At 51.0% G+C, this 144,179-nt stretch overlaps 1 protein-coding gene across 2 annotated transcripts; it reads right to left on the bottom strand.

Annotated features, from left to right (window-relative positions):
* Positions 1-57,817: 57,817 nt before the first annotated feature.
* On the bottom strand, positions 57,818-139,441 carry CD276 (CD276 molecule). Of its 2 annotated transcripts, XM_054041740.1 has the most exons (8): positions 139,310-139,441; positions 102,470-102,633; positions 95,928-96,278; positions 94,229-94,525; positions 82,273-82,413; positions 76,031-76,072; positions 72,077-72,112; positions 57,818-63,202 (listed from the first exon to the last, which is right to left on the bottom strand). In XM_054041740.1, the coding sequence occupies exons 2-8, from the start codon at positions 102,516-102,518 to the stop codon at positions 63,180-63,182; spliced, it is 939 nt and encodes a 312-aa protein (XP_053897715.1). In that variant the 5' UTR covers positions 102,519-102,633; positions 139,310-139,441; the 3' UTR covers positions 57,818-63,179. The 2 variants fall into 2 exon arrangements, with proteins under 2 accessions (XP_053897715.1, XP_053897716.1); XM_054041741.1 differs by lacking the exon at positions 76,031-76,072.
* Between the last annotated feature and the right edge of the window lie 4,738 nt (positions 139,442-144,179).

The raw sequence follows: 144,179 nt of genomic DNA, 5'->3' as shown, positions 1-144,179 counted from the left end.
CTTCAACAATGCTCTTGTGACTGGATTGTTTATCCTTCTTGGTCACTTGTCCAGAAGGTACATGACATGCAAACAGTCACTGGGTCCCGCCCAAGCGAGGGTGGAAGCCAGGTCTCAGCAGCAATCCATAAACATCTTACATGGCACAAGCACTAGAGGGCGATAATGACTTTTTCCCAGTGTGGTTTACAAATAGTGAAAACAAACAAATTTCAGCCTAGGAGGCTGTTGACAAACTGTTGTTTTCAGCTATTCATGGCATGTCATTGATCACCTAAAGACATAAGGTATTACTTATATTTCCTGATTGGATAGCTGGGACTTTTAAAACAGGAGGATATTGAGTTAAAGCAATGTAAATAATAGTTCGCTGGCAATTCCAAAAACACAAAAAAGTTTTGTTTCAGGTCAAACCAAAAACAAAATTTTCAGAATTTTCAGTGAATCAAAAAGAAAAAAAAAATTAATTTCCGCCTGAACAAAGCAATCTGTTTCAATTGTGAGAAGGATTATTTTTAAGTTTTTGCTTTTTAAAAATAAGATTGACGGAAATTCAAAAGCAAAAAGTTGTTTCAACCTGAACAGTTGAAACATTTTGTTTTGAAAATGTCAAAACAAAATGTGAGAGACATACGGTAGGTGAGGTCATGTCTTTCGTTTACTCGAAAGCTTGTCTCTCACCAACAGAAGTTGGTCCAATAAAAGATATAACCTCACCCACCTTGTCTCGCTCATATCCTGGGACCAACATGGCTACCCACAACACTGCAAAAACCAAAATGTTTCAATTCTGCATTTTCCACCCCCAAGATGAAGAATTCAGTGAAACTGACATGAATTCGTGACCATCTTGGTGTTGCTGAATCTGGATTTCTTGCCAAAAAATAGTTTTGACTGAAAACGTTCACCCAGCTCTAATATAGGTGATGTATTCTGGGACAGGCTTTCAAGCAAAACCTTTAAGCCTCTGACTGCTAGATGCTGGGGCCAGATAACAGGGGATGGATCACTCGATAAGTGCCCTGTTCTGTTCAGAAGACAGGATACTGGGCTATGGACCATTGGTCTGACCCAGTATGGCCGTTCTTATGTTCAGACAAATGCTAGTGCTAAAATGTGGGCCAGTGCACGGATTCATGGAAAATGTCAGGCATGCCTGGAAGTTGCTTGAATGCTCACAAGTAGGGCGCAGTTCACCCATTGGATAGAGAGCCAACACAAGGCCTAGGAACCTAACTCTTTTGGCTCTGTGTACAGGGGTGAATTTCAGCCACAACAAATGAGATGATCTCCAGGACCCACACTCACAAACATGCTTGAGGAGATCACGCGCTGTAATAATTCCACCAACTCCAGCCCCAGGGTTTGAAAAGAATGTTTTGCTTTGCTAATAGCCAAAAATACCCACGGTGTAGTAATTTGCTCAAACATGTGTAACCACCATTTTAATAATTTACAGCTGTTGGAAATTACACTGCTCTACAGCCAAAATGCTTCTGAAATAAATGTAGTCAAACTTTACTAATTTTGGGTCACTGAGAACGAAAATAATGCTTAAAATTGTTGATTGGCTCTAGTTTTCAAGATATGCTATTGGGTCAGTATATACGACCCTTGACTTGGGAATGGCGGAGAATAAGTGAGTTATAAAGAAGAACAGGAGTACTTGTGGCACCTTAGAGACTAACAAATTTATTAGAGCATAAGCTTTCGTGGACTACAGCCCACTTCTTCCGAAGAAGTGGGCTGTAGTCCACGAAAGCTTATGCTCTAATAAATTTGTTAGTCTCTAAGGTGCCACAAGTACTCCTGTTCTTCTTTTTGCGGATACAGACTAACACGGCTGCTACTCTGAAACCTGAGTTATAAAGGGAAGGGATCTCAATTTAAACCAGAAATGACTAAAATACATCTTTGACTGGATCTATGAATAAATCCATGACTGGGTTTGGACAGTACTTGCTTTTTAGGCAAAACAATGAATGATGCAATCTGAAGCTGGTATTGCGTCAAACATGATATGAATTGCATCATGTTATTCCTAGAAGTCATGGATGATGCAATCATAACGAAGCTTACATCCTAGAAGTCATGGATGATACAATCATAACGAAGCTTTCATCTCTGCTGAACAAATTGCCCTATATCAGCTCTAGAAATCATACAGTGTCGTGCTCTCTTATTTGTCAGTGTTTGATTTTGCAAAGGGACACATTTCTGTTTAGCCAAAGTGAGCAGAGATGCCTCGTACTTGTGTGAACAGTGCAGATAACTTCTGCTATGTTTGTGGTGAAGTGACTTTTGCATCACAAAAGTGCAGTATAACCACTATGGTTAAGAAAGCCTATCACCTTTATTTTGGCTGCAAAATTGGAGATCAGGATAAGAGGTGGGACCCATGCATATGCTGCAACACTTGTGCAACAAATCTTTGCCAGTGGTTGAACAGGAAAAGGAAATCTATGCCTTTTGCAGTGCCAATGATTTGGAGAGAGCCAACAGATCATACCAGCAATTGTTACTTCTGCATGGTGCCTCCAGTTGGGAAAGGTGTGTCAAAGAAGAAAAAGTGGACTGTGCATTATCCAAACATTCCATCAGCTATATGCCCAGTACACTACGGAGAAGGACTGCCGGTTCCTGATGCACCAGAATCATTCTCACTTGAGTCAGACGAGGAAGAGGAAGAGGAAGAGGATGAAACTTCTGGTCCTGAACCATCAATGACATAGGACCCACATTTTCTCCCATCCTCCTCCTCTGAACCACACCTCATAACACAAGGTGAACTGAATGACCTTGTCAGGGATTTGGAACTACCCAAGAGTAAGGCAGAGCTGTTGGGCTCCAGACTACAGCAGTGGAATCTCCTAGCAGGTGATGTTAGGGTTTCCATGTTCCGTGACAGTCAAAAGGATCTTGTCCCATTCTTCTTCATGGAAGGTGATCTTGTAGCCTGCAACAACTTCGATGGTGTGATGGCAGCCCTCAACATCGTTCATGATCCAGATGAGTGGAGACTGATTCATTGAAGACGAGTCTTAAAGCTGTTTTACTGCATAATGACAATGTTTTGCCATCAATTCCAGTTGGTCATGCAGTCCATATGAAGGAAACCTATGACAACATGAAACAACTTTTGAGGTGCATAAACTATGACTAACATCAGTGGCAGCTTTGTGGCCATTTGAAGGTTGTTGCTCTCTTGCTTGGTCTGCAGACTGGATACACAAAGTACTGCTGTTTTCTCTGTGAATGGGATAGTCGTGCAAGAGATTCCCACTACATCAAGAAAGATTGGCCACTCCGACAGTCATTGGAGCCTGGGATGAAAAGTGTTCAGCATCCACCACTTGTTGAATCAAGGAAGATTTTGTTACCACCCTTACACATCAAGCTGGGTCTGATGAAGAACTTTGTCAAGGCCATTGACAAAACACAAGCAGCTTTCAAGTACCTCCGTGGAAAATTTCCAAGGTTAAGTGAAGCTAAGATAAAGGAAGGTGTCTTTCTTGGTCCTCAGATTCATGAACTTCTTCAAGATGATGCATTTGACCATGCACTGCGTGGCAGGGAAAAGACAGCAAGGAAAGCCTTCCAGTTAGTGGCAATAAATTTTCTCGGAAACAACAAGGCAGACAACTACAGGTTGTTGGTGGAAAACCTCCTCAAGGCATACAAAAGCCTTGGTTGTAACATGTCACTAAAGATACATTTTTTGCACTCTCATCTAGATGTTTTTCCACCGAACTGCGGAGCAGTGAGCGACGAGCACGGCGAGCGATTTCACCAGGACATTGCAACAATGGAGAAATGCTATCAGGGCAAATGGAGCCCATCAATGCTTGCAAACTATTGCTGGACAGTGACAAGAGATGGAGCATCTTGTTTTCATTTAATGAAAACAAGAGACAAGCCAAGAAGCGCCGAGTAGACACTGAATAGGACTAAACTATGTACATAATAGTTTTTTGCCTTTTGTTTCATAATAAATTTTATTTATATAACCCTTTTGCTGATTTTTAAAGTGTTACATAAACAGGACAGGTGAAATATTATCATGTAAAGCAACCATAAACACATGAAAAGACCTAGGTTTACAATTTATGATTAAAACTCTACTATCTACACAATATACATAGACATAAAATGTAAAAACTTAAATATCATAGAAACAGTAGCCAATCAGTTGCTTTAATTGTCATATTTGAATTCAGCACATCAAAATACATAATAAATAGCACATTTTATCTCTGAAGCAGATGACTTCTCAAAAATTGTAGACCAGTGTTATCGCTAACACAGAGCTGCCAATTGGTACATGTTTAATACATAAACATGTGCATAAAAGTTTAATGTCCTCCTAGCCCGGTGCTCACTGCTGCTGCCTCATAGCATCTATAAAGGGCACAGTTCTGTCTACACAGCACCTTCACTGCAGCATAATCCTATTGAATTCAGTGGAGTTACGCCTTATTTGCACTGACAGGGGGAAAACCAGGGCCTTAATTTGTAAGGACAGTGTTGCCAACCCCAAGTGTTCAAAAATCACGTCAGCCCCCCTCGGCCCCCAAATCATGAGATTGGCTTTAAAAATCATAAGGTTTTACAAATCACAAATTGTCGGTTCTTTTTATTTGCCTTTGTCTTTTCAAGACTTTAGCCCTCTGTAGTGGGGTGGTCACCCCGCTCCTGCCTGGAAGGGCTTGAAATCAGCCCTGGGAGAGGGCTGGGGCAGGAAAAGTGACGCTGATTGGGGAAGCAGCCACAGCTTGGCCACACCTCAATCAGACCTCAGCTGGCCCTATATAAGAGACTGGAAGCCAGGAGCTCAGCAAAATCTCTGCCTTCAGAGAGAGAGGGAGAGGCCTGGCTGCTGGGAAGCTCAGGGTGCCTAGAGTGAGTCAGGGCTGGGGAAAGGCCGGAGGAGCTGGGGAGCTCCAGGCTGGTGACTCCCCAGGCTGCAGGGCCTTGTCCAAGGCCCCATAGAGGCACTGGGTTGCAGAGAGATGGAGGGTGACTCCCCAGGCAGCAGGTCCAGACCCAACCTTGCCAATGATGCGTGGCTTTTACACTGCAGTCTGCCCCTGGGAGCGGGGGCTTGATGATGACTGGCAGTAGCCCAGACTGAGGCAAGGTGGGGATTAGAGGGTTGGGGGTTCCCCATAGAGGGGAGAGGCAGAGTGTGGGGGTATTGCCAGGGGGTGGCACCCCAGATAAAAGGGCATCAGGGTCCAGGAGGGACACGGGGCCAGTGGCAAGCAGGATACCGGCCAGCAGAGGGCGCTCTGGAGCCTGGATGAGCTAATTCCCAAGACTACCAGTGGGAGGTGCCATAGGGGTGAGTCCCGCACGTTTTCACCCTCATATTTCCAGGCTTCCTCCACAGCCATTTATATATAAATGAAAGCCAAGATTCTCATATAGTCACGTGATTCCAGGAGCTGGGGCTTTAAGAAAAAATACCACATATCATGACACCTGTGATAAATTTGTGAGAGTTGGGGCCACACCTGGTTCTGCACATGGCTTAATTTTGGGTAGGGTCAGGGGCTGGAGGCTGAACTCACATGAGAATCACTCCAGTAAAAACTCCATTGCCTGGACTGGGGTTACTCCTGGGATCCGCAGAATCAGGCCCTTGATCCTGAACTTTTCAGCTCAGGCCCATTGCTGATTTCTTCCAGTGCTTCTCCACCGTCGGCAAGGCCCAACAGTATGGAATTCGTTTACAGCTGATAGCAGCTCATTTTCACAAGAATCTAGGCACAGCCTCTCTGTTCGAGGGCCTAGTGTGCACCATATTTTTGGGCCCAGGCTTGATCTTTAGAAGCCAAGGTGAGTGCACAAAGCACCTGCTTGCAAATGAAGATAAAGAATCTAGGGGCTCCACCAAGAAGGTGCTGAGTGTTTGCTCCTACTCTACAAAGGACATGGTTTATTGATTTTTTTTTTTTTTTTTTTTTTCTTTTCCCCCTGGCTGTGGAGGCTTGGTATTTCATCATTAACTCCTTGATTCTTTGCTGTGGATCTCCTTTCCTTGGAGGGATTTTGTTCCCTAAGGACTTCTGCTGGGTCTGAGGTAGCCTGAGGATTTGTCATTAATGGATTTCTGAATAGGACTAGTGGTCATCTAAGGGTACCATGAGGATCTGGTGTACCTTACGAGTAAAATTACGTTAAGAAGGACGTGTCCTCCTTAATTGCCATAGAAGTCCAAACGTCAGCATTGGAAGAGGAAAAAAACGTAGATCTAAAAGAGGGGGTTCTCTTCTCATAGAAGTCTTATTGGTGCACCCTGATGTCAAAACTGATTTCAGTATGAACAGATCTATCGTCTGATTCACTTCAGATCATGGACTTTGTATCTTCTCCTAGTTTAGCTGAGAATTTGGGCTGATATTCTCATATGGATTCCCATATGGATTCCCGCCAAGTTAAAGAAGTATGGGCTGGATGAATGGACTGTAAGGTGGATAGAAAGCTGGCTAGATCGTCGGGCTCAACGGGTAGTGATCAATGGCTCCATGTCTAGTTGGCAGCCGGTTTCAAGCGGAGTGCCCCAAGGGTCGGTCCTGGGGCCGGTTTTGTTTAATATATTTATTAATCTGGAGGATGGTGTGGACTGCACTCTCAGCAAGTTTGCAGATGACACTAAACTAGGAGGCGTGGTAGATACACTAGAGGGTAGGGATCGGATACAGAGGGACCTAGACAAATTAGAGGATTGGGCCAAAAAAAACCTGATGAGGTTCAACAAGGACAAGTGCAGAGTCCTGCACTTAGGACAGAAGAATCCCATGCACTTCTACAGACTAGGGACCGAATGGGTAGGTAGCAGTTCTGCAGAAAAGGACCTAGGGGTCACAGTGGACGAGAAGCTGGATATGAGTCAACAGTGTGCTCTTGTTGCCAAGAAGGCTAACGGCATTTTGGGCTGTATAAGTAGGGGCATTGCCAGCAGATCGAGGAACGTGATCGTTCCCCTTTATTCGACATTGGTGAGGCCTCATCTGGAATACTGTGTCCAGTTTTGGGCCCCGCACTACAAGAAGGATGTGGAAAAATTGGAAAGAGTCCAATGGAGGGCAACAAAAATGATTAGGGGTCTGGAGCACATGACTTATGAGGAGAGGCTGATTGTTTAGTCTGCAGAAGAGAAGAATGAGGGGGGATTTGATAGCAGCCTTCAACTACCTGAAGAGGGGTTCCAAAGAGGATGGAGCTCGGCTGTTCTCAGTGGTGGCAGATGACAGAACAAGGAGCAGTGGTCTCAAGTTGCAGTGGGGGAGGTCCAGGTTGGATATTAGGAAAAACTATTTCACTAGGAGGGTGGTGAAACACTGGAATGCGTTACCTAAGGAGGTGGTGGAGTCTCCTTCCTTGGAGGTTTTTAAGGCCCGGCTTGACAAAGCCCTAGCTTGGATGATTTAGTTGGGAATTGGTCCTGCTTTGAGCAGGGGATTGGACTAGATGACCTCTTGAGGTCCCTTCCAACCCTGATATTCTATGATTCTATGATTTGTCTCTGATCTAGCAAAGCACTTAACTGTGTGCTTAACTAAAGCACCCGAGTTATCCCATGAAAGCCTCAAATGTGTTTCAGTGCTTTGCTGAATCAGGGTCAAAGTGAGGACCCTATGGAATCAGGGCTTTACAGCATCACAGCACCATACACACTCTTATGGAGGCCAGGGGTAGACTCATAGAGTCCGAAGGGACCACAAGGGTCATCTGGTCTAACCCCTGACAAGATGCAGGATTCGTTGTGTCTGAACCATCCAAGACAGATGGCTGCCCAGCCTCCTTTTGAAACCCTCCAGTGAAGGAGCTTCCATGACCACCCTAGGCAGTCTGTTCCACTATCCTACTGTGCTTACAGCTAGGAAGTTTTTCCTCAGATTTAATCTACATCTGCTAGGCTGTAGTTTGAACCTGACTCTTGTCCTGCCCTCTGTGGTGAAAGAGAACAATTTTTCTCCACCTTTTTTAAGGCAGCCTTTCAAGTATTTGAAGACTGCTATCATATCCCATCTTAATCTCCTCTTTTCCAAACTGAACATACCCGTTCCTTCAGGCTTTGCTCATATGGCTTGTGTTCCATCCCTCTGATCATCTTTGTCACTCTCCTTTGGATCCTTTCCAGTTTCTCTGCATCCTGTCAATACATTGGTGACCAAAGTTGGACACGGTACTCCAGCTGAGGCCTAACCAGAGCTGAGTAGAGTAGCAAATTGCATTTGCTTTTTTTGTAACAGCATCGCATTGCTGACTCATGTTGAGGTTGTGATCCACCACAACTCCCAGATCCTTCTCAGCAGTGCTGATGCCGAGCCAGTTTCCCCCCATTCTGTATTTGTGCATTTGTTTTTTTTTTCCCTAAATGTAGCACCTTCCATTTGTCTTTGCTGAATTACATTTTGTTGTCTATAGTCCAGTTCTCCAATTTATCAAGATCCCTCTGAATTTTAGCTCTATCCTCCACAGTGATGGCAACCCCCACCCCAGCTTTGTGTTATCTGCAAACTTGATCAGTATGCTCTCTATACCTACATCTAGGGCATTAATAAAGATGTTAAACAACACCGGACCCAGAATAGATCCCCGTGGAACCCCACTTGAGACCGCCCTCCAATCTGACATCATTCCATTAATAGTTACTCTTTGTTTGTGGTTGTTTAATCAATTATGTATCTATCAATTAATGATCGTTCTATCAAGCCCACATTTCTCCAGTTTACTTATCAGAATATCATATGGGACTATGTCAAAAGCCTTGCTGAAGTGCTGGTATATTATGTCCACTGCATTCCCTCATTCACCAAACCGGTTACCCTGTCAGTTAACGGTAGTCTGCAGGGAATGGCTGGGAAGGGTTCAAAAGCCACTGAGAATGTGACCTTGTTTGGGATTAATGAGCTTAGTCCCTGAGAGACGTACACGAGTCAGGTGCTTTTATTACCCCTATTTATATTGCAACCGGGCCGTGAGGCCTCAGCTAAAATCCAGGCCGCATTGTACTCGGTGCTGTACATACACATAAGGCTCGATTCCCAAGTCCATTGAAAGCAATGGGAGGCCTCCCAGTGACTTCAGCTCAAACCGCTAGTGCCAGCCTCTGCTGAGATCTCCACCTGGCAAGCTGGCTGGTATTGTCTCATTGGTTCTTTGTGCACTGCATCTGTCTGTAGCCAGCTGTTGTCTCTGATCTCACACTGAGAATGTCAGCTCCGTTGGGCAGGGACCATCTCTGTCCTGTGTTTGTACAGCACCTAGCACAGTGGGGTCTGGTCTGTGCCTGAGCTCCTGGGGCTACCGCAGTACAACTTACCCTCTCAAGCGACAAGCCAGAAAGGACCTGCCCCCTTACACAGATGGGGAACTGAGTCCCTGGGGGCGTGAGTGACTGGCCAGGATCTGTGGCTGCTGCTGCCAGAACAGAAGCTAGCTGTCCTGCACCTTAGTCCAGTGCCTGAGCCCCAGGATCACCCTCTTGCCCTGCTTGTGGTGGAAGTTTGTCAGGGAACTTACAGAAAACAAAGGGTCACGTGACCTGCAAACATACCAGGCACCAACAGCTGCAATTGTTAGATTAATGGGTGTACATTAAACATGGCATAGTTGTAGCTACATCATGCCCTGCTTCACCTGTTGGGGGACTGTGCTGAAGCGCTGGCAGCTCCCACCCAAAGCAGCTGGGATCAAGCTGCTAAACCCAGAGCCAATATGTCTGGCTTGTTTACACACACACACGGATCAACACCACCTACTGCTAGGTCATCATATTGCAATGAACAGGCTAGTCTGTGGGTGCGCTTGCATATGCCTCTGCCCTGTGTGTCATATGCCTCATATTACTAACAGCTAGCAGAGATTCTCCTTCAGCTCAAGCAGAGGGGCCTGTGCTTTGGGAACTAGAGCTCTACTTCTGATGGCCCCATGACATTCTGAGTTACCATCGTAGGTACCACGATGACAACCAAGAAGTGACAGGGCTCAGGAGTTGAGCCTGCCCTTCCTGGCACAGGGTGATGTCTGAGTTACTAATTGCTGCAGCAGAAGGCAGCCATGACTCCACAACGGCCTCTTCACTTGGCATCATCATCTCTTGCTGAAGCTCAGATGAAGTGAGACCTTGCTTTGCCCAGGCTGACACAGCCCCCTGAGTTGCCTCAGTCCTAGGGTGACCAGATGTCCCAATTTTATAGGGACAGTCCTGATATTTGGGGCTTTTTCTTATATAGGCTCCTATTACCCCCCACCCCCATCCCGATTTTTCATACTTGCTATCTGGTCACCCTACTCAGTCCTGAACCACTTGCAGCCCCTGGATCACTGCACCCTCCAGAGACCAGTAACAGCCACAGCCCATAGGTCACTGCACCCTCCAGAAGGCTGCCAGAGCCGCAGCCCGTGGGTCACTGCACCCTCCAGAGAGCTGCCAGAGCCGCAGCACGTGAGTCACTACACCCTCCAGATATCAACGAGAAGTGCAGCCTGTGGGTTGCCGCACCCTCCAGAGAGCAGCCAGAGCCGCAGCCCGTACGTCACTGAACGCTCCAGAGAGCTGCGAGAGCCGCAGCCCATGGATCACTGCACTCACCAGAAAGTTTCGAGAGATGCAGTGCGTGAGTCACTGCACCCTCCAGAGAGCTGCCAGAGACACAGCCCGACGGACACTGCACCCTCCAGAGAGCAGCCAGAACTGCAGCCTGTGACTCACTGCACCCTCCAGAGATCAGTGAGAACCACAGCTTGTTGTTCACTGCACCCTCTAGAGAACGTGGGGAGGGATAGCTCAGTGGTTTGAGCATTGGCTTACTAAACCCAGGGTTGTGACTTCAATCCTTGAGGGGGCCATTTAGAGAACTGGGGTAAAAATCTGTCTGGGGATTGGCCCTGCTTTGAGCAGGGGGTTGGACTAGATGACCTCCTGAGGTCCCTTCCAACCCTGATATTCTGTGATCAGTGACAGCCACAGCCAGTGGGAAATGGCACCCTCCAGAGAGCTGAGAGCCACAGCCCGTGGGTCACTGCACCCTCCAGAAGTCTGCCAGATCTGCAGACTGTGAATCACTGCACCCTCTAGAGAGCTGCAAGAACTACAGCCCATGGGTCACAGCACCATCTGGAGATCAGCAACATCCGCAACCCGTCGGTCACTGCACCCTCCAGAGATCAGCAAGAACTGCACCCGCCAGAGATCAGTGAGAACGACAGCCCCTGGGTCACTGCACCCTTCAGAGATCCTTCACTGCATCCTCCGGAGACCTGCGAGAGCTGCAGAAGCCAAAAGGTTATTTTACATCTTTATTCCATTCCAAGGATGGGTGGCAGTAATTAGCATACTGCCAAGCAGAGCACAGCCTCCCTCCCACCTAGTCTAGCATTAGGAAGCTCATTTTTCAAGCAACCCCACGGAGAAGAGCATAAATATAAATATATCGATGAACAGTCAAGTTTTTCAGAGTGACGTGAGTAAGAGAGCCACTTGCACTTCCCCAACTCACCCTCCTTGTCGGGTGACCAGACAGCAAGTGTGAAAAATCGGGACAGGGGGTGGGGGTAATAGGAGCCCATATGAAAAAAAGCCCCAAATATCAGGACTGTCCCTATAAAATCAGGACATCTGGTCACCCTACCCTCCTTGAGGCGCTCCAGAGCCCAAGAAACCCCCATCCAGCAGCAACAGGATGCGGGCAGGGAGGTCAGGGGACCTGTCCTGGAGTACCTTTGGCTTTGGGATAAGCTGTTCTGCCCTCCAACCTGGGGGATGGACTGGAACATCAGCTCACCTCTCTGTAGCTCCTCCAGCCCCAAACCCCAAATTCCAGCCCCCTTCCCCTTTCTCCCGACAGGGACCCTGTTCCAGTCCTTGCTCATCTCGTCCCCCCTCCCCGCCAGGGACACTGGCTCATGTGGTGGGTGGATAAGAGAAGGGGAAACTCCCCAGCCAATGGTGACCCAGTGTCCCTGTGGCGGGGAGGGGGGACGAGACGAGCAAGGACTGGAACAGGGTCCCTGTCGGGGGAAAGGGGAAGGGGGCTGGAATTTGTCATACCACCCCCCCCACCCCTCCCCAAGACACCACTAAGGAGAGGAACTCATACAAAGCTGTCATGGAATCTGCACAAGAGCAATCTAGTAAGCTCTGCTCTGAACCCCCCACCCCAAAACACATACACACACACACACACACACACTAGTAATTGGCATGAGACTCGATTAATCGGCCAAAGGAGGTTGAAGGGCTGAGCCAGTCCCAGCAGGGCTCAGATCCGGGCTCCCAAGGGAAACAAGGTAAATCACTAATCATCCCCTTGTAGCACTGTATTCAGAGGTGCTGTATCCTGCCGGGCAGTGTCCCTGCCCCCCACGCAGGGCCTGAGCAAGCTGCTGCCTGACCATCGCTCCCAAAGTCTTTCCAGCAACAGGCCAGGTATTGAGCCTGGTCTCTTACGTGCAACCCAGCCCCTGCGTGCCACCAAGTCTCATGCATCTGTGCAGGGCAATGCTCTGCTTTCCCAGGTCCCTGCCAGCTAGGAGAGGCCACAGGAGTGCTTTGCTGAAAGACTCCGCTCCAGCACTTTCAACAGCAACAGACACAAGCCTGCAGCTGACGTTGAACCATGGTGCCAGAAGCATGGCATCCACAACGCATGTCACGTGATTCCCTCCGCCTCCGCGCTAGTGCTGTGAATACCCCAGCAATTCACTCACTGAAACAACAGAACCCTCATAATCCTCTCATGGGCTTTGAATAGCAGGGAATCATATCGGTCACCGCTGCAGTGCAGCCACCTCTGGGGCAGAACGTGAAAACTGGTCAATGCCGCACAGCAACACTGCACAACAGGTTCAAAGAGCTGAAAGGAAGGCCTGCCCCATGGTTAAGGCAGTGATGTGTATCCCACGAGAGTTTGGTTCAGTTCCTGGATTTGTTACAGCTCCCAGTGTGACCCTGGGCAGGTCCCTTAATCTATCTGGGCCCCATCTGTAAAATGGGGATAATACTTCCTACTCTATTTACATTGTATGTGTTGCAGAACAGGGACCACCTCTTGCTGTGTGCAGTGCAGGTGCTAATCTGAGCAGGGCTGTATAAGAGGAAGTGGGCACGCTGGCCTTTGAGTTGCAGTGGGTAGAGCTTTAGGTAATGGCAGGGACAGTTTCTTATCTCTATTGACTGTAGGCATCTAATTTTGATGTGTATGTGTCTATATTACCTCCTGGGTGGCCCTGAGAGAACATGCCAGGCCTAGTCCTGTATAAATCGGAGAACACAGCCATTAAATGACACCTTGCCCCCCATGACCCGGCTAGCTGAATTCCACACTAGGAATCAGATTATTATTCTGCACAAAATCACACACATCCATCCCTCTGAACCTGCCTCTCACCGAGACCACTTGCAGGTCAGATGCCGTTACAGCAGCAAGCCCTGGGAATGTGAAAGGAACAGAACACGGTGGTTACTTAGAGCACAACAGCGCCCAATTACTGACAACAGTCACCCGTGCTTCACAAGTGCCCATTTCTTTACAGTATCAGAGGGGTAGCCGTGTTAGTCTGGATCTGTAAAAAGCAACAGAGAGTCCTATGGCACCTTTAAGACTAACAGATGTATTGGAGCATAAGCTTTCGTGGGTGAATGCCCACTTCGTCGGATGCATCTGACGAAGTGGGCATTCACCCATGAAAGCTAATGCTCCAATATATCTGTTAGTCTTAAAGGTGCCACTGGACTCTCTGTTGCTTTCTTTACAGTGCTTTTCCTCCCCCTAAAATGCGACATCACACAGGGGAGGGAGATTATCCATCGAGATTTGGAGTTTTAAAAGAACCTAAGGGAATCAGGTGCCCAAACCCCATTGATTTTCAATGGAAGTTGGGTGCCTAACTTTGAAAACGCCAGCCCCAATTCTTTTATAGCCACTACTGTCTACCAAGGTGATTCGTGAATTCTGCACAGATCTTGTCCTAAAGCTACTATCTTCTGAGACCCTGTGCGGGCGTAGATCGGCATCGAGCCAGTAAAGATCCCTTCAGCTCATGGAGTGCAGAACTTGCAATAGCAGGCTCAGGGCGGCCTGTTTGCTAGGAAGGTCAGGGAGAGAAATCAGTCCTCTGTCTTGGAAGAGTGAAAGAAAGAAGCACATTGCCACCTTCTGGGCTAAAGTCTCTCCCTGAAGTTCCCTCTTCACTTCCAGTGGGTACATCAACTCATCTAGATCAGTGTTTCTCCACCTGGGGAGGCGTGACCCCCAGAGGGGTCGCAGGATGGGTGGGGGTGGGGTCACAAGTGCAGGGCCGGTGTTACGGGGTGGCAAGCAAAGCAATTGCCGGGGCCCAATGCTACAGGGGGTCCAAGCTGTGTCATTTGCTTCAGCCCCAAGCAGCGGGGCTCAGGTCTCAGACTCCAGATGGGTACAGCAGTCGGGAAAGGCTGAGAAAGCCCTGACCTAGTCTGTTCTGTAGGATAGTGATTATGAAATAATAGCCTGAAAGCTGGACCTAGGATAAATTTACTGAAGCCAGAGGCAGTGCTCAGGCCTAAGGAGAGTAAATGAGACTTAACTTGATGAAAGCATAATCCACAAGTGTAATTACATTTGGGTCCAGACTTCTCACACCGTCTCCCCTTGCCAGAACTGGCAGCTGGGAATAGGGTGACCTGACAGGAAGTGTAAAAAATCGGCACAGGGAGTGGGGGGTAATAGGAGGCTATATAAGAAAAAGACCCAAAAATCGGGACTGTCCCTATAAAATCGGGACATCTGGTCACCCTAGCTGGGAAAAGTTGATGCTGTGCACCTTGGGGATAACAACTTACACCCCACCAGCAGCGGGGTGACCATCCCCCCTTTCCAGCCCCCATGCATGGAGGTCAGGGATATCCTGAGAGGGCCTGGGGAGTGGCACTAGAGGATAAAGGGAAGGCCCAATCTGTAGGAGATAACCCTTCCAATCGGTTGCACAGGTCATTACTAGAAGCAGACGTGATTTCTTTCCCCTCCCTTTGATCCTCTGCTTTGCAGAACTGACATTCCTGCCCCTGGGTTCAAACTCACTTTCCAAGTCCTGTTGCTTCACCCTTGTTAATGTCTATTCACACAAACAGGCCATGGAGACTAGCCCACACAAGAAAAGAAGGCTGAGGCTTAACTCCTCCCATGTATAGTGTTATTGAATCATAGAATATCAGGGTTGGAAGGGATCTCAGGAGATCATCTAATCCAACCCCCTTTCCACCAGGCTTGGGGCCTAACAGGAGGCTGCAGAACAGAATGGAAGAGACATCTGCCCTGCAAACCCTCTTCTTCCTTTCCCATGTCTGGCGCCTTAGCGCTATGCTACTGAACCGTCTTCACGCTGCATTTATCATCCACCTTGCCTGTTGCCATCACTGCTGCATCTGGGCAGACAGCAGCTCCTGGCTGTATTGTTGGGGAGCAGCACGCCTACCTGTAGACCAGGCCAAGGGGTCAATTCTCAAACCTCAGCCGGGCAGTCTTGTCTTCTGATGCTGCCTGAAGGGGATTGCCATCTGGAGATGTTAACATGAGGGAAAGAGCAGGGGGTATCTGGGGGGTGTCCTGGCCAGGGTTCTGTCTCCACAGGAGCTGTTGCTTAGCAAACATTTGCTGCTTTTGCTGCATGCCTGTGGGCACAGCCAGCATCTGTGATGTCTTTAGAGCCCAGCCTAGTACAGGACAATGGAGCATCTGAAATGGAGTCAGTCCTGAAGGGGCTATCCTGGGGTTTGCCCCATGCCCACTGCATTAGGAGATGAGCTGTCATTTCCCTGTCTAGATGCACCCCTCCACCCCCATCCTCCCACTCCAACTGGATTCAATAAAGCTGCTGCTTCTTTGAGTCTCAGGGATTATTCTAGGCTCTTGACCACCAGAGACACAGCAGCACCTAACTCATGGCTTTGGCCAGCATCCTGAGGAGCGTTTCATTAAATATCTAACATCGCTGGAGCCGTATTAAAGGTCCCTGACAGCTCATGGACACCACGAACACTTACTTCATAAGCTTTAGGGACCTGCTCCTTCTTGAGCTCCTTCCCTTTACTGCCCTCTGGTGGCATATGGCGGGATGAAACCTGGCCCTATGTGGGTGTGGAGCTGGCTTAGGGAATGGCTGCAGTGGGGCAGGCTCTGGCAATCCCCAGCTGGCAGACAGATTTGGGGACACGTGCCAGCTGGCCCCCAGGCTGCTCTAAATTCCACCAAAGCCAAGGCTGGCACAGAACTAGGCAGAGAAGCAGGGAGTCATAAGCAGCTCCCCCATCTTCAAAGAAGGGAGCGCTGGCCAAGGAGAATCAGTGTCTGTACAGGTCTAGGCGTTCTGCGCCTCATCCATGCAAGGCGCTCAGCAATGGGAAGTCCACTGTGAGGAGACTGGGGTGCAGGAAAATGACCAAAACCCACCCTCTACTAGGTGACCCACAGGAAACGGAGCAGTCCAAAATTAGCCTTGTTGGCTGGGGAGGGGAGCATAGTTCAGTGGCCACAGAGCACCAGTCAGTGCATCCCTTGAGGGGACTCTGACAACTCAATGCCCAAGGGAGGGTGGTAGTGGAATCGCAGGCTCTGAATCTGCCCGACAATGGGCCTCGTTGAAATGCTGTCAGCCTCTTCGGAGAGATCGGGGACTATAGGACGACTCCATTCGCCTCTCACCCCATGGTCAGGATTGAAGCACATTGGCATGGGGACACCGTAGAAAAGGTGGCATGGCCACTACCCATGTTGTGTGACAGAGGGCATCAGCCTTCACAGCTGTCAGCTCAGCACTCCCCGCCCGCATGCAAGAAAAACCACTAGCACCAACTGGTTATGCCAGACTCCCATGAACAAGCAGGTTAAAGAACTGAATCACTCCCATGCAGTCTACTAGCTGATTGGACATGGTGGCTATCACTGGAGCTGGTTGGGAATTGATTGATGGGGGCAGGGGGGAGAAGGAATGTGTCAGAAAATGCTATTTTGGCCAAACAGACACTGCTGGCAGGAAAGGGTCGGCTTTGACAAATCTCCCACTTCGAAAGCTTTTGCAATTTTTTCCAAAGTGCACCTCTACCCCGATATAATGCGACCCGATAGAACACGAATTTGGATATAACGCGGTGAAGCAGTGCTCTGGGGGCGCGGGGCTGCACACTCCGGCGGATCAAAGCAAGTTCAATATAACGCGGTAAGGTTTTGGCTCCCGAGGACAGCGTTCTATTGGAGTAGAGGTGTATTCCAAATGTCCCGTTTTCACATTTCCTAAAGGACACTTGCAACTTTTTGTGTAGAAATTTTAGTTATTTATAATAACAGAAAAAAGGTTAAAACATTTTTTTAAAAGTCGACTGAACACAAGCCATCCTGACTGCCTGGAGCTGAGGGTTTTTTCAGATTACCAGCTTGGGACAATTTTCAAGCTTTCAAGTTTTTGTCCCAACTGGAGATGGGGAAAATATTCCATATTTGGAAAAGTCTTGCAGGCCAGGAAGACAGTTTCCTGCCCAGCTCTTGTTAGCATGGCCAGAGCTTCAAAGGCCCAGATCCTCCAAGGTACTTTGGCACCTAACTCCCATTGATTTCAGTGAGAGCTGGGCACCTAAATACCTTTGAGGATCTAGGCCTAATAAACTGGCCCCACCTCCAGTGGCAATCCATTTCACCGCTGTCTCACCCCTACACTGCAAAGTAGGTCGCCTTTGTGTTGGTGTCAGCTGTGTCTTTCCCACAAGCCTTGTGCATGGGGCAGTGCATGGTTGTGCTTCCCTAGAACAAACATGGAAACTCAATAACAATCGAGAGTCACACTTTGCCTCCCAGAGTCCCCCTGTCCTGAGGAGGGATGTAGTCTGCACCAGCCCTAAACCTGACACATCAGGCATCCCCAACGGACGTGCACCAGCCAATGCACTGGGAGGATGGAGTCAAGTCTCCGCCCATTCCCTGCCCTTTCCCACCTACAGGAAGCAAGACAAATAGTTATGCCCCCTTAATCACCTGCACAGGATGGACTGCAACCCAGTCCCTTAGGCCTGGTCTACACTATGAGTTTAATTCGAATTTAGCAGCGTTAAATCGAATTAACCCTGCACCCGTCCACACAACGAAGCCATTTATTTCGAAATAAAGGGCTCTTAAAATCGATTTCTGTACTCCTCCCCGACGAGCGGAGTAGCGCCGAAATTGATATTGCCATTTCGAATTAGGGTTAGTGTGGCCGCAATTCGATGGTATTGACCTCCGGGAGCTATCCCACAGTGCACCATTGTGACCGCTCTGGACAGCGATCTGAACTCGGATGCACTGGCCAGGTAGACAGGAAAAGCCCCGCGAACATTTGAATTTTATTTCCTGTTTGCCCAGCGTGGAGAGCACAGGTGACCACAGAGAGCTCATCAGCACAGGTAACCATGCAGGCCGATAATAGAAAAAGAGCACCAGCAGGGACCATACGGGAGGTACTGGATCTGATCGCTATACGGGGAGAGGATTCAGTGCTAGCAGAACTTCGTTCGAAAAGACGAAATGCCAAAACTTTTGAAAAAATCTCCAAGGGCATGATGGAGAGAGGCCACAATAGGGACTCAGATCAGTGCCACGTGAAAGTCAAGGAGCTCAGACAAGCCTATCAAAAAACAAAGGAGGCAAACGGTCGCTCCAGGTCAGAGCCGCAGACATGCCGCTTCTACACCGAGCTGCATGCAATTCTAAAGGGGAATCTGACCATGGATTCCGAGGTGGGGGTAATCTCATCAGCCACACCTGAGGATTCTGCGGACGGGGAAGAGGAGGAGGAGGAGGAGGAGGAGGACGAGCTTGCGGAGAGCACACAGCACTCGGTTCTCCCCAACAGCCAGGATCTTTTTCTCCGCCTAACTGAAGTACCCTCCCAAGCCAGTATCCAAGACCATGACCCCATGGAAGGGACCTCAGGTGAGTTTACCTTTTAAAATATAAAACTTGTTTTAAAAGCAAGCGTTTTTTAATGATTACTTTGCCCTGAGGACTTGGGATGCATTCGCGGCCAGTACAGCTACTGGAAAAGTCTGTTAACGTGTCTGAGGATGGAGTGGAAATCCTCCAGGGACATCTCCATGAAGCTCTCCTGGAGGTACTCCAAAAGCCTTTCCACAAGGTTTCTGGGCCGTGCAGCCTTATTCCGTCCTCCATGGTAGGACACTTGACCACGCCATGCTAGTAGCAAGTAATCTGGTATCATTGCATGACAAAGCCTGGCAGCGTATGGTCCCAGTGTTTGCTGGCATTCAAGCAACATCCATTCTTTATCTCGCTGTGTAATCCTCAGGAGAGTGATATATCTCATGGTAACCTGGTTGAAATACGGGAATTTAATTAAGGGGACAGAGGTGGCTGTTCCTACTGGGCTGTTTGCCTGTGGCTGAAAAGAAATCCTTCCCTGCAGTTAGCCAAGCACGGGGCGGGGGGGGGGGAAGGTTGAATTGGCCCTGAGCTTTTCGCGTTTGGCTAGCAGGGATCTTCCCTGATACCAGCCATGCAGTGGGGGGAGGGATAAAGCGATCATCCAGAGAATTGGATGGGGGGGGGGGAGTTTGTTTTCTGCTGCTGAATGTTAACAGGAAAACCGCAGCACTCAATGGGCTTTGCTTGGTATGTGGGAAAGGAGGGCGCAGAAGCCGAAAGACAGTGGCTTACCATGGCCACATGCAAGCTGAATTCTGTTGCCCGGACCTGCGTCTGTGATCTCTAGCAGCAAAGCCACAGGCACTCAATATTAAGAGGCAAAATGCGACCTTGCACAGAAATCACATGTGCTATGTAATGTGAATAGTTTTTTACCATGAAAGAGTATAAGCATTGTTCTGTAAAATGTATCTTTTTAAAAAATTCTCTCCTTTTTCCCCTCCCTCCAGCAGCTGCAAATTTTTCATGCCTCCCTCCTCCGTCCCGAAGGCTATCTCAGATAAGGCGTCAGAAAAAGAAGACGCGAGACAAGATGTTCACGGAAATCATGGAATCCGCCCGCAGTGAAAGAGCTCATCTGAATGAGTGGAAGGACACGGTTTCAAAGTATAGGAAAGATGCCAGTGAACGTGAGGACAGGAGGGACCAACGTGAGGTGAGGAGAGGAGAGACGCTCGAGATGAGAGGTGGCAGCAGGAAGATCAGAGGAGGCAGGATGCAACGCTGGGGCTGCTGTGTGAGCAAACAGACTTGCTCTGGCAGCTGGTGGAGCTTCAGGAACAGCAGCAGGATCACAGACTGGCGCCACAGCCCCTGTATAACCCCCCTCCCCATGTTCCATAGCCTCCTCACCCAGATGTGTAAGAACGCGGAGGGGGAGGCTCTGTGCACCCTCCCATTCCACCCCAGTGGACAGCCCAAGCAAAAGGCTGTCATTTTTTTAAACCTTTTTTTAGTGGCCTTTTCCTTCCCGCCAATCCTCCTCCCAAACCCCACTTGGGTTCTCTCCCTCTTTTTATAATCAATTAATAAAGAATAAATGATTTTTAAATGATAGTGACTTTATTTCCCTTGAAAGCAAGCTGTGATCGAAGGGGGAGGGTGGGTTCCTTACAGAGAATGAGTCAATAAAGGGGGCGGGTTTTCATCAAGGAAAAACAAACAGAAATTTCACACTGTAGCCTGGCCAGTCATGAAACTGGTTTTCAAAGCTTCTCTGATGCGCAGCGCTTCCTGGTGTGCTCTTCTAATCGCCCTGGTGTCTGGCTGCGCATAATCAGCAGCTAGGCGATTTGCCTCCGCCTCCCACCCCGCCATAAAGGTCTCCCCCTTACTTTCACAGAGATTGTGGAGCACACAGCAAGCACCAATAACAATGGGGATATTGGTTTGGCTGAGGTCTGACCGAGTCAGTAACAAGTGCCAGCGACCTTTTAAATGGCCAAATGCACATTCTACCACCATTCTGCACTTGCTCAGCCTGTAGTTGAACAGCTCCTGACTCCTGTCCAGGCTGCCTGTGTATGGCTTCATGAACCATGGCATTAAGGGGTAGGCTGGGCCCCCAAGGATAACTATTGGCATTTCAACATCCCCAATGGTTATTTTCTGGTCCGGGAAGTAAGTCCCTTGCTGCAGCCGTTTAAACAGAGTAGTGTTCCTGAAGACGCGAGCATCATGAACCCTTCCCGGCCAGCCCACGTTGATGTTGGTGAAATGTCCCTTGTGATCCACCAGTGCTTGCAGCACCATTGAAAAGTACCCCTTGTGGTTTATGTACTGGGTACCCTGGTGTTCCGGTGCCAAGATAGGGATATGGGTTCCATCTATCGCCCCACCACAGTTAGGGAATCCCATTGCAGTAAAGCCATCCACTATGACCTGCACATTTCCCAGAGTCACTACCTTTCGTAGAAGCAGCTCAGTGATTGCTTTGGCTACTTGCATCACAGCAGCCCCCACAGTAGATTTGCCCACTCCAAATTGATTCCCGACTGACCGGTAGCTGTCTGGCGTTGCAAGCTTCCACAGAGCTATCGCCACTCGCTTCTCAACTGTGAGGGCTGCTCTCATCTTGGTATTCTGGCGCTTCAGGGCAGGGGACAGCAAGTCACAAAGTTCCATGAAAGTGCCCTTACGCATGCGAAAGTTTCGCAGCCACTGGGAATCATCCCACACCTGCAACACTATGCAGTCCCACCACTCTGTGGTTGTTTCCCGGGCCCAGAATCAGCATTCCAAGGATAGAACCTGCCCCATTAACAACATGATCTCCAAAGCACCAGGGCCCGCGGTTTGAGAGAATTCTGTGTCCATGTCCTCATCACGCTTGTCGCTGCGCTACCGTCACCGCCTCCTCGCCTCGTTTTTCTGGTCCTGGTTCAGCATAATCTGCACGAGAATGCACAAGGTGTTTACAATATTCATGACTGCTGTCTTGAGCTGAGCGGGCTCCAGGCTTGCCATGGTATGGCGTCTGCAGTGTTCACCCAGGAAAAAAAGGCGCGAAACGGTTGTCTGCCGTTGCTTTCATGGAGGGAAGGGGGAGGCTGTACCCAGAACCACCTGCAACAATGTTTTTTGTCCCATCAGGCACTGGGATCTCAACCCAGAATTCCAATGGGCGGGGTAGACTGCGAGAACTATGGGATAGCTATGGGATAACTACCCACACTGCAATGCTCTGGAAATCGATACTAGCCCCGGTACATGGACGCACACTGCCGAATTAATGTGCTTAGTGTGGCCACATACATTCGACTTTATACAATCTGTTTCCAAAATTCGAATTCTGTAAATTCGGATTAATCCCGTAGTGTAGACATACCCTTACATACAACCATCCAAGGGAGTTATTTATTTTTTAGGAAGTCATTCAATAACAACTTACTGACCGGTCCTTCCAATTGTATCAAGAGTTATTTTCTTTGAATTAATAATTCACTTGAAGGCTGGCGCCAACGCATCGCAAACAGTGCTATATAATGCTCTATGTACAGCAAGCCTGAGAGTATAATGTATACTTGGAGCCATTCTGAATCCCTCCAAATTGATAATTAGGAGCCAGAATAGGCTGCCGGAACAAAGTACCTATTCAGGTGCTGTGTGTGCAGGGAAAATTAATGATAATAAAATAAAGGCACTGTAATTAGAGACAGAGAGAGTGTGTGTGTACAGGATACGATGGTGTGATGGTTCCGTTGGCATGGGGGTTGGGATGGTCGCATGCACTCTTGGGCGGGGAAGCCATGACTGAGTTACACCGGCAGTCCCCACTGAGTGCAAATAAAACATCTGCCCCACTCCTCACCATTGTGTAAGAGCACAGGACTAGGTCACCAAGTCCAGCCCTCCTGCTATTACAGCAACCCCATCACACAATCCCATTCATAAACTTAGCAAGCGCCTTCTTAAAACCAGGTAGGTTGTTTGCCCCCCACTGCTCCTACTGGGAGTTTGTTCCAGATCCTCCCTCCCTCCCTCTGATGGAGAGAAACCTGCTTCTAATTTCCAGCCTCATATTACTCATGGCCAGTTTCGAGCTGTTGGTTTGTGGATGGTCAGCTAGCTCTTGTCTAGCACGGTTCATCAGCAGATCTCCAACCTAGGTCTCATAGGATAGGCTCTCCAGTCCCCTGATCATCCTACAGCCCTTCTCTGAATATGCTCTGGATACGCTTCATGTGGAGGGTGCAGTAACTTTTATTTTGTTTTATGGAATTGTTTTGAGATACTTTTATTCCTGCAGCTTTAAAGCCAAGCAGGTGCTTTTGTTACCATGAGTCCAACTAGATGGGGGGTGGAGGGAGCCACAAAAATGACCTAAAATAGCATCTCTAGGATTAAAATGTCATGATTTTAAGATCTGATATCTCAGGCCCTTCTAGGGGCAAAAGAACCCCTGTTTTGCCTGGGGATCTCCCCTGTCCCATGGTACAACATCCTCATTTCTAGCCGTGCTGGACAACTCCACAGCCCCAACTGATTTCACCAGCTCCTGGGCACCACCTGCATCTCCTGCGTGCATGGAACTGAGGAAAATTCAACCACGGAAGATGCTATTTTTGTCCCTTCACGACACAAACCTGCTGTTGCCAAAGAGACCAGCCCCTTCCCATTTGGCTCAGCTTCATCCCCCGAGGAGACCGAGAAGTCCTGACCCCAAGGAAGCATTTGAATCTCTGAGTGAAGGCAGCCCCAGACTGTCCAGCCTGTCAATGGCTTGGAACATCGTCACAGGTTGGGTGGTTCTAGGGTGCCATCGTGGAGTAAAAAAGCCATCGCCTCCTTTCCATGGATGATATAGGATCCCCAAACTCTGGGTTGCAACAGCTCAGCATGCAATGTCTGCCATTGCCTCCTCAGGTCCGATCCAGCCTGCTGTCTCTTTGCTGTGCATAGCTTTCCTGCTATCAGTCCTACACAGCCAGAGACACGGGCTGCTAAACATGCCTTTCACATTACCTGTCCGCTAACCTGTCCCTGCTGGCAGTGCAATACCCACTGAGCCAAGGAACCTGTATTCCACACAGGCACTCTGGTTATTTAACAGCACGTTGCTGTTGGCAATGAAAGATTGACTGTGACAAAGACAAATGTGTTGTGATTAAATGACTTATACTTCTTCAGGTGACTGCTGCCTAGTAGCATTTTCTCAGCACCAAGGGTCCAGGCCAGCCAAAGGGTGCTTGGCATGGTCTATTTGTTTCAAGAACACCCCCATGACTGGCAAGGCCCCGTGCATTTCTACGTGCTCCCCAGTCCAACAAAAGGTTCCATGGTAATCCATGCATCTCCTCTCCCCCCGCTGGCTTGTAAATCATGCTCCTGCATTCTCAACTTCTGGCTCATTAAACGCTCTTCTAGCTTGCATCTTTCTTGGATGTTTGCGCTTTAGGAGGCTTTTCGCCATCACCTCCCTTGCCTTTCTCTGCATTCTCTGGCCCGTGCTATGCAGGAGGTCAGGCTAGATGAGCTAATGGTCCTTTCAGGCCTTAAACATCTCTGAATCCATTGTTTCTCTTTCCTTTTCAACTCCCGCCTCTTCCTCTTTTCTGTGTTCGTCCCCTTCCCTTTCTTTCTCCTGCTTTCAAAAGCACAAGAAGTTCCCTTTATACCTGCCTTGACATTTTTTGATTTATCTCCCACATCTGTCTAGGGTACCAAACGATCCTCTTTAACACATACAAATGTTCTCCATCCCTCTCTCCTTTGTTAAAACAAGGCAGAGGCGCTTCTGCCAGCACAATTAATCACATTAAAAACCAATCTCTGGGCCTTGCATTAATCAAGTGAAGAATATGAGGCAGTAAGTTTAGCACACTCTGGTCATTGTCAGAGCTTTGCTCAGTGGCTAGGAGGCTGTACAATCAGGGTTTACCTCTCCCTGTGCTGAAGGTCTCCATTGGGCCTGGAATAGTCTCTTCCGTCAGACTTTTGGCACAGTCAGAAGTAAACATAATCCAGCATTTTGACATAGAAAGCCCTTCAGCCAAAGGGGACAGGAGGAAAACACACTGAATATTAAAAGCAAAGCCAGTGGCTATTAAACATCACTTCATACCTTGGCTGGTAAGCAAGAGTGAATCAGAAAAAGCAGCGAGAGCTTATTAGCTACTAGTGTAATGATCTCATCTTCTGTTGGCCACAGGCCTGGAAAGAGGATCTTAGCACTGATGGTACTAATAGCATCTGTTCCAAGCTCTCCAAAGCCTCCAATTTCTAGTCCTGCTCAGAACCCAAAATCAGGGTTCAACTAAACCAGAAGTCCCAGGTCACTGGCAGCCAAATTGCTTAGGCTGATTGCTGACAATGTCACACCATTAGCCAACTAGAAGGCAAGTGGCCCCATCTTTCAGTGCTGGCCATCACCCAGGCTATGAATTGGAGGGTTTCCATTGGCCATGGAGGATCCACCCATCTTGTCACAGCTGTTAAAAGCTTGATTCAGGAAGCCATTTCCAATGCATAACAACAACTTCATTGAAGTTACTGATTAACAAACAAGACAACAAACCCGGCTCTTATCTGCCAATAGTTGTCACTCATTATAAGCTGTTATAGCTTGGGTTAAACCTAGCTTAAGCTGTCTTTCATTAAGTGTAAAAAGTAACTGAGATCTTTTGTGGAACCGGATAGCTGATGCAGTAAAAGCCACCTCCCAAAGCACAAGCCCATATCCAGGCTTGAGTAGAAACTGAACCATGTGACCCAAACAGATTTCCTGGTGGCTAATATACCAAATGCAGGGGCCTGGGCCTGAATTGGTGGAACTGTCCATGTGTGAGAGAGAGAAGCAGAAGAAACCCAAGCATACAGCTAAGAGAAAAAGCTAAGAGAGAGCTTTTGGGCCAAATGCTGCCTAGAAAGGGGCTTGGAACTGTGAGCAAAACTGTCTCCAGTTGTCTGATTCCTCCCGTGTTCAAGGAAACAGGGCATTGTACAGTCCTTTGTAAATAAACAGGATTGCATCAAAGATATAGCTGACTCCATCATCAATTTATCTTACTAATGGAAACAGCCAGTTTTCAAGGTCTAGCTGGTTAACTCTTGGGTGAAAAAGGGGTCAGTTACTAACAATGTTTGTTAACTGCTATACTATATTCTGTATTAATTTATGGGACCACCACCATCCTGGCTGAAACCTGGGATTGACCTGAACCCTCTACAGCTAAACCCATCAGTTCTCAAATTGAGAGCTGTAACAGATCCATAACCTCTAGGGATCAGGGTGAAGCCTGACATGCTCTGCCCAGTGGGCCATAATAGCACAGACCCCAACTGAAGCAGCATATCTGACACTGCATAGAAAATACAGCCTTATAATTAGGGCCCTACCAAATTCATGGTCCATTTTGGTCAATTTAACGGTCATAGGATTTTAAAAATTGTAAATTTCATTATTTCAGCTATTTACATCTCAGATTTCATGGTATTGTAATTGTAGGGATCCTGACCCAAAAAGGAGTTGGGGGGCAGGCATTGCGGTACTGCTACCCTTACTTCTGCACTGCTGCTGGCAGCGGTGCTGCCTTTATAGCGGGGCAGCTGGAGTGTGGAGGCTGCTGGCTGGGAGCCCAGCTCTGAAGGCAGAGCCGCCGCCAGCAGCAGCGCAGAAGTAAGGATATCATGATATGGTATTGCCACCCTTACTTCTGCACTGCTGCCTGCAGCACTGGGCCCTCTGTCAGCAGCCACCACTCTCCGGCCACCCTTTTATGGCAGCAATGCAGAAGTAAGAGTGGCAACACCATGACCTCCCTAAAATAACCTTGTGACCCCCCTGAATCTCCTTTTGGGGTCAGGACCCCCAATTTGAGAAATGCTGGTCTCCCCCATGAAATCTGGTCTTTTGTGTGCTTTTATCCGATACTATACAGATTTCACAGGGGGGGGAGACCAGATTTCATAGTCTGACGCATTTTTCATAGCTGTGAATTTGGTAGGGCCCTACTTATGATTCATGCTAACTTGTGGCAGTGACCAGCTGATGAGCAGCTAGGATTCCTCCCCCTTGGGCTGAACATAAATATCCTATTTGAAAAACAGTAGTATAGAACCCTAGTGGAGTGACATGGCTGCTTATAAGGCGAAGTCTTACAATTCACGTCAACTTGTTCCGGAGAAAGAAAACCACATGCTTGATTTTTGTAGCTCCTTGGGGAAATCATCAGCTTGTGCATAAAACATGAACAGTCTAATCCTTGAGCTAAAAAGATTTTAGCCCAGGAAGAGCATGTGGCTTCTGCATTATTTCACTGATTTATTTTTAATTTTTAGCCCAAATGCTTATTCTAAAAGAACATAACCTAGAATTGACAGTCTTATGAGCTCAGCACTAGGCCCTTAACATCCCATCCGGTTGTGGGGCTGTGGGGAGGGAGGAGCATTCCTGCCTTTGCTGTTGTTAGAAGGTGCTTTACCAGTGCAAATGAAGGATCAGTCCCAGAACAATAGCAATGCACCAGTTTTTGTAACAATACCACCATAAAATCAGCACCAGCCACCTGCCAATGGACTACAGACTAGATTGTGAATGTATTTCAAGATCACATTCTAAGGGTTAGAACATTATGGGCTGCATGTTCTCAAGAACAAAAAGGAACATTTTCCAGTAATCCATAGACCCATTTGGGCCATATGATTGTTAATAGCACTCTTCAGAAAGCACCAGCAAAGGCTAATGCTACAGGGATACCTCATGCCTATTTACATTGTTCTTTGGGATGGCTGCACAGCTCTGGCTGCTTTATTCCACATCTAGCACCAGGCCTGAGACCTCTCCCTGATTCACCAGGTCAAGGAAGGACTCGGCACAAGCATCATGTCTCTGCAGGCAGGAGGCAAAACCAAGTGCATGTGCTTTAAGGACACTAAGCAAAACAGAAAGCTGGAACTGAGCAGGGAGCATTGGGAATTCGCTTTGGAGTGTGTGAATATAACCAGTGCTGGTCTGGACAAAGAGTTACACTTCTGACAGATCCCCTCCCTCTTACTGCTGTCTTTGCATTTCCCATGGGCATGTTGTCCCTACAACGTGTTGAACTCTATTACTATGCTATGCATCTATAGCACCAAGTGGAGAAAGGCCCTATTTATGGGAATACAGATGGCTGGGTCAGATTATCTTTGCCATTCAAGCATCTGAAGTGCACAACACACCAGTGACATCTTCACCACTAACGTGCACTGGGGTGGATCTACTATACAAAAGTATATCCAATGATGGCAAGTTTTCAACTTAGTGTCACATGGGAGAACCGTTGTATAATTATAAGAGCATATGCCCTTTTAATACAGTCAAAGAAGTGTAGTCAAGATACCTATTATGGGATCTTTGAGCTATTATGCCATCACCTTTAAGCCCACAGAGGCTGGATCAGCTTCACATTAGGCACTGTGGAGTGGTGCATCTGAAGGACATCACCGGAATTTGGGTGGTTTGGGTTAGATCATGTCACTAAAGAGGAGGCCCACGGCTTGTTTGGCAAATCAAATGACAAGGAATCTGCTGGACATGGGATCCCTGGGTCATGGTCCAGGAACCGATGGCATTGCCTCCTTGAGGATTTTGATAGCCCTTTCGAAGACTTGTGAGCTGTGAAGGTTGCTCAAAGTGATCAAGCATCTGTGGATAATGATCGCCCAGGCTATTGGCAGTTGTATGCACCCTCTAGTTGCCATGACCTACCTGAACACCAAGTAAGCAACAACAGAGCTCAGCTAGGTCTCATGAGTCTGAAGTTTTTCTGAAGACGTGTACAGCATCAGATCTGCCCACCCCATCCAAGATAATTTATCACCGTACCAAAATGCAACTAGAACTACAGCGCCACCCCCAGTGAATCGCATAGTCAGCAGGCAGCGTAAGCCCTGTTGCAGATTGCGGACATCACCAAGGATGGCATATATGACCCAGGCAGGACCACAAGCAGAGTTATAAACTAGGACAAGCAGCATAAACTTATGACTTTACTGCACGGACTAATGACTGCTCAGTACAACAAAAATAACCCTACTCACAGGATCACTGGCTTGGAACTCTCTGCTTTATTTATCTGTATCACAAGAGTATATAGGAGGGGGTGAGGCAGGATGCACAGCCTAAACAGAAAAAAGGGGTACTGCGTGGCTCCACCCCATAATACTCTGGGCTACCCACATAACCCTATCATGACCACTTTACAACAGCTCCTGCTGTAGCTATTGCTAAGACACAAGCAGCGAACACACAACATAGTACACATGGTGGGGAGATGTCTGTCAGGCACTGAAAGTGCCTTCAGTGGCTGAATCAGACAAAGCTTTGAGCATTTCATGCAGAGAACAGCTTGACGAGGCACTTCTGTGCCAGATCACTCCATCATGGAGCCATTTCAGCAGAGGCTCATCCCAGGCTAACTGCTATTTCCATGACTACTCATTTCAGCAGAGGAGACCAGGCCAACAGCTGTTTCTAGACCAGTCCCTGATTTGCCATGATGTCTATCACACCAGGCACTGATGAAGAAAATCAAGCTCCCCGTCATCTTGCTGGCATTTGGCAAAAGACAGACGACCATTTCAGCCTATAATGAGGAGAGCTGACATTCATGTCTGAGGGCAGAATAATCCCTGGGCTGAGCCACCATTTAAGGTTGCCTACCCTCATTTTCTAGTCAATACAGCATTAATGCAGTGAATATTATTGGTTTAGCAGGTAGCAATTCCTATTGTTAAGACTACAGGATGCAAGTGTTTCATGGGGAGAATAGCGTTAAAAAGAAGCTTTCTCCCATTCCAAAATGGGGGGACCTCTGGGGCTGGAGCCCTTGGACCCAGTGAATATCATGTTAGATAGGCCCTATTTCCATTGAGGTGAGTTCATGCAGGACATGGCAAGTCCAGGAACAGAGAGATGGGCAAGGTAATTAACTAATACCTTTCCAAAGTCCTCACCTACCCCACTCTACCCACCCCCTCAGGTGTCACCTTCAGACTTAACCCTTCTCCCAGGGAATGGGTGTCTCCATGCATTTAACATCTGAACTTTCAAATGCTTCTTTGTCTTGCATCTTTGAAGCTCTTAGCTTCAGACCCTGGACTAAGCTGGAGTTTCAATTCCTTCATGTTTCTTTGCTGATAGTAGTGTTATACCCATAACTGAAGGAGCCAGGTAAATGAGTGGCATTTCCTGCTTAGCTCCCTTCCTTTCCTAACCGGCTAACGTTACCTTGTGCTGACCCTACCCCTACAAGTTTGTCTTTGAATTTAGTGACAAAACCATAAGTTACAGAAGGTGCCTTCAGTTACCACCACACTAGGCTAAATAATTGGGGCAGAAGGCTCCCTTTGTCACCTCACACCACTTGGGTCATCCCTAAAACCTCGTTCCAAGGCTGGCTTTGGACAGAAATGAAGTAGGAGTGCTGAGCTCAGCTGAGTTCCATGAGTAGATGCAGGAGTGGTCTAATTTTCCTTGTTGTGAGGCTCATGGGCTGAGACAGGAGCCACTTGTAAGTTGCCAACCCAAAGCCCCAAATTGCTCTCAACAGCAGCAGCCTTTTGACAGTGTTACCCAGTTGGGAGCCTTAGCTCATACTTTTAGCACTGAATGGCCCCAGTGTCCCAGCCATGGCCCCAGAGAAAGCCGCTACCTTAGCAACATACTGGAAGTGACATGTAAGCAGTTCCATCAAGCCAGCTGCACATGCTGCTCTCTGACATTGTGACTGCATGAGAGCAGTACGGCTTCTGAAGTAACCATGCCCCTGCAGGGCCAGGTGCTGTCAGAGCAGCTTGTGAGGATGGGCACAGGGAAAAGGAGAGATTAGTTCAGAGTATATTTGGGGAACTCACTTTATGGGAGCTGGGCTAGTCTCCCCCTCAGGGCCAAACCCTTATGGATAATGGAAGCCAGGTTAGATCTGCCCATTTTATCAATGCCAAAAATTAGCCTTATACTCACACCCCCATGCACTGGTCTCAGCCAATGGTACAAGGGTCCCATGACTTAGAAGCCTTTTCCCAGAAAGCCTCTTTCCCTCCCTAGAGGAGCCCAAGAAGATGTAAGGACTCAGACTCATAGACTCATAGACTTTAAGGTCAGAAGAGACCATTATGATCATCTAGTCTGACCTCCCGCATGATGCGGGCCACAAAGCCGTCCCAACCCTTTCCCTTGACTCTGCTGTTGAAGTCCCCAAATCCTGGTTTAGAGACTTCAAGTAGCAGAGAATCCTCCAGCTAGCGACCCCTGCCCCATGCTGTGGAGGAAGGCGAAAAACCTTCAGGGCCTCTGCCAATCTTCCCTGGAGGAAAATTCCTCCCCGACCCCAAATATGGCGATCAGTAGAACCCCGAGTATGTAGGCAAGATTCTCCAGCCAGACCCTCATTGGCCATTGATACTATTTACCAGCGATGGCACACTGTTCGTTTGACTAAAATCATGTTATCCCATTAAACCATTCCCTCCATAAACTTATCTAGCTTAATCTTAAAACCAGACAGGTCCTTCGCCCCCACCGTTTCTCTCGGAAGGCTGTTCCAATATTTCACCCCTCTGACGGTTAGAAACCTTCGTCTAATTTCAAGCCTAAACTTCCCCACGGCCAGTTTGTATCCATTCGTTCTCGTGTCCACATTAATACTGAGCTGAAAGGCTTTTGGCCTTTCTCACTCCATCTCTACATGCTCTGACCTCAATAAGGTAAGTTTCCTTACTGATCCCTCCCCTCTTCGTACGCTTTGTTTTTTCCTAATCCCCCTTTGAGACGGTCGCTCATCCAGCTCGGTCTAAATCTCTTGCTTACTAACCGTTTTCCCTTTTTTGGGATACAGGCCTCCGACAGCTCCTGCAGCTTTAACTTAAAATAATCCCAGGCATCTTCTGCCTTTAGATCCATTAATATGTTTGCCCAATCCACTTCCCTTACCAGTCCTCTTAATTTATTAAAATTAGCCTTTTTAAAATTGTAAACCCTAGTCTTTGATTTAATTCTGTTAATCCTTCCATTTAGTTTAAACCGAATTAGCTCGTGATCACTGGAGCCAAGGTTGTCCCCTACAACCATTTCCTCAACGAGGTCCTCACTACTCACCAAAACCAAATCCAAAATGGCCTCCCCCCTCGTCGGTTCAGCTACTACTTGATGAAGGAATTGATCAGCAAGCACATCTAGGAACATCTGAGCCCTATTATTGCTACTAGCATTTGTTCCCCAATCTATATCTGGGAAGTTAAAGTCCCCCATAATTACACAGTTCCTATTAGTATTTACCTCCCTAACCACATTAAATAGTTCTTTATCCATATCCTGGGTAGATCCCGGCGGTCTATAGCACACCCCAAGCACTATCCCAGGGGAGGCTCTAGTAGTTCTTTTACCCAGTGTGAGTATTGCCCAGACGGACTCAGTCTTATCCATTCCATCAGTTATTATTTGTTTACAGCTTACCTCATTATTGACATACAATGCCACCCCCCACACACACCTTTACCTTTGTTCCGGTCGTTCCTAAACAGCACATACCCTTCCATACCTGTACTCCAGTCATGACTGCCATTCCACCACGTTTCAGTTATTCCTACAATATCCGGTTTCATTTCTCGGACCAGGAGCTCCAATTCCTCCATTTTGTTACCTAGGCTTCTCGCATTGGTGTATAAACATCCTAGTGTATGCCATTTAGCCTGTCTCCCATTAGTTATGCAATTTGTTACGGACCCCTTACTGTTCATCCCCCCTCTCGTTCTTATGTCCAATCCCATCCCCCCGGCTATATCTCTTCTTATCTCTTCACTCACCTTTTCAATGTTGGAATCTGGCATGGAGATTAACTGTACATCTCCCAACCGTCTCCCCCAACTTCCTAGTTTAAAGCTCTTTTGATGAGATGAGCCAGCCTCCCTCCCAGAAGTCTATTTCCTGCCCTACTCAGGTGAAGTCCATCCCTTGAGAACAGCTGTCTGTCCCCGAAAGCCTCCCAGTGGCCATACATCCCAAAGCCCTCCTTACAGCACCACTCCCTTAGCCAACTATTTATTCTCACAATTCTATCAGCCCTTTGCTGCCCTTCTCTAGGAACAGGCAGAATCCCACTAAAGATGATCTGAGCCTCGATTTCCTTGAGTGTCTTCCCCAGCCTGGCATAATCTCCCTTGATTCTCTCTAACGAGAACCTAGCCGTGTCATTCGTTCCTACATGAAGGATTATCAAGGGGTTCTTACCTGCTCCTTTTAGTAGCCTTTTCAACCGCAGGTCCACATCCCGTATCTTTGCGCCCGGTAGACAGCATACCCTTCTGTTCTCTGGATCTGCCCTGGTCACAGGCCTATCCAACCTCCTCAGTAAGGAGTCCCCAACCACATAAACCTGCCGTCGCCTGGAGACAGTGCGATCTACCAATCTATCTTCTGTTCCCTCTAGTCGAAACCTGTGTCCGTTCCTATTTTCCCTCATACTCCTCCTTGTGCCATCCTGTATCCTTCCGGGGCCCAGATTTTGTGCTGTCTCCATCAATTCCTCCCCTCTCTCTATTGGACTAGCTACTCTTCTCTTCTTCCTCACCCTCTCACCTTCAGTTACCACCTGCTGCCCCCCCTCCTCGTTATCCAAACACCCAAACCTGTTCCTGAGTTCTATTTCCCCTTCACTAGCCCTCCTTTTCCTTGACCTGCTTCTCACCGTCACATGCTTCCACTGCCCTTGCTCTTCCCCTAGAATTCCCCCTTCACAGCCCTCAGCCTCTGCTTCCACCTACACCCCTGAGCATTCCACTTCTGCCCCTCCTTGCCTTTCCTCCATCAGCTGCTCAAACCCCCTTCTAAACTCCACCAGGGTATCTACCTGCATCTCCAACCCCTTAATCTTTTCTTCCAGTAACTGTATTAGGCGGCACTTCATGCAAACATACCTCTGTTCAGGCTCACCTGCTAGGACCATATACATACCGCAGCTTCCACATGCAATCATCTGCATTCTGTCCACTGCTGCCTGGCTCATGGCTGCTGCAGTCTCTGCCCTCAGCACCTGGGGACACAGAACACACAACATGCTGCGCCCTCCTGCCTCCCCTTCCACCTCCCCCTGCAAACTCCCACTCAAACTCCCCTGTTAGCAGCCCTGTTTGCTGCCTCCTGTGCCATTGCTCGCTGCTGTGCAGCTGTCTGGCTGGGCGGCCGCTTTTATAGGCCCCCTACTCAGCCAAGCTCCGCCCCCTAATCAGGGCTCGGCGTCCCTCCCAGCACCCTGCCCCTACAGGCCTCTACACACACAAGCACTACAAAGACAGACGCAAGTACAGATACCTTCTCCTCCAATGAGACTCCCACTCAAACTCCCCTGTTAGCAGCCCTGTTTGCTGCCTCCTGTGCCGCTGCTCGCAGCTAAAGGACTCCTCACAGGGGGGTGCATGAGGACATTGCATGTAGTTTCCATACCTGAAAAGGTCTGGGGACAGACTAGGCATCATTAGCCACCCCCAAAAAGAGTCACTTAATTAGATCACAGCTAGAACCAGTTGCAGCAGACCTTAAAATTGTCTCAGCCCTGTCTGCTATCTTCCATCAAGTGCTGTTCAAGTTCCTATTATTGGTGACATCTCAGCCAATCAACCAAGGCCTGACCCCAATCATAAAATCCAAAGCCTGCTGGCGACATTCCATGTTCAGGGTGAACATAGTCTAATTTAGTGGAGAGGGCCAGAGGGTGTTGCTGTGCCCAGAAGATGCATCGTTACATGAACTGGACCTAGCATGCACTGCTAACCCAGCAATTTCTACACTGCACTCCCCACAGGGGGAGAATCAGCAGAACCATGACTGGAAGTGCCACCTAGTGCAGCATGCTCACTTCAGGTGGTGTGGGAGAGCCAATGGATTTCTGCAGCCCCCTCATCTGACCACAAATATTCAGTCTTGTTTTTCCACTGCCCCAGCACTACAGATGGCTGGTGGTATGAACAGTGTAAGTACATGGGGCTTTTCTTCCCTGAGCAGATTACAGTTGACACCATGAAGTGTCCCATGTGATATTAACTGCCTTAGACAGCCTGCACCCTACCTGTGAAACTGCTGTGCTATCACCCAAGAGCACCAGCATCTCTTCACACCTCATGGGGACTAGGCATCTAGGTCAATAGACAACTGAGATTAAGATGGTATCACTGTCGGGAGCCAGATCAGATATTAGCCATAGTAGTGAACAACAGTTGCAAACAGATGCAGCAATTCATTAGCAGTATCCACGCTTCAGTTGTTTGCTTTCATTTGTAAGTACAAGCCATCCCGTCATTAGAATTGACTTTAAAGGGTGTGGCCTCTGTATTTAGGAAGGCTTGCATCAGAGAGTGTTGTACATGGCTGCCTGCAATACACACCTGCAGCCAGCCACCTGAACAATTGAATGCATAGGGAGAGGTTCTTGAGGCAATGGTGCTGCTAATGGTGAGGAGAGCAGAGGGAACCCACATTGGGTCTTGAGGGCTGCTTTTGCTAGAGCAGAGCACAGTAGGGTGACCAGATGTCCCGATTTTATAGGGACAGTCCCGATTTTTGGGTCTTTTTCTTACATAGGCTCCTATTACCCCCCACCCCGTCCCAATTTTTCACACTTGCTGTCTGGTCACCCTAGAGCACAGCACTCTTTCAGAAGCAGCTATGAGAGCAGGTAGCTTTTACGGGGGAACAGCAGGTGGCAGCAGGACTGCAAGCCTCAGTGCTCCACCTAGGGACCCCCAGTCAGTGAGTGCTATTTCAGCCTCAGGTCACTGACCAGAAGGTCCCATTGCCCTGCCCATAGCTGTCTGGCAGGCACTGGTTTAGAACAGGGGTGGGCAAACTTTTTGGCCCAAGGGCCACATCTGGGTATGGAAATTGTATGGCGGGCCATGATTGCTCACGAAATTGTGGTTGGGGTGCAGGAGGGGGTGAGGGCTATGGCTGGGGGTGCAGGCTCTGGGATGGGGCCAGAAATTAGGAGTTCAGGGTGCAGGAGGGGGCTCTGGGCTGGGGCAGAGGGTTGGGAGGGGGTGAGGGCTCCGGCCGGGGGTGCGGGCTCTGGGTGGGGCAGGGGTTTGGAGTGCAGGGAGGCTGAGATTGATGGTTTTGGAGGGCGGGAGGGGGATCAGGACTGGGGCAGTGGATTGGGGCCTGGGAGGGGGTCGGGTGTAGGCTCTAGATAGCGCTTACCTCAAACAGCATGTCCCCCCTCCAGCTCCGACGCAGAGGTGCGGACAGGCGACTCTGCATGCTGCCCCATCCACAGGCACCGCCCCTGCAGCTCCCCAATGGGAGCTGCAGGGGCAACACTTGGGGTGGGGGCAGCATGCGGAGGCCCCTGGCTGCCCCTACGCGTAGGAGCCGGATGGGGGACATGCCACTGCTCCTGGGAGCTGCGCGGAGCACCTCCCGACCCTGCTCTCCGGCTGGAGCACGGGAGCGGGGCAAGCCCCAGATCCCTTTCCCCAGCGGGAGCTCGAGGGCAAGATAAAATTGGCTGGTGGTCGGATGTGGCCCGTGAACCATAGTTTGCCCACCCCTGGTTTAGAATGAGGAGTTAGATAAGCACTCACCACAAAATAGCTTGGAAGGAGTGCTCGGAGGGACAGAATGGCTGCATGACAATAGCACCTGTGCACAAGCAGAGCTAGTTCTGTTGCGGGGGGAAAGTAAGAGGGACCCAACCATGTCTTTTGGAAGTTACTGTATACATTTAACTGTCATTTGGACATCCCAGAGCGACAGAAAGGACTAGTGTATTCAAGGGGGGGGGAGGGATAGCTCAGTGGTTTGAGCATTGGCTTGGGTTGTGAGTTCAATCCTTGAGGAGGCCATTTAGGGATCTGGGGCAAAAATCTATTTGGGGATTGGTCCTGCTTTGAGCAGGGGGTTGGACTAGATGACCTCCTGAGGTCCCTTCCAACCCTGATATTCTATGATTCTATGTGCCCTGATGCACAGCCAGAACCTTTCAGCCTTCAATCCCAGCAGCAGTTGTTTGCCTTGCAGCCAAGTTGCATTCACCAATTCTGTCCCTCCCTGACCCAGTGTCTGCAGTAAGGAGAGACACATTAGCCAGACTATAGTTGAGTTCTCTTTATTACAGAGCTGCTGTTACAGGACAGCTCCGGAAGTAGGACTGCTGCATTTTTTTTTTTTTTTTTTTTTTTTTTTTTACACAAGACAGAATCCCAGGGCAACTGAGGCCACAGCCAAGGCTGCTGCCACCACTGCTAGCCCCACCATCATGCTGGGCCCCTTTGCTGCACCTGTAGAGGAAAGAAGTTAGTTTAGAGCATGAGCCAGGAGCTTTCCACCCACTTCTCCTATCAGTTAATGGCCTCCATACCCTACAATGACATCTTCAGCAGGGCCGGCTCCAGGCACCAGCTTACCAAGCAGGTGCTTGGGGCGGCCACTTTGGAGAGGGGTGGCACGTCCAGCTGTTCAGCGGCAGTTCGGCGGACGGTCCCTCACTCCTGTTCGGATCACGATCGCGGCTTTTTTGGCTGCTTGGGGCAGCCAAAACCCTGGAGCCAGCCCTGATCTTCAGTGCTACCACTTGGCCTTCTGAGGGACCCCACGAGCCTTGAGCTGGGTCAAGGATGAACAATGGTCCGACTGCAATATCAGCCTCAGATCCTGTTACTGAAGAGCCATCTGGATAGAGATGAGATGTGAATGAAGTTTAGTAAAACACTCAGAGTTTGTAGAAATATTTAAAGGTGCAATGCAAGGAACATTAGAACGGCCATACTGGCTCAGAGCAATGATCCATCTAGCCCAGTATTGTGTCTTCATCAGTAGCCAGTACCTGAGCTTCAGTGGGAGTGTATCAAACAGAGCAATTTTGGGGAGATCCACCCCGGTCTTCCCCTCCTGGCTTCTGGCCATCAGAGGTTTAGGGTCACCCTGAGCATGGGTTTACATCCCTGACCATCTTATCTGATAGTCATTGACCATATCTAGTTCTTTTTTTAACCCAGTTATACTTTTGGCCATCACAACATCCCACGGCAATGAGTTCCACAGGTTAACTGTGCATTGTGTGAAAAGGTACTTCCTCTTGTTTGTATTGAGCCTGCCTCCTATTCCTTTAATTGGGTGACCTCTGGTTTTTGTGTTGTGGGAAAGTAAAGTGGGTAAATAACACTTCTCTGTTCACTTGTCCATAGCATTCATGATTTTATAACCTCTATCCTATCCCCCCTCCCCCTTAATAGTTTCTTTCCTAAGCTGAACAGCCCTAATCTTTTTAGTCTCTCCTCATATGGCATAGTATGTTCTATACCTTGATCATTTTTGTTGCCTTTCTCTGAACCTTTTCTAGTTCCACTTTATCCTTTCTGAGATGGGGCAACCAGAATAGGACACCGTATTCAAGATGTGGGTGTACCATGAATTTATATAGTGGAACTATTAAATGTTCAGTCTTATTTTCTAACCCTTTCCCAATGGGCCCTAACATTCTGTTAGCCTTTTTTGACCATTGCTGAGCACTGAGCTGAAGTATTCATAATGGCTCCAAGATCTCTTTCCTGGGTGGTAACGGCTAATTTAGATCCCAGCATTAGAGAGTATTGGGATTATTTTTTCCAATGTGCATTACTTTGCACTTAACAATGTTGCATTTCATCTGCCATTTTGTTACCCAGTTTTGTGAGACTAAGGAGTTAGCATTTCAAAGTTGCTTACACCACTGCCTTGAGAGTGAGGTGGGTAAGCAATTAGCATTATTGAGCCTGTCAGTGCTGTGTGAGCATTCACGCAGCTATGACTAAATTCCCAAAGTCTGCTCCCAACATGCATTCATAGGGCCAGTGTAAGAAAGCCCAGGATGGCAGCCTCTTTGGTCGCTGCGAAGTCCCGTTCAGCACTCTAGAGGGGATGCAGCCAGGCCATTACAGCATCTGGGGATTTTGAATGCACGAATGAATTTGATTTGACCTCCACCAAGAGCCTGTGCGCGGCTGAAGGCCATGCTGTATGTCACTGGGAAGGTTATTTCCCCCTGCTCTTGTATGAAGTCTAGGATGTGACCTGTTCACTCAAGGCTGTGGATAGCTGGACGTTGTTGGTTTACCCAGTACTCAAACCTCACTCATGCAGAGACCCTGATTTCCACATGTGTGCTGGAGGCGTCCTCAGTCCCATTCACCAAACCACACTGTGCCTCCTTCCGGATTAACTGTGGTAAGTCACAGCCGAGAAAGCAGCAGGATGACTGACACCTTTTAGCCCACATCAGCCAGTTAAGGAAAGGCTTTGCACTCCGTAGGAGAGTCACAGCCATTCCTCGTTGGGTGGGAGGAAGGCGGCTGTGAATTGGGATGCCATGATGAAGACACTAGGGGTGTTTAAAGTCTAGACAACACAGGAGGGAGTGTGTAGCAAAGTTGCCACTCCAGCACATCCCTTGTGTCTGGACATAGTGATGCAGCAACGCTACATCAGTTTCCCCATTGTCCTTTCGCCTACTCTGGCTATAGGAGTGACTTGGCCCTCCAGCCAGAAAACTTGACAGAATCTAGCTCCTTCCAGGATCACAGAGTTCTTTACCGAAGTCCAAGAGAAACGGATAAACATCCAAATCTTCCCCTTGCTCAGCTGGCCACCAGCTTGTCACAGGCATGCTTTCGCTGCTCCAGGCTGTCCTCCTGCCTAACCACAGTACTCCTGTGCCTTGCGCAGCCCCATGGCCCAGGGGCTGGCACACTTCCCCCCTCACTCAGCGGCTCTAGCTCATGCTACAGCTCCTCAGGGCCCTGTCTCCAGTCAGGCTTCAGCTCAGGCCTGGCAAAGATTTTCTGCTCCTTCCTAGTCTTCTCTCAGACCCCTTCCCAGCCGGAGATCACTCACAACATCCTCTCCAGCTGTTGATGACCTTGGTCCTCTTTCACCTCTGCCCCCTTCATCTGGCCACACCCTTCCCACCCCCAAGGGCAGTCAAGGCTCCCTTAGCCCTGGGCGGAGTTCACACCATCGCAGAGTGTCATAGGGGTTGTGGTACACCCCAGGAGAAACAAACCAGCCCTAGCTTATGCCTGTGTGTCTCTGGAACCCACTGCACAGTATGCTACAGGCCCCCTCTGTGTCCACAGCACACAGGGCATGAGTCTGTTCGAGCCCCGCCTTGGCACTTTCATTCATGCTTTTAGCTCTGGAGGGCCCCAGTACAATCCCCAGGGTGTGAGCCAAGATGGCTGCACTCACCAGTGTGTGTATTACATCTCAATGCTGCAGCACAGGTGGTGTCCAATGGCACCATCTCCTCTGGCCCCCTAGCAGGTGCAAAGCACGGATAGCAGATCACTGCTAGTCAGAGCTGGGATTGCACCCCTAGCTGAGCCTTTTCTCTCACGACCCCATATGCTTGTGCAGCAGATGGTTGGTGGGTGGAGCTCGTGGTGCTGACCTGATCACATAAAGGGCATGAGTGGAACACAGTGAACTACTGTTCACCAGCCAGTGGGATAAGCACAACAGCAGCCATACAAACACAGGAGCAAGGTTACCACCACAGTCTATGTTCAGCATGCCTTTTTTTCAAAAGGCTCTGAGGGGTGTGGATTAGAAAGTGTGTGGAAGCTAAGTAACAGCAGATAAAGAGCTCTCTGATCTCCACTGGAATCTCTCCCTCCCCCCTCTCCCCCCTGGATTCACCACCTGTTCCTCATACCTAGCTAGCAATAAGAGCTCAGACTAGCACCATTACATTAATCCAAATTAAACCTGCTGGTTTCCAGGCTGCAAGATGGGTGGAGGAGAGTGGAGTGGGAGAGCATGGAGTTAAATATGAGCAGTGTCTCCACTTTCTTCCCCTCCGTAATTAGGTCAATAGAAGAACCGGGCGACCTTTATTTCTTATTGATGGAGGGATTCAAGCCTCTATTGATCCGAGCCAGGGGAGTGTAGCCCTGGTGCTTTCGGAACTAACCCAGCAAATGAGATGTTTGTTTTGAAGAAATGAGCTGTTTGGATGAACTCTCAGCCTCACCTGCCCCTCCAGAGTCTCCATCAGCAAGGGAAGAACACACACAAGTGAACTCTAGCAGCTGAACTGCAGCCAAGATTCCTGGGAGCTTACCCCTCACTCTGTGCTCATGAATAGCATTAGCCTCTCCGCTGCTATCTCCATAGCTGCCATGGGAACCTGTGCTGGACTCTCCTGCTAAAAGGGGTGGCACTGAATACAAGAGCTGAGCTGAGCAGCTGCTATGGGTGTCCCTGCATCAGCTGTGTCACATGCTGCTGACTACCTAATAAATAGCAGGGTCTTCTTTTCCTTGACAGTCCACCCACTCTTTCCTCCTCTATTGCCCCACCCAAAGAGACACACACCCTAGCCAAATGCCGTCCCCATGGCACAAGCATGTATGGTACCTGTTATTACAGGTGCACACTGCCAATGGTAGTTAGGGAATTGTACTAGTGGGAGTGTTGCATTTGGGTCTAACAGGTCACATGTTCCTTTTCCCCATAAGTAGATAGAAGAAAATGGGTGATCCAGACTCTCTGAGCTAATGCCACACCTCTCTCCCCCCACTCCTCCAGGTTTGGATCAGATCAGCTGGGCATGCAGTGGAGCCCCTGAAACAGACAGGAAGCCAATGAAGAACTGTTTGGACCCATGCCTTTCCCTGCAGAAGGCCATCCCCTCTGGCCATGTTTCTGGGCTCCTCTATAGCAGCATGGGTCCCTGTTATTGCCCCTGCAACACACACCTCCAAGCCTGTACCACATCCTTCCTTGTGAAAAGTGATACTGGGAGCAGAGAGGAATCTGCCTCTGAATTCGCTGAGTGTACAAACCTGGGTGGGAATCTCAGGAGAGCAGCTTTCTGACTCTCCCAGGGTGGGGCTCAGGAAGGGCAGATGTTCACTAGAAAGAAATAATGGTGAAAAATTATTCCAAAAATGCTGAAAGATGGAGAAAAGTTGTTCTCTTGTGCCACAGAGGGCAGGACAAGAGGCAATGGGTTCAAACTACAGCACAGCAGATTTAGATTAAATCTCAAGAAAAACTTCCTAGCTGTAAGCACAGTAGGACAATGGAACAGATGCCAAGGGAGGTCGCAGAAGTTCCTTCACTGGAGGTTTTCAAAAGGAGACTGGGCAGCCATCTGTCTTGGAAGGTTTGGACACAACTAATCCTGCATCTTGGCAGGGGTTAGACTAGATAACCCTTGCAGTCCCTTCTATCCCTATGGGTCTATAATACGTTTCCTCAAACAGTTTATGTTTTGGCAAATGGGCGTTTTTCAATGAAAAAATGTTTTGTCTAAAAATTCGCAACCAGCTCCTCTTATTTCTTCTGCACCTGCTATTAATGGCTGAAAGAAAGAACATTCAGCATTGTATATTTATAGGTCACCTTTCCATCCCCTATTATGTCACAGACACAGAGATCACATCACCTGCCAGTGACCGGCAGCCACCTCTGGGGTGGGGGAAAGGCAGCAGATGTTTAGCAGTGTGCAATAATGTTAAACAAGTGAGGAGGAATCCAATCAAAACTGCAGGGGGACGTCAAGGATACTGTATGGTGTTACCCAATGCTGAATTTGCTGTGACAGTGGGCCTAATGCCCATAGTTCTGGTGGAAACTGTCAGGGGATCTTTAATGATGAATTCCCGAGACTGTATCTCAGCCAGCAGTCCAGGGATCATAGTCACACGAGCATTAATGCATAACAACTGAGAGCAGGATGTGCACAAACCCAACCCCGCCCTACACAGAGTTGGGTTATCAGTCTGAGAGGCTGGGAGAAGAGCGCCCCCTGTTGAACCACTTCCTACATCCTGCTAGGTTTTTTTCGCTGGGCTCCCATCATGGTACTGGCCAGGCCTGCCCCCCTGCTTGCTTAGCTCATGAGAGCTGGTGGGATCACTGGCTGACTGTGCATGAGCATCGGTGATGCCCAGATCAGAGTGGCCAGCATTTGCAGGGGGTGTCACACAATCCCTGACCTCTGGAGACACTTGGGAGCATCTCTGTTTTCTTGCCCTGTCTGAAAGAGATAACGTCCCTTCCTGGCTTATTTCCAGCGGAGTCCCTGCCCGCAGCCACTGCAGCTGCACCGTTGAGAGCAATGAAACCGGCTGCAGCTGGGCAAGTGCTCCACCTGACAAAGAGCTCTGGGAGGCACAGAGGGGAGGGGAGGCCCCTTGAAGGGCAGGGCAGGATGAGGTTCCTGGTGCCCATGATAGCTGGGAAGTGGGGCTAGGGATGGGTGAGTTGGGGTGAAGCTGGTGGGTCCATGGCTACCATTCACTTCTCTCAAGAGGCGTGTGGGGAAGTGGCTCTACTGCCACTCCCTGCCCTGAGGCCAAGGGTTCCTTCCCACCCCATGCCCCCTGCAGCTCTCCCCAGCCTGCTGAGCAGGCCCTGGTTCTACTGGAGCTTTTACCTTTCTGTCACTCAGGCGGCACTGGAGGCAGAACTGTGCCCATGGGAATGGGCATCTCTCTGGGAAGGGGATAGCTGTCCCAGCAGCTGTGGGCTCTCTCTGTCCCCAGCCCAATCTACCCACTAGTTTGAATCCAGGCCCTTATTCCAGAGCAGGGGTGGGCAAACTACGGCCCACGGGCTGGATCCGGCCCCTCAGGCCTTTGGATCCAGCCCGCGGGATTGCCCCCTTGGCGCCGCTCTCAGAAGCAGCCCCCGGGCAGGGGGGCAGAGGGCTCCGTGTGTTGCCCTTGCCTCCAGGCAGCGCCCCCCCTCAGCTCCCATTGGCCGGGAATGGGGAACCGCAGCCAATGGGAGCTTCAGGGGAGGTACCTGGAGGCACGGCAAGGGCAGCGCATGCAGAGCCCTCTTCCCCCCCTCCCCCCAGGGGCCGCAGCGCTTCCGGGAGCGGCACGGGGCCAGGGATAGGGCAGGCAGGCAGGGAGGTAAGTGGCACCAAGCCAGAGCCCGAACCCCTCCTGCACCCTGCCCCCCAACTCCCTGCCCTAAGCCCCCTCGTACACCCTGCACCACAACCCCCTGCCCTGGGCTCCCTGCTGCACCCTGCATCCCTGTGCACCCCAACCCCTGCCCACAGTCCACACCCCTGCCCTGAGCCCCCTCCTGCACTCTGCACCCCTCCTGCACCCAAACCCCCTTCCCTCAGCCCCCCATACACCCTACACCCTTCCTCTGTCCCAATCCCTTGCCCTGAGCCCCTTCTTGCACACCGCACCCCCTCTCAGACCCCACACTCCCTCTCGCACCCCAACCCCCTGCCCCGGCCCTGCATACAATTTCCCCGCCCAGATGTGGCCCTTGGCCCAAAAAGTTTGCCCATCCTTGTTCCAGAGGCTAATCAGCAGCCAGACTGATTGTCAACCTGTGATGGCAGCACACACCTGGCTAGCAGGGGCTAGGCCATGCCTCACTCCATCCCAGAGCTGGGGCCAGCCTGAACTGGTGCAATTATGTCAAGATCTCCTGTCCCCAGGGACGTGCGGGAAACAGATGGGAACTGATCTGGGCTCATTACCCTTCATCTCCTGCCTTGATCAGGCCTTTAAAAGAGGGAATGCTGTGGAAACCCCAGGGAAAGGTGTCCTGTTGGAGGCAAGCACAAGCAGCATGGGTGCCAGCAAACCTCGCTTTTCCTGCCTCTCTGAGCCTGACAATTCGTGCTAATTGGTGGCTCTGGGCTGTAGATGCCTGATTTGGTAACCAATAAAGTTATGCCAAGGAAGTCTGTTCAAACCCGCTGCTTGGAACTGGACTAACCCCACCACAGCTGGACTACTAAACAGCTATCAGATATTAATAACTTTGGGTTGCTACCAGCCAGGATGGACTTAAGCCAGTGACCTACATGTAGAAAGATCCTGGAGGCCCCCTTTATTCCGTTTCCTGAGTCCCCCCCCATTCTCCCTTTACCCCAGCCCCCCATCCATTGTGAACCCCTGCACTGCACAACTAGAATTATTCACAAAGCAACAGGAAGCAGAGCAGACAATCATAGTCCCACACAGAAGCTGCCCACCTGTCTGCCTCACCCCCTGAGCCAAGGGTGGGGAACAGCAGTGAGGGCGTTCTGCTGACTCGATTCCCTCACCCATGGAATTGCACCTGGGTGGTAAATTATATTAATGGCACTTCAGGGCCCTCTTTAAAAATAGGGGAGGTGCACCACAGCTTGAGTCAGGCCGTATATCAAGCCCCATCCATTTCTTCTTTAATATGACTTTGATACCTGCAGGCTTTAACTTGTCTCACTTCCAAAAATATTTTTCTATTAAAATGAAGTCTGGCTTTGTGCCCAGGAAGGATGGCTAAAAATAATACTCTCCCAGCCACAGTATCGGCAGGTAATTGAGAATCGTCCCGTCTCTCCAAAGGCTGTCCTACCGCAGTCCCCACCCCCCTTCCTTTCCTCACCCTCCCCACCTTGACATCCAAGTCAGAGCGCCAGTCTGAGCTCACGGGTGAAGCATGTGCCTGGCTCTGCAGTCTCCTGAGCTGGGATTTACAAGCCTCTGTCTCGCGGCTGGCTGTGTCAGACAGATTCTCCAACGGGGCTCACACATAGGTCACGCTGCTGTTATGTTTATGTCAATAATGTCGGGACATGGTTTTGCTGCAGCAGCATGTCACAACACAGCTTAGCACACTGTCACTGAGCAGTATGTTACGTTGGTTACACAGGCTCTGTAGTAATGTCAGGGCAAGGGGTGCTGGCAGGACCCAGGCTGGCCTCTTCAAAATCAGGGTGTTCTACTCAGGATCTTACACTGCTCCCATCTCCATGGTATCTGAGCACCTCCAGAATAACCAAGTGGCTAGTCTGGGACTACTAGGACAGGTGGCATTGCTAGGAAATCAGCCTGGGGAGTTTGCCTCATGCCCTAGCGCTGGATGAATAACTGATTTTTCAGCTCAGAGGCAGATTTTAAAAAATGAGTTAATTCAAACCAAATTTGGAATTTTTGGTAACTTGAAAGGAGACCATTTCTGGGTCTGTTCCAGAGCAGGGATTTGAACCAGTATCACTTCTGCCTCCAAACTAAGTGCCTTAACCACTCAGCTAAAGGTTATTTTTTAGGGAAAACACTGGGGTCAGCAGTGGCAGCAGCTCCACCTCCTCCTCCAGCTGTTTCATGAATGGACAAAATTATTCATGTAAAATTCACCCATAGTTTCAATGGAAACTGCTTTTTTTGTTGTTGTTGAATAAACTATTTGTCCACAAAATTTTCCCCAGCTCTGCTCATGACACGTTTCAACCAGTAGGTGATTTTCTTTTCACTGCTGTACGGTGTTGTTCTGGTTCTTGTGCCCTCCACTGTTTGTGATATCTACAGCAAATGAGCTATTTTTCCCTTGGGGGGATGTTCATGGATTGAGAAATGCTGCATTCGTTAGGACTCGGCTATTCAATAGAGCTGTCTAAACAGCAAAACTGTGCCAGGCTCTCAAATTGAGAAAATATCCAACAGCCCCAGTGTATCAACTCCACAAATCTCCACCAATTGGTAATGTGCAAGGACTTTGTTCCCCGCCCTCTATATGGCCATGAATTCCGTGAGCTAGAATTCCATGGTAGCACAATGGAGAAGCCTTTGTCAATTAGACACTGGCAAAGCCACAATATCTCCTTGCACTGGCTCTCCATGGTGAGGTGCTAGCGAGCCCAGTGGCTAGGTCCCAAGGCAGGGACTCAGGGGACCTGGATTCTACTCCCAGCTCTGCCACTGACCTGCTGTGTGACCTAGGCCAGGTCACGCCACCAAAGCAGAGAATCACATTAAGTCAAGTGATGAGTTTCCTCCAGTCTCAGAAAGGGGATGAAAGCCCAGCAGTGGGAGCAACCACTCTGGCAAGCAGCACTTAGCAGAGCTGAGAGAGACTTTGGTTCCCAGGGAGAGGGCAGATCCTCATTGACTTGCAGAGAGGTCCTAGCTAAAACAGAAACAGGAGGAGGAGGTAGCAAGAGTCTCCTAGAGCGCAGTGACCGGGAGAGAGGCTGGGTGTGATTGGAGGAGAGAGAGAGAGCCCAGCCTGAGCTGCCTGTAATAAAATCTCCCTTAGGCATGAAAATACAACCTCCCTTCGGGAACTAGGTCTAGATAATGCTGGTCTAGTTATTAAAATAAAGAGATGTTACCAGGCCAGGATCTTGTGCCTGCCTTGGCCATAGGGATTTTCTCTCTGTAACTGATGCTGGCTGATGGATGAGTGATGGAAGGCGAGCAAGAGGCTTATCTGGAAGGTGCGTTGAGGATGATCCTCCTCACGGTTCTTATCTGCAGACTCACAGCATGTGCTAAGGAGCATGGTGCTGGAGTTACAGGATGTGTGCGCTGAGCCTGAAATGCTCCCTGGGCTCAGCTGCCCTTGGGAAGCTGGAGCACAGGAGCACTCAAGGCTTCCTGCAGAATCAATACACACATTTTCCTCTCCTCCGACGCATGAATCCATATCTCCCCATTCACCAGAGCCGCGAACTAACCACTTGCCAGTGTCAGCCTTGCCATAGGCTGGAGCTGAGCAAACTTCCAACCCAGAGCTCAGCCACTGATCTTCAGCATGCCCTGCTGGGCCAGACCTGACCAATGACAAAACTTGGTCAAAGCATCTTAGACCTGACCCACAGAGTCTGCGGTTCTAGTCTAAAATCACCACCGGGGGCCTGCAGCACCCTCTTGTCATCCAGCACTGACATTCCCCCTCCCGGATCTAGATCTGCAGCCCTCCTGTTCTTCTGGTCCTGGGACCTGCAAAGCTCTCTGAATGCCCCTCAGTCCAGATCTGCAGCCCCCTCCCACCCCATTCCCTACTATTCTTGTCCTGAACCCCTATCTGGCTCTGTCAATGGCTCTTGCATTGCCCCTGCTGGTCTAATTCTGGAGCCGCCTGAGCAATGCTTGCCAATGCCCCTGTTCATAAAATGCTGTATGCTGGCATCACTCTACAGATAATTTTCATTATTTAAAGCTAACATAAAATTAATAAGAATTCATCATGGTGGTGGTTTGGGGATATGGACAAATATCCATAGGATGAGACTGACCAAGGTCACTACATTGGTGGCCAAACTTTCCTGTTTTAAGTCAGCTCCCAAAAGTGCTAGTAAGTCACTGTGACACATTGGACCTCAAAGTAGCACCCTGTAACCCCCATATTCATCATTTGTATATGATTGTGATATTTCATACAAAGCATGCCTTGTAAGGTATCATATGCTGAAACTCATTGTTCTGTCAATATATATATATTGTTAGTGCGGATGAAGTTATGAGATTTGCTGTATGGCTGTTATTGAAATATGTTGTGAGTTTGAGAGATGCCCACAGCTAGCTCTCCAGTGATTAAAAGGAAGGTGACCTAGGTAGGTGTTAAATTATCATTGATCAGCAGGGGAATTGTAAAAAAGGGATTTACAATTTTGTAAGAGACAGTTGCACAACACCACACAATGGGGATTGCTCAACTCTGACTCAGCAAGGCCCACAAGAACATGCCTGGGTCAGTATCTTCCCTGGGACATGGATTGAGAGTATAAAATAAAGAACAGTGGCATCATGAGACCACCTCTCCCCTTCCCCACATACACTGAAGGCAACAAGAATGCTGGGAAGACAAAGACTTTGAACTGGGAAAATTAGTCCCAGGTTGAGAAGGAAATTCAGCCTGTGTATTAAAAATTATAACCTACCTGTAACATCCAGTAGGGTGAGAAAAGCTGTTTGATTCCAATCTTGCTTAGTCTGATAAAGTTCAGAATTTAGACTGTGATTTTACTTTTACTTCTTTTGTAACCATCTTTGTCCTGTATGCCCATCACTTGCAATCACTTAAAATCTATCTTTCTGCGGTTAATCAATTTATGTTAATGTTTTATCTTAACCAAGTCAGCTTGTCTAAAGTGCTTGGGGAATCTGCTCAGACTACAAAGGCTGCTGCAGGTCCACTATCCTTTGATGAAGTGGAGAACTAATTAATGCTCCTGCATTGTTCAAGAGGAGGTCTTGAGCAATATAATACGGTACATGTCTAGGGTGCAAGGGTGGGGGCTCAGGTGGATTTGCTGGTGTTTCCCATTTCCTGTTCACGAATGTCTTGGAGAGCATTCGTTCAATATAGCTGGGTGTCTCTCTCCATACTGGTGGCTGAGTGAGGATAGTTCCCAGAGGGGGTTGCTGCTTGTCACTAGCAAAGCATTGTGAGAGACAACCCAGGCTGAAGAACTAAGTGGGCACAGCCATTCCCCAGTTTCAGGTTGTACCCCGGAGATCTCCTCACAGTCACATCTCTCCAACCCCCTGCACGATGACCCAGAGACTCCTGTGTTAGAACACATTCACATAGCACTTACTGAGAAGTGGACTAGCAATGATACAACCTGCCCCACATCTGATTCCTTTGGGTAGATAAATTATGGTCTAATATAAACACCCTTTCCTACTAATGATATTTGGGACCTCCTCCCATCCTGAGGCCAGATTAATGGAGCGCTATATTTACGCCTTTGATAAAGGCTCCAATGCCCTTTGATAGATGGACAGATCAATAGAACACATACAGGTGTTTGGAGGGGGTGAGGTTTCTATTTCATTGTGCCCCATCCACCACAGTTAGATGCTGTCTCATGAACTCAACTCAGAAATTCCCAGGGGCTATCTAGGAGCTCCTTAGAAGGAACCTCATTTATTGGAAGACCCCAAATATATCTTGTGCCCCACACACACACACACCTCTGCCATTGTCCGTCTGCTTATTACTGTGATGGATTGTGCAAATACCGAGCCAGAATGTAACAGGGATTAGAAGACACTTAATACATGATAAAAAATAGGACTCACAGTTCATTCCCAGCAACTATTCCACCCTCCTCCTCCCTCCACTATTCCTTGTCCTTCAGGAGCAATCTGTGTCACACATTTTAAAAGGCGATAACTCCCATCTTTGGTAAAAGACGGTTACTCACCGTTGTAACTGTTGTTCTTCGAGATGTGTTGCTCATATCCATTCCATTAGGTGTGTGCGCGCGCCGCGTGCACGATCGTCGGAAGATTTTCTACCCTAGCAACACCGTCGGGTCGGCTGTGGAGCCCCCTAGAGTGGCGCCTCCATGGCGCTGAATATATACCCCAGCCGACCCGGCGCCCCCTCAGTTCCTTCTTGCCGGCTACTCCGACAGTGGGGACGGGGGGCGGGTTTGGAATGGATATGAGCAACACATCTCGAAGAACAACAGTTACAACGGTGAGTAACCGTCTTTTCTTCTTCGAGTGCTTGCTCATATCCATTCCATTAGGTGACTCCCAAGCCCAACTTAGGTGGTGGGGTCGGAGTGAGACATTGCTGTGTGCAAAACCGCTGACCCGAATGCAGCATCGTCCCTGGACTGCTGCACTAGTGCATAGTGAGCTGTAAACGTGTGGACTGATGACCAAACCGCCGCTCTACAAATGTCCTGTATCGGAACATGTGCCAGGAAAGCAGTCGAGGAGGCTTGGGCCCTCGTGGAGTGAGCGGTGAGGTGCGGTGCTGAGACACCTGCCAGGTCATAGCAAGTCCGGATGCAAGACGTAATCCAGGAGGATAGGCGTTGTGAGGAGACCGGTGAGCCTTTCATTCGGTCGGCCACTGCAACGAAGAGTTGCGTCGTCTTTCTAAAGTGCTTTGTGCGGTCAATATAGAAGGCCAGGGCCCTTCGTACGTCCAGGGAATGCAAACGTTGATCCTGGCGAGTGGCATGTGGTTTGGGATAAAAGACCGGGAGAAATATATCCTGGTTGATATGAAAAGGAGAAACCACCTTAGGGAGAAAGGCAGGATGTGGACGAAGCTGCACTTTATCCTTATGAAAAACTGTGTAAGGGGACTCAGATGTAAGCGCCCTGAGTTCAGAAACGCGCCTTGCTGAGGTGATGGCTACGAGGAAGGCTGTCTTCCAGGATAGGTACAGAAGTGAACAGGTGGCCAGTGGCTCGAATGGAGGACCTGTGAGCTTGGAGAGAACCAGGTTGAGGTCCCACGTCGGGACGGGCTGACGTTGTTGTGGGTACATCCGGTCTAAGCCCTTGAGGCATCTAACGACCATCGGGTTAGAGAATACCGAGGACGCGAGTTCCCCTGGGTGAAAGGCCGATATAGTGGCCAGGTGAACTCTAATTGAAGATATCGCCAACCCCTGCTGTTTTAGGGAGAGGAGATATTCCAAAATGAGAGGAATGGGTGCCTGCAACGGGGACGTGGCTCGTTGTTCGCACCAACAGGAGAACCGCTTCCACTTGGCCAGGTACGTGGTGCGTGTTGAGGGCTTCCTACTGCTCAGCAGAATCTGTTGGACAGAGTGCGAGCATTGCTGCTCTGCCTGGGTGAACCATGGAGCAGCCACGCTGTGAGGTGGAGTGATTGCAGGTCGGGGTGACGCAGCCGGCCGTGGTCCTGAGAGATGAGATCCGGACATAATGGAAGCGGGATCGGTGTCTGAACCGAGAGTTCCAACAGTGTGGTGTACCAATGTTGTCTCGGCCACGCTGGAGCGATCAGAATTACCTGTGCCTGGTCTCTGCGCAATTTGAGCAGTACCTTGTGGACCAGAGGAAACGGAGGGAAGGCATAAAACAGGTGGTCTTTCCAGGGAAGGAGAAATGCATCCGAGAGGGAGCCCGGAGCTCGACCTTGTAGGGAGCAGAACACGTGGCACTTCCTGTTGTCTCGAGATGCAAACAGGTCTATCTGGGGAAACCCCCACTTCTGGAAGATGGAATGTATGATGTCCGGACGGATAGACCACTCGTGCGTCTGGAAGGACCTGCTGAGTCGGTCCGCTAGAGTGTTCTGGACTCCAGGGAGGAACGATGCCGTGAGATGGATTGAGTGGGCGATGCAGAAGTCCCACAGGCGAATGGCCTCTTGGCATAGAATTGACGAACGTGCTCCTCCTTGCTTGTTGATGTAAAACATGGCCGTGGTGTTGTCGATGAGAACTAACACACAACGGCCATGTAGGAGATTGAGAAATGCTTGGCACGCCAGGCGTACCGCCATCAGTTCCCGAACATTGATATGCAGGGCTAATTGGGGTGCAGTCCACAGGCCCTGGGTATGGTGTTCGTTGAGATGGGCACCCCAACCCAGAGATGAAGCGTCTGTGACCAGGTGCAGAGAGGGTTGTGGGGTGTGAAAAGGCATCCCCTCGCAGACCACATTGTGATCTAGCCACCAGGTGAGGGAGGTCAGGACCGAGTTCGGGACCGTGACCACCATGTTCAGGCTGTCCCGATGTGGGCGGTATATTGATGACACCCAGGTTTGAAGTGGGCGAAGCCGAAGTCTGGCATGCCTGGTTACGTACGTGCAGGAAGCCATGTGACCCAGCAGGGTGAGGCACGACCTCACCGTGGTAGTTGGGAAGGCCTTGAGCCCTTGAATGAGGTTCTTGATGGTGCCAAAGCGGTTGTCTGGCAGGATGGCTTGTGCACGTCTGGAGTCTAGAACTGCGCCGATGAATTCTATTCTCTGGGTAGGTTCTAGAGTGGATTTGTCCTTGTTGAGTAGGATGCCCAACTCGTTGAATGTGTGCACTATTATGTGGACGTGAGCTTGAACTTGCTCCTTGGTGCGACCGCGTACCAGCCAGTCGTCTAGGTACGGGAACACCTGTATCCCTTGCCGACGAAGGTGCGCTGCCACGACAGCCATACATTTCGTGAACATTCTTGGGGCCGAGGATAGGCCGAAGGGAAGGACTGCAAATTGGTAGTGCACCGTGTTTACCACGAATCGCAGGAAGCGTCTGTGAGGTGGGTAAATTGTGATGTGAAAGTATGCGTCTTTCATGTCGAGGGCGGCGAACCAGTCTCCAGGATCGAGGGAAGGGATAATGGCCCCCAAAGAGACCATGCGGAACTTCAACTTTACTACGAATTTGTTGAGTCCGCGCAAGTCCAAGATGGGCCGCAGACCTCCTTTGGACTTGGGGATCAGGAAGTAACGGGAATAAAATCCCCTGCCCCTTAACTCTATCGGAACCTCCTCTATGGCCCCCAGGGCCAGGAGCGTAGAAACCTCCTGTATAAGAAGTTGCTCGTGAGAAGGGTCCCTGAAGAGGGACGGGGAAGGGGGGTGGGAGGGGGGGATAGAAGAAAACTGGATAGCGTATCCCCTCTCCACCGTGCGGAGGACCCAACGGTCCGAAGTTATAAGGGACCAAGCACGGTGGAAGTGGGAGAGGCGATCCCGGAAGGAGGGGGCTGGATCCTGGGGGATGACTGGGGCGCCGTCCTCGACCGCACCTTCAAAAGTTCTGCCTGGGGCCTGAAGGTGGTCTAGGTGGCCCCTGGTTCTGGCCTGGTTGAGGGCCGGTCCACCTTCTCCTACCACCTCGCCCTCGCCTTCGGGCCGAGTCCTGTCTCTGACAAGGCGGGGGGGGGGGGGGGTAGAAGCGCTGAGGCTGCGGCCTAAATGGTCTGCGCTGAGGGCCCGCAACATGCATCCCCAGGGAGCGCATGATTGTTCTCGAGTCCTTGAGGCTCTGCAGGCGAGAGTCCGTCTTGTCCGAGAACAATCCATGTCCCTCAAAGGGCAGATCCTGTAGGGTTTGCTGCAGCTCCGGAGGCAAACCCGAAACCTGAAGCCAGGAGATCCTCCGCATAGCGATACCCGAAGCCAGGGTCCTCGCAGCCGAGTCCGCTATGTCCAAGGAGGCCTGCAAGGAGGTCCGAGCCACCTTCTTACCCTCCTCTACCATGGCTCCAAACTCCTCCCTGGACTCTTGGGGAACCAACTCCTTAAACTTCCCCATAGAGTTCCAGGAGTTAAAGTTGTAGCGGCTCAGGAGCGCCTGCTGGTTCGCCGCTCTAAGTTGCAGCCCTCCGGCTGAGTAAACTTTACGGCCAAACAAATCGAGTCGCTTAGCCTCCTTTGATTTAGGCGCTGCAGCCTGCTGACCGTGGCGCTCTCTTGCGTTCACTGATGCCACCACCAGTGAACACGGTTGGGGGTGGGTATACAAGTACCCGTAGTCTTTAGACGGGACAAAGTATTTCCTTTCCACCCCTCTCGCTGTGGGTGGGATAGAGGCAGGAGTTTGCCATATCGTATCTGCATTGGCCTGTATCGTGCGGATCAGGGGTAACGCCACCCTCGATGGGGCATCCGCTCCGAGGATGTTCACGATAGGGTCCTGCACCTCCACTATCTCCTCCGCCTGCAGGTCCATATTACGGGCCATCCTACGCAGGAGATCCTGGTGAGCCCGAAGATCTATCGGAGGAGGACCTGTACATGATGTGCCCGCCACTGCCTCATCCGGAGAGGAAGAGGAAGATGCCTCCGGTGGTACAGGATCCAAGGGAGGGTCCTGGTCCCCCTGCTCCTGGGCCGGAGCATCACCTGTGCTTGGGTCCATGGCGTCGGGTGGCGTGGACACGGAAGCCTCCATGCCCCCTGGCGGAGGCAGAGAGATGGTAGACTCTGGGGCCCTTCTAACGGAGTGACCCGAGCGAGAGGTCGAGGGTATTGGAGCCCCTTGCTCCTGGTGGTACGCCCACGGGGTCCAAAACGACCAGTGAGATGGGCCATGAGAATGGTCCTCTGTCATCTCCTGCCAATGGCCCAAGTCCCGTTCCTCGGCTTGCCCTTGAGGGGGGTATGCCGATCTCGACAGGTCTTCGGAGGAGCGAGACACCGATCTTGATGGCCATGGCGGTGCCGAGAGAGACGAAACGATTCCCGTGAGCTGCGGTGCCGCACGGTGCCGGTCCGGAGATGATCTCTCTCTACGCGGTGCCGGCGAACGGTGCCGGGACCGCGAACGGTGCCGATGACCTCGTCGGTGCCGGGAGCCAGATCTGGACCTCGACGAGGACCTGGAGTATGCCCGGTGCCGGGAGCGGCCTCTCGACGTCGAGCGTCGACCGTGGCGGTGCCGAGAACTACGTCTCGACGTTGATCGGTGCCGACGATCATAGCGGTGCCGAGACGTAGAGCGGTGCCGTGACGAAGATCTTGGCCGCGAGTACGACCGGTGCCGAGGTGATATTCGGTGCCGGGACTGCGAGCGGCGTGGGGACCTGCTTCGGGACCTGGACCGGTGCCGAGGTTCCAGCCCTTGCGATGGAGGGCGCATCAAGGCAGGTTTCCCCCTCGACTGGACCGGGCGAGTCAACGGTGCCGTTGGTGCCGGTGGTTGAGGCGGTGCTGGCTCCGTGAGAGCTATCAAGTCTCTCGCCGCCGTGAAGGTCTCTGGAGTCGACGGGAGTTGTATCACCGCCGGTCTCGGTGGAGACGCTATCTGCACCGGACTCAACGGCCTCGGCGCCGGAGTCGACAGTGCTGGAGGCACCTGTTTTCGGTGCTCCACCGGCGGACTCGGCTCTACCCCCGGCACTGGGGGAGCCGGCGTCTTCGGCACGGAGGCCCCCGTCTTATGGGCTTTTTTATGCCCCGGGGATAATGACCGGCGTCGAGGCACTTGCTGCGGTGCCGACGAGGTCCGGTACCGGGGCGGCTTGTCCGATACCACTCGCGTGGTCGGCATGGCCGGTGCTGCCGGGGCACTGCCCACCGAGGCGCTAGGTGCCGGGGCTTGGCTTGTAGAGGGAGTGTCCGGACTAAGTGCCGCCTCCATCAGGAGTTGCCGGAGCCGAAAGTCCCGCTCTTTCTTGGTCCTTGGTCTGAAGGCCTTACAGATCTTGCACTTATCTGTTTGATGGGACTCTCCCAGGCACTTCAGACAGGAGTCGTGCGGGTCGCTCGTGGGCATAGGCTTAGCGCAGGAGGTGCACTGCTTGAAGCCGGGAGCATTGGGCATGAGCCCGGGCCCGCAGCCGGGGGAGAAAGGGGGAGACGACCCCCTTAATCCCCTGGACTACTATAACAACTAGAACAACTTTAAAAACTATTTAACTATAAACACTAGAACTATAACTATAACTACAACTGCGAATAACTAACTAAGCTAGGGAGAGTGGAGGACAGCTATGCCGCGCTCCACAGTTCCAACGACCGTCAGGGGCGGTAAGAAGGAACTGAGGGGGCGCCGGGTCGGCTGGGGTATATATTCAGCGCCATGGAGGCGCCACTCTAGGAGGCTCCACAGCCGACCCGACGGTGTTGCTAGGGTAGAAAATCTTCCGACGATCGTGCACGCGGCGCGCGCACACACCTAATGGAATGGATATGAGCAAGCACTCGAAGAAGAACCTCTGGATACAGGGAGCAGAGCTGGTTGGGTGAAAATGGGTTTTGTTTCCATGACAAATTTTGACAAAACTGAAAATGTTTTCACTTTTTTCTTCAAAGTTTTCAGAACCCCCAAAATTTCATTCCAAACCAACATTTTCAATTTTCAGCAGAATTATTTCAATTTTATAATAATATATGGAGATATACCTATCTCATAGAACTGGAAGGGACCTTGAAAAGTTATTGAGTCCAGCCCCCTGCCTTCACTAGCAGGACCAAGTACTGATTTTGCTCTAGATCCCTAAGTGGCCCCCTCAAGGGCTGAACTCACAACCCTGGGTTTAGCAGGCCAATGCTCAAACCATTGAGCTACGTACCTCACTGCTTTCAGCCAATATTTTTCAGCTTTTGATTGCCAACATGTGAAATATTTTTTTCCAGTTTTTTGATAAAACCCCCAATTATCATCAAAAATGGACATTATCATTTTGACAAAAAAAGCCATTCTTACTGAAAAAATGTTTTGAATGAACTATTTCAGCCAGCTCTCGTAAGGAGAGATGCTTACACCCACCATGCCAAATTCTGATCTCACTTACACTGCTAAGCTGGTGTAACCGTATTGATTTCAGCGGCATCTCGCTACAGTGGTGTAGATCTGGAGCAACCCCATTGACTTAACTAGTGGGTGAACCTTGTAAACTCCAGAACTGGGGAAGCAGTGGAGATGGACTTTCTGCATGGATCCATACCCCAGTGCTTTTAGCAAGTGCACCAAAGCTCCCATGCTGCTTCATGGCCATTGAATGTCAGATATCCTTAAACCACACACTCTCCCCTACCCCCCATGACCTCAGCACTTGAAAAGTTGGCTTCATGGCAAGAGTACAAACCCTTCAGTGACACAGCATGAATTCCAGCACCTTCCCAGGGGCAAGACATCATTACAGGAGAACCCGAGAAAGCCATTGCAGTCCGGGTACCCAGGGCCTGATTAGCTCTTGTGTGTGCTGCCCCTGAGTACCGCTTGTATGCTGGGACAATAACTGGGGAGAGTGGGTTGAGGTTGAAAGCAGGATGGAAACAACCCCACATGGCTACAGCCTTGAGTACTGACAAAGAACTGTGCAATGCAATAACGCCTAAGACCTCTCTCTACTCCCAGCTCCAGAAAGCAGGAAGTGCTTCTCTGACCTGGCTCCCTCCTTTGCAGGAGCCCCTGCCTCTAATATGGGAACCCCTCACAGCGGGTTTGAACTGAAGTAGTTTTAGCCTGTCCAATACCCACTGGAACTGGAGAGCTGGAGTGCCCCCAACAGCTGGGATGGGGCAGCTGAGGATCCCTGACAGTGGATGTGGGTGGAGGCTGCATCTAAAGGGCTGAGAAGTCTGCATTCCGTTCACATCTGCCAATGAGTCCTGCCATGGGATGAGGGCATTGGAGACTCCTCTTGGTCTGGCCAGAGACCTAGACCTGCACCCCTCTCCCTAACATAGGGCTGACAGAGGAGGACCAGGTTCTCCAGGGTGGGGAAGTCCACAGGTTCTGACAGGGCCCTAGCAGGCAGACAGGTTCTCCTAGAACCCCCAGTAGATCATAGGAAAATACATCTCCTCCAGCTACTGAGTCACAACTCAGGCCTTTCTATGGCTGATGATGTTCTCTCCTCATGTCAATGAGGACTGCTGGGCCTGCACGCCAAACCATACTACAAACTACACCAGGCCCCAGGAACTTTGTCAAAAAGAACCAAGCATTTATTTTCCCCAAAATGTAAGTGTCAAGGCACAAAATACTCCAGATTCTGGAATTTAAATAATTAAAAAATACCAAACCAGACCTTGATTCTAGCCCAATGGTATCTCCCTGCCTGAGTGGGGCCAGAGACGAGTGCTGAGGATGTCTGAATGCAGCACAGTTTGGGGCTTGAGTACGAGAAGCACGGATGGAGGGTGAAAAAGGCAGCCAGGGATCAGAAACTATGCATAAGGCAGGCTGGCCGGACAATGCTGGCACCTCCCTGACTTTGGTCTGCCCCTTTATGTTTCCACTGGTGCTGTGAGCACAGCTTAAATGGCTCTGCTCCTTTTATGGCCCGGAACATTCTGTCTTGGGCCCCTTAACTCACAAACATTTAGTGGCCTGCACAGGTCTTTGTTACACACAAAAGCTACATTAAAAGGAAGCTATTTAGATTGCAAAGTCAAGCCATCAAAAGTTAGGAAATGCCAAAATTAAGGCTGCCTTAGCAATCTAAATTTGGTCCCTGGTGCATATGCATTATGACAAAGTCTTTAATTACACAATCTCATACTGTTTTTTCCATCACGGCACAGGGTGGATGGTGTTCCCTTAATGAGCAGCTAGTCAATATTTTGTTTTGGCCTCATTGTTCCATGTGAGGCCCCTCGCCCCACCTACTGCCCACTATTCAAACCCTGCTCTGAGACAGAATTATTCATTTCCCCATGGGCTTTTCTCCTGCACTCATCATTAGAGTAGCGAAGTGCTTCACCAAAATTAATGGAGAGATGAGGAAGTATTATCCACATTTTACAGGTGGACAGCTGAGGCACAGAGAGATTAAGGTCAAAAGTATCTACTAATTTTGGTGCCCAATACGAGGCACCTAGGGCCTGATAAGCATTATATAGCACTTTCTATATTCAATCACAGCTCTCACTGACCAGCTGCAGCAGGGCGTGCTCAGCACTTCCGCCCAGGGTCTCCAGTCAGGCATCCCCAAAATGAGGAACACACAATCAGTGGCCACCTGTTAACAATTGGTTTGATCTGCCCAGCATCACACAGGAACTCGGCCTCAAGAGGCAGGAATAGAATCTAATTCCAGGGCAGCATTCAACGGCCTTTCCCATGAGACCCATGCCTTTCTCTTCTTGAAGCCCCCTTCCTCATTCACTAGACATCTTCTAACCTCTGCAACAAAAGAGACAGGGTCCTGCTAATTCCAGCCTCCTTCACTGCATAACCCTGATTCATTCCTAGAACAGGTCCAGCCAGTGCACTGAACCAGGAAGGGATCCTGTGCAAACAACAGTATGTGACCATGTCATTAAACACTGTACCATAATACACATGCACAAGGGGATCACATATTTGCCGAGGTTTAAAAAAAAACCAAAAACCTGAAAGATCAGGAATTCCTCTCTGTGGCATATTGACACCTACATGCATTATCAGCAGGGCTGGAACTGTTAGATTCACCGCACAGACCTCTGCCATGGGAGCTCATGGAATAACTGGCAGCAGTAGTGGGTTGTCATCCTCTATATGGCTCAGAGGGGGATGAGGCCCACACTTTGCCAGATGCTTGCTGACGGCAAAGGAATGAGCCTCAGTAATCTTGGGTTCCAATCCAGGCTCAAGAGGGGCGTGTGCTCTAGTGGCCACAGACTCTTCCCATCATTGCTCCCAAGCTTGACCCCTTCTCCCCTACCACCACCAAGCTATTCCTGTCTCTGTCGCTTCCCCAGCCCTGGCTACTTGTTCCAGTCCCATTCTCCTAGCTACCCAGTCGCCTCTACTGCTCAGGCTTCTCATCCCAGCCAATCTCCTTGCCCATCTCCTTGCCCAGCCTGCACTAGTATCCCCGGCCCCCACTTTCCAAATCCCAAACTCTCCCCCAACTCCCAGTCTCACTCACACCCAGTCACAATTCTCCCCATCTTGCCCCAACTCCTCTCCCAGCCAGTTCCCTCTCCCAGCTCCACATCTGAGCTCCCTCTGCTTCCCATCCCCATAGGCTTCCACTCCTAATCTCCCTCCCGGGGCTGCTCATTTAAATTCAATCTCCCCCCTCTCTGGCTCCTTGCCCCATCTCTTTGCCCAAGCAGTCCCAATTCTCCCACATACCAGCTCCTTTTCAGCTGTCCCCCTCCCCCTGCTCCCTTTGCCCTTCCCTCACTGGTCCCTAATCCCAGCCTCATTGTCCAGCCAGTGCCAGTCTCCCCCCTCCCTGCCAACTGGCTCCCAGTCCTGTCCCATTTCTCTCCCTGGTTCCCAGTCCTGTCCCCCAGTTGGTCCCAGCATCCCTTCCTTCTGCAGACCCAGGTTTGCTAGATTCCATGTCACCAATTTACTCCTTCCCTTGCCCCGATCCAGCTTTTGTCCCCTCTGCACCACATCAGACAGCTTCCTCTGCCAAAGTGCCTGGATCCTGAGAGCACGAGAGACAGCCTCTCTGCCCCGCCACACCTGGCCTAGAGCAGCACTCACAGGGCAAGTCCAGCTTTGTCCCAGCAGCCCTAGTCTAGCAGCAGCATGCACAGCTGCTCTTTGGGGATGGCACACGCACAGTCTGGTCAGCACTAGGAGCTGAGAGAGCCTCGAGCATGCTCAGTGAGGATGGAATCATCAGAGATTTAGCTGGCAAAACTGAAGTCTCTGGGTACATGCAAACTGCAATTTTAAAAAGAAACTTGACCAAATGTGGGCAGATTTTCACCGGGGTGGCAACAGGCACATCCCTGACACAGAGGCCATGCCCCTACCAAATTTCAAGTCCCCCTTCCCAAGCACGGGGACGCTAAAGCTGCTCAAAGAAAAGGGCGCCCAAATTGTTTTTAACATGAACTAAACAATGTACTTTCCCTTAGCCTCATTCTCAGAAACAGCCAAGCCATTCTGGCTGAAATTTGCCAAACGCATTCAGCCTGAGGCAGACCTCTGGCATGGAAAATCTCCATCCAAACGGCTAAAGCTTGGCAAAGTTATAAAGCAACTGAAAGCAGGGTCTTATATAGGGAGGTGTCAGCAAATCTTAACAATAGGAGGTGCTCCCCCACCACCTATAATAGCCCCTCAGCTCTTCAGCTGGGATACATGAGGGCATCCCCAATGAAGTTAATCACACACACACACCCACTGACATAGCTGAGAAGCCCAGTGATTTAGATGAACCACGGGTGGGGCTGAGAAGGCAGGTGGGCCTCCATGGCCCATTAGATTCTCGCAGCCTAGTTTCCCCTTGCCTCTAGCTTTCTGGCAGGAAAAGCTTAGGGTCACTGGCAGGTTCCATGCTGCTCAGTCAGGTATTTTCCATTCACCTCAGAGTTGATGACCCCAAACACATACTTTAGAGGCATCAGCTCATGGGAAACCTTGGCTTCAAAATGGCTACCAGATGCCCAGGAACAGACCGGCCAGTGTGTGAGAGCGACAACCATGGGGGGGGAACTCCCATTTAACTTCACAGTGCTCTTCGCAAGCAGCTGAGGTGGCACCCTTGACCTCACTGGCCCTGGAACCAGGCTGCAGGGGAGGCTTTCTGATGGATAGAGCAGGAAATGGGGATAGCTTTGCTGCAGAAAATTGTGGATCATCCTTCCCAACCAGGGATGCAAAAACGACGGGAGAATCCATCTCTGCCTCCGCTCATGCCCATCCCCTTCTCCAGCAAGGATGCAAGCAGCTTGGGAGTTAGTAGTTGAGGGTCACATCTGACCTGCAAGTTTCCCTCCTCACCCTTGGCCCAAGCAGGCGCAACATCCAGTTACAGATACTTCCTGACTCCTTTGATAAAGCAAGGCAAGGGCAGGGGGGTGAGATCTATGAAGTTTCCTCTCCTTCTCCTGCCTCAACAAAATCTTCTGGGCCAAACCCACCCCTGGGGTAACTCCACCAACCTCAATAGAATTAAGCCAGGGACAGCTCTGGCTCCAGGGGCTTATGGCAAAAGACATGCTGGTGACAGTGGTACAACGTTAAAGATAACAAGATGCCCTTTGGAGCTGTGCCTCTGCCATAACCAGGACCAAGACCAGGGACCACTTCCACTCAAGTCTATGAGCTCCATCCCCACGGAGCCTCTATAACCGCACTAGGCCATTCTCCATCTCTACAGCCACCTGGACCCACTGTTCATCTCCAAGAGCTTCAAAGACCTTCTTGGGCCCATTGTCCACCTCCACAGGCCTACTGCTTGGAGGTTGTTGAACCTTGTCCATGAAGGCATCCTGAGGGGAGGATAGTCCAACGATCAGCAGATCCCCTAAAGAACGGTTGTGGTTGGGTCTCAGGCACCAGGTGCAGGAGAGGAAAGGCAGACAGGAGGGCACAAGGACACTCAGAGCCTCTGCCTTTGGATCTTCTGAAAGACAGACACCTGGTCCCATCCCCTCTCCGCCCCCTTTAGAAGCTGAATTTGGGGTGTGGGAATAAGCTGGAGCCTGATTTGTGGTGACAGCGGGGGAAGGATGGCTGGGACTGGGGAGGAGGAACATCCATGGAGCCATACGCCAGCTCTGGTGTTAGTCACATGCTATAAGGGCCAAGACACCAAGAGCTGGTGCTGTAATAGGGCACTGATAAGCAAACATCCCCTTAACCATCGATAAAATTGCGGGAGGGTGGGGGAGTTCACCACCCACCTCATCTGACCACACACTTGTTTGGCAAGCGTCCCCATTGCATCCCTCCTAGCTGCTCAGATCCTGCTGGCTGCACCTCCTGTGCAGGGAGGGTTCAATCTCACAAGGGATCAAGCCCTCCAACCCATCCAGCAGAGCACGTTAGCACCTGCTTAACTTTAAGTGCAGGAGTAACCCCATTGATCTCTAAGTTAATCACCTTACAGGAAAGAGCCCTTCACATCCTGGGCCCAACTCTCCACTGCCCTGCATCTTATGCAGTCATTTCCACCGGGGCAGTGTGAGTGCAAATGGTCACCATTGGGAGCACTATGCACCCACTTTGCATTGGTGGAAATGAGCACCAAAGGTGCAGGACAATGGAGAATCAGGCTCCTTTGGGCTGCACAGGCCAGGAAGAGAAGGACTCCTGGGAATAAAGTGTATCCAGCCCCGTGAGGAAGCGAGCCCTACATAGCAACACAACTGCATCTACCCTGTGTGGGGGGGGGGGGTAGAGGAAGGGGAAGATGGTTACGGTGAAGCAAACAGAGCAAACAGGCTGAAGCTGCTGTCCATCATGGCCAGGGTATGCAGCAATGGTGACACAGGGGATGGGATGTTCAGTGTCTCCTATAGGACATCCCCCAGGAGGCTACAATGGTCCGAGAGGACAGTCTGCTAGTCTGTGGCATGGGGCATCGTTTGTGCATCTCCTCCACTTCCTGTCAGTCAATTTCTTGTTCGTTGCCTGAAAGTGAAAGAAAAGTGGTGAATAATCAATCCACTGACCTTATGCGGGGGAGAGGGATAAGGTGACAGAAACAGAATACAGAGAAACCAAGAATGGCTCCCAGGTGGGTCAAAGGGCACAATCCACACTATTGGGCCTATTGGGTGAATGTTAGGTGATGAGTAGGACTGGTGGGAAATTTTATGTTGAAACTTTTTTGGGATTGGGATTTCAACGTAGTGAAAGTTTTCACATAAAGTGTCTATTTTCCATAGAAAAATTAAAATTTTCATTTAAAAAAAATGAACGCCAGAAAACCAAAATATTTTAAATTGTGAAATGCCATCATACTGCTTCATGGGAGTGGTAGTTTGGATGCCTTGTGTTCCCATTCTCTTCTATGGGCCAGACTCCCCAGCTGGACTTCATCTCCCATGATGCCCCGCAACTACGCTACTGCCATGATGGATCACCTCCCCTCATCAGGTAGTTCAACCAGGGATTACAACCTACAGAGGAGAATGGGGATGAGGTACCTGAACTACAATTCCCATGTGCCACTACGTCAGCATTTCAGAATCCCAGTATTTCAGCTTTTGGATAAAACACTTTGGATATTGATTATTTCCACCAAAAACTCAACACCACCACCAAAAACAGTCCTGTGCGCCAGCCACTAGCCCACACTCCTGCCCCCATCCCAGTTAACAAAAATTGTCAAGAAAACCTCGACCAGACCAATACAGCAAAATGGCTGATGTTTAAAGTAAAAGATAAATAAATCCATCAGTTCACCCATGTCAATAAATGACCATACAAATGTAAAGCAGCTCAACCGGTGCCCTGGGGTTCATGCTTATATCACTCATGTTCTGCTAAGATTGGTACCGGTTGAATGTTTTGTGCAGAAAATGCTTTACGAGTCTCCATGAGGATACAGACAACTCACTTAGCATTCCCAGCCAGGAGCTGTGCCCCGCGGGCATGGGAAGGGACTGAGGTAGGTTTTAGTTACTGTAAGGCGCATGCATTGAAGGGCATGGAACTGTTGCATTGAGCATAAAACGGGGAGTGGAGTGAGATCTAGTGCAGTGGTATGCATCCTATCCCATCCACGGCCCCTCTTCCGTAGCAGGAGCCTCTTAGGAGCTACCACCCATCCCTATGGGACTCTCTTCCATTGAGCAATCTGGAAAGGATCAGGTGGCTTGCTGCGCTGTGACCCCCAGTGAGAGAAAATCCCAGAGTCTAGCGGATAGAGCAGGGGACTCACAAGAGATATTGCAGGCTCCTTCACTGCTGTGTTGGGAGACCCTGTAACTTCACCCATCTGAAAAATGGGGATATTCACACTTTCCTTCCATGTGTGTAAGGAGACTTCCTCGATTCCCCTTTCCAATGCTCTCCGGGACCCTCAGGAGAGAAGAGTTCAGGGAGTGCAGAGTATTGCTATCATACCTTGGCACACTGTGGATCCAGAGCTCATACTGCAGGGCCATAAAGCTTTTCCTCCAGCACTCTCATCAAGCCAGGTGATGTGCCACGGGGCTTGTCTGACCAGCATTTTTACTGCATCAAAATCCACACATCTCCTGCCATAGAGGGACCACCGGGAGGCCAGCGCAGAGAGCAGGGTTGCGCGCCTCCTGTGAAATGCCAGGCATTTCCAAGTGCTTTATGGAGCATTAGACGCTGGCACTGCAGTGACTGCACTGGCAAAGGCAGCAGCTATTGTGTGGCCAGTCCACTGTGAGGGCCTGTTTATACTGCAGGTATGGACGGTACTCCTGAATGTGAATAACCCCCACCTGGGAGCAAGTGCCTCATGCATAGGAGATGCAGCCTTTTGTAATGAGGCTGTGGGTTCAAACCCCACGTGGGCCGGCAGCGCCCACAAGCTGTTCTCCTGTGGCAGCTTTGCAGCGGCCTGCATGAAACGTGTTGGTGTCTCAGGACAGTTCTCAGTAACCTGGTTCCCACATCACAACTGGTGCCAGTGATTCCCCGCTGGCAGCCTGGGCTGGGGGCATCATGGAGGCCAATTCCTTTCTTCATGCTAGAGGTGAACCTGCCTGGGCAGGTGAGCATGGAGCAGCCTGCACCACTGCTGTCCAGCCTGGGCCTGCTGCTGCCTTCCGACTTCAGGCCTGATCTCCCTCCTCACCACCGGATTCACTTACAAAGTGAAAATTCTTAACAATCTCAAAGTGGTCATGGGCTGCTCCTGGGAGATGCTCAGCTCCTGGCACACCCCTCGATGTCAATGTGGGTTCCAGATGCTCAGCATCTCTCCGGATCAGGCCCCACAGGCCTGAAATGATGTGATTGGAATAACAGAGACTTGGTGGGATAACTCACATGACTGGAGTACTGTCATGGATGGATATAAACTGTTCAGGAAGGACAGGCAGGGCAGAAAAGGTGGGGGAGTTGCGTTGTATGTAAGAGAGGAGTATGACTGCTCAGAGCTCCGGTATGAAACTGCAGAAAAACCTGAGAGTCTCTGGATAAAGTTGAGAAGTGTGAGCAACAAGGGTGATGTCGTGGTTGGAGTCTGCTATAGACCACCAGACCAGGGGGATGAGGTGGACGAGGCTTTCTTCTGGCAACTAGCAGAAGTTGCTAGATCGCAGGCCCTGGTTCTCATGGGAGACTTTAATCACCCTGATATCTGCTGGGAGAGCAATACAGCGGGGCACAGGCAATCCAGGAAATTTTTGGATAGTGTAGGGGACAATTTCCTGGTGCAAGTGCTGGAGGAACCAACTAGGGGCAAAGCTTTTCTTGACCTGCTACTCACAAACAGAGAAGAACTAGTAGGGGAAGCAAAAGTGGATGGGAATCTGGGAGGCAGTGACCATGAGATGGTCGAGTTCAGGATCCTGACACAAGGAAGAAAGGAGAGCAGCAGAATACGGACCCTGGACTTCAGAAAAGCAGACTGACTCCCTCAGGGAACAGATGGGCAGGATCCCCTGGGAGAATAACATGAAGGGCAAAGGGATCCAGGAGAGCTGGCTGTATTTTAAAGAATCCTTATTGAGGTTGCAGGAACAAACCATCCCGATGTGTAGAAAGAATAGTAAATATGGCAGGCGACCAGCTTGGCTAAACAGCGAAATCCTTGCTGATCTTAAACGCAAAAAAGAAGCTTACAAGAAGTGGAAGATTGGACAAATGACCAGGGAGGAGTATAAAAATATTGCTCAGGCGTGCAGGAGTGAAATCAGGAAGGCCAAATCACACTTGGAGTTGCAGTTAGCAAGAGATGTTAAGAGTAACAAGAAGGGTTTCTTCAGGTATGTTAGCAACAAGAAGAAAATCAAGGAAAGTGTGGGCCCCTTACTGAATGAGGGAGGCAACCTAGTGACCGAGGATGTGGAAAAAGCTAATGTACTCAATGATTTTTTTGCCTCTGTCTTCACGAACAAGGTCAGCTCCCAGACTGCTGCACTGGGCAGTACAGCATGGGGAGAAGGTGACCAACCCTCTGTGGAGAAAGAAGTGGTTCGGGACTATTTAGAAAAACTGGACGTGCACAAGTCCATGGGGCCGGATGCGCTGCATCCGAGGGTGCTAAAGGAGTTGGCGGGTGAGATTGCAGAGCCATTAGCCATTATTTTTGAAAACTCATGGCGATCGGGGGAGGTCCCAGATGACTGGAAAAAGGCTAATGTAGTGCCCATCTTTAAAAAAGGGAAGGAGGAGGATCCGGGGAACTACAGGCCAGTCAGCCTCACCTCAGTCCCTGGAAAAATCATGGAGCAGGTCCTCAAGGAATCAATTATGAAACATTTAGAGGAGAGGAAAGTGATCAGGAACAGTCAGCATGGATTCACGAAGGGGAAGTCGTGCCTGACTAACCTAATTGCCTTCTATGATGAGATAACTGGCTCTGTGGATGAGGGGAAAGCAGTGGATGTGTTATTCCTTGACTTTAGCAAAGCTTTTGATACGGTCTCCCACAGTATTCTTGCCGCCAAGTTAAAGAAGTATGGGCTGGATGAATGGACTGTAAGGTGGATAGAAAGCTGGCTAGATCATCGGGCTCAACGGGTAGTGATCAATGGCTCCATGTCTAGTTGGCAGCCGGTTTCAAGCGGAGTGCCCCAAGGGTCGGTCCTGGGGCCGGTTTTGTTTAATATCTTTATTAATGATCTGGAGGATGGTGTGGACTGCACTCTCAGCAAGTTTGCAGATGACACTAAACTAGGAGGCGTGGTAGATACACTAGAGGGTAGGGATCGGATACAGAGGGACCTAGACAAATTAGAAGATTGGGCCGAAAAAAACCTGATGAGGTTCAACAAGGACAAGTGCAGAGTCCTGCACTTAGGACGGAAGAATCCCATGCACTGCTACAGACTAGGGACCGAATGGCTAGGTAGCAGTTCTGCAGAAAAGGACCTAGGGGTCACAGTGGACGAGAAGCTGGATATGAGTCAACAGTGTGCTCTTGTTGCCAAGAAGGCTAACGGCATTTTGGGCTGTATAAGTAGGGGCATTGCCAGCAGATCGAGGAACGTGATCGTTCCCCTTTATTCGACATTGGTGAGGCCTCATCTGGAATACTGTGTCCAGTTTTGGGCCCCACACTACAAGAAGGATGTGGAAAAATTGGAAAGAGTCCAGCGGAGGGCAACAAAAATGATTAGGGGTCTGGAGCACATGACTTATGAGGAGAGGCTGAGGGAACTGGGATTGTTTAGTCTCCAGAAGAGAAGAATGAGGGGGGATTTGATAGCAGCCTTCAACTACCTGAAGGGGGGTTCCAAAGAGGATGGAGCTCGGCTGTTCTCAGTGGTGGCAGACGACAGAACAAGGAGCAATGGTCTCAAGTTGCAGTGGGGGAGGTCCAGGTTGGATATCAGGAAAAACTATTTCACTAGGAGGGTGGTGAAACACTGGAATGCGTTACCTAGGGAGGTGATGGAGTCTCCTTCCTTGGAGGTTTTTAAGGCCCGGATTGACAAAGCCCTGGCTGGGATGATTTAGCTGGGAATTGGTCCTGCTTTGAGCAGGGGGTTGGACTAGATGACCTCTTGAGGTCCCTTCCAACTCTGATATTCTATGATTCTATTCTATGATTCTATGAAATGTGGATAATCTGGAGGCTGTTGTGCAGAGCTTCAGTTTTACATGGTCATTTTAGATTCCCTCCATCCTATAACCCCATACCAGTATGCCCAGGCTAGCACGGGGTGGGTCTTTGTCCCTCTCTAGTGGCTAGTCCCCACACACAGGCCAATGAGCCTTTTACTGCTGGCCCTGACAGCTCTGTTCCTTTTTGTTCAGGCAGTAGCAGCACATGCTTTTTCAATCCAGCCACCCAGAGTCCAATCCCTGTGGACAGCCCCAGCAGGGTGGTGTTACACTATGCTACACTACATTCTGCAGTCCCTGCCCACAACCTTCCCCTCCATACACTGGAATCTCATGCTTGGAAGCAGCAGATGCTTCCAGAGACACAAAACCAGGAAGCAATGAAATGATGGCCCAGTTCTGCTCACACTGGTGAATGAACTGAAGTCGCTGGAACTGCACCGAGTAAGTGAGAGCAGAATCAGACCCGATATTTGCAACCTCTGATGAAGGCTGGGGTTTCTTAATACAGGACAGAGACACAAACCTCAGAGCTCCAATCTGGAAGTGGACACATTGACATCCATGTGATTAACAGTGTGGGGACCTTTTTGGCGAGACCGTAACACCCGAGGTTATCTCTGCTCTGCAGGGGCTTGCAGAAGCCCAGGGTGATCTTCCCCAGGTCTCTGGCCAGCCCACAAGTTTCATGGTTTGCATGGGATGCAGGGCTCCTAGGCAGGTCCTTGCTTTGCCTGAGCTGATGAGGGACGGTTGGCATGTATCAGCTGAAGTCCCACGCAGCTGCAGAGCAATCCCCATCACTGCTCTCGGCTAGCAGCAAATTCTGCCCAACTGTGATGCTGGTCTGCATCCGAGCAAAGCGCTTTGCTCTAATGATTGGCTGTTTGTTGGAATGATTTACAACCGGCAGCAGCTTAAAAATATGGCTTTGGCACAAGGTGGCTTGTGCCCAGTGTCCTGGGTGAGCAGCTTTCTGGCCTAGCTCAGCCAGCAGGCTGGCACCGGCAGGCTGCCAGCTGTGACAGCAGCCCTGCAGCACCCAGACACCACTCAGAAGGTAGGACAGACTCTTCTCTTCTTGTCATGGCTGTTAGTGGGTTTGCGACTGGGTTTGTTGGGGGGATTTTCATCCCTTGTGCTCATGCTGGAATCCCCTAATTAGCTGTCTCTGTACGGCGAGCAAGCACAGTCCTTAAACAAGCACAAACACACGTCCATGGACTCACTGCTGTGCCCAGCTAAGAAAGGCTGGATTCCTGCATGGCATGTGCTCGTAGGCCCACCAGGTCTGAGGATGGGAAGGCTGGTCACCAGCTCCCACACCTTCTTGGTTTTCTGGACTATAACAATATTGCATTCTCCCATTGCTGCTGCAGGCCATGGAACTTAAAGGGATTTACCTAGATGAATAATGCCCCATGGGAGGTGCTATCACTGTCTAATTACATATGGAGAAACCAAGGCACAACGCTGGTAAATGACTTGTCCTTGTTCACACAGTGATTGAGGCTGGAATAGACCCCAGGAGCCCAGATCCCTGGTGTGGGCCATAAGCACCTGGCCATCCTTCCTCCTCCCATACAACACTGGAACAACTCCAAGACGTTTACAACAAAGTGACATCTTTAATTTGGAGTGTAGTGCCACGATTGGAACACTTCCCCCTGAGAATCCAGATGCAAGATACCGAAGAGCACACCCAGGACGCAGGGAAAATGAGAACACAGGTAGGAATAGAGCTCCAGCCAGCCGTGCAGAGGACCCCATCCCTCCTGCAAGCTTCCCGCAGGCCTAATCTTTCTGATGCACCCAGTGATGGAGGGCACCAATCTCTATATTTGTTGGAGACCCCAGCTTCCCTTAAAGTCATATACACCTAAAGGGAATAATAATTACAATACAAAGTGCCCTATTTATGGTGCGCTGAGCCAGCACTACCTTTCATTTTAACCAACATTCTGCGATCCGGTGTCTGCAGGCTGTGTCGACGGGTTTCCCTAAGCATTGGTTTGTCCGGCAATGTAACGGTTAAAAAGCCAGTCTCATTCAGCCATATTCCAGAGGAACTTCTCCTTATCACACACTAAGGCATAGAGACAGGGAAGCAGGAGCAGGTGACGTGGTTTGTCAGACAAAGCCAATGTTGCAAAAGGTCTGGGCTGCCAAAGTAGAGAGAGTCAGTGCTGAGAGATTTCCCCCCTCATTCCCAGAGGCTGAGCCTGCCCACACAACAAGGGCTAGCCAGAGAGCCTGTGTGCATGTTGAGAAAGAGAGTGTATTTTCAAAGCTGAACAGGGTACAGCACTGAAAAATCCTCATCAGCTGGAGAATCCTAGGAAATGCCATTATTCATACTACATTTCTGCTGAAAAAAAGCAGACAGAGAGGATGCAAAGGGACTCCTCAAAGCTGAGGGGTTAAGCAAACAATCTGGCTTGGAGATGAAAAGTGAAGAGGCAATGAAAACAAGCACAGACTGTTTAGGCTTGCAGGGGAAAGATGGGGGGGGAAGGGAGAGAAAGCAGAGTGAGATAATGCTCCAGCTAATGGTGTGAAGGAGAGTAAGAAAATATTTTTATAAATCCATAAGGACAAAATGCAGCACTAGAGAGAAAGCAGGGCCATTAATAATGGAGGAGAGGGGTGAAATTAACCATGACTTAACAATAGCTGAGACCCCTGAACTGCTTTAGGAAAATCTGTTGTTAACACCAAAAAAAATAAATTTTGATGACTGAGAAGAAAATCTGCATGTGCAACCCAAGATGCCTGGACCCTAGGATATTAACGCAACTTGCTAATTAATCAGGGGAAGACGGAAGGAGAAATTTCAAAGGCACAAATGGGAGTTAGGTGCCCAACTCCCATAGATTTTCACTGAGAGTTGGGCATCTGGCTGCCTTTTGGCCATCTCCTCCAGTGCACCTGGGAAATGATTGCCTGTATCACAGAGAACTTGGGAAGCCAGGATATTCTCAACAAAAAGGAATGAATGAATCAATCATTCTGGCAATTACTGTCTCATTAGCCCAGCTTCTAGCACTAGTGAAATGATGGAAATTAAAACAAAAAGTCAATAAATAGCTAGAGCATAATGGATGCATGAGCAATAAACTGTGTTGGATGTTGGGAAAGAATAAATCTTGGCAAACCTGATTGCTCTTTTTTGGGGAATTACAAAATCAATGGACGAGGGGAATGCAGTAGATATAAATAAAATACACTTGGATTTTAGTAATGCAGTTAATATTGTATCTAGCAAAAAAACTGATTGGCTTGGGATAAAATCATTGATGTGAACTGAAAAGTGGCCAAGAAACCACAAACAAAGGGTAGAATTAAATAGCAACTTATCTGTTCTGGAGAATGTGTTTATGGCCTCCAAATCTAATCTGGTCTAATTTAACACCTTCATTGCCGATCTGGCAGTGAGAGCTAACAGGGTGCTAATGAAATACACAGCTGACACCAAACTGGGAGAAGTTGCAAACACCATGGAGATGAGCAAATATAGAAATCAGAATAGTGGGCAGAAAACAATCATCTAAATCCCAGATACACAAAGCATCCAACAGATGGTTGTGGTTATGCATTAGGTTATTGGTTTTAGATAACCTACAGCTCAGATCTCCAAGTGTCCCTGCTGGGCTAAACAGACAGTTGGCTGTAATAGCAGGTTGGTTTCAGAGGTTTAAGGGTACAGAAGCCAGTGGGTCTGCCAGCCTGTGTAGCTGTTGCAAGAGACCCTGTATGCGAGTGCAAAAGGAGAGAAGAAATGCTCTTTACCTTCTTTGTTCTCTGTGCTCTTCAGAGGCTGCAAAGCTGTTGGTGAGAAGAGAGAGAATTCTGTCATATTTGGGCCTGTGACCATAGCATACAGCAAACAGAGCATTTGAGCAGCAGAGCATTCAGCCACACTGGGCCCAGATCCACCAACTCGTCAGGGCACCCTGGACACGCTCTTCCTCCCAGCCCTCCTCCAACCCAAATGGATCCGTCTCTTCCTCCCCAGTGATGCAGTGCTGCCCAGACGGTTCTGCACTGCCCCTGGCTGCCCTGCTCAGGACTCACTGAGCTGCCTCTGATCAAGGAGCCAAGCAACCTGATTTAATTGTTTTGAAAACTGTCTTTGCCTGCACCCCCCCAGTTTGTGATCCTGCCTGTTTGAATCCCAGGTCAGTGGGCAGAGCCCATGAGAACAACAAAAGCCTGCCCTCTCAGGTGAGAGAGGGGCCGCAGAGCCCAGACCTCAACTGAGTACAGGTCAGATAATCAAAACAAGGGACCCAGAGGGGGACACTGAGCAGAGCCTCCAGCCTGACTGCCCTAGAGATCACATTCTCTACTAGGGTTACCATATTTCAGCAAGCAAAAAAGAGGACGGGAGGAGCCCCGCCCTAGCCCCGCCCCTGCCCCTCCCACTTCCCGCCCCCCCAGAACCCCCAACCCTCCCCCCGTTCCTTGTCCCCTGACTGCCCCCTCCTGGGACCCCTGCCCCTAACTGCCCCCCAGGACTCCACCCCCTATCTAAGCCTCCCTGCCTCTTGTCCCCTGACTGCCCCAACCCTTATCCACACCCCCACCCCCAGACAGACCCCTGGGACTTCCACGCCCCATCCAACCACTCCCCACCCCCTGACAGCTCCCCCCAGAACTCCCAACCCATCTAAACCCCTCTGCTCCCTGTCCCCTGACTGCTCCGATCCCTCTCCCCACTCCTGCCCCCTGACAGCTCCCCCCCAAAACTCCCAGCCCCCCACCCCCCCGCTCCTTCTCCCCTGACTGCCCCCTCCTGGGACCCCTGCTCCTAACTGCCCTCCAGAACCCCACCCCCCACCTAAGACTCCCTATTCCTTGTCCCCTAACTGCCCCCTCCTAAGACCCCCCCCCCAACTGCCCCCCAGGACCCTACCCTGACTGCCCAAAACTTTCTCCACTCCCCCCAAAAAGCCCCCACCTGAACTCCCGACCCCCCCCCTGTTTCTTGACTGCCCCCTCCAGAACCTCCCTGCCCCTTCTCCTGCCCCCTGGCCCCCTTACCCTGCTGCTCAGAACAGGGTGTTGGGCTCTGTGCGAGCCGGACACGTGGCTGCGCTCCCCAGCACAACACACAACCCAGTCCCTGGCTCTGCACAGTGCTGCTGGAGCAGGGCTGCCGGGGAGGAGCTGCCGGCTCAGAATGCAGGGGGGGGGCGGAGGAGGAGCTCCTCTACAGCTGCTCTGGAGTCCAGCCCATGACTTTCCTACAGCCCTCCCAGCCGCTTGCTCTGCTCTGCCGGGGAGGGGGGGAATCCCGGACATTTTGAGTGATTTACAAATTCCCCCCCGGACGCTATTTTTAGCACAAAAAGGAGGACATGTCCGGGTAAATCCAGACGAATGGTAACCCTATTCTCTACATACCCAAAGAAGGGGCAGCAGCAATGCAAGATTCCCCCAAGCTGCCCCTCTTTTATGAACCTGAGTCCAATTCTGGAGACATCAAGCCTAGGCATGAGTGGAGAGTTTGGAATCCCTGGTCTGCTCAGTCGTTGGCTTCTCTAATTTAGTTTGCTAACGAGGGGGCCTATCAGTGCCAATTATTAGTGGTGGGATTGTGATGGGGATGATTAGGAAATGGACAGAGACCCAGCCGTATCTTTGAATTATAGTAAAATCCAAGATCTCCCTTCCCCTCCACTCACCCCCTGTAATTTGTAATGAGAGCAATATCTCCTGAGTGTGGCTTCAGGAATGCTCTAGTAACTAGGCCATTAATAGATATGGCGCTCAAGATACGGAGCTGAGTTTGCTAAACACTGGCAGTGATTGTAGCCTGCACATGGCTTCCTCTGGGCAGCTCTTGGCATCAGCTTTAACAGAAGTGAATTTTCTGATCAGGCAGGGACAGGGTGCTTCGTTCTGACTACAATCTCCCCATACACAAATCCCCCCTATGGAAACTACTGTCACAACATGAAAAATGAGGACAAACGCCAGGCTGTTGCCACATCTTCAGCCTCCAAATTCTGGCACTGAGGCTCTGGCAATTAATTGCTGAAATTTACAGAATAGATATGAAATCAATCTCCTGTTGGTTTGGGGGGGTCAGGAGAAAGGACTGGGCTGGAGGAGGGGAGGCTGCGTGGTTTATCTCCCACCATTAATGAAGGTAGGGGGGAAAAATCCATTTAACAGTTCATACCATTTATCAGCCTTCCACAGTAATTACACTCGCCAACTTCCACCACCAATCAAAGCCCCAGCCCTTAAATCTCACAGGCAGCTACAAACATCAAGAAGCCTGCGGTGGGAGCATGCTCTCTCCCAAGGAGAGATTAGGCGCAAGCCAATCTGTATTCACCAAAGCTATTGTTGTGCTAAGAGTAGATAAAGGGAATCACCAGGCATATTATTAACTCATTTGATTACAGCAGAGCGCCACTATCACTTTTTATTAAAAGATAACACAGCTTATCTCAGGCCTGCAAAGCTGCCAGTCTGCTCACAGCTTGGAGGGGTTCACTGACAGCCAGCTGGCCTGCCTCAAAGAGTCGTGCGAGATGGCACAGGCGCCAACGTGAGACTGGCTGTGTTGGCATGCGTGTGATCATGCACACAACACTGCACTTCTGTGTGAGACTATGCGCATTTTCATTGCATCAGTGTGTACGTTTGCAACAGTCCATGTGGGCAACATGCACAACTGTATGCACATACTTGGCAATGTGTGTGCATGTGCAAGTGTATCTGTGTGCATGTATGCAATATGCATTGACAACTGTGTGCACATGCTCATGCATTAGTTTGTACATGTGCGAGCATGGGCTCTTAAATGGATGCACGACTGTGTTCTTATGCTTGTGTATCCATGCGTGCACATGGAAGAGTGTGTGATATTATGCATGCACGTTTGTCTGCACATGCCCATGCATTAGCATGTGTATGTGTGTGCCTTTATATTCATGCAGGACTGTGTGCGCATGCTCATGCATCAGTGTGTGCACATGCAAGTGTGCACCACCCTGTGTATGCACATGCTTGTGCATCAGTGGGTTCACATGCCACAGCGTGCATCATTCAATGTACATATGACTGTTTGCTTATGCAACGTGTGCATATACCAGTATATAGAGGCAGAACTGTGCATATGTGACATGTGTGTTCCAGTATGTGCTCACGATATGTTGTGTGCACACCCAGGCTGTGGCACATCGGCTCCATCTTCCAGGTCAGACATATTCTCTGACTCAGGGCTGGGCAGCTCCTTTTTTCCTTTTTCCTCTTGTGAGTTTCATACAAGAACATACCATGTCTCATCTGCACTAGAGAAACTACCTCCTGCTGACCACAGGGTCAGCATTGGGTGCAGCCGACCCAGCAAGGGTCACTGTTTAAGAGCAAGAACTGTGTGTGGCCCAGTCACAGTGCTGACCAGGGTCCACTTTCAACTGTGTGTTCTAGTTGAAAACCGGATGCCTGGCAACACTACTGATCAGGTGGACAGTAAGAAACAAGCCAGGCAGCACAGAAACCAGTGGGAAGTGCAGGGAGGAATCAGACTCAACCATCCATTCCAGCCCCCTCCACGGGGTGGCCCCTGGAACTGACGCAGGAGGCTGGGGTGGGAACACAAGGACCTACCTTCCCAGCATGCATGTTGGTTTCTCCTTTAGCAATCCCAGCCCCAACATGAAATTCAGTGCCCCAGCCCCCACCCTGTTCATCTACACAGAATGTGAGCTTGGAGATCTCACCAACCTGTCTTGGGTTCTCTACCATCCTCACTCTGCTCCTCCATCCCTGCAAAACAAAAGCCATGTGTGCATGAAGCATTCGGAGATGCGCAGAGAAATCACTGAGCAAATGGGGAAGGGTTGGTAGGGGAGGCTCTCAGACCAGCTCTACGGATGGTCCCCTGTCCCATCCCACAGCCCTCTGGCTATTCCAGTCCTGCCGATGCCCCTAGGTCCCAACCTGCAGCCCTATTATCCCAGCCCTTCCCTGCCCCCACAGCTTTGCTGATGTTCCTCAATCCTGGCCCACAGCCCCTCTTGCTATCCCAGCCCTGGACCCCCACTCATTATCTGAAGCGGGGAGGACTGAGCAGAGGAGAGCCCAACGCCAGCCCTCAGGAGCCCATGCACCTGCAGTGGGAATGGGAGAGGGGAGTATTTATATGTGACAGTAATGGGCGTACATTCTCTGATACAGATGAGACAGGCAGGAACTTGCTGGGGATAATGGCTCATTAGCAGCTAACACGAAAGGGGGAGGCTGTTTGCAGGTTGTGTCTGTCTGACGGGGCAGACACCAGCTGTGTGTACAGGACTCTCCTTGAGGAGCCTGCAGAGAAGGCAATTTTAGCCTCTGACAGCTGGTCAGTCAGCCCCAGGCTGCGGACCCTGTGATCCCAGCCCCAGACCCTTGTCCTGTCCTAGCTGTGATGCACTGTACCAGTCTACACAATGCTTTGGTGCTATGGCCATTCCTCTCCCCATCTCAGTGCAGAGCTGGGCCTTGGCTGAAGCAGCGACCAATAAGTGTGATCCCCTCTCCTTGGAGTGCAGAGGAGACCCACCAATCAGTCTGACGTGACACAGATGCCTGGCTGCCAAACAAAGGATCTCCCGCCACCAGCTCCCCTATTTATAGCAGAGCTGCCATCTGGAGCTGCGCTCTTTGAGTGGCTTAACAAGGCTCAGCATCCCCAAGCAGAGACCTGGGGAGAGGACAGGTCTGGCGAGCTCCAAAGGGGCCTAGACCCAGGAAAGTTCCGATCGCTGGCATCTGCTCTCCAAGGTATGCTCCTTCTGCTTCCATGCACACAACACATCGTGAGCACATACTGGAACACACGTCACATATGCGCATTTCTGCCTGAAGATACTGGTACATGAACACATTGCATAAGCAGTCATGTATGCACTGAACGATGCACGCTGTGGCATGTGAATCCACTGATCCACAAGGTCAGCATGCCACCTTCATCCTTCTCACTCCAAGCCTACCGCAGCAATACACGACAGTCACACTAGGCTGTGCAGTCTCCAGCCCTTAGTATTTGTCCTGTGGGGCACCGTAAGGGCAGGACTGCATCATGCCATTGCAACACGTGCACAGCCTGCTGTGACACTGCCTCCGCACAGGGCGATAGGCCACTGCTACTGACACGCTGTAACAACTGTCTCCTAGCTGACTCACCCAAGGCCACAGAAGAGTCCTTATCAGAGACACTGAGTTAGAACCCAGGAACTCCTGGCTCCGCAGCCTTGTGCTGACGCTGCTAAGCCACAACCAAGCTGTGACATCACCCTGCTTTGGTGCTGCCTGTCAGGGCCCTGCAAATTCTACACTCAAGACTGACCCACCACTTGTAACACCCCTCGGAGTGTCTATGGGATTGCACCTGCCCTCAACAGAACAGACCCTGGATGTGCACCCTTGCTGCTCTGCAGGAATCCATCCTGACAAGTCTCAGAGAGCATCCTTCGCATTCCTTCCCTCCCCTGGGTCCTTCACAGGGCATGCCGCTCCCTCAACCCCACCCCAGCAGCCAGACTGCTGAAATGGCACGGAGCATGCCAAGATGGCAATGTCACCAGGGTCTCACATCAGCCCTGGAAGGCTCATGTAGCAAGTAAACAGGCCAGCAAACTCCATATCTATTCCATGACACTAATGCACCGTTAAAGAGGCACTACCAAAGTTAACAGGCCCCCAAGGGCAACCTACACTCAGGAGCAACGCCAGCTTTTCTGCCGCCCTAGGAGGCGGAAGGTCCCACCCCGAAATGCCACCCCCCACAGAGGCGGCGGAAGGTCCCGCCGCTGAAATACCACCACGGTCGCCACCCCCCAAATTGTAGCGCCCTAGGTGACCGCCTAGGTCGCCTAATGGGTTGCGCCAGCCCTGCCTACACTTATTGCACTTAGGAGCATTGGGATTGCCAGACTGGATCAGAACAGAGGTCCAGTATCCTGTCTGCAACAGTGGCCAGCTGCTCCGGAGGAAGGAGTAAGAACCCCACACAACAGCTGAGAAATAATCTGCCCCCACATTACAATTTACACTGATCTCTACCAGAGAGAAACTGGCTGAAGTACCAGGTGTATTATCCCTTCCAAAATTTGTTAGCATTAACTAAGATAACTTTGCATATTTTTGTTATCCATGTAGAAATAACAGTCTCTTAGAAACAAGCTAAGATCTTGGCCTCAACAATTTCATGTGGCAGAGAGTTCCACAATCAAATGATACAGTCAAATTTGTGTGGAAAAAAGGATTTCATTTTATCAGTTATAAATTTGCTCTTTTAATTTGGTGGAGAAATGAAATATTTTTTGCTGTGTATGCTAGTGGCGGCATGTTCAAATCCCACCTAATCTGCCACAGAAGCTAAGAAAATGGCTGGCCCTGTTGTGTAGGGTTATGGCAAAGGTCCTGGGTTTAAATCCCAGGGCAGCAGAAATGAAAAATAACTATGACCCGTGTTACACAGAAGATTTGACTAGATGATCTTAATGATCCCTTCTGACCTAGTAATCTATTAACAATTTCATTGATTGTCCCCTTGTTCTTGTGTAGGAGATGATCCCTGTCTACCTTCTCTTGACCGTTCATCATGATTTGCTTACTTCACTGGCAAAAATCACTCTCATCAGTCATGTAGAAGCAGCCCATCTACCAGGAGAGCCAGCCGAATTCTATTCTGCTTGTGCAACAACAGACTCATGAAGCGAGTTCCGTCTGTAGAATCTTCTTCATCTCTGGCTCCAAGGTTGGAGGAGGAGGAAAGAACCCAGCCAAACTTCCCATGCCTGGTGGAGTTTGCCGTGGTGGCAGCTAGAAAAACCCACCTTTTTTTGCCTTGGCAAATTAAGCTCATTGGGAGAACCAGTGGGAGACAATAAGTACGGAATGCCAACAAAGCTGGTTTTACAGCCACTCTAAATGTGCAACTGCACTTAAAGGAACAAAGATCCCCTTTTCATACAAATGCCCTTCAGAAATAAAGAGCAGGGAAAAGGACAAGGATGCAGAAAATACAGAGCAAGGGGGAGAACCGTTTTTCAAACAAGGGCTTTCAAAGTGCTTCCTGCGAGACATCGGCAGGGCTTTAATTAATTCTTTCCAAGCTGAACACATGCGGGCAGGGATAAAGGAACAGGAGAGGCAGAGCATATAGCATCTGTGTCTCATGCTATTTCCTTGTGTCTATGCGCTTGACATTTCCATGGTGGCAAATGCTAGTGATGTCTTCTCAGATGAGAAGGGGGAGGGGTGCAGAAAGGAAACACCCGCATGTGCGAACTATCCTGAGTGTGTACTATCCTGTGTGTGTTTGCACTTGGACAACTGTCACTTTGCAAGTCGCATCTCCTCCATCGGGGGTGGGGTGAGGAGTCGCTTGGGAAGGGAAATGTCAGACCAGATTGAGAGGCAGGTTCTGAGCATCTGCCTCTTGGCTGCCTCGTTGCTTCCAAAATGTCAGCTGCAAACCTCAACAACAAAGATCCCCCCCCCACCCCGGCAGATCATCTCAGTTTGCTCCCCAGGGAGAAGATGCATAATGTTTGCAGCAGGCGCATCCATCCCAAGGCATCCAAGGGGATAGACTGCTGCTGCTAACTGGGTCCTTGCCCCATAGCTGGGGTTAGGCAGACACGTGTGGACAACACAGGATCCCTCCTCAGCATGGGGTGCATCCAAACTCTGGGAATGCAACATGGCTGGGGAGGGGAGAGATACCTGGTGCATCTATTACGACCCCAGAGCGTAGAAACCCAGTTTGGGCTAACTGGGGCATCACAGTAAAAGGGATTAAATCCTGTAGTCCAATTTCTTTGGTCCCATTTTGTAGTAGCAGCATTGCAAGCTTTCACCCAGCCGCCCCCACAAATATAGTACCACTAAATGTGTCTTGACTGAAAAACCAGCCATGTAACCCAGAAACCTGCCTCTCAGTCATTTTAATTCAGCCTTCTGGTAGAGGTGGGAACACTAGTTTGCCCCTTTTCCAGCATCTTTCATCCAGGGATCTCAAAACCCTGGAATGAGTTATGCCTCCCAACCCTGCTGGGAGGTGTGGACTTTTCACATTTCCCCGTTTCACAGCTGGAAACACTTTCTACATGTAGCACTTTACAAAGAAGTATCATTATCTCCATTTTACAGATGGGGAAACTGAGGCCTGGGGAAGTGAAGTGACTGGCTCAAGATCACCCAACTAACCAGTAACAGAGGTACGAACTGAACCCAGGTCTTCCTAGTCCTGTGCTCCATCCACTAGGCCACACTGCCTCCCTAAGGCTCACCTCAAGTAAGTGCAGAGCCCAGCACCCAAGAGCCTGAACTCCCATTCTAAAGAACCCAGTGTGTCATTTACAGAATCCATCACTGCTGGGTGATTTTCCCTGGTCCATTTAGAGCAGGGAATCAGTGCTGGAGCATGGGAAACTCACTCCTTGCTTCCACTCTCTGTGCCTTTATTTAGTTCTCTGCTAAGTTCATGGCAAAGGATTAAGAAGGTGGGGTAAGAATTCTTAGATTATTTTGCCAATTTTTACTGACATTTAAACATTTTCACAGATTTTATTGATGGGCAAATTCCCCCCTCCCATCTCTGGTTTCTTTTTTTTCCTCTCTCTCCTTTTTGCGACAGGCTGTGAATTTATCCATAACCCAACTGGCATTGGGACTAGAAGTCAGTATCATATGTAATATTAAACCAGTTCCTCCGCTCCACTTCCCTCCCATAGCAGTACTTTGCCTAACATAAACCTGCACTCTCCTCCCATCTGTCCCATTCAATGTAGCAGGTGTCTGGGTGCAGCAGGCAGCATGGGTTGTAGGTAAACCCGCTATTGAAAGTGCTGGTTAGTGTATGTGTATTTACCACTGCCCTCTAGTGGTTAGAGGCCTAAAGAAGCTAAAAGCCCTATTGCTAGTGCCAGCAGCTGTTTTCACTCCAGTGTGCTGGGTTCTGTCTGCTATGCTGTATGCATGTGGCTGCGCTAACAAGTCAGGGGTCTGTAGGGATGCAGCCACTCAAACAGCCCTCCAGCCATGGCAGCCCTCCAGCACTGCTACTTTCCAGGGAAATTCTGGCTGTGTTAACTTCCGAGGCTTGGTGCCATTTTTGGAAGCCAGAGAGCCATGCAGAGGGGCTCACCCTGAGACTTCTCTGCACCTTGGCAACATCTCCATTGCTATTGATTGAAAGGGCCATTCGTCAGTGCCAGGAGACTTCATATTCAATTGCCTTGTGTCTGGGCCACACAGAGGGCAGCAAGCCTGGGGCCCTCTCACAATGCAGTTCCTGACTGCGAGAAGGCAGGGGTCTGCGCCAGGTAAGCATCCTGCTCTCCTAGTGCCCTGGAGGCCTGGCAGGATTCTCGGGTGTTTCAGTCCCCTGCTGTGCTGCAGTCCCCAGCACTCCCTTTTGCAAACCACAGGATCCTGTCTGGGTAAGGTAAAGGCCTTTGAATGGTGAAGTTTCCCCCAGGCACTGTGTGTATACTGCATTCTCTACCGCCTGCAGCTGCCCCGAGCAGGGCGAACTCCCTGAAGCTGGGTTCATCCTTGGAGGTGCATGCCAGTGGTGGCAATCCATAGTTCAGGAGGTTTTCTCCACCCAGTCAATAACATCTGGAATAACCAGCTCCTCCCAGGCCAGCAACATCTACACTGCCCTCAGCAGGGAAGTCACAGCCACGGAGATGGGCATCAGATCTGCCAGGTGCCCAGCATTTTCTTCCCCAAAGGATCCCAAAGTGCTTCACGCATGCTGGGGCAAAGGGGAGCGGAAACTGTCCACATCTCCCCAGCGGAGGAGTCACCGAGCCAATTGAATTCAGAGGGACTCAAGTCCATGCATAAGTGCGACCCTGAATCGGGCCCTCTGGGCTCAGAGCAGACAGACTGAGAATTCACATCCCTCCACACACACCCCTCCCCCACACACACACACGAGAGGGAGCGCCAGGCTCTGGGCTCCTTACCTGCATTCTCTTCCTCTTCCTTGCAGCTCTGGCGAATTTTCTTCCGGCACACGTAAGCCAGGGCACCCAGCAGCCCCAAGATGCAGATAGCGAGTCCCACAGTCACCCAGAGAGCCACGGCAGGGAAGCTGAGGTGCTGGCCTTCAGAGAGAAAAACAGAAATGCCACCATGGTCAGTGCTGCTGCCACAGAGAGAGGGGGAAGCATGTCCCGGGGGCCGCCAGAAGCTATGCCCTGGCTTCAGGTTCCCCTCCTATGGGAAGGGCGTTTGGTGGGACAGGGACACTGAGGGGCTCTTTGTCCTGTGCCTCGCCCGTTAGCAAGGTACTGGAGCACATGCCGAACTGCAAGCTGGGGAGCACTGCCACTGACTTCAACAGGACAACTCACATGCTCGGAGCAACAGAGTGTCCTGTGGCATCTTTAAGACTAACAGAAGTATTAGGAGCATAAGCTTTCATGGGTAAGAACCTCACTTCTTCAGATTCAAGTAATGGAAATCTCCAGAGGCAGGTATAAATCAGTATGGAGATAACGAGGTTAGTTCAATCAGGGAGGGTGAGGTGCTCTGCTAGCAGTTGAGGTGTGAACACCAAGAGAGGAGAAACTGCTTCTGTAGTTGGATAGCCATTCACAGTCTTTGTTTAATCCTGATCTGATGGTGTCAAATTTGCAAATGAACTGGAGCTCAGCAGTTTCTCCTTGGAGTCTGGTCCTGAAGTTTTTTTGCTGTAAGATGGCTACCTTTACATCTGCTATTGTGTGGCCAGGGAGGTTGAAGTGTTCTCCTACAGGTTTTTGTATATTGCCATTCCTGATATCTGACTTGTGTCCATTTATCCTCTTGCGTAGTGACTGTCCAGTTTGGCCAATGTACATAGCAGAGGGGCATTGCTGGCATATGATGGCTACACCATCCTAGCCACCATGGATGTAGAGGCTCTCTACACAAACATCCCACACATGGAATACAAGCTGTCAGGAACAGTATCCCTGATGATGACACAGCACAACTTATTGCTGAGCTCTGTGACTTTATCCTCACGCACAATTATTTCAAATTTGGTGACAATATATACCTCCAGACCAGTGGCACCGCTATGGGCACCTGCATGGACCCACAATATACCAACATTTTTATGGCTGACCTGGAACAACGCTTCCTCAGCTCTCGTCCACTCATGCCCCTTCTCTACCTTCGCTACATTGATGACATCTTCATCATCTGGACCCATGGGAAGGAGACCCTGAAAGAATTCCATCATGATTTCAACAGCTTCCACCCCACCATCAACCTCAGCCTGGACCAATCTACACGGGAGGTCCACTTTCTAGACACCACCGTACAAATAAGCGATGGCCATGTTAACACCACCCTATACCGAAAACCCACCGACCGCTACACCTACCTTCATGCCTCCAGCTTCCACCCCGGACACACCACACGATCCATCGTCTACAGCCAAGCACTGAGGTACAATCGCATCTGCTCCAACCCCTCAGACAGAGACCAACACCTACAAGATCTTCACCAAGCATTCTCAAAACTATGATATCCACACAAGGAAATAAAGAAACAAATCAACAGAGCCAGACATGTACCCAGAAGCCTCCTGCTACAAGACAGGCCCAAAAAAGAAACCAACAGAACTCCACTGGCCATCACCTACAGTCCTCAGCTTAAACCTCTCCAACGCATCATCACTGATCTACAACCCATCCTGGACAATGATCCCTCACTTTCACAGACCTTGGGAGGCAGGCCAGTCCTCGCCCACAGACAATCCGCCAACCTTAAGCATATTCTCACCAGCAACCACGCACCGCACCATAACAACTCTAACTCAGGAACCAACCCATGCAACAAACCTCGATGCCAACTCTGCCCACATATCTACACCAGCAACACCATCACAGGACCTAACCAGATCAGCTACAACATCACCGGCTCATTCACCTGCACGTCCACCAATGTTATTTATGCCATCATATGCCAGCAATGCCCCTCTGCTATGTACATTGGCCAAACTGGACAGTCACTACGCAAGATAACCTCGTTATCTCCATACTGATTTATACCTGCCTCTGGAGATTTCCATTACTTGCATCTGAAGAAGTGAGGTTCTTACCCACGAAAGCTTATGCTCCCAATACTTCTGTTAGTCTTAAAGGTGCCATAGGACCCTCTGTTGCTTTTTACAGATTCAGACTAACACGGCTACCCCTCTGATACTTGACACATGCTTGGAGTTAGGCATGTACTGAGTCGATGCCTGAGTGCATCAGATGACCCCAGACCAGTGCCCGGGGGGATCTCAGTGCCCCCCCGGAGCTCAGGAGCGATCACAGTCCCCCTTGCTGCGGTGATAGGCAGCCCGCAAAAAGGTGGAGGTGGCTCAGTGGGGATGACACAGCCCTAAGTCAGGGTTCGTCTCCAAGTTCATGAGTGTGCAGAGCAGAGTGGGAAATCTCACCAGAACGGGTGGCTGCGCAGCACCTCCTGCGGCCAGGAAGCCAGCCCAGCTACGGACACCTCAGAAATAGAGCGAAGGGGGCTTTGGGATAAAGATGGGGAGTCTGATTTTATCACCCATCCCTACCCTGCTCTGCACAAGGGGGCGAGGCTAGCTGATGCCCAGAGCACTAAGGAAAAAGGCAGTCAGTTCAGAGGGTCTCCTCTCCCCACGGCAGAGGGGGTTTTAGGTGGGGCAGGCTGACTCCTCCGCCAACCTGCATTTCAGACTACCTCAGTCAAACATAATGACTGGTGAGAAAAACTCTCCCATCGTGGGGTCACAGGTGCACACGTTACACAGAACGGGGATGGCCGCCAGGCCTGCAGCTGACTCGTTCAGCTGAGAGATCTTGAACCAAGCCAACGGAGAGAATGAGTCACTCCCAGATATATGTAGCAATAAAAAAAACTCAGTATGTGAACTGCGGTTTGCAAAGAACCATTCAAAACCACCTGGTTTCTAAGTTCTCTCCGTCACTGCTTTGTGCAGCCTCTGTGTAATGTTTATGCAAATAGCCTAATTTGCATAATCACAAATAATTTGCTTATAACCATAAACTTCAGCTCAAAAGGAAAATCTGTGTGGGTTTAATAATGTTGAAAAGCGTTGGCTCAGCAGCCCTGGTGAATGGAGCCCCCCACAGTTAGTTGCAGGGCAAGTGGGTTCTCTATGTGAGAGATAGGATGGCCCAGTGGTTAGGGAGATCTGGGTTCAAGTTGCTGCTCTCCCATCATCTTCCTGTGTGACCCTGAGCAAGTCACTCCCTCTCTGTGCCTCAGTTTCCCCATCTGTACAATGAGAACAGCCCTGCCCTGCCTCCCAGGGATGCTAGATTGTGAAGTATTCCAATAACATGGTAATGGGGGCCAGCCAAGTACCAGAGTCCCCATCCTGCCAGCTTAGCTCGACCCCATTTACCTGAGCAGTGGGTGTAGCCTGAACCAGTACTGAAAATGGCTTAATTGCAAGTACCGTAAAGACCAAAGCATGTACAACTGAGATCAAAGCCAGGCTCAGCTGTTGGTGCTGACCAGGGATTGGTCCTGCCTATGCTTGCAGCTAAAAAGTCTTCACAGCAGCATTGGTCCAAGCCGCTAACAACGAGGGGGAGTCGCTCCTGGTACAGCCAAGACCTAAATTATCCTAAGAGTGACTGAAGATGAGAAGGCAGGGGCAGATGTGTGTCTGTATAAATTAGATAGAGGAAAGTTGTTTGCTGTGACAGTACTTTAACCACAGTTCATGTTACGGGGTTAATATGTTTAACTTTCTCTCTTCAGGGTTTATTAGATAGTATTTAGATGAACATACTCTATCTCTCAGCATAGCAGAGCAATAGAGACTGCAGAGCATCCTACGGGATATGCTGCATGTTCTGGTGACGTTTGCTGGGGAAGATAGTGTGAGGATTGGTCCTGTTATTTAGAATATGCTACAAGTGCCTCACCATCAGCAATTATCTGCAAAGATGCTTCTCACAGCTGCTAATTTCCTCACTCCATCCCATATGGCTGAAGTGGGCTTTAAGTAAGGCAGCATGGCCTAGTGGATAGAGTATCGACTAGGACTCAGGAGAGTTGGGTTCTAGTCCCAGTTCTGCCACTGGTCTGCTGCCCGAACTTTGGCTTCACCGCTCTGTACCTCAGTTTCCTCATCTATAAAATGGAGCCAATTCTCACCTCCCTCAAGACCTACAGGTGAAAAGGGCTTTGTGAGAGCTAGGTATTATTACAGGGTGCCTAGGCCTTGTGCCCATGGTGATGGGGCTTTAGAGTTAGATTAGCTAGTGGTAGATCAGGTGACTGCTTGTCAACTAGTCCAGCTACAGCATCTCAACAGCACCTGTACAACTGTGTAGTGTTCTCAGGCCATTTGGATCCTTGGATGTTCTAACTGCCACCTTCCGCCATGGTTCTGGATGCAGCAGGCAAGGCAGGAAAGCAGCCGGTTGAGTCGCTCCATAAAACACTTCATTAACCTTTAAATAATTATACTAATACATTCAAATCAGATGCTGATCTGTCTCGTGTTAGGAGTCCAGACAGTAGACTCAGGTGCTGCTTCATCCTTCCCCTACAATCTAACTCCAGCAGTGCTAGAAGCAGGCACGGCACATTCCCACCACAGGTTCAGAGGTACTCACACACATCCTGGCATGCACCTCAGTGGGCCACCCATAGGCTGGGGTGGTGTCTGGCCATGGAAACTAACCTGGGGCATACACACATGGGTCAGGTACCGAGATCTACAGGGGGGAGGGAGGAATTGAGCTAGAACTGCTGTTATGGTACAGCAATGGCCCAAATACTGTAGCAATTCTACAGCCAGTGTAATATGCTGGCTAAGTGGACTGCTCCCTCTAGCAGCTGGTCCAAACAGAAGATAAAAAGCTGCCAGCTAGTGCCAACTAATGAAGTTTTTCTTTTAGCTCAAGTAGCAGAGGCCTGTGCTTTTAGTGCCAAGGGTCCCAAGTTCAAAGCCTGCTGGCAGCCCATGATGTGTTACACAAAGTGGAAGTATTTGGGCTACTCCTGAATAATAAACAGCTCACTGGGTTTGTTTTAAATAAAGGAAGATGCAGCCCTGGGTGCGGATCCTTCAGAGGCAGCCAAGTAGTAAATAAATATGCAGTTTCTTTTCTTCATCCATTTTGTCTTCGAATTTCTTGATCATTAGGAGTAGCTTTGGTCACAAGAGATCTGGATTTTGTTTGAGGAATGAGAATACAGGAGTACCTGTGGTTACACGAGCTGGGATTAAAAACAAAAAGGCCCCTCAATCCTCAGGCTTCAGGGAAACAGCCAGTCGCCCGCAGGGATCAGGAAGGGATTTCTTCCCATGGCTCTGCAGAGTATCGCACAAGCAGGTCAATTACAGTGGCCTGCACGTATCTGGCATTGGCCGCTGCTGGAGAAAGGAGAGTGCAGTATATAGGACACATGTACATATGGTCCTGCCACAGCAAAGCCTGCTGCTCCTGCTGCTGCCACTAAGAACCTGAAGCAAACCCAACACCCGCCTTCCCTACAAACACATACACCCCTCTCACCCAAGAAACAAAACTGGATCAAATGAGTTGTTTACATTTACATGCTAATTTGCCCAGCAATTAGTTCTGTGGTGCAAGCTCGCTCCGCTGGGAAGGAGGAGAAAGAAAAGCTGGGTACAATGCCAGAGCAGCATGACAGCACACACATCAAAATGCATGAGACACAGAGCAAGGGCTGCCAGCCAGCTACAGAAAACGCTGGACAGTTCTGATCCCAGAGTCCTGCCCCAGAGCCTGCTGAAGGAGAAAAGAATCCTGGACTTGGGCATTGGGTACAGGATGTGGGGGAGTAAATGCCATATCATTATTTTGCCCATTGGACAAACACATGGAGGTGGCAGAAAAGCATGACAACTTCCAAGGGAAACCTCAAGTGGGCTGCACATGATGAACTGCAATGGATTCAATAGTAAGTCAGATACACAGCCCCCCGCTGTGTGCTCTACTGAGAATGCACCAACCGAGCTTTCTCTCCAGGCATTGAATTCTGTTGTCCAGGGTCTGCGGAGAGAGAATCCAGGGTACGGGCTGAGCAGTCTGAGGGGGGAACCCTATAAGCAGGCAGGCCGGACAGCAGCGTCAATGGTGTTGGTGTCACTAGGCATAGCCACCAAGTAACTCGGGAGAGTGGAAGGCCAGAAGTGCCGATGAAGCTCTTCTGCTCTGGGCCTACCTGAACCACAGAACCCCATCTTGTGAACTCTCACCTACTTTCATGCTAATTGCGTTGATGCTGAAGCAGAATATGTAATGGTCAGCTTTTCTAGCAGATGGCTGCAGTTTCACTCACACTAGTAGAAATAGTAAAGATAAAGAAGTGAGGGAAGGGAGGGGGTAGTTAGTTTGCAGGCGTCTAAAACCAAGGTCACAGATATGCATAAGACTGGGAAAGTTTTCTCACAAGCTTATGTAGAGCTTATTGTAACTGTTGTATGAAAGGGAGGGGTAAGGGGGAAAAGCCAGACAAAGAGATGTATGCAAACAGTTTGGAGTATAAAAGGTAAAATGTGTTTGTATTTGTTGCACTTGATTTGAGACATGCTGGTCTCCTAGTGCCATTTCAGAGCTCTGAAATAAACTTGGCTTGCTTTCTCCCCTCGGTGTCTTTAGTGGTGCCAAGCACACCGGGCAACGAACCACTGTTGTCCCCTCGAGCCCTTTGGGCTGGCAACAATGGGATGTCTCTGCATAGTGTAGATAGAAACTTGCTCCCCATTAGAGCGCCACCCACAACTTCATGAGCCCAGAGATTTGCCATGGCCTGTCTTATCGCAGGAGAACTTTCATCTGGGAAGTTCGGTTCAAAGGAGCCTTGGGGCTCCTTCTAGCACTGCAATGGGTTGGCCAACAAGCTGCACACTTGCTTTAGAAGTTTGGCCTTGCTCAAGAGAAATGAGTTTGCGAATCTTACTGGGGGTAGGGAGAGGATTAAAGAGGGATCAACAGCCATGTTCAAGCCCATATAGAAAACTGCAAAACTGGGGCAGTTATAGTCCTATCCACTCACATTCCTTTAGTGCTCTAAGAGGAAGTGCTGAAAGTCTGGGAAGATACATGTTCTTCACAGCCAGTGGTGCCCTTTCTTCTTATAAATATTCCATTCTGAGCCCAGCATTGCCTTCAGCTGAGTGGTAGGCAGCAGGAGTCCAGGATCTTGCAGATCAGCTTCTCAGGAGAGGAGAAATCAGTGCTGTGAAATCCGGGTAAATTCCAAGTGTAATTTTTTTATTTACCTGTACATCAGCCCCATAGAATCTCAGCTCAGCACCAATGCTTGGTTCCCAGAGGGCCATGCTGCCTCGGGAATTAACTCTCAGAGTTCAAGGCACACAAAAATCTCTTCTGACGCTCACGCAGCTCCCTCTTCACAAGACACTGGCTCTCCCCAGAACCTCGCCTCACCAAAATCTAGCTACAACACAGCATGTCTTCCCAAGGTAGACTATAAAAGTGCCACCTGGTGCTCCCTGCAATAAGCTTATCCACTTCAGACAGTCTATAGAGCAGGACCCTGGGGAGGACAAGTGGTCTGTATCCTGCCTCTTTCTCTTCACAGGTCAGGATTCTGGGACCTTCACCCAGCAGGCTCTGCCACCCAAGCCAAGAATGCTGCGGGCTGGGGCTACTGGAACGATATGTGGCCACTTACACTCAGATACCAGAGTGAAGCCAGACACCACAGACCGTATGTTTGGCGCTGAGAGGAGGCAACAGCACTCCAGCTTGGGACTTATGGACTCAGTAAACAGAAGGACTGTCTCAGCGAGTGCTTTTCAGTACATGTCCACCCTTCTCCAGCAGAGGGCATATGCTGGAGCTGAGTCAACACTACATCACAGTCGGTACGTCTTCACTACCCGCCGTATTGGCGGGTAGCAATCGATTTATCCGGGATCGATATATCGCATCTCGTTAAGACGCGATATATCGATCCCCGAACATGCTCACCGTCGACTCCGGAACTCCACCAGAGGGAACGGCGGTAGCGCAGTCAACGGGGGAGCCGCGGCCGTCGATCCCGCGCTGTGTGGACCCCAGGTAATTTGATCCAAGATACTTCGACTTCAGCTACGCTATTCGCGTAGCTGAAATTGCGTATCTTGGATCGATTCCCCCCACACACACACACACACAGTGTAGACCAGCCCTCCCACACTCAATTCGTGTAACTATAGGGGAGTCGCATCTTACGCGGGGGTTAGGTTCTGAAGTCAGGGCGTAAGGCGAAAATCGCGTATAGTCAAACGCTCATTGAGTGGAATGGCGGGCGGAATCGCCCACACTACAGGTACAATATTTAAATTGTTATTTTTCTCTTTTTTTTTTTTTTGTTTTGCTGAGCGCGTATAGTTAAAATCGCGTAAGTTAAATGCGCCTATGATGCGACTCCACTGTACACCGAAATCACAGCTTACCACAGCTGGACAAGATTCCATTAGCGCTCTGCAAGGAGTGTTGTCTAGTGCTCTCGTGTCACTGCCCTCCCCACGCACTCCCCTGGGACATTCAGCAGAGGTCTGGGGCCCAGGGAATGCAGTTCCTTGATGCCACCCAAGCCCACCACCTCTATTCCTCTAGTGGCAGTGGCTAGCACTAGCCGTGTCTGTACAAAAGAAATCCTGGTCCTCCAGCCAGCATCTGCACAGCAGTGCTCAGCTTGCTGGAAAGAGCACCGTGAATCCAGCCAAAAGCTTTATGCTCCACCAGGGACCCTCCTTCACATCCCAGCAAGCGCTGTTCCAAGGATAATTAAGCACTAAATTAATGTTACCGGTAAGTGTACAAGGTTATAAAGATCTCCAAGGCAGCTATAAAAGCAGAGCTAGCAAGGACAATTGGAAGCCCTTTATAACCCAGCTGCAAGCTAATCACCTGCACCCGAGACAGGCCCATAAAGTATTTTACTGAGAAGTCGAACTTCTCCTGCAAGCTCAGCTTCCAGGAAACGGAGCCTGGGACCCACCTGGGTCCCGCTGCATATAATTGGAGCGGCTGTGCCTGGGGCCAGCACTGGGCAGAGATTTCAAGCACCCCTTTTACCAATGAAGCAGCTGGGGTAGCTCAATCATGGAGCAGGAACACAAAAGGCAGAAAATGACCCAGGATGAGTAGCCAACCCAGGATGCCTGGCTACTCCCAAACCAAATTCACTCCGTTCCCCTTGCTTTCCTCTTTAAAATGAAGCGTGAACATCCCTGATCCCCCCAGAGTCTGACTATCTAGGCACTAATGAGAGGGGGAGGGGAGCTGACCACATACACAGAGCAGGGGAACATGACTGGTGTCCAGGAGAAGGGGAGCAAGATTCCTCAGAGAAAACAGGAGGAAGGTGGAAGAGCAAAGCCACATGAACGTTCCCCTCCACCCTCCCAGAGCCACGGTTGAGCCCTGCTCCCTCTTCAGGGACGGCAGGGGACAGCAGGGCAGCCAGCACCGTCTGCACCCCAAAGCAGCCTGACGCATCGCTCTAGGCTGACGTACACCACACAAATTGCACCCCCAAGCCCCAGTTTGCTCAGGAGTCGTGTCCCCCAGCAGCAGCCGGATGGGTGGACTGTGTGTTTTGAAGGGGAAAGGGGACCAGAAGAGGTGCCAGCAGGACTGTAGGGCTGGGTGAATTTCAGCGAGAGGGCTGAGGGGTGCCAATCGAGTCTCAGGGCGGTAAAGGGCTGAGCCACAGCACAACCACTGGCTGGGCAAGAGAGACCTGGGTGGAGCAGAGGATCTGGTTGGACTGTTGCCTATCTCCCCTTCAGATGGGGTCCCTAGTCCCTGGGGAAGGTTAGTGCTGCCCCGTGGTCTGAGGTCTCAGGGAAGGTGCGGCTGTTACAGCTCTGCCGACCAAGGAACCCTGCGTCCCCCAGATGGCTCTAACCCTCCCAGCACTGCTGTCTCCTTTGCCAGGCCTCCTTTGGCCTGTGCCCATCATGCTGCAGTACAAAGAGCTGCTCTGCCATGGGCTGTCTTGCAGCCAGTCAGTCTCACCCAGGTGGGTGGAGGGGGTGGCGCATGTATAACCCGCTCGCCCACTCACCGTAGCATTCTTATCCCCTCTAGCCAGGGCTGGGCTTATACACAGGTTACGCCTGCTGCAGCCTAGGCTGACAACTGGGATTTGGCTCAAGTAGTAGAAGGTCACGCTTTAAGATCCAGCATCCACACCACAGGTGTGATCCCCACTGCAAACAACCTGCCCAGGGTACAGGCATTGCAAGTGGTGGCCTGTATGGGGAACTAGCCTGCAACCTTGGCATTATCAGCTGCCAGTCTCCTTGAGCGAGCCCTGACTGTGCTCCCTTGGCAGCCCCAGCTGTGACAATTCTTATTTATCGAGCCAGCAGAGCAAGACACTGTCAGAGGGAAGTGGCTAAGTTGAACAATTCTCTTACAATGCAGAACCTCCTGTACAATAAACAGTGTTTAATAAACTGGGCCTGTTTATATTTATGATCTGTTTTCGCAGCTCCTTCCTCCTCCTTGCTTTGTCATCAAGTGGAGGGAACAGCACTGAACAATCAGCCATCAACAATGCAGTGGTGCCACTGACAGCCTGCGGGAATCAAACTGTCAGTATATTAGCTGAACGGAACTACCCAGGAACTTCACCAGGACATGAGTTACACTGAAAAACGGTAGGCTCTTGGTTGGAAGGATTACTGTAATTACAGGAATATTCGTGGCCCAGGAATGACCGGGATTTGCTCAGGGAAGTTACTTATTAGGATGTTAGTGGAACTTAACGGTAATCTTACAGCCCCAAGGCTCCCAGTGTGCTCAGTGGGGAACACACCAACTCTTTAACAGCTCACAGCTGCACAACAGTGTAAGAAAAAACGTGAAAAACACCTTACCCTATTGAAACATACCAGGTGATTTAGGTTGGTGGAATGTAACTGCCTGAGTTGAGGTCTATGCAAGATGTTGGGACTTCACTAAAATGATCTTTAATGATCTCAAGCAGTCAGGACCTCTATTTCCATTTCAGCTGGGACTGCGTCTCTGGCAGCATAGTGCCCCCTGGTGCCATGCTGGGCACTAGCTCTATGCTGACTCAGAGAGAAGAGTGCCACCTACCAAACCATGCACATCACATCCCCTCCCTCCCAAGGGTCCTTTGGAGGTCTGTCATACAAGCAGCTGGCAGGACTGCAGAGAGCATGGAGACTAGGAGCCATATTCTGGCCCCATATGCTGCTCCAGCAGTGTATAGGGGCAAGGGAGAACTCCCAGCATAAACAGCCCCACACTGCCCTGCTCCTCAGCCCCCAGTGTTGGTGGCATGCCAGGGGTAGGAGGGAACACGGGGATTTGGGACTGCTGAGCAGTGCAGGGGAGGCTCCCATAAGACCAACCCTTTGGGCTGCTCCAGGTTACGGTGCAGGTTGCTTCCGTCCCTGCAGCAGCTCAGAATGCAGGCGATGTGAAGCCACCTTTGCCCCCCTGCTCCTCCCAGGCTGCACATTCCAAGCGGGACGTCTCCCACAGCCCAGAGCCTGCCCCTCTATGGACGCAGTCGTCCAGCTGGTGGAATGATTTGCCATGGACTCCTTTTGACTCAGCCCAAGATCCCCCTGCAGTGCGGCACATCAGCGAGACTCACATCAGCCAGCGAGGGCCAGATTCCTGCAGCACGGCATGGAGGCCAGGCAGAGGCCAAGGGGCCAAAGGAAAGGCCGGGAGACTGCTGCCTAGGCAAGCTCCGGGCCCCTTGACAGGCTGGGCTGGCATCTAGGGGGAAGATTTCGCTTAGTCCTCATTTTCCAGGACCACCTTCACCCTTCTCTAGGTTTTATGTGTGAGGCCAAAGCTCCAGCCTGAGGATCCGAGTTCTGGATGCCCAGGGCCTTTGGGCAGTAGGCCCATCCCTGCCATAATGCCCTGCTTGGCTCACCAGTGATGGTAACGGAGGCGTGGGTCTCCTGCTGCAGCACGGGGTTCCGCACCAGGCAGGAGTAAGTGCTGTTGGGCTCCAGCACCACACGGAGGATGCTCTGCACATCAAAGAGCCCTTCCTCATTGGCCACCTGGGAGGTGGTGACGTTCTCCGTGATGTTGTTGCCCTGGCCATCCTGCCAGAGCACCGTAGCCGCAGGGTAGCCGCGGAAGGTGTGGCAGGTCACCATCACCAGGTCCCCTGGCTTCAGGTTCTTGCTGGGCTCCAGGTTCAAGTTGGGCTTAGAATACAAAGCTGAAAAGGAAAGGAGAGGCGGTATGATGCAATGGAAGTTAGCCAGCTGGCCAGAGGGGGGCGCTGATGACTAATGCAAGGTCATTTCCCCTTCCTCCCCCATGGGCTTCTCACCCTACAGTCATCACACCACTGGGACCCAGGCCACCATTCCCAACCCACCCCTTCCCTGCGCCTCAGAAATACAGCAAAGGGCATGCTGGGACAACTTTCCCATAATGCTCTGTTGGGAGGCCATGGAGAAGATGACCCAGGGAGTTGGAGATGGGGGAGGGAGCTGCAGATGCCCCAGATAGCTTAACAGCCCACCAGGCAAAACGCTGAGCTATGCAGAAACACCCCACAAAGTGCAACCCTTCTGCACCCTCTCGCTGGACATCGGTCGGGCTCATGGCATCTAACCCCCCACCCAATATACGTGACACCTATTCACTCTAATGGGATCTGGGGGCTGAGAACGTACCCCCTTTCCCCTCCCCATAGGGGGGTTTCCGTGGACAGCAAACAGCATCTAGCACATCAGAGGCCAGGGCCAGCCAAGGGGGACTAGCAGGCTGGGGCCATCCATTTTGCATGCTCCAAGGGGGGTAGGGATAGCTCAGTGGTTTGAGCATTGGCCTACTAAACCCAGGGTTGTGAGCTCAATCCTTGAGGGGGCCACTTAGGGATGGGGCAAAATCAGTACTTGATCCTACTAGTGAAGGCAGGGGGCTGGACTCGATGGCCTTTCAGGGTCCCTTCCAGCTCTATGAGATAGGTAGATCTCCATATATTCTAACCATGAGGGCTAACTGCACTGAGCCAGCTGCAGGATTTTGATGCAGTTGTTCAGCTAAGCCCCACAATGGATTCCTGGGGCTAGCAGCTGGCATTCCCCAGGGGAAGGAGGGAACACAGGCTATCCAGGTAATTTAAATCCTTCCCGTCCCCATAGCATCTAAGAGGGGATCCCCGGGGCAGGGGAGTATAGCGGGAGGGGGTAGAGATGGGCCCAAATTGCGAAAGTGGGGGGTGGCTGGGAGCCCCACGTCTATCCCTTCCCAGAGCTGGGGAGGTTGGATTTGGGGTTCAAGCTCAGCCCTTATTGAGAGAGAGAGAATCACAAAACACAGCTCAGGACCCAGAACCCTCCCAGATCCCACCCACCCATGGCTGGGCTCTGGGTCAGGCAAGAGGGAAAAGAGACAGGAACTGCAGAGGAAAACAGGGCAAGGGATGGAGGGAGACTACGGGGAGCAGGACAGCAGGTGCTGTGGGAGGGAAGAGGGTGAGGGGATGAGACACTAGATTGCGGGGGAAACCTGGGGTAAGCCCCAGGTGAGCATGGCTCTGCCAGGGGACATGAGGGGCTGGGCCCTGCCCAGGTGTCTCTCCACAGCCAGCCCCTCCTCCCGTCTCTCACCGGCCACCTGCAGCGTCACCGCCGCGCTGCTGTAGCTATGGACCCGGACAAAGCAGGTGAAGCTGCCCTCATCGGAGATCTGCACCCGCCGCAGCAGCAACGAGACATTGCCCCGGGGCAGCTCCTCGTAGAAGAGGGCCGTGCGGTTGACATAGCCGCTGCCCTGGTCAGCCAGCTGGTCCTGCCCGCTGGCAAAGCTGTGCACCAACCGCTTGGTGTCCGTCAGCTGCCAGATGAGGCTGAGCTCGGTGAGGCTGAAGCTGGCATCAGGCGAGAAAGAGCAGTGGAGGACGGCGTCCCGACCAAAGAGGGCGATCACAGGGTCATCGGGGACCCGGATATCCACTGAGCCTGGCGGGAGAGGAGAAAAAGGCACATGACAGTGAGACATTTCTAAAAACACTGCCATGGCACAACCCCTCCCAGCCCACAGCACCATGCAAACCAGGGCTAGAGGCAAAGGGCCCCTGGACAACGAGAGGGTAACCTCAGCCCAGCTTTCCCTTCCCCTAGACTGGGAGGGGGCTTCTGGGGAGGTCAGGCTTTACCCCCCAGGGCCAAAGCACTGAGGTGCCTTTCCGTTTCCTTCTCTGCACATGGAGTCAACAGGCACTCCCCACACCAGGGTTTTGCAGGATAGTGCTGCATATACAGACACAACCATTATGGCCACCTCTGGGGAGGAACATAGCAGCTGCCTGGCAGCAGAACATAGCAGTTTAGGGCAGAAAGCAAAGGAGCACTCTGAACCCAGCTGGCACTGCTGGAGGGATTTGAGGAAGGCAAACTGTACAGTTAGAATTTGGCCAGGACACTACGGGTTAACAACCCTTCTTCTTCTGATCCTTAATGATCACAGTGGTCAGGATGTGAGCTCTCACCCAACAGCACAACATCCCCTACTGCTGGCCAGTGCTGGCTCTCAGGGAAGAATGCCCCCTACTGATTCACCAGCACTCTGTCCTGCAGCACTCTGTTTTGCTTGCAGGTCTCCCATCCCAGAAATGACCCAGCCAACCCTGCTTAGCTTGTGGGCGCTCACAGGAATACAGTTCACAGCGGTGTGATTGCAGAGAAAGCCCCATTAAATCACAGCATCCATACCAAGTCCCTTTGGGTTAGGGCATGACAGAGCTGAGCCAACACAGCCTGCCGCAGCAGGAGCCAGTCTCAGCCTGCATCACAGAATAGGCGCTATCCCCCACATCTGCAGCACTGCTGCCCTCAGCTGGCCACCACCACTAACTGAACCCTCTTCCAATGGCAGAGACCCAAAGATGGTGCCGCTCGAGGGGAATCGCAGGGTACAGAGCAGCTACCCAAGCCTAGAAGGGACCCTCTGCTCAGCTCAGCTCTGTATTGGTGCAGGGTATTCATGGCTGTAACTTCTGCCTGGGCAATGTGCCTGTAAGTCAACCCACAGCCTTCCTGCCAGCTCTGCGATATTGCTAGCAGCACGCCCTACAGCAAACAACCATCCTCTGTCAAAATCCTCTTCCTTCTAGGTCTCTCATCGCAACAGTGCGCAGCCATCCTGAAAGAGTAACTCAGCATCATTAACGAGGGCAGCGGTCTCCTTTTATACCCATGACTCTTGTCTTGGCTGTAACGGGAAGGTGCTCGCAGGGAAAGAGTCTGCAGAGATTTTACCCTTGGCTGCATCTCTGCTGTCAGAGGAATCTGGAGAGCAAGCTGATGTTAGCACGCTATACCGGATGTTATACCGACAAAGATTCAAACCAATCGCTGAAGTGACAATAGAGGTATCGGCCCCAAAACATTATTATTGATATTCCACCAGTGCCCAGTGGCTCCAGCTGAGATCAGGGCCCCATTGTGCTAGGCACTGTACAATCACATAGCGAGACAGTCCCTGCCCCAAAGGGCTTACAAGCTAAAGAAACAAGAGACAAAGGGTGGGAGGGGAAACTGAGACACAGAGCAGGGCTATGACTTGTCCATGGTCACCCAGCAGGTCAATGGCAGAGCTGAGAGGAGAGTGCATATCTCCCAAGTGCCAGCACAGTCCTTAGGCACCAGCTGTCTTTGGGCATTTAGGGGAACATTCTCAATGACCCATGTTCTCTCACTGAAGGGTGCATGAACGTGCATGTGTACACATGCACGCATGCTCGCTCTATGCTTTGCCCTAAAGCAGTAACCTGATTCTGGAGGAACACACATTGTTCTTTTCAACTCCATTACCACCATTCCAGAACCAACGTGACATTTCCTGTCTGTTCCCTGTGGATCTCTTTCCCCTCCCAAGATCTCATTCAAACAACAGACGATGACACAGCCCTGTGTGTGTGTCCCCACAGGAAGGAGTCGTTCTGAATCTGGCTCTATTGGCCCTGACCGTACTGCCTCAGGATGAATCCAATTTTGTACATTTCATAGCTCTGCCAGTTTCCCATCTTGTGGGGTTTGAGTTAGATGCCCATCTACTTCAACCAGCTCCACAGGTGCAACCATTCCCTGCCTCTGCAATTCTCCCAGCTGCCTTTCTCTGGCCTCCTGCCCAGCACAGGGGCAGGGTGAGCCTGCACAAATGGCACTTGCCCACCGCACACAGCTCTGCCAGCACAGCTTTTACCAATATCCCCGTTTCAAATATGGATTGACAGAAAACAGGGAGATCGGGAGAAAGGGGGATTTAGAAAATATCCATACGTGAATGAGGCCTGATCTACACTCCAGAGGTAGGTCAGCATAAGGCAGCTTACATCAACCTAACTCTGGAAGCGTCTATGCTACAATGTCACTCCCGTCGATGTAACTCACCCATTACGCCAACTTAATAACTCCACCTCCACGAGAGGAGTCGCGTTTAGGTCGACATAGTTAGGTCGACGCAGCATCGGTGTAGACACTGCGTTACTCATGTCAACTTTAGTGGCCTCCAACAGGTTCCCGCAATGCCCCACACTGGTCACTGTTTCGAACTCTGCTGCCCAGCTGCCAGGTATGCAGGAACATGCCCCTCCCCTTTTAAAGCCCCACACATTTTTGAAATTCCATTTCCTGTTTGGTCAGCATGGAGAGTTCACATAGCAACTGCCCAGCTGACCCTGCTGGCTCCGTGCAGCAAACATGCTCCTGCCTGGGCTACATAGGAGCAGGGGGATCTCCTGGGTCTGTGGGGAGAAGAGGCTGTGCTGGCACAGCTCCAATCCAGCAGTAGAAATGGTGACATATAACAAGCAGATCTCCCGGGGGAAAAGGACTACAACAGGGACCCACAGCAGCGTTGTGTGAAAGCCAAGGAGCTGTGGCAGGCATACCAGAAGGCAAGGGAGGCAGTCACTCTGGTGCAGAGCTGCAGATATGCTGCTTCTATAAGAAGCTGCATGCCATCCTCAGCAGTGACCCCAAGCTCCCCTTGGATACTTCGAGGGAGCTGGAGACACAAGACACGGTGGGGGGTTTCTGGGCTGGAGGCCGCGGTGGGGGGCCTCTGGGCTCAGTTGGGGGGCAGAAAGGGAGGGGCCTCTGACAGAAGGGGCAGGGCTGGGGCTAGCCTCCCCCAGCCAGCAGTTCACATGCCGCCCATGGGGATAGCTACCCATGGTGCACTGCTCTCTGCACCGATGCAAGCACTGCTAATGAGGACACACACCACTGACACAAGAAATGTGGTGTGGAGAGGCAAAGGCAATTTAATTACTCTTTATCGATGTAACTTAGGTCGACTTAATTTTGTAGTGTAAATATGCCCTGGGAGAGAGATGTTAGAGGAAAAAAGAGAGGGAGCGAAATATTTTAAAAGGAGGAAAAATAATGGACTAACTCATGCAAGGGGAACACAGTGGTTTAGATGTTTCAAGAAAAAACAAAATCTGAAAATTATTCCAGCTCTGGAAGGGGTGGGGAGGGCGCGACACCACTCTGGACTCCTACCATCCTGCAGCTGCCACAGGTGTCAGGCAATTAACAGGTACTGTGCAGCAGCCACATCAGTACTTGCAAGCTGGAATAAAGCCCAGTGAAAGATGTGTGTGACTCCTTCTCAGACACTAGATGGAGCCAGAGGTTTGACTTTATCAAACCTCCAGCCACGTCAGGGAATGACCCTACTTCAACTTCCTGTCTCTTCCTCTCTGGATGCCATCTGTGCTAGCCTTTAAATCAAGTTTGGGAAAACGGGACCTGCTAGATCGGGGTGGGCAAACTTTTTGGCCCAAGGGCCACATCTGGGTGGAAAAATTGTATGCAAGGCCATGAATGTAGGGCTTGGGCAGGGGGTTGGGATACAGGAGGGAGTGTGGGGTGTGGGAGGGGGTCCGGTGTGCACGAAGGGGCTCAGGGCAGGGGGTTGTGGTGCAGGAGGGGGTGCGGAGTGCAGGAGGGGGCTCAGGGCCGGGTTTTAGGGGGATCAGGGCAGGGGGTTGGGGTGGGGGATCCAGCCCGGCACCGCATACCTCGAGCTGCTCCGGGATGGCAATGGCACGCAGCGGGGCTAAGGCAGGCTCCCTGTCTGCTCTGGCCCCGCGCCGCCTCCAGAAGGGGCCAGCATGTCTGGCAGTGGCTCCTGGGGGTGGGGTGGGGCAGGCAGCTCCTCCGTGTGCTGCCCTTGCCTGTGGGTCCCACCCCCAAAGCTCCCATTGGCCACGGTTCCCTGGTCTTGACCAATGGGAGCTGTGGGGTGCCAGTGCCCACAGGCAAGAGCAGCACACGGTTCCCTCTGCCCCCCTCCCCTCCCAGGGGCCGCAGGGACATGGTGCCAGTCGCTTCCGGGAGCAGCGCGGGGCCAGGACAGGCTGTATCTGGCCTGCGGGCTGTAGATTGCCCTCCCCAGTGCTAGATGGTTCAGTACTGTCCAGTGCCCCCTGCTGTTCTGGTCCTCTCCTCCTCCCCTGCCCTCTGATCTGCCATTGCAACCCGTTCCCAACCCAGCTGTCACACCTGCTCCCCCACTGCTCCATTTGCACTATTCGACCAGGGCTGCAACTTCCCACACTCAGCCCTGTCCTGCCAAGCCTGCTGGGAACACCCACTGCACAGGCACAAACCAGCCTGGCTCCAAGCCCCCAAGCTGGACAAGAGTCACACCGCTGGAGCCTCTTCCCCCAGCCCCACGCTTCCATGGTGCATCACCAATTAGACAGCTCCTCCAGGACTTGGAGGTGGGACAAACGAAACCATCTGAATTCAGTTGGTCTCCCTGCCACACAAGATCCGTCTTTCGATCCCCTATGGCATTAGCAGAATGCGGGACTATATGACCTAATGGGGCTGCTCCGCCTCTGGATTTGATAGGGCTGCCCCACTGCTGGAGAATTCACCTTTGCCAACGTTGCTGCACAGGGGCCAGCCATGAGACGGCTGCAGAAGCTCCTGTGAACACAAGCACAGAGGCCACTAGTGCTACCAGCAATACTGGACCATGGCTCTGGACCTGCCCTGCAGTGGGTGCAGGGGGAAACCAAGCGACCTCTTTCCCAATGGTGTAGCAAGGGCTGCTGGTGAGCATGCTTCCCCCACCAGCACCATGCCTGCCTCTGCCCTTTGCTGCCAGAACATCTCCCACCCGCCCAGCATGCCCCATCCAAGAACCACTGCCAGGTTCTGTGACTCTAGAGAAGTCAAAACCTACCTGAGTTTACACCCAAAGTGGGAAACAAACACTATGTCGTGCTGAGGTTTCAGCCAGGAGTGGAAGCAACTGAAATGCAGCCAGAAAGACCATTCTCCTGACAGCCCAGCTGAAACCTGCAGATCTGGGAAGTGTCATGACAACATCTGTTCTCAGAGATTCCCATAGGATTAATTGCAGGTCCAAAGACTCTATTGTGGTTCATCAGTCCATCTGTTGATGGCCAACTCCCCTACTCACACCCAGCACGTGGGTGACAAGTAGTGTATTGCAGGAGGTGATCTGGCCCCTACTGCTGGAGTTCTCACCCCACATTTGCCTGTCCCCTGCCCAACAATTAATCCTATCCCCACCATTCATTCTGCCCCCTCCAGCCTCACCTCTGCTCCTCCTGGGGGTCTCCATCCCTCTCCCAACCCTGGGAAGGCTGCAGAATGGTCCTTCCAGGCTGGGGGGGAGAGGGGTAGCTCTAGAGGCTCTTCACCTGCCCTCTGCTCCTTCCCAGACTGGATGCTGCAGGGAAGAAGCAGGGGGAAGAGGGGCAGGGAGAGGAACCTTTCTGCCCCTGGTGTTCACAGGAGAGGAGGGAGCAAAGCCGCACTGAGCTGCTGGGCTCTTTACTCCTTCCTACTCCCCTGCGAGGGCCGGGAGCAGAGGGGAGAGACAGCCGGGCAGGAGGGTCTCACGTCATCGCCAGATGAGCTCCAGCCCTCTCTGAAATCCCGACCCTCACACCACACATCCCAGGAGTTGGCACCATGGAGAAAGGGACCGATCCTGTTCCTCACCAAGTCACAGTCCCCACTGACCCCAATAGGAATGGGACCTGGGCCTACGGCAGTCTGTGGAGATTGTAACTCAGGCCAGGTTCTCACTTGGGGCATTGGACCATCATAGTGTCCCACCTCCCATCCTGAAGAGCCCCACACTGCCCAGCCCCACTCACCGGCTGGAGCGAGCACCAGCAGGCCCAGGATGAGCAATGGGCAGGGCATCTGTGCTGCAGGGCGAGATCCCAGAGCGTCAGTGAGGGGCGGCGGGGAGGGGAGAGCAAGGCCCCGCGTGTCCTTGGCAAAGGGAATCTTCCCTCTCGGCAGGAGCTGCCCTGAGCTGAAAAGAAAGAGACACAACAATTAGCATGAACTGCCGTGGACAGCAGGGACTCCGGGCTGGGCCCACCAGGAACAGAGCTGAAGGCAGGGCTGAGCTCAGCCCCACCGGCACAAAAGAGTCGGCACATCAGCTCAGCCAGAGACCTGCCTCGGCCTGTGTCCTGCCACTACCTATCTCCCTGAGGGCTTTACACTGCTGCCCATCACTGTGGCATCTGAGCACTTTCCACATATAACAGCAATAGCAAGGTCCCTAGTGCACATAATGGACTTTCTGGCACTCTTCCTTCTTGGAGGGGTCAAACTTGGCTTGCCTCCTGCATCGGCTCAGACAGGCCATCGGCCCATACAACCCAGTTGCCGACTGTCTGGCCATTGGTTCTCCTAATCCAGTATTTCCCCCCGCGGCTGCACTAGCTCAGAGTGTGAGTGCATCCAGCTCAGGATCCCACCTCCTGCCATGCTCAGTCCAACCACCCGAGATGGCTGTGTGGGTCAGGCACTGGCCTGGGATTCTGGAGAGCTGCACTCTATTACCTGCTGCCACCGACTCCTGGCACAGCCCTGGGAAGGTCAGTTGGTCTCTGTGCTTTGGGAATAAACAGCCCTTGTCTTGTCTGGGGCAGGGGCAGGGGCAGTCTCTCCTGAGGCGTGCATACGGTGCCCATCCAAAGGGCCCCAACCTCAACTGGGCTGCTACATGCTACCAGAATGCAAATAATCCTGCCCCCAGCAACGGTCACTGTTACCAGTGATGAACACACTGCCTCTCTCGCCCACATGCTTCAAAGAGGCCAGGCTTGTCCGGCTTCGTTCCTGTCATAACTATAAAGGGAAGGGTAACAGCTCTCCTGTGTACAATACTATAAAATCCCTCCTGGCCAGAGACTCCAAAATCCTTTTACCTGTAAAGGGTTAAGAAGCTCAGGTAACCTGGCTGACATCTGACCCAAAGGACCAATAAGGGGACAAGATACTTTCAAATCTTGGTGGGGGGAAGGCTTTTGTTTGTGCTCTTTGTTTGGGGAAGTTGTTTGCTCTTGGGACTGAGAGGGACCAGACATCAATCCAGGTTCTCCAAATCTTTCTGAACAAGTCTCTCATATTTCAAACTTGTAAGTAAACAGCCAGGCAAGGCGTGTTAGTTTATCTTTGTTTTTTCAACTTGTAAATGTACCTTTTACTAGGGTGTTTACCTCTGTTTGCTGTAACTTTGAACCTAAGGCTAGAGGGGGGTCCTCTGGGCTCTTTAAGTTTGATTACCCTGTAAAGTTATTTTCCATGCTGATTTTGCAGAGATGATTTTTACCTTTTTCTTTAATTAAAAGCCTTCTTTTTAAAAACCTGATTGATTTTTCCTTGTTTTTAGATCCAAGGGGGTTGGATCTTGATCCACCAGGAGTTGCTGGGAGGAAGGAGGGGGGATGGTTAATTTCTCCTTGTTTTAAGATCCAAGGGGTTTGGATCTGTATTCACCAGGGAATTGGTAAAGAGTCTCTCAAGGCTACCCAGGGAAGGGAATTAGCTTTGGGAGTGGTGGCAGCGGACCAGATCTAAGCTGGTAGTTAAGCTTAGAAGTTTTCATGCAGGCCCCCACATTTGTACCCTAAAGTTCAAAGTGCGGAAGCAGCCTTGACAGTTCCCATCGGAACACGTGCAATGGGACAGACTCCAGCCAGCTTCAGAGCAGCCCAAGGGCAAAAGGAGTCACAAGACTTTGGCTGGCACACGGTAACCCTCCATACGTGTTATATGCCGTGGGGGGCTTTTATAATTACGTATTGCTCTCCTCCCCCCATTCTTTCTCCTCTCTTTCAGTCTCTGGGCACCACTTTTCACAGCCTACCCCCACAGAGCCAGGACCCACGGGTGGAGTCAGAGGTCTCTCCTCCAGGAGGCAGGGCAGCCAATTCTCATGAGCCTCGTGCTGTCGGTGGCTTGCCCCAACTCCTGGAGTCAAACGAATACAGCAGAATCTCCAAACTACAAAACTAATAACTACGTACTAGAAACTACAAAAAAAATAAAGGGAAAGTTAAAAAAAAATGGAAAGAATTTTTTTTAAAGAGTCCATTTCTGGCAGAGACAAGCCAGAAAGCGAGACCCCCGAAGGCTCAGAGAGCCAGAAATAGGCTGTTATTGGTCAAAATTGGGATTTTTAAGCCACTCCCATTATTTTTAGGGGGCCCAACTCAAGATTTGTGAATATGTGGGGCTGGCAAGCCTGAGAAGGGCTAAGCAGGCTCAGAGCAAGGCCTGGCAGCCCTGCTCGGCTCTAGGGTGCAGGAGCTGAGATAGCATGGGAACGTGAGGCAGAACAGTGAGGGCAGCAGGAGCAATGGAGGTGGGGAGAGGCCAGGAGGGGAGCAAAAAGGATCGTTGCCCTTTAAAGGCTTTGGTAGACCCATAATGCTTTCCCCTTCTCTTTGGGCCAGACCCTGGGGGGTGCTGAAGCCAAGGGCAGGGGAGGAAGCTCAGCCTCCCTCTCCCTGCCACAGGACCCAGCCCTTTAAGTGCTGCTAGGGAAGCCCACAAAGTCACTGGCAGAGTTTGCATTAAAAGGCAGGCTCTCCTCCCCTCCCCCACAAGGCAACCCCCTACCTGGACATACACAGTTCTCCAATGCTCCTCTGCAGTGGCCATGCAGGATGGACAGCAGAGCATGAAGCCATGGGGAGGACGTGAAGGGCAGAAGAAGAGACCAAACAGCCCTGAAATGAGTGTGGGGACCCCAAGACCTTTGTCCCATTGACACTGCTGGCAACTCTGGACTCTACAGCTGAAAGAGAACATGGCAAGCCCCAGATCGCGCACAGCCCTGCAGCCGGTGGGGCCCAGCAGTCCCCAGCCCTGCTCTGAAATTGAATAGCCCACTGAAATAACGTACATTGTGATAGCATCCTAGAGCTAGGGATCAAGACCTCACTGCGCTAGGTGCTGTACAGCATATATAAACCGGCTGGTGGCTACCCTGACTGGCTTACAGTCCAAAGGATGGCAAAGGGTACAGGCTGCAGCACAGCTGCTAGGATCCACTTCTCCTGCAGAGGGCACTGGTTGCCGCCCAGAGCCTCCCACATATCCTCAGTTAAATGATCCTGGGATGGTTTGAGAGGCCAGCCCAGAAATAATCATGTCACTAGCCCTCCCACAAATCCTTCATCCTGCCTGGCTTGAGCCCTAAGCTCGCCCTGCTGGGGAAGACCTGAGCACTTCATTTTCCGACCACCCTGCACCTCTGGTCCTCATTTCCTGGGTTAGACAATGCCCCCACACTTTTAGCAACACAAGCAGCCTGTCCCATTGCCTGAGCCCGATGGTCTCTCCTCCAGTCATCCTTCACTGCCGCCCTGCTGGATGCCTTGGTTTGCTTTAATTAGATCAACAGGGATTTTAGTGCCACATGGGGACTAGGGGAGATAAATTACATAGAACATCAAGCAAAGCATGCTGGGTAATTTGGGGAAATTAAAATAGAACAGTGGTCCCCAAATTTTTTTGGTCGCACCTCCCCTTACCCGGTCATGCCCACCCAGTAGCCTAGGTCTGGAGCTAGGGCCGGGGGCCGAGGCCAGGAGGCGCGAGCCAGGGCTGGGGCCAAAGCTGCAGCTGGAACCATGGCTGCAAGTGGGGCCAGGACCCAGTGGCCGAAGCCGGGGCCAGAGCTGTCGCTGGGACTGGGCCAGAGCAGAGATGGGGACAGAGCAGGTCTGGGAGGCACTTCCTCCCCACCCCCCCATGGGGGCTGGCCCAGGTTCCATTGTGCCCCCCCCCTCACAAATGTTCCTCTTCGCCCCCCTAGGGGGGCACACCCCACAGTCTGGGGACCATAGTAGTAGAACCTCAGAGTTACAAACACCAGAGTTACGAACTGAACGATCAGACACACACCTCATTTGGAACCAGAAGTAAGCAATCAGGCAGCAGCAGAGACACACACAAAAAGGTAAATACAACAGTACTGTGTTAAATAGAAACTATGAAAAAAATAAAGGGAAAGTTTTAAAAAAATAACAAGTTTCAGAGTAACAGCCGTGTTAGTCTGTATCCGCAAAAAGAAGAACAGGAGTACTTGTGGCACCTTAATTTGTTAGTCTCTAAGGTGCCACAAGTACTCCTGTTCTTCTTTTTAAAAAAATGTTTAACAAAGTAAGGAAGCCATTTCTGTGCTTGTTTCATTTAAATTAAGCTGGTTAAAAGCAGCATTTTTCTTCTGCATAGTATAAGTTTCAAAGCTTACTTCTAGGAGAATTCTGCACCACTGCGCAATGCAGTATTTTGCAGAAATTAATGTTCTGCACACAGAATTTCCTTCCTCCCCCCCCCAGAAACGGGCTGCAGTGCTGCTGGCCGCCACTAGGAGACGCTGGACCTGGCATAGCCCAGCTCACACACAGAAGACACTGCTGGGGGGAGGGGAAAGGAGCAAGAGGGTTCCTGGCAGCCACAATTCCCAGCATGCCCTGAGGGAAGGAGAGGGCAGTACACAGGAAACGCCATACAAGCCTAGGATCAAGCATCAGGCTGTCTCCCCCTCTGGATCCCTTTGCTTTGGGGGAACAGGGGTGGGGGCGGGAGTCTGGGCAAGGGGGGTCCCTCTTCCCCCCACGGCCCCGCCCCATGGCCAGACTGGAAGCTAGAACTGGGCTGTGGTAAGAGCCACCCAGGGAGCCCAAGCCACTGTGGGGAGCTCTGGACCCTCCACCTGCCATGTATGGGGGTTCAGGAGACCCGACAGCAGTCCCTGGCCTGTGTCCCTGCCCCCCCAGGGTGCGCCACCCAGGGCAGATGGAGGGTCCGGGGCTCCCCACAGTGGCCTGGGCTACCTGGGCAGTTCTTACCATGGCCCAGCTCCAGCTTCTGGCCTGGCCAGAAGGTGGGGCCCCAGAGGGAAAAGGAGAAGCATGGGGTGGAGCCCCATAGTAAATGGGGGCGAAGGCTCACCTCAGCCCCGCACCGGGAGGAGGCTGGTGCCGCTAGCAGGTGCTGCACTTCATGATTCCGGCGCCTCTGAGGTGTGGGAGGCCCAATTGTTCTTTGTGTCCAGAGTCCCAGTAAATCTTAATCCACCTCTGCCTGAATTTAGTTATTTCTTCACTGGAAAGTTTTAGATCCAGGTGCAAATGTAATCCACACACCTTCTGGGTGTGGTGTTCTGTCCCACCTAGTGGCACCGAGACCACTTAGAGAGAGATTAAATGAGTCGGCTCTACTGCCCTATCTAACAGGGAGTTGGCTTTTAGCTCATGCTGTAGAGGCTCATGCACTAAATTCCAGAGATCCCCAGTTCAATCCCGCCCACCAACAACCAGAATCTGTCGGTGTTACAGAGGCTCCTTTTAAGAGCCCAATTCTGCTCCCACCAAACCCAATAGCTAAACTACCACTGACTCCAATGGAGCAGGATCGGGACCTGCATATGCATTTCAGCTTAGTTTGATTTCCCATGGAATCAGAGCCAGTGCAGGCTGGGAGACAACGAACAGACAGAAAAGAGCAGCCACTTGGTTCGTGTCAAAAGCAGCCATTCACCTTTCATACCAGCACCTCCCCACCACATCAACAGCCTCTTTATTCAGCAAGGCCCAGGCATTTCCATGGGTTGGCTGGGACGGCATAAAGCCAGCAGTACCCAACAGAGCTTCCAGGCAGCACTTCCAACGGAAATGAACAGCAAGCCCAGGCAAGGAATAACACAGGATTTCCTCCAGCCTCTCCCGGGAGAGGCCTGCCACACCCAGACAATGGGAATCATTAATGTTATCTGCATTACACTAGAACTTAGCGGCCCAGAAAAGCCTCTAGAAGGGATCATGGTCCTACTAGGCAGGGCATTGTACAGACACAGAGAAAGAGACAGTCTTTGCCCTGGAGAGCTTGCAGTCTAAATAGACACGACAAATGGCAGTAGACAAGCCTGTCACAAGCAACCACTGTAAAGTATTCTCAAGAGGTTTACAACACAATCTAGTTCAGTGGTTCTCAACCTGCAGCCCAATCAGAACACAGCTGCGGCCCATGCGACATCCTCAGGGCCATACAGGTAGTATATATGTTGTGTGGATGTGGCCCACATAGAGAGCTGCATATGCAGCCCACAATGGTAAATAGGTTGAGAACTAAGGTCCCTGTAAGCTGCGCTACCATGCAGCAGCCATCTTAGTGCCACGCAGGAGCTCAGGGAACCCACCCAGGGATCTGCCATGGCCGGGGCAGGGCCGCCCCTCTCCCGGCCCCACCTAGCCCAGCCCCCAACCTGCCGGGTCGGCCCTCCCCTGGCCTGAACCCAGCCATGGCCAAGGCACCCCTCCCCCAGCCCAGACCTGCAGGGGGAGGGGCACCTATCCTGCGGCCCCAGCCCCGGAAGTGGCACCTCTCCCCCCAGCCCAGGTGCTGCTGCAGAGAGAGAGCTGGGGGGAGCCCTCTCTCCCCACCGTAGCCCTGCAGCACCCTCCTGCACCCCAAACCTCTCACCCGCACCCCCAGCTGGAGCCCTTACACCCCTGCACCCCAACCCTCTGCCCCACTTTGAACCCCTCGGCCCCACCCCCACCACATGAATTTTTTTATGTGCACCAATATGGAGGTGATGTGTCACACATCACCTCCATATTGGTGCACATAACAAAATTCATTCCGCACATGGATGGGAAAAATTAGAGGGAACACTGGCTGAGAATCACTGATCCAGTTCAACACAGCGTTAATAACCCCCTACCAGGGACCTACCAATTCTTTGCCAGGCTGTCGCTAAGACTCTCTGGTGCCTAAAAAGCACAGCGATCAGCAGGCACCCCTTTAGAGAGCTAACAATTGCCAGACCAGTATCCTGTCTCTGAAGTACCTGGTGCGGGCATAGTGTGAAAAACTGCTATCTGATGTAATTTGCTACCAGTAGTAGTTACTGATATTAAACTGCTATCTGACCTAATCTGCTATTGGTACGGGGTAGTGAATTGTAACCAGTAGCAGCTACTGATACCTAAGGTTATTCTTATTTGTCCCCCAGCCAGTCAATTTCCACCACCTGCTCACCCCCTGACCAACCCCTCCTCTGATTTGTCCCCTTTGCCCCTTTTTAACCCCTATAAAAAGCAGTCTGCAGACTCTGATGCCAAGGAAGGGCGGGGTGAAGGGCAGTGGCTTCAGCAGATGTTACTGAGCATGCTCAGTTTGTGGGAGCATGCTCAGTACACCCTAAGTAGCAAATTAAGTCAGACAGCAGTTTTTCACACTACACCCAGCACCAGATACTTCAGAGGAAAGGGAACCAATCCCAGAGAAGATAGTTATGGGATAACTTGCCCCTAAAATTAAATTAAATTAAATTAAAAGAAGATTCTTCTGACCCCATGGCCATTAGAGGTTGCCTTACGCCATGAACCATGAGAGTGTAGATTCCCTCCATCCAACATAACTGTGCATGTTCTTACGCACTGGCCCAGCAATAGAGGAGGCCAGCTTGGGCCTCCTCTCTTCAGGGTTGCACAGGCCAGCATGGCCCAGGCACAGGCTCAGGGTTGCTCTAAGTTGTGCCTCTGCTTCATAAACCCACTGGAGTATGCCAGGGTGGACAATCCCTGGGAAACAGGTCTGCCTTGGCCAGACCCCTAGAATCCCAACATACCCCTCCCTTCCTAGCCAGCCTCTGCCCAGAATGCCCTGTGGGTATGCCCTGCTGAGGGGGCTTGGCTCTTTGTTTCCGAGCTGCTGTCGCGGAGGTGTGGGTGCCCCAGACTGTGTGACCTGGTGCCTGCTCCATAGGTTTGGATAGTTCCTTCCTCCCTCAAGCGAGGTGGTTTAAGCCTAGTTTCACAGAGCTCAGCTGCTATCATGATGGGGGCGTGCATACTTTTTATTTTATTACCCTCTGAGTCCCAGTGTCCAGACCACACCTGTCAGCACCAGGCATGCTGGGAGGCTGTGTAGGAAAGCAACTGGAACAGACTATTCAGTAAGCCGCAAGACATGAATTATTACTAGAGATGGGACCAAACCTGAACTCCAACTGCAAAAGTTCCCAGACTTCAGATTTGCACTCGAGTGTGAATTTGCTGGCTTTGGGGTGGTTCTGATACTAATTTAGCTGTCACCGACATCCATTATTCTATAGACAGCCCAACTTTTGAGCAGGAAATCTATCAGGACAATGGGCCAGCACACAAGAGAAATACCAAAGCAAGAAGCATTTAGGCCCAGGTTTCTAAAAGATATTTAAGCACCTCTCACTGAAACCAACCTCACCTCAAATCAGCCCAGGAGGCCAGTCTCCACTGCCCACTGGTGACATTTTCAACAAACACCTTCCTGCTTTCTGCCACCCTGCCCCACGCACTTGCGAGTTGCTCCCAGTAAACATCTGCAAAGCTACCTCATTATCTGTCAAAGTCCCTCCTCAGCCCTGTGGCCTACAAAACAGCTCAGCAAAAGTTAGGCTGTCAGTGTGCAGAGACCACCCACCATGCTGACCAATACCGGTCATGCTGACCAGTACTGTCTCCTTGTTTTCATCTACTTCCCTGTGTCTATACCCAGCTGTTGTCTCTAACCCTTGGGGCAGGGTGGAACAGTCATTTTGTTCTGTTTGTGCAGCACCTTGCACAATGGGTCCTGGTCCATGTCAAGGGCTCCCAGGCGCTACAGTAATAAAAATAACCAATAATAACAATAAACATGATTAATAATCTGGCTCGTAGGCTCCAGCCTGCAAAGGGACCTATAAATATGGATTCTTACTCCTACAGGGTTCATAGCTGTAGGTCTCTTTGCAGGATCAGGGCTCTGGAGATCAAGAGAATGGGCATCTTATAAATACCATACACAGCCAAATGCAGGGAGAGACAGACAGAGCAACAAGATCTTACTCTGGATGATCAATCCACCCCTGGTTTCACCTAATTGGGACCACGCCAGGATTGTTACAAGGCAGGAGAATATTCACTATGTCCAAAATCATCACTATCCTAGAGAGAGGCCCAGTCTAGGCTGGAGCCAGGAACTCCTGAGTTCTCATCTCTCTGACACTGTGTCCCTATATCCAAGGTCTCGGGCAGCTCCCTTAGTGTCTCTGCCCAAATCACTATCCGTAAAGCATGGATGGTAAGACTGCATTCACCCAACTCCCAGGAGTGGGGACTGTAACATGCTTTGCAGGCGGAGAGCACCAAGCATGGCATCTAACCAGGGCCGCCCAGAGGATTCAGGGGGCCTGGGGCAAAGCAATTTCGGGGGCCCCTTCCATAAAAAAAAGTTGCAATACTATAGAATTCTATATTCTTGTGGGGGCCCCTGTGGGGCCCAGGGCCTGGGGCAAATTGCCCCACTTGCCCCCCCTGGTGGCTCTGCATCTAACACCATGTGCTGTGCAAGGACACCCTCTTGCTCCCCATTCCTCACTGTCCAGTTATGGCTCCATACCTTCAGCCCTATTTTTGGCAGTCCTGGGATTTGACTGTTTAGAAACTATGAATTTATATTTTTAATTCCACGGCAGTTTCTCTCTCCTAGTCTTTTCCCATCTCTCCTTCCTCCCTGCCCCAAAGGTTTTTTATTTCCCCTACCAACCGCCAGTTTAATTACCTGGTCTTATGCACACAACTAGCCTGCACATGTTCCCTCAGCCCCACTCATACCCTTGCCTGCCTGGCCTTTACACAAGGGAGTCTGCCACTTATGGCATCCAGGCACCCAAAGGGCAGGTGAGCAGCCCTCTGCAAACAAAGCCGGGTATGCACAGCCTGCAGGCACAGAGAAAGTCAGACAGGCTGGGCTGTAGCAGCCCATTAGTCATCACAGCACCTGGAGCTGGCAGCTGATGACACCCTGCGTGCCAGCTCCATCTAGAGCAGGGGTTGGCAACCTTTCAGAAGTGGTGTGCCGAGTCTTCATTTATTCACTCTAATTTAAGGTTTCACGTGCCAATAATACATTTTAACGTTTTTTGAAGGTCTCTTTCTATAAGTCTATAATATATAACTAAACTATTATTGTATGTAAAGTAAATAAGGTTTTTAACATGTTTAAGAAGCTTAAAATGTTTAAGAAGCTTCATTTAAAATTAAATTAAAATGCAGAGCCCCCCAGACCGGTGGCCAAGACCTGGGCAGTGTGAGTGCCACTGAAAATCAGCTCGTGTGCCACCTTTGGCACGCGTGCCATAGGTTGCCTACCCCTGATCTAGCGCGTCCACTTTTAACCCAGAGAATGGCAGAGAACCCACCCTGAAAGACAAACACACAGCTGTCACTCACCCAAGCAGGAGGATATCCAAACTTTGCCCAACCAGAGACCTCTCTGGCCTCAGATCAAGCAGCCTATTAATGCTGCGGCCCCTTAACCCAAACGGTAAGCCAATACTGGGGGCCTTCCTGGGTTCTTTCCATCAGAAGGAGAAACTGAGGATGGAGTCAGGTATTTCTGTAGTGCTTAATTTACACAGAATGCACACAAAGTCCTGTTTCCCTGAAACTGGAGGCAGTTTCTTTGCTCATAATTTTCAAGCCTGTTTTCCAGTCAGTCCTGTGTCCCAAGGGACTCTACCTCTGTCCCTCTCAGGGTCATGCTCACGACAGCTGCCCTCACAGTCTGCTGGCTTTTCTCTGTGCTGTCTGGTTGCTTTTCCCAGGCTCTGAAACAAACACACACACACACACACAACTGCAACCAATGCCCCAGCTTCTGTGTTCATAATTAGAGAATAAACCCCTCATTCTCACTGAGTGCGTTCTTGCTTAAGGCCTAGTGCCCAGGTGGTGGCCGTGACACACTGAATTTCCTGCAATATCCTGAATGAACTTTATTGAATTAAGTTAAACCTGATTGAATTAGATGTAATACCTTGGAGTCCATTATATTAAAAATGCAATTGTGCAAGTACGTAATTTCTCTAGAAGAGGGACTAAGGGCTTATCTTCACATACAGCGCTGCAGCTGCATCGCTGTAGCGCTTTAGTGACGCTACTAAGCCAACAGGAGAGCTTCTCCTGTCAGCGTAGTTACTCCACCTCCCCAAGAGGCGGTAGCTATGTAGATGGGAGCAGCTCTCCTGTCGACACAGCTCTGTCCACACCAGGGATTAGGTCAGTATAACTACGTCACTCTGGGGTGTGGCCTTTTCAAACCCCGAGATACATAGTTATACCGAAACAGGTCTGTAGTGCAGACCTGGCCTAATGCAACCTCCAGAAGGTATTAGGAACTTCCTGATACGTGTGAAGTGGATTTCCTAGGACGTACCTGGGGATAAGGGGAATGCAAATGATCCACTTGGAATCAACTCTTTTGGAAACTATGCCCTGGGGACCAAATCCCATGATCTAATATTTACCTGCTCCTGGAAATTCAAGAACAGAGACTCCTGAACTATATAAAGGGTAGACTAAACCTGTGGTGAGCATGCTAGTTCTGAACGGAGGCTGTTATGAACTTGTGACCATGGAAGAGACCCCTTGTGGGGCTCTGAAGGACTGCTCTTACCAGAGCCCTTGTTGGAGTTGGGGTGATCTCCAGTATTAGCATGTGTGCAGGTTCTTTCATTGGTTTTAATGTTTTCTCCATAGTGTCTTTACCAAGACAATAAAACAGGCTTACATAAAAAGAGCTGGGTGGTATCTATAACCGGGGGCAGTCACACTGTTAACCATCTCTGAAGAGAAGCAGCCAGGTGTCCTTCGGCAGCCTGTCTGTGCTGGGAATAACACAGCAGCCTGGAAATACCCTGCTTAGAATAGACTGAGACGCAGGTCTCCATCCAAGAAAAGCAAGAGCTGAGGAGCTGGGAGCGGGTGCCCATGCTGGGCCACTGAGAGGCGATACCAGTGCAGCTGCCATGACCTGGGACAGTGGCTCCTGACTATTTCTAGCAATCTCACTCCATAAAGGAGTTATTCACTCTTCCCATTTAGCTGGAATGAATGGTGGCTACATACCCATCAGCTTTAACTGTCTCTGTGACTGATCCATAGAGCAAGGACACACTCGATGGCGGCCATTAACACCTTCCAGTATAGTAGCACTAGAGGTCCCCCATCCAAGATGAGGGTCCCATTGTGCTAGGTGCTGTACATGCAACGGCAACCACCTTAGCCAACACACTGAGAGCTAAAACACCCAAATCCCCACTTGCAAGGTGAGGATGCTTAACACCCACTGACCAGTAGGTTACAGCCACACACAGCGAGAGATAGTCGCCACCCCAAAGACCTTACAGTCTAAACAGACAGGACAAAAAGGTTGGGAGAGGAAACCGAGGCACAGACAGGGGAAGGGACTTGCTGCTTTACAAACACAATTCCCCAGCAATGGCCCCAAAACATGACAAGTTCACCACAGTGCCACAGCAGGACTCTTCCCTGGAGAGCACAGCATTGAAGGGTTGCACAGAAGAGATTCCAAACCTTTTTCTGTTGGAACTTCAGCTCCTGCCCACAACTCTTCAAAGACCCCCCACAGCAATGCCTCAGGATCAGCCCCAAGCAGTGCAGTTATCCTCAATCCATCGCTGTTATTCTGGGGACCAGACTGCTGACCACCACATTTTTTATTTTTTATATCTCGCATGGGCTTGCAGAAATGGAAGAGAAAAGCCATACTGCTACGTAGCAACCCGCTAGCACATTTCACCCATAGTTCTCAAAGCACTTTACGAGGTGTCATTATCCCCATTTTATCAGTGGGGAAAATGAGGCATGGAAAAATGGAAGTTCTTGCCCATGGTCACCCATTGGCAGATCCAGAAACAGAACCAGTCTCCCTGACCACATTTCCTCACAAGCAATAGCTGCCCAGTCCTCTGTCAATCATCTGTTACCCTTACATAGCAATTTTTGTTGTTGGGAAAAGAGCAGAGATGAAACAGACCCACTTCTCCTTCCCAGGCTCCTCTATTCTCTTTGAAGCACATGGTTTCTGTCCGGGAAACAAGTGGCTGGGCTGGGCTGGTTTTAACCACTGTCCTCTCTCTTGATGAGCACAGCTTTTTCTAAATCTGGAGAGAAAGAAGCCAACCTCCCCACCCCCAAAACCCCAAGGAGGCAGGAAGCGAGTGAGTCATGGTGGGAGGGAGCAGTGGGGCAGACACATCACATTCAGCTGTCCAACTTACCACAGCTCCCCTTCAGCTACAGTGAGTCATGACTAGGGACTTTTACACTCCAAATTATTTCTTTTAGCAAAGGATTTTCAGCAGCAGAAACAAGGGCTATGTGTGTAGGAAGTGGGGGCAAGTCTGCAAGTCTAGCTAGTAGGATTCCCAGATATGCTAGTGGCTAGAGCACTGGATTAGGACTGGGAAGACTAGAGTTCTAGTCCACTGAGTGGCCTTGGGCAAGTCACTTCCATGCTTTGTGCCTCAGTTTTCCCCTCTATCCCTTTGGGGCAGAGCAGAATGAGGGATCTGGGGAACCAGCCACTCTGTAGAGTATACTTCCCAACTCCCATCAGGGCAGTTAACAAGGAGTTAATGCTGAAGTAGCTTTAGATCCCACTGGGCCCATCTGAATCTGCTACTACACCAGGGGGACATGCTTGGTGCAATGCAGCTCCTCCATGCTGCCAGGAGAGGCAGAGCAGCCATCCATGTGGATTGAGCCTCCATCCTTTGAACTGGGGTTTTCTCCAGGTAGACCTCCAAGAAAAAAAACGGTTACCCATTTTTCGTAACTTGTTCTTCGAGATGTGTTGCTCATGTCCATTCCATTCTAAGTGTGTGTGCGGCCAGAGATATTTGCCTTAGAGGTACCTGTAGGGCCGGCTGTGACGCACTCACACCGCGGTATATCAGGCGTTGCCGGCCCACATCCTCTCAGTTCCTTCGTGCCGACAACTCCGACAAAGGGGCAGGAGGGCGGGTAATGGAATGGACATGAGCAACACATCTCGAAGAACAACAGTTACGAAAGGTAGGTAACCGTTTTTTCCTTCGAGTGTTTGCTTCCATTCTCGGTGTCTTGCAAGCAGTATCAATGGAGGTGGGCTTGGAGTTCACCGTTACACAGCTTGTAGCACAGCTCTGCCAAAGCCAGCGCCATCTCGCATCTGCTGGGTCAGTGCATAGTGCAACACAAACATATGGACGGACGACTCAGTGGCAGCCCGACAGATCTTTTGGATCGGCACCTGCACCAGGAAGACCGCCGAAGACGCCTGAAATGAGCCGTCTTGATTGCTGGAAGGGGCACTTTTGCCAGTTCGTAGCAGTGGCAGATGCATGCCATGATCCAAGACAAAATTCTCTGGACTGACACCGAGCAGCCCTTCATCCTGTCCACGACAGCAACGAACAATTGCATTGACTTACAGAATGGCCGATGTAGAAGGCCAGCACCCATCTGATGTCCAGCGTATGCAACCTGCGCTCCTCATCTGATGCATGAGGCTTTGGACAGAGGACCAGTAAGTAAATGTCCTGGCCCGTGTGGAACTGGGAAACAACCTTGGGCAGGAAAGCCAAATGCGGGCACAACTGGACTTTGTCCTTGTAGAACAGGGCGGCTCCGACGTGAGCACCCTGATCTCGGACACCTGCCGGGCCGATATTATAGCGACCAAGAAGGACACCTTCCAGGAAAGGAACAGGAGGGAGTAGGAATCTAGGGGTTCAAAAGGAGGGCCCATGAGCTTTAACAGCACCAGATTCAGGTCCCACAGGGGTACCGGGTCTCCAATGTGCAGGTACAGGTGCTCTAGAACTTTCAGGAACCACGCCGTCATGGGATGGATGAAGACCGACCTGCCCTGAAGCAGAGAGTGGAACACAGCGAAGACAGCGACAAGCCCTGGAGCTTTAGATGCAGCAAAGAGTCTAGGATGTCCGGCTGCGAGACCTCCTCAGGACGAACGCACTTGTCCAAGGCCCAACATGTGAAGTGCTTCCACTTTGCCACATAGGTAACCCGGTGGAAGGCTTCCTGCTACCCAGCAGGACCTGTTGGACCGCCGCAGAGCATTCCCGCTCATCCATGCTTAGCCACGGAGCAGCCACACTGACAGGTGCAGCGACTCCAGATTCGGGTGCAGCAGATCGCCGTGGTTCTGGGACAACAGATCCGGTTGGAGAGGTAACTGCTGTGGGTCGGCCACCAAAAGACTCAGCAGCATGCCGAACCAATGCTGGTGAGGCCACACCGGAGCTATGAGAATGATCAATGCTTTGTCTTGCTTCACCTTTAGCAGGATGCTGAGGATAAGCAGCACCGGCAGAAAGGCATACATCAGAGCTCCCGACCATGGCATCAGGAAGGTGTCTGACAGGGAACCCTTGTCCGCGCCGTATAGGGAGCAGAACACGTGGCACTTCCTGTTCTGCCTGGATGCAAACAGGTCCACCTGGGGAGTCTCCCACTGCCGGAAGATCAGGTTGAACACCTCCAGATGGAGTGACCACTCGTGGTGAGGAGAAGGTCCTGTTGAGGCGATCTGCCAGGACGTTCCTGGTTCCAGATAGGTGAGCGGCCACCAGTATATGGCATTCTGCACACAAAGGTTCCAGAGTCTGAGCGCGTCTTGACACAGGGCCGAGGACATGGCGCTGTCCTGCCTGTTGATGTAATACATCGCGGCCGTGTTGTCCATGAGGACCTGCACCACCTTGCCTTTCAGGTGGGGCAAAAATGACTGACAGGCCAGGCACACCGCCTTGAGCTCTCTGATGCTGATATGAAGAACTAAGTCGTGCTGCATCCAGCGACCTTGGGTGCTGAGCTTTCCCAGATGGGCTCCCCAGCCCAGACCTGACACATCCAAGATCAGGGTGAATGACGGTGATCAGGACACAAAGGGAACTCCTGCAGCACTGATTTGGGGTCTAGCCACCAGTTCAAGGACAAAAGGATGCAGTCCAGCACTGTGACCGCTCAGTTCAGGGGGTGCCTGCTGGGAACATAAACCGTTGCCAGCCACATTTGCAGGGGTCGCAGATGGAGCCGGGCGTGCCTGACCATGTACGTGCACGCTGCCATGTAGCCCATCAGCCGCAAGCAAGTGTGCGCCGTGGTGATGGGATGTCTCTTTATGTGGGCAATGAGATCCACCATGGTCTGAAAGCGTGCTTCCAGAAGGAAGGCCCTGGCTCACATAGAATCAAGAACCACTCCGATAAACTCTATGCGCTGGATCAGCGTTAATGTGCACTTTTCTGTGTTTATTAACAGGCCCAGGTCATTGCAGGTGGAGCGCACCAGATCGAGGCTTCTCTGCACCTGTCCTGGAGACCTGCCCCTGATGAGTCAGTTGTCGAAGTACGGAAAGATCTGGACCCACCCCAGCCCCCGACATCTGAGGTAAACCGCTACTGGGGCCTCGCATTTCGTGAACATCCTAGGGGCTGTGGACAGGCCAAAGGGTAGCGCCATGAACTGGAAGTGGCGCCCTGCCACTATGAAGCGCAGGAAACGTCTGTGTCCTGGGAATATGGAGACATGGAAGTAAGCGTCCTTTAAGTCAAGAGTGGTGTACCAGCTCCTGGGAGTAGATAATGGAGGCCAGGGAGACCATGCAGAACTTCAACTTCTTGAGAGACTTGTTGAGGCCATGCAGGTCCAGAATAGGTCTGAGGCCCCCTTGGCCTTCGGGATTAGGAAGTATCGGGAGTAGAATCCTCTGCCTTCCATGTCTCAAGGAACCACCTCCACAGCCCCCAACTGCAGGAGCTTGTCAACCTCCTGGACCAGGAGTTGCTCATGAGAGGGGTCCCTGAAAAGGGACAGGGAAGCAGGGGGGTGGAAAGAAGGGGTACTCACAAACTGCAGGGTGTAGCCCCAAGCTACTATGTCCAGGACCTAGCAGTCCAAGGTAACCCATGACCAGGCCAAGCAGCAGAGAAAAAAGTGGTTGAGGAAAGGCAGGGCAGGATCTGGCCAGATGATCGGGGGGGTCGTTCTCGAGCGCACCCTCAAAACGATCACTTTTGGCCCCCCAGGTGCTTAGCAGGTCCGGGCTGGGCTGGCAAGCAAGAGGAGGAAGGGTGGCAAGGACTAAACCCAGCGTCCCTTCTTCTTGTAGATCCCTGCCAGGCTTGCCAAGGCCTCGACAGCGGCAGAGGCTGGAATGGCTTTCTGCCAGACTTTGGGGTATGCATGCCCAACGAGCGAAGGGTAGCCTTAGTGTTCTTCTACCTGTGTAACCTAGCATCTGTCTGATCAAAGAAGAGCCCTGCTCTGTCAAAGGGGAGGTCTTGAATCGAGGCCTACATTTCCTCAGAGAGGCCCGCTGTCTGGAGCCAGGAGTTGCGTCGCATAACCACCACCGATGCAACCACCCTCACTGCCGAGTCCGCCATGTCCCATGCCATTTGCAGGGAGCATCTGGCTGCCGTGGTTCCTTCCTCTACCAGGGTACCAAACTCCTGAGCCTGACCCTGAGGAAGGGAGTCCTGGAACTTCTGGAGGCTGTCCCAGAGGTTAAAATTGTATCGGCCCAGCAGGGCTTGACGGTTCACCTCTAGGAATTGTAAGCTGGCTGTTGAATAAATTTTTCTGCCAAATAAATCAAGTTTTTTGGCTTCTTTGTCCTTGGGGGTAGAGGCGGTGGGGACCTGCTTGTCCTTCTCATTGGCTGCTGTCACCACCAGCGAGCCCGGGGGAGGGTGGGTATACAGGTACTCGAAACCTCTGGCTGGCACAAAGTACTTTTTCTCGGCCTGTTTCGAGGTGGTCAGGATGGAGGATGGGGTCTGCCACAGAGCCTTAGCAATCTTGAGGACCCCGTCGCGTACAGGTATGGCGATCTGGGCAGGCGTGGAGGCCAAGAGGACATTGAAAAGGGTGTCCTCCTGCTCCACCATCTCCTGTACTTCCAGCCGCAAGTTCTCAGCCACCCGCCTGAGAAAGGCTTGATGTTCCTTAAAGCCATCCGGGGGGCTGGCCCTGGAAGGTCCCGCGACTGCCTCGTCAGGGAAGAGGAGGCAGCCCTGGCCGCCCGTGGAGGCGCTGAGGGCTCGGCATCCACTGGAGAGGGAGGTTTGGGGGTGGGTACCGGATCCTCCACCCTGACCTCAGAGAAAGTTTCCGGTACCGGGCCCGGTGCTGGTAGGGCCATCAACCTCTGCTCTGATGCGGCCACTGAAGCGCGCTGAGAAAGGGGCATCATCATCACCGGAACGCCTCACGCTTCACAATACAGCCACTGTGTTGGCCACTGGCCCTGCTGCCACTGCAGTGCCATGGATGGCGGAGCAGTCGCCGGTGCCCAATCCCGTTGCAGAGACCCGGGGTGATGGGTTGAACTAGGCCTTCACTCCAGAGGAACCACTCTGTAGTGACCATGGAGGAGCCATCAACGCCTGGGTCTGCTTGCTGGTCATGGCTACCGGTGAGCACTGACCAGGTGTAAGCGACCGATGGCTATACTGAAGAGAACAGTCCCAGTGCCGGGGAGATTGGCATCAGGGGGAATGGTGCTGCAGAGACCAGTAACACAAGGGGGAACAGTCCCACGGTGCCGGCGACTGAGACCAACGTCTAGACGCGGATCAGAGAGAGAGCGAACGGCGTCCGGTCATAATATGGGGGGCATTGACCCCACACTGGGGAATAACGTCTCGGCGGCCAGGCGGGGAGAGTTTGGACAATGAACAGCGCAGTTGCAACCTGCCATGGAATTGCTTGTTCAGCGACCGATGGCATTCTCCCACCCCTGGAGGGGTCTTAACAGCTGGCTTGCCCTCTCAGGGAGCCTTGTCCCGGTCCTGCGGCACTGGAGATGTCATAGGAGCAGGTGGAGACCTGTGCTCTCTCTGCACCTGGGCTTGGAATGATGACGGTGCAGGCAGGATGGTGGGTCCCATACCGCTCAGTGATGGACCTTTAAGAGGGCTAAGAGCCCAGCCGCGGAGGTACACTCGCGCTGCTCTGGAGAAGGCTGGCTGGCAGGCAGGCCCGGGTCCTTTACCAGATGACCCCTGGGCCTTCTTGCTTGGCGCTAGTGAACACTTCTTTGACTTCTTTTTCAGCACCAGCGACAGCGAATGGTGCCGAGAGGAGCCGGGCGCTAGTGGAGGCCAAAGTACTCGGTGCAGCATGTGTAGAAGGCTCGGAAGCCGGGCGGAGGGCGGACTCCATCAGGAGGGCCCTGAGGCAAGTGTCCCTCTCCTTGGGGGTGTGAGGCCGAAAGTTCTTACAGATCCAACAATGCTCCTTGGTGTGTGATTTCCCCCAAGCGCTTAAGGCAGCTGTTGTGGGGGTCACTCACAGGCATAAGCCTGCCACAGACCAAGCAGGGCTTAAACCCAGGAGCTCGGGGCATGCCCAGCTTGGGGCAAAGTCCCAGCTGGGACCTTAACTATCAGCTAATTAGCACTTAACAACTACTTAACACTATCAACAAAGTACAAGAGACCCAAAGTCCAATGGAAGAAACCGCTAGCTCTTGACAAGCAAGAGAGGCGCTCTGACTGAATAGCACAGGTGGTAAGAAGGAACTGAGAGGGCGTGGGCCGGCAGGGCCTGATATACCACAGTGTGAGTGTGGCACGCTGGAGGGTGCCACGGCCGGCCCGATGGGTACCGTTAAGGCAAATATCTCCAATGGCTGAACACACCTAGAATGGAATCGACATGAGCAAGCACTCAAAGAAGAATCATGGGTTTGGAAGGAAACAGCCTCTCTGACCTTCATGCTCCTCCCTACAATCAGCCTCGTAGCTTTTCCCGGCCCCTCACCTCCACCCCCTGGAAGGGAACAATCTACCCTCGGTGGGAGCTGAGTGCACTCCCTGGAGTCTAAAACCAGGCCCCCAGGGTCTCAAATTGGGCACCCAGAATGGCCACTCATGACAATTTTGGCAGAAAGCTACAGGCTCATGGAGAGAGGAACACAGCAAACACAAGAAAAAAACAGAAAATAAGATACAATCAGCTTCTAAGTATAACACTGTTGAGTCCCTCAAATGAGCGCTTGGGGGCTTAGTGCTGGACTATGAAACCTTTCACCTATGTGTCAGCTGTTCAAATCTAGCTCAGTATGATAACGAATCCAAAGTTACTGAGCTCTGGGGTGGAATGAGTTGGTCAGGCTCTCCTCCTAAGAGGCAGGAGTGGGAATCTCTGGAAGGCAGCCTGACAGGGACCTTACAACTGAATACGCATGGAGACCAAATCGCCTTTTTGCCCCCTGTCACGGAGTGTGGGGGACTCAGGGCCCTGCACCCCCCCGGCTTCCTGCGATTCACCATGACTCTCAGCCAGTCAGTAAAGCAGAAGGTTTATTTAGACGACAGGAATACAGTCCAAGACAGGTCTTGCAGGCTCAGACAACAGGACCCCCCTCAGTTGGGTCCATCCTGGGGTCTCAGGGCGCCCCAGCCCCTTGGGAGGTCAGAGCCCCGTCTGCCTCCCAGCCATCTCTCCAGGCAGCTCCTGAAACTCTGCCTTCAGCGACCTCTCCCACAGCCTTTGTTCAGTTTCCCGGGCAAAGGTGTCACCTGGCCTTTAACCCCTTCCTGGGTTCTCATGTTACATGCTCAGGTATTCTCCGTCGGTCAGTCTCCCATCCCCCAATGCAGACTATCCTAGCCACACTCCCCTGTCAGCATTCAAAGACCACATTAAGAACAGTCCCAGTTCGTCACACCCCCTAAATATGATACCTCAAGATACGTAGGAAATATCATGCTGGATAAAACATCTAGTCCAGTGGCCAGCAACAGCTGCTTCAGAGGAGAAAGCACTCCAGTAGGCAGTTATGGGATAACCAGTCCATAGGCAAAGTTCCTAGCCTTCACACATAGAGATTTTATGTCTCAAAGCAGGTGAGTTTAGATCCCATACAAGACTCTTCTGTATTTTGTTATATTTATTATTCTAACTCTGGAGAGTTGTGTCATCCACAAAAAGGTCCTTTTCAAATTCTCCTGAGCTCTTTGCCTCACCAATATCCTATGGCATTGAGCTTCACAGGCTAATTCTGTGTTGTGTAAAAGATTATCTCATATGATGTTTTCAGTGTAGTCAGGGATGACTGAGGAGCAGAGTGTGGGAAGCTCGCACTGTTATCGTACCTGCTTCATACAAGTGGGGGAAGAGAGAGGACTTCAGTCTCCTGGACTCTCCAGCTGGCGTTTCACTAGCACTAAAGAAAATTGCCAGTCTTTTCCAACAAGTGTCCCCTACACACACACTGGTTCAGCAACAGACGCTGCATCAGCTTCTCCAGCACCATTCTGCATATCTGGGTGTGGCCTTTATCTATCCAACAATATTTTCCTAAGCACCACCCAAGCCATACAGAGCCACCTGTTTTCTAGCTATGGAAAGAGCTGCCACTGGAGAAATACAAAGCTCAGGCACTCATCATATCCTGCAACTTTACCAACACCACTACAGTACTTCCCTTGCCTGCTAACAAGGCTTTGATTACCCAGATCCAGAGTTTATCCCACCTATTGGGGTGGCGATGGGTAACGTCTCATACACCCATAAGGTTCTTCAGGGATGTACTTCTCCATCCCTCCTACTTGAAGTATAGCTGAGGCCACTAGAACAGATACCAAGACGATCCGGGATGCAGTGCTATCAGTACACAGGTGAACCCCGTCTCTAAGACTCATTTTCACACACACCCAGATGGTGCAGTACATTTGCTTTCTCTGTGTCCAGCTGACAGCAAACTGGCTGAGACTCACCCCCAGTGAGGTGGAGGTGATGCTGGCTGATTGGTGAAAGCACATGGGAGAAGTGCAGGGATGATGCTTGTTCCCTTGACTGAAGGAGTACCAGAAGTCCTTCCAGACCCCCAGTTTCTCCCAGAGTCCCAGATGGTGCCAGTAGCCAGCAGTGACTCTCCCCAGCTCATCTGTTTTTGGAGTGACAGTTCTCTGAGATGTCAGCCTCAGCAGAGGGATCCAGACTGCTGGGGGGACCTCCAGGTTGGGCTAGATGGGTTTCTCCCAGTAACCACTCTATTCCAGTATCACACTTGCTCAGCTGTGTTAGATATAGATAATGGAGAATAGATAATGTTTTCACCTCTCTTGGCTTCTGAATGCCGTTCATGGTCTTGACACATCAACTTCTTGATCTTAGGCAATAACATAGCGACAGTCACCATGGTATCTAGGCTCCAAGTGACCTGTAAAGACCGTCTTGATTTGGGTCAAAGCTACCCATGTAAGTGCCTCTCCCCTTATGCACCACTGCAATCAGCTCTTGCACGCATCGTCCCTAGATCTGAACATCTGAGGCAGGACATTCTCACTGAGGGCTACCCCCTCTGGATTTTGCTCCCCTCATTGGTCCAGCAGCCCAGGCACATTGGCCTTTATGGCACTACATAAAGCTTTTGTTCAAGGTGGCAATGGTGGAGCCGCTCTGCTTACAGTGGCTGCTGATGGGGAGTCTCTTTTGTGGAAGCAGAGAAAGAACTGACAGGAAGGGGATGCAATGCATGACAGTTCTTTCTCTGCTTCCACACTTTAGATTTAATTTGATGTCGGTAAACTAATTTAGTGGGGCTTAGCAATCTATGTGCACATGTCCAGAAGCAAAAAAAACAAATAAATATGCAACTAGCCAGTCCTTAATTTCACACCCAACCAGCACACTGACACTTACAAAGCAGGCCTAAGAATCTGGGGCTCTACCTTTTTGCACAACCCCCATGAGAGGAAGGGACCGTTTTTGTTTCATAGATAGCAGAGGGAGAGGAAGCATGGGAGGCACTGTAGTTAGATGGAGACCAGGACTCCTGGGTTCTGTTCCCAGCTCGGGGAGGGAGCTTGGTCTGCGCAGGGGACTAGAATTCAGGATTTCTGGGTTTCAATCGTCCTTCTGCCACTTGCAGGCAAGTCACTTCACCTCTCTGTGACTCGGGGTCCCATCTGTAGGAGACAGAAAATGCCCACTGCACACAGGGAATGTCAGGCTTCAATAATTAACATCTAAGTCACATTGACCCACTCTGATGAGCGTGCTATAGGGCAGTGGTTCTCAACCAGGGGTCCGGGACTCCCAGGGGGGCCATGAGCAGGTGCTGGCATTAAACTCATTAAGGTTCAGGGTAGAAAGCCAAAACCCAGCCATGCGGGTCTGCAGACCAGGCTTTGAGCTCCACCACCCAGGGCTGAAGCCAAAGCCTGAGCAACTTAGCTTCATGGTGCCCCCTGCGGTATGGGGCCCCGAGCAATTGCTCTGCTTGCCACCCCTAACACTGACCCTGGCTTTTATATGCAGAAAAACAGTTGTTGTGGCACAGATGGGCCATGGAGCTTTTATAGCGTGTTGAGGGGGCTTCAGAAAGAAAAAGGTTGAGAATCCCTGCTATAGGGGAACATAGTTTTAAGTTCTAACCCTCCAGACAGTGAAGGCCAAACACTGTTCACTCTGCATGAGAAATGAAGGTCACAGGTGTGTGTAAATCAGTGCTCTGGGATATAATCTCCAGTTTACATATCCTGGACATGTAAGTGTTTCCAGTCCTCAGTTTAGAGGAAATACATGATTTATACAGCAGTATAAATCACAGCCAGCACAGTCATATAAATTAGTGCCAAGGTCCCATGAACAATTACAGTCACATTCTACACTTAATTAGTACTGGATCTCACAGCCCATGTTATTACGGGATAGCCTTTTCAAGGAGGGCATCGCTGATGCTGGAACCAGGCCCCACTTTGGTCCTACAAAACCCAGGCCTGCGGTCCTGCAGGGCGTACTGCAGTCCCATGATCTTAAACAGGTATTGGGTTGCCTGGAGGAAGATTTTGTTATTTGTTTCATAGAGTGGCTGACTGGGGGACTTTGTACTGTTTGACTGTATTTTTAAGAATTCCTATAGCCTGAAGGAGGCTCCAAGGAATCTCAGGGTGAGGGGGCCACCTTTGTTGGATGGAAAATTAAGGGAAAACCACATTAAAAAAAGGGGGGCGGGGATCCTTCATTTTAAAGGAACATTTTAGAGGCACACAATTGTCTTAGCATATCATGTATTTTTTTCTCAGGTGTACTTGTCTACTGCCCCCAAATACACAATGCAATTATCATAAGCTTTAATTTATTGTTTGAAATGTATTAGAACTGAAATATACCATGGGAATACATCTTAAAATAAGGGATGGATGGTCACCCGGTCTCAGGGACAGATTCTGGCACACCCATACTGAGCTGGAACTAACTTCAAGTCCCATTAAAGTGAATGGACCTTATTTGTGCATAAAGATATTACCGTGTGTGAGTAAAGGTAGGGTTGCCAACTTTCTAATCACACAAAACCAAACACCCGTGCCATGCCCCCTGCCCCACCCCTTCTCTAAGGTCCCACCCATGCCCTGACCCTTCTCCAAGGTCCTGCCCCCGCTCACTCCATCCCCCACCCCCTCTGTCGCTCACCCTTCCCCACCCTCACTCACTTTCACTGGGCTGGGGCAGGGGGCTGGGGTGCAGGAGAGGGTATGGGCTGTAGGCTGGGGATGCAGGCTCTGGGGTGGGGCTGGGGATGAGAGATTTGGGGTGCAGGAGGGGGGTCCAGGCTGGGGCCGAAGGGTTTGGAGTGCGGGTGGGGGTGTGGGCTCTGGAGTGGGGGCAGAGATGACAGGTTTGGGGTACAGGACGGGGCTCCGGGCTGGGGCAAGGGGTTGGGATGCGAGATGAGGTGCAGGGTCCTGGCGGCGCTTACCATGGCTCTGAGGAAGCAGCTGCCAGATCCCTGCAGCCTCTAGACGCATGGGCAGCCAGGTGGCTCTGTGCGGAGTGCACTGCCTTTGCGCATGCAGGCACCACCCCCCTCAGCCCCCATTGGTCACGGTTCCCAGCCAATGGGAGCTGCGGAAACAGCACTCAGGGCGGGGGCAGCACGCAAAGCCTCCCAGTCCTTGGCTTCCCCCCAGTCCTTGGCTGCCCCAGCGCCTAGGGGCTACAGGGACCTGGTCACCGCTTCCGGGAACTGCACGGAGCTAGGGCAGGCAGAGAGTGTGCCTTAGCCCCAGGCCCCCACTGTGCCGCTGACCAGACTTTTAACAGTCCGGTCAGCACTGCTGACCGGAGCAGCCAGGGTCCCCTTTCGCCCTGGCATGCCAGTCGAAAACCAGATGCCTGGCAATCCCATATCAGAATCCGGCCCTGAACAAGTATATAAATAGACAAAGTCACTTCATCAAACATATGTAAACAATTTAAAATCTTGGTTACCACACTTTCACAGCGCATGTGCTGTTTAGTAAACCAAATACAAACCACATAGAACATAAATCACTAGTTTCCATGCACTATTTACTAGTGAACTCCATTTTTAGAGAGATACAGAATTTCTACCTCCATTTCAGAAGAGTACTTCACTCCCTAGAAAGCATCATGGGATATGAAAAGAACCTATTCCCTTTGCATAGATGAGTCTAAGCACCCAAAGGAATCAAACCTAACACCTTCAGCACAAGAACCACTTGAGCGAAAAGAATAACTGTGAACCACGCTTAAGTAGCAGGGCGTTATAGTTGCTACTAGAGAGAGTTATGCTCACACATGCTAAGCCAGTGCACAGCACGCCCGTTAGACAAGCTTGTCCCAAGTGTGTGAGGTCTGCGGATGTGGATATCCGCGATTGTAAAGCGGATATCTACAGATTTGCAGGGCTCTAACTAAATGATCTTGCTCTCTCAACCTGCTCTTCCTAGGGAAGTGTGGCTTGTCAAACTGATGCTCCTACCAGCACAGGAAAAGCAAATTAATAATGGTTTCCTTTACTGAATGATTTGTATTGTACATGGATAGAGCGCAAAGGATTCCATGTGGCGCCTCTGGACACTGAAGTCCTACAGTTAGCTTTAGAGCAGAGCAAGGTTCTCCCAGCACAAACATGAAGAGAGCAAACCTAGGCTGAAAGGGGAATTCAGCCTCTCCACTGAGATCATGAACAAGGGGAGCACTCAGGCTAGGTCTACACTGGGGGGAGGTGGGGGATCGATTTAAGATACGCAAATTCAGCTACGCGAATAGCATAGCTGAATTCGACGTACCCGATCTGACTTACTCAGCTGTGAGGACGGCGGCAAATCGACCGCCACGACTCCCCCGTCGACGGCACTTACTCCTACCTGGGCTGGTGGAGTACGCGCGTCGATTTGGGGATCGATTGTCGCGTCCCGGCGAGATGCGATAATTCGATCCCCGAGAGATCGCTTTCTACCTGCGGATCCAGGCAGGTAGTGAAGACAAGCCCTTAGTGTCAGCTGTGGTGGTTTGTGAAGAGGACACTTGCCCATTAGGAAGTGCACTGAAGTCACCAGCTCAGGCATAATCCACTTTTTAGTTAAGGTTCAGGTATTAATACCCATTATTTGCATGGGACAACCCCAAATGTTCAAAAATCATGAATCAGGGCCCCAACAATCCTAAAACTGGTTTAAAAATCAGGGGATTAAAAAAACTGGGGTTCTTTGCCCTCTGGGTTTTGACCTTTAAGATGCACTCGGGGTCACATTTTCAAGCTTCTCTGCAACCATAAGGGCTAGAAACTTTCATTTAAAAATAGCAAGATGGGATTCCCTCATAATATCTTGTCTCCAGAAGCTGGGGCTGTAAGTAAAACATCCAATATTGCAAGGATTGGGAACACTGCATTTGTACCCTGCATATTGAACTGAACGTTTTGCCCTGGCCAACTCCTAAGTGGAAATGATACAACAAGAAAACAACCTAACCCAGGGTTTCTCAAACTGGGGGTCGGGACCCCTCAGGGGGTCGCAAGGTTATTACATGGGGGTCACGAGCTGTCAGCCTCCACCCCAAACCCCACATTGCCTCCAGCATTTATAATGGTGTTAAATATATTTAAAAGTATTTTTAATTTATTAGGGGGGGGATCGCACTCAGAGGCTTGCTGTGTGAAAGGGGTCACCAATATAAAAGTTGGAGAACCACTGACCTAACCAATCTGCCCTTATCCACGTGTTTAAAATTATGCGCCAAGGTTTCAAAAATGTCTGAAGGAAGATTTTCCTTTTGCCTTCACCCATCTCCTTTAAAGTATTTTTCTCAGAGGAGAGGTGAGGATTTGTGCTAGCCCCAATAGTTCCTCTCCTGCAATCCAAAAACCTCTACACTGGGACAAATTATTTCATCCATTCCTAGTTCCAACCCTGCCCCTCCACCAGCAGCAAGAGAAAAAACAGCAAGGAATAGTCTGTTTCCAAACTGCAATAGGCCAGACTAGCCCTTTAAGGGATCAGTCTCTGCCTGATTTTAGCCTAGAATGGGGGCCAGCACAGCAGGGAATGCTGGAAGTGGTGGGTCTATGGAAGGGGTGTCAAACTTGTTCTTTGGGGAGGGAGGAAAATTATCCTTTCACTTAAGAGTCTAGGGGCCAGGAATAACAAGTTCACTAGCAGTAGGCTACTTCTCCCAGTGCAGAACGTGCCTCTTGAAATGCAGTATTTATTTAGCTAAAGAGAAACACATTTATGAAGCCACCCCTCCTCTGCCCTTTAACTCCCCCCTGTGCATCCCTGGGGACCCCCGCACCGCTTTGGGATTTGTCCTTTCTCAACACTTTGGAAACCTCACCATCTAAGGTACGTAAACAGCCCCATAACCACAGGATTCGAGTGCCTAATGCACGTAACCTCACAACACCCCCTGAGGTAAGGCAGTGCTATTGTCCCCATTGTACAGATGGGGATCGGAGAGACTAAGTGACTAGCCCAGGGTCACACAGGATGTCTGTGGTAGAGCAGGGAATTAGATCCACGTCTCCCAAGTTCTAGGCTAGTGCCCTACCGACTGGATAATCCTTCGTCACTAGCATTTCACCGCTTCCCCACTTAGGCATTCCCCTACCGTGGGGAACTGTCCGCTTCTCTCTCTCTCTTCCCCTACTTCCCCATCCCCAATACATCCCATTTGAGGATCTTTGGAGGTGAGGGAGAGAACAGTTCAAGGCTCCCGTCAGCTTGGGGCCTGCAGGCTGGGGGCGAGCAGGAGTCCAGCCCTATGGGCTCAGCAGAGAGGCGGGGAGGAGAGAGTGGAAACTATTCTCTACTGGGCTGTGGCTGCACCACAGTCTGCACCACCAGCAGCTGCTCAGATACCCACGGCTCAGCAGGAGGGGATGAGGGGCAAGGCTCTGGCTCCTGGGCCCACCCAGGCTCCTCATCCCCTCCCACTCCAGCTCTGGCCCTTCTTCTCTCCATCTGGGTCTTTGAAGCTGGGCCAAATGTAGCACCCTGATCAACGCCCATGATCTCGGAGCCCAGGGACAAGGCAAGGCCTGGTATGGGTTTCCCCACCAAAGGAACACCGGAAGGAGCAGCAGCAGCAATGACGTGATCTCAAGCGCCCTGGGCCTGACTGAATCAGGGGCAGTTCCCTGTGGAGAGAGAGCCCAGGACGGGGGGGAGGGGAGGGACTCAGCGGAGGATTGGTGGGGAATCCCAGAAACTGGCTGTGTAGGACGGCACCCTGGGAAGCATGATCTCCAAAAGAAAGAAACTTTCATGTGCACCTGACATGGACAGAGGCACTGGGGAGAGGGCTGCATGCACATGCACACACAGAGTGAGTACCAAAGTGTGTACACTCATAAGAACATAAGAATGGCCCTACTGGGTCAGACCAAAGGTCCATCTAGCCCAGTATCCTGTCTTCCGACAGTGGCCAGTGCCAGGTCCCCCAGAGGGAATGAACAGTTAATCAACAATTGATCCATCCCGTCGCTCATTCCCAGCTTCTGGCAAACGGAGGCTAGGGACATCATTCCTGCCCATCCTGGCTAATAGCCACTGATGGACCTAAAAAAAGGGGAGAGGGACCCCTTTTTGTCCTGTGTTCATACATGTGATGGGGCACTTGCCCCACACTGGGCTCTCATGGGTTAATAGAGACCTAGGGAGGCTGCATAGGAGGCAGCCAATCACAGAAGGGCTTATAGGAGCAGCCAATCAGGGCCAGACAGGCCCATATAAGAAGAGCTGCAGTAGGATACACTTTCAGTTATGCCCTGGAGCTTGAAGAGAGAGGTAGACTGACTGCCTTGCAGGTAGAAGGCAGCAAGCACCCTGGATATAGTAAAGCTGTAGGACAGAGACCCAAGGAATTAAAGGCAGCTCCTGGTAGGCTGCAGGGATCTATCCAGCTGAGGCCCTAAGGCAAGGGCAAAGAGGGTGCTGGGGCTGTGGGAAAGTGGCCCAGGGAGATCTACAGGATGGCCAGCAGGAGAGGTTGCAGTGGTGAGTTGAACCCTATTACATGTGGTGGAGAACATGGGTATTTGGTTGCCCCTAAAGGAAGGGGACTGAGTGAGGGACTCAGAGACTGTTTGACTGCTACCCTGATAAAAGGGGAATTGAAAAGACTATTTGAGAGACAGTAAATGTGGAGAGACAATGGAGCTGCAATATGCAGAAGCATGTCTTGCTGAGGATTTATATACATAAGAATAGCCGTACCGGGTCAGACCAAAGGTCCATCTAGCACAGTATCCTGTCTACTGACAGTGGCCAATGCCAGGTGCTCCAGAGGGAGTGGACCTAACAGGCAATGATCAAGTGATCTCTCTCCTGCCATCCATCTCCATCCTCTGACAAACAGAGGCTAGGGACACCATTCCTTACCCATCCTGGCTAATAGCCATTAATGGACTTAACCACCACGAATTTATCCAGTTCTCTTTTAAACGCTGTTATAGTCCTAGCCTTCACAAACTCCTCAGGTAAGGAGTTCCACAAGTTGACACTGCACTACGTGAAAAAGAACTTCCTTGTATTTGTTTTTAAATTGCTGCCTATTAATTTCATTTGGTGACCCCTAGTTCTTGTATTCTGGGAATAAGTAAATAACTTTTCCTTATCCACTTTCTCCACATCACTCATGATTTTACATACCTCTATCATATCCCCCCTTAGTCTCCTCTTTTCCAAGCTGAAAAGTCCTAGCCTCTTTAATCTCTCCTCATATGGGACCTGTTCCAAACCCCTAATCATTTTAGTTGCCCTTTTTCTCAACCTTTTCTAGTGCCAGTATATCTTTTTTGAGATGAGGAGACCACATCTGTATGCAGTATTTGAGATGTGGGTGTACCATCGATTTATATAAGGGCAATAATCTATTCTCAGTCTTATTCTCTATCCCCTTTTTAATAATTCCTAACATCCTGTTTGCTTTTTTTGACCGTCTCTGCACACTGCATGGACATCTTCAGAGAACTATCCATGATGATTCCAAGATCTTTTTCCTGACTTGTTGTAGCTAAATTAGCCCCCATCATATTGTATGTATAGTTGGGGTTATTTTTTTCCAATGTGCATTACTTTACATTTATCCACATTAAATTTCATTTGCCATCTTGTTGCCCTATCACTTAGTTTTGTGAGATCTTTTTGAAGTTCGTCAGTCTGCTTTGGTCTTAACTATCTTGAGCAGTTTAGTATCATCTGCAAACTTTGCCACCTCACTGTTTACCCCTTTCTCCAGATCATTTATGAATAAGTTGAATAGGATTGGTCCGAGGACTGACCCTTGGGGAACACCACTAGCTACCCCTCTCCATTCTGAGAATTTACCATTAATTCCTACCCTTTGTTCTGTCTTTTAACCAGTTCTCAATCCATACCCTCCCAGATTGGACAACTGAGTCGGTGCCCCTATGAAAAGGGGCTGACAAGCACCCAGGGCAACTTCAGGCCCTGCTGCTGCAGGTACTTAAGACCCAACAGAGCTAGTAGGAGGTACAGGAGTACTTGCAGGTCTCTGTGGCCCAGCTAGCAGAGCAGCAACTCTATATACTTAAGCTGCTGTGAGAGGGGGTCCATAGAGGCAGAGTGAATGTTATGCCTCTAGAAAACAAGGACACTGGAACAGAGTGCCCCTACTAGGTGGGGGGACAAAAGCCTCTCCCAGAGACTGTGAAGAAGCAAGGGCCCAAGAGAGTCCCACCTGTGAGAACAGGGAGGAGATGGGCATATTGGGCCTGTGGGCAACAGAGGCATCTGAGGAGGGAAGTGCCCTCTTAGTTGCAGGGCTGAAGCTAGCCCAGGGGTAAGGGCTGAACAAGGGAAGAACAATGGGAGGAATATGGCCAAGGGATGGCAAAGGACTTGTTTTTGGTGCCATGAAGAGAACCATATCAAACAGCACTGCCCCCTTAGGAGATGGTGGGATAGAAGAGGACTGCCCAGGAATCTGGCTAGGCCAGGGGCTGCCACAAGGGATGTGGCAGGGATGACCATGGACCAGGCAGGGGGCCAACTCCCATGCTCAGCAGGGGGTGGTAGGGAGATGGTTGGTATGATGAGTGGGATGGAGAGGACCCAGACAGGCAAGGGAATCCACATTGTAGCAGGACAAGCTGTGGTAGGGGCTCAGACCCTGGGAAAAGGGATACTGGGAGAGCCTGTGGAGCAAGGGCCAGGGTTATGGGAAAAACTGAAAGCCACCAAGCTGGCCTTGCGAATAGCGCAAGATAATGCAAAAGCACAGAGGGAAAACTGGGGACACCATGGAGCAGAATAGCCAGTTCTCTCAGGGGTTAATAGAGCCCTAGGGCTCTATGTAGGAGGCAGCCAATCACAGAAGGGCTTATAGGAGCAGCCAGTCAGGGTTGGACAGGCCCATATAAGAAGAGCTGCAGTACAGAACAGTTTGGCTGGACTGAGGGACTGTGATACTGTTCCCTGGAAGGGGGGAGCATATAGTGTGGCATGGCCAAAGGGCTGTGTCAGGAAGAGGATGCTGTGATCCTGGGAGTGACGTAGGTCCCTGGAGCAGAAGTGATGGTGGTGAGATCACCACAAGAGAGCACACCAGCATACAGAGCTGATCCCCAGGAAAGCCAGCAGGAGTGAGTCAAACCCTGTCACAATACAGCACCTAGCACAATGGGGCCCTAACTTATGACTGCAGGTCCTAGGCATTACCGCAATAAATAAGTATTTGTATTTGAGTTTGAAAATCTGGGCTGAGGTGTGCAGGGACCCAGCCTCAATCCCAGCTCTGCTCCCCTACTCTACCTCCAGCTACTCTGTCCTGGCTGTGATACCCTCACTCCTAGGCTCTGGCAACCCCTTCAGTTATTGGTGATCAAATGGGAATGTATGGGGGGCCTACCTAGGCTGGGCCATGGGTAACACCATGGGAGGAACAGCATTGAGGCATGGGATAGAGGGTGGTGGTTGCCCATGAAATAGACCCCAGGCACTCTTCCCCTGCCCTGCCAGCCCTCTCAGAGGACTTGGGATGCTAGAGAGGCCAGATTCCTCCATGACTGAACCAACCATAATAAAGTAACATAACTAGGGTCGTTTATATTCCTCTAGCTCTGCCCATCTCCAGACCAAAGGCTGCATTTCAGCGGGGCTGCAAAATCCACCTCTGGTGTGCAGGGCAGCAGCCAACCTGTGCACAGCACAGTGAAAGGACAGATTGGGCACCAGAGCAATTTAGATCAAGAACACTGAGTGTAACTTCCTAGGAAAAGGGTTCTGGGATTGCTAGGACCAAGCTGCAGCTAGCCTCTGCCTGGGGGCCTAAGGCGACAGCAAGAAGCCCATGCACAGGGCCCAGCCATAGTGGGGCTAAAAATGCAGGCTCTGCCCCCTTCTCTTGGCCCCATGGCTGCCAGCTGCCTGGAAGACAGTGGGACAAGAGTCAGGCCACAAAGCTCACCCCACTCTGAGGACAGTAGAGCTGTCACACTGGTGTGACTCCTGGGAGCCCCCAGGCAAGATCTGTCTCACTAGAGAATGGCCCCTGTGCCCATGCAGCACGCCTGTGGACACTAAGGGCCAATCTAGCCCAGCTCAACCAGACTGGGCAAGTAGAGCCTTGAGGTTTTATGATCTCTCCTTAAAGTTCCCCACAGGTGTCTCCCATGTACCTGCCTTGGAAGGGCTAAGCTGATCACGTGTGCAGATAGGTTAGTGCTATCACACCTGACGCTCAGACCCCTACACCACCCCTGCCAGGCCCTGGACATTGTTTTTCCTGCCCCCAACCCCTGGAAGAGACTCTTTTCTCTCTCCATTATTTCAGGCACCACAGTGTGACTGTGCTTAATAAGCTGATGAAGAGGCAATCATTCTATGGTGTAATCATCCCTTCTGTACATCCCGGCTTTGAATGAAGCAACTGTTTCAAACTCATTGGGGCAGGGGGGAGGAATCAGTATTATCTGGCCGCCTCTGGCCAAAACCGCAGGCAGGGACTGATTTCTGTGTGTCAAAACCTGGCATGTAAATAATGCCCCCATTCATCTCATTTGTGAAGTGTGGGAGGAGAGCAGAGGGACATGCCAGGCTCAGTCTGCATATGCTGAATGGACCTTGGAGTATGCTCTCTCTGGCCAATCAGCTCTGAAAACAGACAAACCACCTAGGCAATTAAATAAACCCAAGCACTTTGTTATTGAAGGGTCTGCACACTACAGACCTGGCATCTCCCCTTGAACTCCCAATCAATGACGCACAGTCTACAAGTTTCCAAACAACCATGCTGGCTTCCTCTTGCATCCATCTTTGCTTCTCACCCTCCCAGCTGGCTTCCTCCTAGATCCAGCTTTGCTCTCTCCGCCCTCAGGCCCCAACCCCAGATTCTCCCATTTTCCTGCCATGGCACAAGAAGACAGGATGCTGAAAGACTTTTCTCATTTCTTCTTCCTGGAGCAAAGACAGCCAGCACCAATTCCAGACCAGTGAGAGATGAGTGTTGGATGTTCAGTGCTCAAACTTTATCATTCTTAAAGAGCCTTAGAAAACTATTCTAAACTTCTCTGATGCCATCTCTACTTTTCCCATCACACCTCAGAACTGGGGGGTGAGGGGAGAGGAAGGTCATTTAAAGGGATACTGTCCACTCTAATTATCAAATTATCAGAAACTGGATTTTTTTTTTAAGATCCCCCTTTAAATAGTATTGATTTTAAAATATCCCTATTCCTTTAAAGCTGTTAGAGGGGTTCGTGTTGTCTTGCTCATGTTCAGAACGGTCTTTGGGGTGGAACGGAGACCAATACCAATAAACATGCTCAGGCCCTTCCACTCTGCACACTCCTGCCAGCTGCCTCTTTGGTTTCTGTTTCAGCTCCATTGCTGACCACCCTCTTGCAGGGCCTGGTACACAGGAAGGACTGCCCACTGCTTAGGGTGCTAGCTAGAGACTCAGGAGAGCTGGGTTTAATTCCCTGCTGTGCTGAAGAGTGGGGGACTTGGTCAAGTGACTTAGGGACCAACCGCCAGGGAGACTATGGGGATGATAGGTTTCAGCGTAGCAGTCGTGTTAGTCTGTATCTGCAAAAAGAACAGAAGAGTACTTGTGGCACCTTATGGGGGTGATGGTACTTGTGAAGATGAGTGCATTCTGTGATGATGGGGGCCATATAAGTACTTACACATTTGCTCACCCAGAAGATAGGGTTTAAATGAGCAATCACTGAGGAAAATTCTAAGGTCTGTGTCATGCAGGCCAGGCTAGATCACAGTGATCCATCCTGGCCTTACAAATCTATTAAGATGTGAAGGAGTGAGTTTCCTGCAGACCAGGGCCTGGGACAGAGCGTGCCATAAGTGAGCGCCTTGCCAAGGAGTATGGACTAGGAATGATGTCCTCATGCTAAGCTATGGGATGAGAAGTGCACCTGATTGCAACAAAACAATGAAACCAGCTACACAACAATTGTTGTCAAATGCACAAAATGAACTGGAAAAGAAATAGAGTTGTTGCCCCCTCTTGTCTCTTTCACCAATAGGAATCAAAGTGTGATCTGTAACAACAGTAGGTATTTTCAGAGAGAAATATAACTTTCAAGTTGGCAATGTCCCTTTCAACTGGAGCCAGCTGGCATACTTATAGGCAGCCATTGACTAGTGGGACAGGGATTTGTTTCACAGGGAGCTCCCTGATGGAACTAGGTCTGGGGTCAAGTGCCTACCCTGTGCCTGCAACAATGCCACTAAACTCACTAAACAGACTCCAAAGAGAGACTGCAGAGCTAGAATTGATATGCAAACTAGACACAATCAACTCCGGTTTGAATAAGGACTGGGAATGGCTGAGCCATTACAAACGTTGACTCTATCTCCCCTTGTAAGTACTCTCACACTTCTTATCACACTGTCTGTACTCGGCTAGCTTGATTATCACTTCAAAAGTTTTTTTTTTTTCTCTTAATTAATTGGCCTCTCAGAGTTGGTAAGACAACTCCCACCTGTTTATGCTCTCTGTATGTGTATATATATCTCCTCATTATATGTTCCATTCTATATGCATCCGAAGAAGTGGGCTGTAGTCCACGAAAGCTTATGCTCTAATAAATTTGTTAGTCTCTAAGGTGCCACAAGTACTCCTGTTCTTCTTTTTGCGGATACAGACTAACACGGCTGTTACTCTTAAACTCATGCTGTGTGCCTGCAATTTTGTGAGCACCGCCTCCCAGCCTGACATCACAGCTCTGCAATCAGCGTTTCCCCACAGTACTGCCACATGCACCATGCTACTGAGGCAGCTACTTCCAGGAACCATAAGAGGGTGGGGGGAGAGAACATGGTGCCCACAGTGGTGGATAGCATAATATCCTAACAAGGAGCCAAAGAATCCAATCCCTTCCAAGCAGCGCAGAATCTCCCAAGCAGGTCTGATTCCTGTCTAGATGGGGGAGTGTGAAGTGTGGCCCTTCCTTTCCCCAGGACACCCTAGGTAGAAAATCTTATATTGATGCCTTCAGGGACTGCTTTAGGCCAATTCCACCAATTCCCCCGAATCGGGCCCTGAGCCTAAGAGGGCCCCATGCCCAGTGGCAAGGCCGCCCAGAGTGGGGGACAAGTGGCAGAGAATCCCTTCCTTGGCTAGAGGCACCTTTTTAATTTTTACTTACCTGGCGGTGCTCCGGGTCTTTGGCGGCACTTTGGCGGCGGGTCCTTCAGTGCCGCCGAAGACCCGGAGCGAGTGAAGGACCAGCCGCCAAAGACAAGGAGCGCGGCCCGGTGAGTACAAGCCCCATGTGTGTGTGTGTGTGTGTGTGTGTGTGTGTGTGTGCTGGTTTTTTGTTTTTTTTTGGTCATCCCTCCCGGGCCCCCTCGAAACTGTTCGAATCGGCCCCGCACTTCCTAAAGCCGGCCCTGGATGCCTTGGATCCCCCCCGTCCCTTCAGTCACTCAAGAATCTCGCTCTGGCCAGCAACCAGCCTGCTCTAGGCACGTGACAGAGAAACAGCAGCTAGCCAGCTTCTTCCCGCACTGAACTCCACAGTACTCCCTACTGCCTGCGGACCACGCCAAGCAGCCTCCAGCTCCGAAAGCCAGTCCAGTCCACGCTGGCCCTTTGCTCCCTATCAAAATGTTCCCAATCCAGCAGGAAACTCCTAGGGATGTCTCGGTCCCGCAGCCAGGCAGAGCTCCTGGGGGTTCGAAGACTGAAGTTAATGAGTGATTTTTGAGACGCGTACTGCAGCGCGTCTCTCGTAGACAGGAATAGATAAATATGTGGCAAGAGAGCTACACACTATAAAGGGGTGCGTGGCTCAGGTGGGGTTAGCCAAAGCACCCAGGGGAGTTAGGTACACACCGCCTAACTCCCCTGGTGCTTTGGCTAGCCCCACCCTGCCCGCAAGCTTGGGGCAGCCCACTCCTTGCAAACTCGCAGGGGAACTGCAAGCGTCGACGGCTGAACACCCTCCCCCCCGGCCGGGCCCAGTTTCTCTCCCTCCAGCAGCTGGGGGCTGCTCCCCGCCCGGCCTCTCATTCAAACAATGGCCCCGCGAGCACTCACCCTGCCAGGGTCGGCGGCAGCAACTCGCAGAGGAACCGGCCGGGTTCTTCCCCCGCCTGCTGTGGGGGCGGCGGCCAGGGCTCCGAGCCGGCCGGACAAGGCAGGCCTCGCAGCGAACTCCGCGGGCGAAGAGGGCAGAGGCGGAGGCTGGGGCGGCGCCAGCAGGGGCCGCCTGCCTGGGCCGGGAGTGATCTCATCCCGGCCCCCAGGCTGCTGGGGAGCTACCCGATTGGCTAGGCCGGCTGACCCCGGAGGGGCCCGGATCCGGGCAGGGCTGGGGGCCGAGGCCGGGCAACCCCGAGCCGGGGCGAGAAGAAGACACCGCGCTGCCTGTGAAGGGGACCCCGGCTGCGGCAGTGAGAGCAGGGGCTGCGGGCGGGGCTCGGGTTCTTGGCGGGAGGAAATGGGGTGAGCAGCCAGTGGTCATGCCAACTGAACTTACCCTACTTCGGAGAGATGGTGCCTGTGTTACAGCGAAACTTTCATCCTCCTACGCCAACCTTCCCTCCATTGGGTTCCCAGGGGCATCAGCGGGGAGACCTGTATAAGTGGGGGAATGATCCCGCTATTGTGGGGAACTTTCCAGGCTTATACGCTACCCCGGTGTAAGGGGCTAGCAAAAGGATCAGTCCTCACTCCCTTTACCCAGAGGCCTCCCTGCCCTTGAGGGCTCCCTTTCCACACTCCAGTGTGGCAGAGTCCTTTTAACCCCAACAAGGCTGGGCCCAGGATTCCTGGGGGCTTGACCCCCAATCTTGTCATGGTCACTTAGGACAGGGGCTAGGGTGTCCCCACTCCAGGGTATTCTCTCCGCTCTGGAGGTTTCCCTGACACACTGATCATTACATACAGTTTAAAGCAAATACAATTTATTAAATAGCAACTAATTACAAAAAGTAGGGGTGGGGGGGAATGGGAAAGGTTAAAGGAAAACCCATCACCCCACTCTGTGGGCACAGGGAACCACAAACAGCGATGGCTGAAATGTCAGGGCAGTTCACAGTCTGTTCCTCACATATCCCAGGCCTCCTGCCCAGGCCCTGGCTGTGCTGCAGGGATGCCGCAGGTCAGCCACTTGCTGCAGAGGTGGTAGGGCCCTTCTTCCCAGCGTCAGCCTCCCTGCCCCCATCGGGGTTACAATCGCCCTCCAAGTCTGGCCTGCAAGGCATCTTGCCTTGGGGCATCTTCCCTGCACTGGACCCGCTGCCCAGAGTCCCCCTCACTCTCCTCAGATGCTCATCGCACCTGGCTCCAGACTGTTCCAGCCCGAGCACTGCTGCTGCTCTTCCTCCAGCCCCCTGAGCTGCTTCTCTGGCTCTCGTTGCTGCAGCTTTCCTCCCAGCGCAGGTCTGCTCCTTGAGCTGCTTCTCTGGCTTTTGTTGCTGTCTCTCTGCTCCCTGGGCTGCTTCTCTGGTTCTCTCTGGCTGGCACAGCCCTGCTCCCCAGATTAACTCAGGCCCCTGCTCACCCCTTAGCTCGGCCCACTCTGTTTCAGGCAATTCTAGCTCACAAGGAGGACGGGACCCCTCTAGCCTCCTGACTCCTCATTAGCCTGCCCGCCCTATCAATTAGGCTGACCTGGAGCAGTGGCCTCTCCCCATTTTCCCTGGGGATTGTCAGGCTTAGGTTCCTGATTTCCCTTCCCCCTTCTGGCAAGGGGAAAGTGTCCGGTGGTGGGGTGAGGAGCAGCCAGTGGACATGCCAAATGCCCCAGCTTGGGAGAGACGGTGCCTGTGTAACAGCAAAACCTTCATCCTCCTACTCCAACCTCCCCTCCATTGCGTTCCAACAGGCATCAGAGGGGAGACCTGGTTTCCTTCGCCTATGCTCCCAGCTGGACTCGGGGCAGGGGACACCAGGGTCCCAGCAGAGGAAAAGTGCTTAGTGGGGTGGGAATGGACAGAGAGCCCAGTTCCGTTCTCACCAGTGACTCTCTTGTGACCTCAGTTAATTTGGTTCCCTGCTCTTTGCCTCATCTGGAAAATGTGGCAAAGGAGTCTCCCCTGCCTCTCGGGGCTGTCAGGGTTAATGGATTAATGGCTGGGAAGTGCTTTGAGACTGTTGTGGCAGCTGATCCAGAAGTGTAAAATGTTTTTATGGGGGTTATAGAGGGTTCTATAGTGGGGGGGGTCCTGACAAATCAGGAACCTCAAACTATAGGGCTGTGTGCAACCACGGGGTTGTGTGCTGCCTGAGACTCAGACCTAGCCCTGCATACAAAGGAAGGACATCAGGCCCTTGGAAAGCACACTCCTAGAAAAGACCATCTCGATTCCCTTGCACTGAATAACAGAATGTGGCACCCGCTTCATTGTGGGATCGCACTACACTAGCACCAAATGCTGCCAAGCTGCGAGGCTTGTGGGAGCAATCCAACCTGGGAATAGCTAAGAAAGGAATTTGCGCTGATTCTGGATAGGGAGAGACACCCATACCCCAAGGGAGAAGTGACGTGCAACAACAGTGGAGAACAGCAAAAAACACAACATGACATCCTCATCTTCATCCCCCCCACCTCAGCACTATTTGTACAGCAGATGGAGATCCCTGCAGCAGGTGTAATGATGCTGCCTTTGGTGAGACATAACTGAGAATATCAATTCAGGACAAATTGCTTAGAACAGGGCAGTCACAGCTGAAAGCTGGGTGTTTTTATTAATAAAGCACACCAAACCAGCCAACCAGAGAGGACTTTGGTCTCACCCCACTGGCTAACCATAAGTCATACAAATAATTCCATTCCAATGCCCCAGTAAAAGAAAAAAGGTTTTCCCGATCCCAAAGGACCAAGCCCCAGACCCAGGTCAATATATAACAACGAGGAGTCCTTATGGCACCTTAGAGACTAACAAATTTATTTGCGCATAAGCTTTCATGGGCTAAAACCCACTTCGTCAGATGCATGGAGTGAAAAATACAGTCAGTAAGTCCCATCTTTTCATGTGCTGTAATATATATACTGCTTACTGTATTTTTCACTCCATGCATCTGATGAAGTGGGTTTAGCCCTCAAAAGCTTATGCCCAAATAAATTTGTTAGTCTCTAAGGTGCCACAAGGACTCCTCGTTGTTTTTGCTAAGGCCTGGTCTACATTACGGGGTTAGGTCAAATTTAGGTGCGTTAGGTCGATTTAAAAATGAATGCGTCCACCCAACCAACCCCATTCCATTGACCTAAAGGGCTCTTAAAATCGACTTCTGTACTCCTCCCCAGTGAGGGGAGTAGCACTAAAATCGACTTTGGTGAGTTAAATTTGGGGTAGTGCGGACGCAAATCTACGGTATTGGCCTCCGGGAGCTATCCCAGAGTGCTCCATTGTGACCACTCTGGGCAGCACTTTGAACTCCGCTGCACTAGCCAGGAACACAGGAAAAGCCCCGGGAACTTTTGAATTTCATTTCCTGTTTGGCCAGCGTGGCAAACTCAGCAGCACAGGTGACCATGCAGTCCCCCCAGAATCGTAGAGCATAGAATGTTTCTACGCTCCCCCTATCATCTCCGTCCCTGAGGTTATCGCAGATTAGAAGGTGAAAAAAATGCACTTGCGATGACATGTTTGCCGAGCTCATGCAGTCCTCCCACGCTGATAGGGCACAGCTTAATGCATGGAGGCATTCAGTGGCAGAGGCCAGGAAAGAATTAAGTGAGCGCGAAGAGCGGAGGACGCGATGCTGAGGCTAATGGGGGAGCAAACGGACATGATGAAGCGTCTGTTGGAGCTGCAGGAAAGCCAACAAGAGCACAGACCCCTGCTGCATCCACTGTATAACCGCCTAACCTCCTCCCCATGTTCCATAGCCTCCTCACCCAGATGCCCAAGAACGTGGAGGGGGAGGCTCCGGGCACCCAGCCACTTCACTGCAGAGGATGGCCCAAGCAACAGAAGGCTGTCATTCAAACAGTTTGATTTTTAGTGTGGCTACAATAAGCAATGTAGCCTTGTCCTTCCCTCCTCCCCCACCCCACCTGGGCTACCTTGTCTGTTATCTCTTTTTTTTTTTTTTAAATTAATAAAGAAAGAATGCATGGTTTCAAAACAATAGTTACTTTATTTCGAAGGGGGAGGGTGGTTGGCTTACAGGGAATTAAAATCAACAAAGGGGGCGGGTTTGCATCAAGGAGAAGCACACACAACTGTCACACCGAAGCCTGGCCAGTCATGAAACTGGTTTTCAAAGCCTCTCTGATGCGCAGCACGCCTTGCTGTGCTCTTCTAATCACCCTGGTGTCTGGTGCGAAACGATTGTCTGCCGTTGCTTTCAGGGAGGGAGGGATGAATGATGATATGTACCCAAAACCACCCGCGACCAGGGCCGGCTTTAGGCCCAATTTGAACAGTTTTGACGGGGCCCCGGCAGGGATGACTAAAAAAAAAACACCTCCTCACCCCCTCCAAGTATCAGGGGCGGCAGGTTTGTAGAAATTTTGGTGGTGCCCAGAACGCTCAGAGCCCGCCCCCCCCCAACTCTGCCCCCCACCTGCCTAAGGCTCTGCGAGGGAGTTTGGGTCAGGGGAGGAGGTCTGGGGTGCAGGCCCTGGGTTGGGGCAGGGGATTGGAGTGTAGGACAGTTGAGAGGTTGGGCTCTGGGATGGAGTCTGGGGTGAAGGCTCTGGGACAGAGTTTGGGTGCAGGAGGGGGTATGTGGGGAGGGTGAGAGGGGTGCAGGCCCTGGGACAGAGTTTGGGTGCAGGAGGGGGTGTGGGAGAAGGGGGTGGGGGTACAGGCTCTGGGACGGAGTTTGGGTGCTGGGTGCAGGCTCTGGGCTGGGGCACGGGGTGGGGTGCAGGATGGGTGGAGGGGTGCAGGCTCTGGGACAGAGTTGGGTGCGGGAGGGGATGCGTGGGGAGGGGGGAGGGGTGCAGGCTCTG

This window comes from Malaclemys terrapin, chromosome 10 (assembly GCF_027887155.1).
Source record: "Malaclemys terrapin pileata isolate rMalTer1 chromosome 10, rMalTer1.hap1, whole genome shotgun sequence".
NCBI classification, from domain to species: domain Eukaryota; kingdom Metazoa; phylum Chordata; order Testudines; family Emydidae; genus Malaclemys; species Malaclemys terrapin.
Note: the sequence above shows the minus strand (reverse complement) of the source record. Positions and strands in the feature narration are given on the sequence as shown.

Bases quoted from the DNA above. Each gene is read 5' to 3' on its own strand.
- CD276 (XM_054041740.1), bottom strand. From the start codon at position 102,518: ATGCCCTGCCCATTGCTCATCCTGGGCCTGCTGGTGCTCGCTCCAGCC. The intron at 76,073-82,272 runs GTAAGGAGCCCA...TTTGTTTTGCAG, and splicing joins GGAAGAGGAAGAGAATGCAG to GGATGGAGGAGCAGAGTGAG. The intron at 63,203-72,076 runs GTAAAGAGCATT...TTTCACTTTCAG, and splicing joins GAGCACAGAGAACAAAGAAG to GCAACGAACAAGAAATTGAC.